Genomic DNA, 144,179 nt, shown 5'->3' with positions numbered 1-144,179 from the left:
TGTTTAAAATGGTATGAAAAGGGTGCAAGTAGTAGAACTAAGAGTATGCACAGACATTGATTGTTGTAGAGTTCAGGCTAAAAGTCTGCACAGACACAGATTCATTTCAGCTTTTATTTTCTGTTTAATGCACAGCCCCTTATATGATATCATGAATTAAGTCATGTTATTTATATCAAGCGGTTTCAGTGCAATGGCTTAGTAACATAAATTCTGATTTTCTCTTATCTGGCTGGTCTTATAATGGCTTGTATTACACTTTGGCATCAGTCAGGAAAACACAAATGGTCTGCCATTCTTTGCCTGAGCAGTATTGAGTTTGTGTCTGTTAAAATACAGTTTCTCTATTCTTTCTGTCTGGTATACAGGCATGTCACCGTTGCTGCCTGGCGTTACCATGATGTTTTGGTTAAGTGTTGCTACTTCCTTGTTTTCACATGATATGAAAAATGCACTGCTCAATTTTTCATACTGAGTGTCTGTTGGAAATCATGTAGCAGCAACCTTCTAAGCAATTGCTGTGTTAACCTCACTTCTAAGAATAAAACGTTCCTCTAAACAGAAAACAATGCACTTTTACAGGAATGTTAAGCGTGGAGCTCAGCCCAAAATTGCACAATGTCATACAGCAGAGTATGCTTAAATATTGCAGATCTCAATGTTTTTTGACAGCATAAAAAATTGCGTAAAGTTCAGAGTGAGTGCCATTTCTAACATGTTATGGGTTGTGCTAAATGTTTATTTTTCATATGTGTAGATATTTACAGGAGACTTCATCTGTACAAGAAGATTGCTGCTTTTTTCTTCGTTCTCTCTTTGCTCTTACTGGCAGTGGTTCTTGCTCTGGCTATGAAGTGTAAGTAAAATATTAGTGGTTAGCATGTTGCTGACTCATTCACACCAAACTAGTGTTGCTGTAAACGTTGACAACCACTCATATAAAGAAAATATTATGTGTTAGTTTTCTGTGGTAACTTTATTTATTGGCCATCTTAAAGGGCTTCATCAACATTTTGATGTATAAATATAAATAATATATATGTCTTTTGAGTTAAGATTATGACCGCTAACAGGGATTATGCAAAACAAACAAACAAACAAACAAACAAACAAACAAACAAACAAAAAAGCAACAACAGCAACAACAACAATAACAACAGTGCAGCACAGCATTTAATAAAATGATAAAAAGAAAATATGGGGAAAAACTGCTAAGTTTTCAAATGCAGGTTTTGTTTTCCACATAAATACAATGTTGTGAATGTAGTAAAATACAAAAAAAAAAAAAAATATGTAAACTAAACAATTTAACAAAGAAAAATGAATGAAATGTTGGTGCTACATAAACTATCTATCTATCTATCTATCTATCTATCTATCTATCTATCTATCTATCTATCTATCTATCTATCTATCTATCTATCTATCTATCTATCTTCAGGGCTATTTTTGTTTTTATTGCTTTTTGAGTTATTGCCAGTAGATGGCGCACAAATGAAACACAGCATTGAATATGATGGAGCAAAAAATAAAATTGTATTGGATAACGAATATTTATTTTTGCTTAAGGGTTTTCAAATTTAGGCTATTTTTTTCAAATTTAGCTTTTTTAAATTTTCATTTGTAGTCCAAAAGCTGATTTTTTTACAGGCTTGTCAAAAATAAAATAATTTCATTGCATCAATTTGTATATTGAATTCTACAAGAACTTTTGGTGTAACGAGCCATATCAAGTCTTTTCTTCTATATTGACATCAAATATCTCTAAAATAACATAATTAGTTATGTGTTAGTATTATCTGCAATATACAGTACTTGTTTTGCGCACACAAAGATGCTGAATAAACTGCTTTTAATATGTATGTTTTCTGTATAAAATACAATTTTCATATTATTTCTGTGTTCCACTGATGTCCAAACCTCAGCATATGCGAAGTGTCCAGAGATTGCTGAACCAAATTGTGAGCTTTGTCAGACCAAGTGTCCTCCACTAAAGGGCATCCAAGGTAAAAGCCTATAACATCAAATCTGCTCAAAAATACTGATTTAGAATTCTAGATGCTCTTCATATATATTTATTTCTTTAATTGTTCTATTGTCCGTTTTATCATTTGTGTGAATTCATTATCTTTATTTTTGTCATTTATGAGCTGTGTATTAAAACCTGCTGTTTCTCTGCAGAGTGTAAGTGCTCTGAGTGCGCGGAAGATTGGGAGATGTTTGAGAACTCTTGTTACTTCTTTTCTGATGACCGCCTAAAGTGGCAGGAGAGCAGGGAGGCGTGTCAGAAACTTGGTGGAGACCTGGTTGTTATTGACAATGAACGTGTGCAGGTAAAGCAGTCAATCGCTTAGTCAGACATCACTATTAAAGACAGGTTATAGGTGTATATCTTACTTGTGTCTGTCTTTATTATTGTAGAAGTTTCTAACTGAGGACAGGAACATTATGTACTGGATCGGGTTCCATTATTTAGAAGATCAGACATGGATGTGGATTAACAATAGTACAACAACCCGGAGGTGAGTCATCAGTGTTGTGTTTCTTACCACGGTTTTGCTATTTGTTAGAGAGCTTTGGTGGGTGGTGTGTTTCTTAACCCAGCAGTAATGCCAAAGTGTTTAATAAGAGCCCCAGCAAGGCTATTAGCCAGAACAACATCCACTGCAATCAGTGCAGCTGCTGTGCTGAAAATGATCCACCACTTAAAATACCTGGTCATTGGTATAGTGTCCCTATAACATTGATATAGAGAGTAATGGGGATTCATAAAATATACATAGCAACAGTTAAGTTGCACTGAGTATTACTAAATTTGCTCCTTTCACTTCTGTCACAATAATTCTGAGCTTAAAGATTTAATGCAACTTCTTAAATTCTTAATACAAAAAATTAATTAGAGCAAACTGAATAAAACACCTCTATAATCTCACTGACAAACATTTCTTTGTAGTAGGGTTTGGGAGAAGGGTTTGCTACAGTGGGTGCTTTAGCAGGAACCAGATCCAGGTGGTGGTCCATCAGGCAGGCTTTATGTCCCCCTTTCTGTCCGACTACAGGTTCTCTTCTTTTTGCCTCAACTCATGGCCCGCAATAGATAAAGATTTCCGGACCTATGTCCTGGACTGCCAGGCCATCTTATCTATGATCACACCTTTCCCTTTACTTTATCACTGGCCTACCATTGTCCCAAGGGATGGGGTGATATTTATAATGGTAGACCGGATGTTAAAGGATATCAGTGGATGGCACCAGAAGAGCTGCCTTTGTGGATAGAGTCCAGGAAATTGGCACCTCTTTACATTGGGCCCTTAAAAAGTTTTGAGGTGGATAACCTAAACCTAACCCTACTGAAGCATTTCTGTCAGTTTGGACCAGTCTGTCCAGTCTCCTTTGACCTCTCTAATCAACAAGATGTTTGGGAAAAATCCAGGATATTAGCAGTTATTTATTAAAATGATTTAACCCAGCCCTTTTGGCACCAACATTCATGCCACAGTAAACGTCTCTGCGATCACATTTGTTTCCTGTTGTGATGGTTGAGGTAAACATTATCTAAAGCTGCTGGCTTGTATTTGCTATGATAAAGAGCTGCATGTATATGAAGTATAATAGCACACAAAGAGGAAGCAAATTCTTCTGACATTTCTCATCATCTGTCAGTGACGCAGGGATAAAAACAGACCCAAATGCAGGATAGCGTAAAATAAACAGGTGTAATAACTTAAAAAAACATGAAACAGGAACATAGACTAGACACAAGACAACAGATGACAACAACGCGACAACACCAATGATTCCGTGCTGCTTAAGGCAATGCGGCTTGACTAAATACTAATAACAATTAGACACATGAGGAACAATTGTGCAGAGGTGGGGAGGAAGAGACAAGGGCAGGGCAGACATGTGAACACCAAACATAAACAAAAGCATGTGGCCAAAGTCCGGGCTGGATTCTGACATCATCAACCTGGTTCTGTTGACTGCCTGCTCACTGGATATTGTATAAACCCTAGTGACGGTAAAAAAAATCCCAGAAGCTCCAGAGTTTCTCACTTTATCAGCCAGCCCATCTGGCACCAGCAAACATTCATTGGTTAAAATCTCAATGTTCACACGATTTCCCCATTTGTTGGGGAACAATTTCATCCCCATTTCTGATGTTTGAATTAAATTAACTGCTGAAATGTATCTATATCTGTTTGATTTTATGCACTGCACTGCTGCTATATGATTGGGTAATTAGATAATTGCATGATGATGCAAGAGTACAGTTATTCATATTAAAGTGTGCAGTCAGCGCATGTGTTTGTCTGTTACATTGTTTGTTACATACTGTACATACTAAACATTGTTTTTTCATTATCAGCTTCTGGTCCAATGGCCAGCCAAAACCAGACGGTCAAGGCTCCTGTGCACTGCTAAATGGAGGGACATCAGACCTGAACAACTGGCTTTCAAACTCCTGTAATGTGATGTCACAGTATATCTGCCGGAAGTGTTAAAATTGGAGAATGACAACCATAACCATCACATATATCTGCTACAGTTGCCTTCAATAACTTCATTTTACTGTTATACTTACCTTTTACAAATGCAGTTCATAAATAATAACAAATACAGAATCAGCACATAAAACAATCCTGTTCTGTGATGCACAATCAAGTAGATATGCTATGTATTTTTCATGATTTAGGAAATGCGACTTGCTAAATGTATTCATTGAAAGGGACTCTGTACTTATATTACTTGTAAATTGTAATGCTGTTACTTGCACTGTTACAAAATAATCTTGCACTGATTTCTATAAAACATTATGCTAAGTTTCCCGAATGTATTATAAAATTAAATATAGCTGCCTTTAAAATAGTACAGAGATGTTTGTTTATGCATTTTGTTATACCTCTGTGACTAGGTGGTGGACAGGGTTTTAGTTTTACTTTAGTATTCTGTTTGAATTTTATTTTATAGGTATTTCAGTCATATAGTGTATATTATTAATAAGTACGACATAGACATTGATGGTGATGTCATGGATGCCAATTGTTAGATTAATTTACAGTGCTTTTGTTTATTAAATTTTTTTTGTGCGTGTAAAACATGATGATATAAACATAACTATATTAAAGTCTCTATTAAAGTTATTTTGAATTATTTTCTCACTTGGTCATTATTTCTACTTCCCATAAAAAATGAGAAAGAGGAAGAAAAAGAAAAGGAAGAAGTAGCAAACTTTAAGAAAGTAGCAGTGGAAATTAATGTGTACCGCAAACTGAAAGATTCATCAGAAAATTACTGCAATGACCAGTTCCACTGCAAAACACAATAAAGATGATACAGGTCAAAAATAAATGAAATAAATAAACTTGTTAAACCATATATGTGTCACAACTACACATTAAAGTTGGGGGTTAAATGAGATTTAATGCATGGAGAAGGTGGTTATATTTATAGGCTAAATGGGAAGGTCCTTGCAAAGAAGAAGAAGAAGAAGAACCATGAAAGACCTTTTGAGTCAAAAGCAAAATTAAATTTAGTCTTTTCTTTATTTAGACTAAATCTGATGACATGAATAAATTCTCTTTTTTTTGTCATGTTTCAGGGAAAGTTTATGATTTAAAGTACAGTCATTTTGTTTACTTTTTAAATTCAGGCTCTTGTGCCACTATAAAACATAATAAATAAATACTGAAAACATAATAAATAAAACATAATAAATAAATACTGAAACCTTGACCAGGATAAAGTGCTTAGTCATTTCACTTAAAACGAGTGAAACAACAATGACTCTTCTGCATGGTTTGGGTTTGGTGTCACACGAACTTGTCACTGCAATTACAGTAAATGTATTGAAGGCTTATACATTCATTTTAGAATAAAGTTTTTTTTTAGAAAGAGTGTTAAAAATCATATCAAACTTTGATTAATTGAGTAAACTGAGTAAACTAGGTAACTCTGTGTGAAAGCTTGTTATACAGATGAAGCCTGAACTTTGAAAAATTAATGATTTAATGAAATAAAATGAAATAAAAAAAATTCTAACTTAGTGTTTTAATACTTTTTATATTGACATTAAAAACAAGAACATCAAGAACATCAACTTAAAAAAAATAAGTAGCAAAACAAACACAAAAGCCCACTGACTCATTTATATAAACAATTATATAGAAGTGTTTGTGACGTTGAAGAGCAGTTACTACAGTAAAATGTTCATCTGTAGTGTGAGCATAGAGAAGCTCATGCAACTGATTTACGTGGGTTTGAACAGTAAGTCAACAAAATATATATTTGTTTTGTCCATTAAATTGAACATTTTGACCAAAAAATCTTTATCCTGTATACTCTCAAATATTTCATCTTTAAGTATTTTTCACATTGTTTTTATCATTATCCCAAACAATATTGATAAGATTTCTGATGAAATGTTTGCAATTACTAGATCACATTTAACAATAAAATTGCTGTTCATTTTTGGTAGAAAGTTATAATTTTGGTCACAAAATATACTATAATAAAGACCTTGTTTGCATAAATCTAGAAAAAACCTGGAACAATGTTTCAACTAGATTTTTAAAGTTTGTTGTGATAAACGTTGATGTTGGATTGTCAGAGCAAGTATTCCTAAATTTCGGCATGCCATGGTACAATACTTTTTGAGGCAAGTAGAGCATGTGACGTCACCCAAATACCCTTGATGCAATTCAGATCATTGTGCTGAGTGTTTTGATATATCACATGTCCATTTTGTGTACATTTTTTATTTTGGGGGCAGGGCTGCATGTTACATGTGATGTCATTTGAATACTCTTGACGCAATGCCCCTTATTGTGCTGAGTATTTTGATATATCACATGTTTATTTTGTGGAACGTTTTTTGATTTTGCATATTTTGGCGGCAGGGCTTCAGAAAAAATGAAAGGCCTGTCGATACACTGATTTCACTTTGTCCTGAGTATCACCCTAAAGAAGCTCGAACACCGATTTTGGTGTATGTGGCTTAAAAGAGGAGTTACTCTTGATAAATTTTTGTCAAAAAAGGAATAAGCAAAACAGAATGTTGGCTTCTACAAGCCAACATAACTGATGCTTATTATTTTGAACTGATTTATCAAATTCAGGTGATGAACAACAATAAAAGTTCGAGAAATGAAACATTATTGAAGTCACTTGCCGGGAAATACAGCTCTTAATAATACATCTGCAAATGCGGATGATTTACAACAAATGCCAAAATATATTTAGTAAAAATATAAAACGGGTCTTTTCCAGTAAATACAGCAGTTAAAGAAAGAGAGAAGTGCTTGTTCTGTGTAAATGGTGTGTTAATATGAATGCGTGATTAAGTATGAAGCAATCAAGGGTATGACCTAATGCTACTGTTGTGAATTGTTCTGAACAGTAATTTTCCTGTTTTGACTACAGTAGACATCCTTCCTGATCATTCCTATAAGTAATAGATTTAGTCTGATCAAGACAACAGAATAAGATCCCACACAAAGTGAGAAACCATGGAAGACAGAAAAGTAGCTGAGGTGGAGATGAAAGAGCTCACTCCAGGAGATCAAGACAATAAGGATGAAGAGAAAGGCAAAATGGATGGATTAAAAGGTAGGAAAATAAAATATAAATAAAACTTAATCTATGACGTAATTGGATTTCTTAATAGCTCCCAGTTTTTGATTATCCGAGTTTCCTGATTGTGCTTTTTTTTGCCTATTTGTTCCCCCCCAAACCTCTAATATTTAAACTACCTTGAATATGGATATAGAAGGAGAAACAAAAAAAGAAAAAGAAGAGTCCAGCAAACTGAAACATCAACAGGAAAATGTTTACAATCTTTTACCATCTACTTCTTCTCCAAAACCCAATGACGGTAATACTTTGCTTACTGTACTTAAAAAACTTGAAAGAACTGCTTGAAGGTAGGAGGTTATATGAAAATACAAAAACTACTTATTATTTTTCTATACTTTATAAATGAATTTAATACAAAAATGTATTAAAATGGTTGATCATTTGATGTAAAACTTTTAAAATTACCAGTGTGGTTATAAATTAATTATAAATATAAATAATATAAGTTACATAATAAATAACTTATTTAACTTATTTAATTTAACTTACTTATTTAATTAAATATAAATAAAAAATAATATGTTATTTAATAAATAACTATCTATATGACCTAATCCTGACACATTACATTTAATTTATGATTCATTTTTCATTTAGAATAAAAAAGATCAATTGAATCAAGTCTCTAACCTGACAAAGTATTTTTCACACACTTAGCTAAATATCGATCACATATTATGAGGCTTTCATAATATTTCTTTTATAAATGTTTCTGGAATTTATATCCTTTTTTTTCTTGTGCAAAAATATACATTATTTCCCCATATTCAAACCTCTTAGTCATAATAAATTCTTTCTATAAAAGCTGAGAAAGTGGAAGAAAAAGAAAGAGCCCAAAAAGAAGAAGCAACAGCAGAAGAAGCCAATGTGTACAGCAAATTGGAGAAGCCATCAGAAAATGTTTATATGTCTGTGACCGGTGCCACTCCAAAACACAGTGAAGGTAACATATATAATTCATATACAAATGTGTTTATTTAAAAAAAAAAACACATCTCACTTGTCTGATATGGTCTAATCCTGTTAAAATGAATACAGAAGTAAAATAGTTCTGACAAGAATTGCATGAGTTAAACCTCGTGAGACAACTGCAAAACTGAAAGAAGTCTATACTATATTTAGACTAAACTTGATGGCATGCGTGTTAGTTTCAGGGACGGATTTCAGGTTTAAAAATACAGTCATTTTATCCACTTGTGTCTGGTATACTCACCTATGATTGCTGAACAGGATAACGTGCTTACTCAAAGCACTGATTGAAAATCATCATCCATATGATCCGTTTCTCAGAAATTAAACTAATGCATGCATTTGTATCCTTTACAACTGCAAAAGGAATAATACAAAACACAGACTGAGGCTAAATGAATGGATTCATGTTTTATATAGTAAAAACAAACAAATAAATGGTAACTGTATCAAGCTTTCAATTTAAACCCATGTTAAATTTCTACTGAAAACAAGATGAGTTGCGAATATGTGTAACAGACTATGAGTTAAAGGGCGCGACGGCTTTTGTGATATGGATAGATGCTTTGAATTATCTCAAATCAGGCGATTTTCAACTTTCTGGCAGACACCTAAAGGTTTTGTGCCAAAACGTACAGCAATTCATGACTCCGTCCTCCTCAATTAAAACCAAATTTTTAGGAAAAGAAAAGCAGCCACAAGGCAAGATGCTGCCACCATCATGCCTCTGCTCTTTTGGTGAAGTTTTGTGTTTTTAGTTTGCTCCAGCACACCATTTGGGTGTCTCTAAATGGCTCTCTTCTTTTTTTGCCAATAACTGAGATCTGGACCACTCCACAGAATTACATTTCTACAGTATGTAAAATTAGGAGGGGTAAAGGTACAGGTTTCTTTTGTCTCAGTGTTTCACACCAATCAGAAAGAATTAACTGCAGTGAGGGGAAAGTGGAGGAAATCAGAACTCAAAACATAGCTTGTCTCTTTCCTGTCCAAGTTCTTACCTGCTGTAACTTCTGCTAAAAGCATGTGCACAAGATACATGCAAGCTCTACAACTTCACTCCTTAACCCTACAGACCCCCTTTCACTATCCTCCCTGACTACTAATGATTTTGTATCTGCCAGACCTTAATGCCTAACTCCTATACTACACATGCCATCAACTTTAATATGAATATCTGTACACCTACTCAGTTACCAAAGTGAGTAGAAAAGGGGAAAGAGGATGGAGATGAGAGAGAGAGAGAGAGAGAGAGAGAGAGAGAGAGAGAGAGAGAGAGAGAGAGAGAGAGAGAGAGAGAGAAGAGGGATTTGCTTGCTCTGGATACACTGACGAGTTTTCCTCAACCAGTGAGACCACCTTCTCCAGCAATGGTGGCCAATAGCACCGGACCTATTCTACCATCCCTTCAGGCACTCTGATTACAAACTGCTCTATTCTGCCAGCAACCACCTTTGATTGGTGTCTTACAGCTGCTAGGCAAAGCAAACAGGTGGTCGACTCACTATGCATGTCTGGGCGTTACCTTGATGATGTTGTTTGGGCATGTGGCCAACCAAGTACAAGATGGCTTTGTTCAGGTTTGTGTACTCCAGCAGGTTTACCACAGGTCTCTGGTTACCCCCACACTACAACTGAATAGACAAATAGTTCAAAAAAAGCTTCTGCATCATCATGGGGTCCCTTGTAAGACAGCATAATGTGCAGGTTGTTTGCTGCAGCCACTGTGGATTCTCCTGGACCATGATCTGAAGTTGCCATTGATTTTCAGTCTATCCTGAAGAAATGTAGTGAAGAGTTGCTGTTGCTTCACATTCAGCTCATGAACTGCCTGATGTTGCACCTGTAGCTACCAACAAGGGTCTTGATGATGCCACTGAGGGGTGAGGACTTCATGACAGCATGAGAGCATATTAAATCTTTTTTGGGGAAAATATACCCCTTAATTAACATAAAAGCACACTTTTTCACCCGGAAATCAACCTAGCTAACAAATGGGATAAGGTTTTTGTTTTTTAGGTCAGATGTGTTTACAACCAACAAGAATGTGGGGACCCACAATTCGAACACTACCCCTGACACTAATGATAATCTGTGGTCACAACATCCATGCAAACTCAAGAACCTACAGCAAATCTGCCAAGATGTATGCACAAAAAGATGTATTTGTCTCTCCCAAATAGTGTACTGTACAAAGTTGGGAAAACTTGCCCCAACCAAATTTATAGCAAGTATAGCGATTTTTATATCAAGTACTAGTCTAAAGGTATTGAATATTTACCCAAGCAAACCTGCTGACAAATAGTGAATGTTGTTAAGGAGCAATCTGTGTACATATCACTTGTAATCCAGATTAAGAATCTGATGACATTTAAGTGAGCTGATAGTTTTGCAAGCATATTCATGTTGAACTGTAAAATGTTACACTTCATGAAAAGTGACACGTTCACATTAAACCCTGCTGACTTCCCTACGAGGATGTGAAAGTGTCTGGAGAATTGAAGAAACTGACCACAGTGAAAACTAAATGTGTATATAAGCACACACTTCTAGTTTCAGTTGTTTCTACATGTCCGGTGTTGACTTAACTGTATATTTCTGTTATGTTTAGATATTTACAGGAGAGTTCGTCTGTACAAGATGATTTCTGCTGTTTTTATCGTTCTCTCTTTGCTCTTGCTGGCTGTGGTTCTTGCTCTGGCTATGAAGTGTAAGTAAAACATTAGTGATTAGTGTGTTACTGACTCATTCACACCAAACTAGTGCAACAAAAAGTGTAAGAAAACAACAGAACATGTATAGCTCCAGCCTGGTCACAAATAAAAAAATTGCTTTTTGTATGCATTTTATTCCCACTGCAGAGGGTAAATTGGAGATGGGTGTCTTACAGTTTTACAATGACTACATTAACATTTTTGCGTATTAATATAAACACCAACTGTTGGAGCTTTTTTAAAAATTATTATTATTATAGCACAACACTATCTAAACAGCAACCATTTATTTGCCCTTTTTGAACTTTTGGGGTCATGCCACTAGATGGCGTACAAATAAGACACCATTGTGTTACACTGAATGTGATAGAAACTCAATTAAAAGTAAGACAATTTGCAATGCATAGTATGTTAAGCTAATGATTCTTAATCTTATATTCGTCCACACAACTTTTCCAGTAATTGATAAATTATGGTTTGGCTTCTTTGTTGTTGTTATGGTTGTTGTTGTTGTTTTTGTTGTTGTTGTAGTTGTTGTCATTTATTCATATTTTCTGTAATGTTAATCATTTTGATACTACGTGGGCAAATGCTGCCTTAGATATATAGGTAGAAATAATATAATAATAAGTTTTCTATCTAAAATGGGAAATTCATCTTTTGTCCAGTCCAGTCCAGCCAGATGTGTTCAGATCTCATTGATGTCACCTCAAACCAAGGTAAAACCCAACCATATCCTAACATTCACAATAACCATAGATGCTTTTCCATCTTAGTCATTTCTTTCATACCTACAGTATGAGCTGTTTATTATATTGGCTTTGTAGAAGCCAACATTCTGTTTTCCTATTTAAGCTTAGACAAAAAATTATCAAGAGTAACTCCTCCTAGAGCTTTCGAGCCACATGAACCAAATTCGGATATGTTGTAGTCCCTGATCTGAAGTTTGTTGCTATTACTTTTCTAAGCGATCCGAGTACTCCCATTATAAACTTTGGAGGTTTATAACTCAGCAAGCTTTTGAACTATCTACACCAAACTCGGCCAGCTCCTTTAGGGTGATACCAACTGGCCTTTCGGTTTTCCCGCAGCGCCGCCCAAAAATATGCAAAATCAAAAAACTTTTTACAACATGGATGTGTGACATATCAAAACACTCAGAACAATGAGGGGAACTTCCTCACAGGTATTCAGATGACATCACGTGACGTCACGTGATGTCACGTGAAAATAAAACAATTGCACAACATGGACATGTGGCATATCAAAACACTCAGAACAATGTGGGGAACTTCCTCAAGAGTATTTGAACGACATCACATGCTCGTCTTCACTTACCTCCAAATGTTTTGTGCACCCTAGCTTTCTGTCTACTTGATTCCAAAAGTAAGACCCTTATGTCCACTCACCTCCAAAAAGCACCGGCCTTTGCGAATACTTGCATCATAAAAGCCAACATTAAAGTTTGTCACGACAATCTTTACAAATCTAGTTAAAACCTGCTGTTTCTCTGCAGAGTGTCAGTGTTTTGAGTGCAAGGATGGCTGGGAAAAGTTTGAGAACTCTTGCTACTTCATTTCTAAGCAGCGTCTACCATGGCAGAAGAGCAGGGAGGCATGTCAGAAAAAGGGTGGAGACCTGGTTGTCATCAACAATGAACGCGTGCAGGTTAAGCAGTCAATCGCTCAGCCACTCCAACTGAAACATCACTATAAAAGACAAGTTAAAGGTGTATATCTTACTGGTATGCATTCTGTCTTTCTTACTGTAGAAATTTCTAACTGATGACGGGAACATGTTTTACTGGATTGGGCTCCATTATTCAGAAGATCAGAAATGGATGTGGATTAACAATACTGCACCAACCCGGAGGTGAGTCATCAGTACTGTGTTTCTTACCACGGCTCTGATGTAAGTTGGAGCGCTTTGGTGGGTGGAACCAACAAAGCTCCTTGCCAGTGCAACATCCACTACAATCACGGTAGCTGCTGTGCTGAGAATTACCCACCACCCAAAGTAACGCATGGTCCTATTGTGGTCCCAATAGACAGATAGGCAGCAGTGAGTTTTACTTGTCCTAGTTTATTCACTCAGCTGCTTCTGTCACAATGATTACTGGTCTTAATCCAACACTTAAATAAACTCCTAAAAAACAAAACAAAAAAAACTCAATAACCCAACCCCAAAAAATAAACAAATAATAAAAAAAATTGATAATAAAGAAAAAAAATTTGAATCAGTATTATTTTAAAGAAATGTGTTAAATATGCCACATCTTTAACACATTTAGCCTATAAACTTTGTGCTATACTGCTTCACATGGACTTTACATGCCTTATTCATGAAAATCACGATCTATACTATTATATTACTTTTTAACTACAGTATATTTATATAGTGTAATTGCACTAACTGCTGCAGTTTTTAACAATAAAAATGCTGAAAATGTTAAAATGTATCAATGAGGCATTATTTTTTAAACATTTTTATTTTTTATTTTTAAAAACATAGATGTGTTTTTTGAATTTTAATACAGTTATTTTAATTACTGGATATAGGCCACATGATAAGTGTTTTCAGTGAATAAGTCTCAAATTGGGCTTTTCTTGATGGTTGCGCAGATGATATTTTCTAAAATGAACTTGACATCCATGTACGTATTACTAACGCAAATGCTTTTTCAGTTTTGGACAGTAACACTAAACAATTACAATTCAGAATAGCTCTAATGATTGAATGGTTGCACCACATGATATTTTGAATCCTCAAATAATGAAAATACCATCACTTAAGAAGTGAGGAAAAAACAGACACACATACATGATACTTTATATATTTTGTCATCTTATACATTTACATTTTTTTCAAGGCAACACATAAGTTGGACATAAAAACTCTGTATCATGTGATCAACCAACATACATTCTTCTTCTTCTTCTTCTTCTTCTTCTTCTTCTTCTTCTTCTTCTTCTTCTTCTTCTTCTTCTTCTTCATTTAACTGTTTACCTTCATATACTACACACGCTGTTTTGATGTGCTTGACCCATTTTAGACAGATAACTCTGTAAAGCGCAGACTTCGCAGTCTATATCCTTTGATACACCTGAGTCAGACTGAGACAGGGAAATACATATACAGTACTCTCACTGGCCACTTTAATAGGAACACCTATTGAATGAACATCTGCACATCCAATTTATATCAGCCAATCATTTGGTCAAATCTGTGATCTTAGTGACCTTGACCATGGCATGGTTGTTGCAAATAAGATGGTCTGATGCTTTTCGAGTTTTGGTAAGCCTCAGATTCCTATTGATTGCTCTCAGGAGTGGAAGCCTACTCGTCTGTTTCAGCCCATACAACCCAAGGTTGGATGTGTGGTTCATGTGTGGAGTTACCATAGATATAAATTCTAGTAAATTGTTAGATAGAACTAGATCAAAATCATTATTATTCTGGGTACATTTATAACTGCATAAAGAAGCATGCATAAAGTTATTTCTATTAAAGTGGTCAGTGTGTTTGTGTATCTAAAGAGGCTTGTTTTTGTACTGGCAGCTTCTGGTCCCGTGGCCAGCCAAATCCAGACTCTCAAGGCTCCTGTGCACTGCTAAATGGAGGGAAGCCACAAATACACAACTGGCTTTCAAACCCCTGTGAGGTGCTTTCATTTTTCATCTGCCAGAAACAATAAAAGTGGAGAATGTCAATCAAAACCATCACATATATCTGATACATTTGCCTTTAATATCTTCATTTTACTGTTATAATTACCTGTTATAAATGCAGTTCAAACATAATAATGAATACAGAATCAGCACATGAAATGAAATAATCCTGTTCTGTGATGCACAATCAAGTAGATATGCTATGTAGTAATATGTTCATGATTGAGAAAATGAGACAATCAGGCTAAATGTATTCATTGAAAGTGACTCTGTGCTTATATTACTTGTAAATTATAATGCTATTACTTGCACTGCTACAAAATGTTTTTGCAATAATATATATTAAACCTTATTTGCACTAAAATGTTTGCAGAATGTATTATAAAACTAAATATATACCTATGTAGCTGCCATTTAAATAATAGTCAGAAGTCATTGTCCTCAATTTAATATTCAGTTCTTAATGCACCCTTTCTATGTGATTTGTCACCGTAAAGTTGTACTCACTCAATTAAATTATGAAACAATGACATTTTACAGAATCACTATACTTTCAATAAATTTCATTTCTCAAACCGGTTTCATCTCAAGAGAATTCAAGTGCTCTTCGCTCTCCAGGTCTAGACCGAGAAAGCTCTGGCGTATAATGTTCCAGCAAAGCACAGACTTCCTGTTTTCATTTGAACCGTCATTTTGCAAGCTTTTCATGTCTGCTGTGTCACAGCCCTTGGCACTTCTCTCGCTTTCCTCCTTGTTGTCCGAGCTGTCATTATTTGCAAATACATTAACATAGCGTCGGATCTTCTGCATAAACTGGTCATTGCGGTCCTCCACTCTGAAATAAATACATTGTTAAATGAAATGTGTTAATATGATTCCTTTGAATAGGAGGCCTAAGGTTGGAATACACACTGACTGGGGCACCCTGCACACATACTTTAACACCCTCATTTATATCTAAGGGCAAATTATTGTGACCGATCCACCAACATGCAAGTTTAATCAAGCTGGGAAGAAACTGTAGGACTCAGAGAAAACCCACATGGACACAGAAAGGACAATATTATGATGTGTTTAAATGAGCATGATTATAGTATAATTGGCCATCATGTTTGTGTTCCTTACCGGAGGTACCAACGGTCTTCCAGGCCATAGTTCAGACCACAAGTTCCCAGCCTTGGCCACAAATACCGTGGAAGCCGATGTTCTAGCATCAGAGTTGTGGCTACCACCTATGCAGATCCCAAAGTAATCAATTATCCGACATGATACAGTAACGCATTCAATCTCTATAATCTGTTTGTTTAAATTGGCCATTTGTAAGTTTTTCTGATGCCCACCTGGGTCCTCCAGAGTTCATCTCGCTCCTGTGCAACCCTCCACTGCGTGTCACTCATCATGGCTGTGAGGAGGCTGAGGAGGAGGAGATGGGACACCACACTGAAGCAGCAGAAGACCACATGCACAATGGGGTGAGTGTGGATGGTGTGGTCCACAGGCAAATCGATAAGACCCACAGTCAGCTCAAACATAGTGAAGAGTGTGATGGGGTACGAGCGCAGTTGGGGTACGGACAGACTTGCCTGTGTCATGTATACGGTCCACATAGCTGGATTGCAGAAGAGAAAGATTATGTAAATTGTCATGTTGCCAAATTGCTAGATTAATTTATGCTACACCTAATTGTATATTCTTAATTTACCTGTGGAGAATCCTAAGAGGGCAATGGCACTCAACCACATGAACTTGGTCAGGTCTCCAAAAATAATCTACAAAATGTATAAAATAAATGTCAAGTTTCCAACAGAATCTATAGTTGGTTGCATTTATCGAGTAAAAAGTGCTATACAACAAAAGAATCTCTTTAACTTTTTTTTTAATCTAGGGTAAAATCTTGCAAAAATATTTTTCCACTGAACATTACACAATTAGAAGTTGATACATTCTTTTAGAGCAGTTTATAATTTTGAGCTTTGTTTACAAAATGGAAATGAGGAAGAAGAGGAGTATGAGAGGAGAAGGTCTGATCTCACAACCTTTTGGATCACGATGACATAAGGCCCGAGCATTTCAAAACCTCGAGCAAAGTATAGCACGTTGCACCATCCCAATACCAGACATGCAGCCATCACTCCAGTCTCGCCTGGCGTCTCAGTCAGTCTCAGTACACATAGTAACACTACCAGCACTGCATAGGTGACCCTACACACCAAAATGGATAGAAAAGAAATGAAAAGGAGACATTTGCATAATAGTCATTTATATAACCCAAAGAGTAATCCACAATGTTTTATGTTTTATAAATACAGTACATCACTGACAATACAATGTAAATTAGACTCACAGAGTGACATGAAAAGGGCCTCCAAGTGCAGTCTGACCAAAATATCTCTTTGCCCCCAGTCTTAGGATATCTGGTATCTGAGCATAAATCACATGCATAAGTACAAGTGTTATGTCTATTATTAAATTCATATACTTTATAAATATTTTTTGTCTTCTTTGTAAAAAAAAAAAGCAACTAGTTAACAGATTTTTATGACTTCCTGCAATAAATGTATGACAGCAGCGCAGAAACGGTTCTTATTGTGAAAGTGCTTCATTGTGTGTATATGGACCTCCAGTAGCAGGATGATGATGGCTCCTGCAACACTGATGATCTCTCCACCCAGCCTCAGGTGATCTGCATAAGACACATAACTCTCCTGTACACACATACACAGACACATTGTATGGCTTGAAAGATCTAACTATTTCTGTACATATTTAAATGCGTGGGTGTGCCAATTACGTAATTAAATGTAGCAATGTTATTAGTAAAATTAGTACCTTGAGAGTTTTCTGTATCTTGACTGTTTGGTCATTAGACGCTTTTGTGTAGTTCTGCGGTATATCCTTTAGAGGGCGGAGCATACAACACAAAGTGAAAGTCCCGATGTACAGCAGGTACACCATCAGCAACAACCTGTATGACAGTATTTCCCATGAAATAAAGCAAACATGATACCAGATCAGCACGCTGTCTCCCAGTGTGGGCAGCGTGTTTACAAAACAGTAAATATCTCACATATCAGTGTGATAAGATATGCTGATGCCCCGTAAAATAAATTTTCCATTGACATAGAGAAAATCTGATATAATGTAGTGGAAAAAAACACTTCACATGTATACACGGTGTATTGAATGAAGAATAAATCATGCTACAGGAAAATAATTGGGCTGTTATTATTCATTAAATGTTGATTATTTTCCTGTGACCGCAAATCCCTTATACCACAGCCATTAGCCAATGATGGCACCTTTTAATTTATTAATGAACAACAGATCATACTTTATATCTGTTTATATGTTTTGTATCCTCCTACTACAGCAACACTTTCTCTGCTACAGAAAATAAACCAAATCCTTCTGAAAAATCATATTATAAATTCAACAGTGTTATGGCGAAGGTGAGTTAATACTTTATAGCTCTCCTTTATGCTGCATATTGTAATTACCTTAAATAGAATTTCCCATAAATATTCCACTTGAGATTGATGAGCTGCTGGATGGGAGTCAGCTCTAAGATTTTTCTAACCTGTGAAAAGACATAAAATTAAATAAATATAGGAATCAAGGAATGAATTCAGAAAGAAGTGAATACAATAACACATATACGCTTCTCTTTTGATTTTACTTCATAACTTAATACCTACATTCCTGTTTTGACTGGAGACAATTAGCTCCAGCACTGAGACATCGTCTGTGCGGGAATCTATTTCAGTAAGGTCATAGAGGTAGGAACTCAAAGGCCCCAGGCTCCACTGCATGATGCGTCTCTGGTTCACCATGTGCTGAAAAGCCTGGTGATGGTAAAAGAAATAGACATGCAGTACAATATCTGCCATGACTGTAACGAGTCGGTTATATTTAATTGTTTTGGCTATTTTTAACATTTTTTATTTATTGTTGCTTTCAGATGAAATTGATCGTAACCTCTGTAATATGAATATATCAATAATCAACCAATAATTTTTCTAACTCTGGTTCTTAGCCTGGTCAGCCTTTCATCATTGAGGTGTTTCAGCCTCCACTCATCAGATTCTAGAGACTGTTGTGTGTGAAAATATCAGCAATATCTGAAATACTCAAACCAGTCCATCTTGTATTGACAATCATGGCAAGGTTAAAGTCACACTGATTACACTTTTTCCTCATTCTGATGTTTGATGTGAAAATTTGATCTATATCTGTGCGATTTTATGCACTGCAATGCTGCCACAGGATTGGCTGATTAGATAACTGCATGAAGGCACAAATATACAGGTGCTCCTAATAAAGTGGAAAGTGAACACATATAAGCAGTCTATGGGTGTAATAGGGTTAATGCATAAAGTCTCTTACCACAACATTGCCCTTTTTTGCAGCAAGCTTGAAAGGAGTGAGACCTCTGTAATTTGGCACCATGTCCAGCGGCATTGTGCTGTCCAGCTCAGCATCCACGTTCAGCAACATGTCCATAACTTGACATGCGATAATTTTGTTAGGCTGCAGAACCAAAAGGTGCAGAATAGTGTTTCCTGTTTAGGTAGAAATGGAGTGAGACAGGTGAAGTTAGGGTAGATGAATAAAAATACATGATTTGACATACAGTATATGGCATACGTTTAATAGTTTGTGAGAGGTGGCAAAATAAACAAAGTTCAATTACTGTTACTATTTGTTAGTCTGTTTTTATCTGTGTGTAATTTTTTAAATTAATTTACAATTCCTAACAAATCTAAACTTTAACAGATGTTTCAATAAGAGTGAGACTTAAAAGCCATTACTGTAATCTATGTCCTGCCACATAAGCTTTGTTTATATTGTGACAGTTAGCTGTTTCCCACGTCCCTCTGGTCTATGGTAAAAGGGGCACTAATATATGATCAGTAGCTGATCAGCATGATCAAAAACACAAGTAACCCAAATGAACCTGAATCTATGAATCTTACTTCAGGGTGGGTGATACTGAAAATACGTTTTAATTTTTAAAAATTAAAATGAACAACACCATCTAAAGCACAACTCTATAAGACTTGTGAAGGTATGCTGTGGTATCTGGACTTTGTACAAGTTCTGTACATTGAAATAGGACTCAAAGGATCTTGTTCGTTCAGCACATGCCACAAATGCTTGATCAGATTGAGATCTGGGGACTTTTTCATGCTCCTCAAATCATTCCTGAACAATTTTTGCAGTGTGGCTGAGTGCTTCTGAAAGAGGCCACTGGTCCATTGCTTTGACGGAGTGTTAATGTACAGTAACATCCACATGAAAGACAGGACCCAAGATTTCCCAGCACAACTTTCCCCACAGCATCAAACTGCTAGCCTTCATCCAATGGTGCACCCTGGTGCAAGCACCCAGCCATCCTCATGATGGAAAAGAAAAAGTGATTCATCAGATCAGGCCCTAGTGCTTTTATATCTGGTGCGGTATACAGGAGTCAGCATGGGCACTCTGAACGGTCTTTATCTACGCAGCCACATAAAACGTTGTGATGCACTGTGTGACACCTTTCTATCATAGCCAGCATTATCTTACTCATCAAGTTGTGCAAAAGTAGGTCTTCTGTGGGATTGGACCGGACGGGCTAGCTGCACATGCGTTAGTGAGCCTTGTGTACCCTTGAAACTATTGCTGGTTCACCAGTAGTCTTTTTATAGACCACATTTCTTAGGTACTAACCACTGCACACTTGCTATTTTGGACATGCTCTGACCCAATCGTCTAGCCATGACAATTTGTCCCTTGTCAGAGTCACGCACATCCTTACTCTTGCCCATTTGTATAGCTTTCAGCACAGCAACTTCATGAATTGACTTTTTATTTACTGCCTAATATATATCCCTGTCACCTTAATTATATAATCAGTTATTCTCTACAGTTGTTTTAATGACATGAATTGTGTAAATATACATGTACAATATTGATTAGTGCATATTGAAAATCATGTTAAAACTTCAACTTAATTGAGTTATCGTGATAATCACGCAGCACTACTTATGTTTACTTTCATACAAACTTCACACACCACGTTTCTTTTTTAACTTACAGTAAGTGAAGACTGTGTATATATTTAGTGAAATTGCACTTTCCAATGAATAAATGCTGTATTATGCATAAAAAACGGGGGATATTACCCTTGGGCATATTTGTACTTACCAAAGGAGTCCTGAGCCCGAATGTTAGCACCAGCTTTTAACAACATGGAGATGATTTCTTCATTACCAATACAGCTAGCAAAGGCTAAGATGTGCTCACCTGAAAACACAAAGATTAAAACCCCTTTTAACTTAAATGCTGCTATTAAAGCACATTTTCCTCCACTTTTGGGGTTATTAAAGTGCATAGGAACCTCAATAACCTTTAGGACTGATTTTTCTATTTACTTTTTCGTTACCATAATAAAGAAGTCCTCCTTTTCTTTTGCTGAAGTAGATGCCTGTGGCTCTGGGTGTGATTACATCAGCTCCTCTTTGGATTAATTCCTTGACCATGTTCACATTTTGGTTGATGACAGCAATATGAAGGGCTGTTATACCTGTAAGCACCAATGAGGAATTCATTGACATGAAATACAAACAATCAACATCATTCCATAGACTCCTTATGCTTATTTCTGGTTGTTGTGTAAGAATGTGTATTTACCTTGATAGAGTTCACTGGTCATGGGCTCATTGATGAGTTCTGGTGCTCCTTCCATTAGTGCCACAGCTGCCTCTAAATTATCATTCATCACAGCTATGTGCATAGCAGTCTCACCTAGTGCACCTGACACACACACACACACACACACACACACACACACACACACACACACACACACACACACACACACACACACACACACACACACACACACACACACACACACACACTTACAGGCTATTGTAAGTGGATTGCAAAAAAGTTTTCACATACGACATCAACTCACCTCTTTCAAAGATATTGGTTGTAGAACAATCTAGAAGTTTCCTAATGCAGCCCACATTGTTCTCTTTTGTTACATAAAACAGAGGGATTTCATTTGCTCTGGTGAACAAAGAAGAGGAGATTTGATAAGTTCCTTACAGATGCCCTGTTTATAATATTTAACTGCCACATTTACAATAAATATATAAACATATGTTTCGTTTTTGTATTGTTTTTTTAAGGAACCTGAACTCTGTTGCTGCTATAGTTTAAATAATCATTTTTGTGCAAATGTATTGATAACAACACTTTGCTCTTCACACTTTATAATTCACATCGCACAGTATTATTTACTTGTTATTACACAACAATAAATATAATGATGTTTGAGTAATTGATTACTGTGGCACGAGTCTGTGTATCTGTGGTAAAATAACCTTTTAGACTGACACAAAAATGTCTCATCCAACATTTCATCCCAGCTCTTCCTGTTTTGCAGTCGGAATTTAAGGTGATTCCACCAGTGTAGTAGATTCCTCGGTGTAGACCATGAAAGAGATGGAGCCATGTCCTTGAGGGGAGTGTCTGATTTTACTCCCTGACGGGGTGATAATCAGAAGAGTCACTTAAACACGACACACTTGTTTCAGATAGATACTTAAATTTTACAATATCAATAATTTCAAATTATAATACTTAATCATTAAGTTAAGCATGAAAATGAAAAAAAAAAAACTGTACAAATTTTAACAAAACGAGGATAATGTGCTTGATTTTACACAAACTGAGTTGTGGGAAAAAGTACAAACCATAACACCATCCCTAACAATAAACTTAGTAACTTTTCATACAAGCTGAGTTGTGCAAATGATTTAGATTTGGACATATAATTCCCTGTCTTTATTTATTTAAACTTGTAATATATCTGTGAATTTGACTGATAATAAAACAATCATCCAAAGATTTGTTTAAACGTTTAAGATTTGCTGAAAGAAAGTAACTCTAAATAAGTTTGGCAAAATGGCTTAAACCAAAAAATATTAATCCTGTAAAATCTTGTATAAAAAATTATTAAAAAAAGAAACAACAAAAAACATTATTAAAACAATACATGCAACATACTCTAAAGACTTACCCTCTTGATAGTTTTTATTTCCTCCCAATGACCACCTTTAAAATGAAGAACAACTCTGATAAAGCTTCTAGTACTGGATTTCCAGGGACAATACACAATAAGCAGCAGTGTGTGATGTGTCACCTGTATTTATATGGGCTGTGCTTTAAGTCCGGAGGAGGGGTTGCAGGAGGAGAGGAACAAGATAAGAGAAAGCCTAGAGAATGAGATTTTCAGGTCACTAAGGAAAGGGCAGGTTGGGGACATTTCTACACATAATTCACTCACCGTCCAGTTTCTTTCTCCCTTTCCTCAGGATTGTGTTGTGAATCAACAGTTTACATTTATCTGGTAACATAACAGATTAAGATATATACAAAGATAGAATGGGGCATAGAAGCCTTTATTATCATCACATATACATTACAGCACAGTGGAATTCTTTTCTTCACAACTCCTAACTGAGGAGGTTGGGGTCAGAGTGTAGGGACAGCGATGACCCCTGGAGCAGGGAGGGTTGAGGGTAAGGGCCCAATAGTGGCAGCTTGGTGGTGCTGGGCCTTGAACCCCGATCAACAACCCAGGGCCTTAACCAGTTGAGCCACCACTGCCCCCAATTAAGTGAAATTATTAGAGGTTTATTGGTAAATACGGTTTTCGAATACTGCTGGAACTTGTCTGGTTACTTCCACAGCAATCCTGGTGAACTCGTTTAAAGAGCTCAGATGACAGCTTTTTTTATTATTTATTTATTTATTTATTTATTTATTTATTTATTTATTTTTAGCATACCTCGTGTAAAGACCACACATTATTTTGACCATAAAAATTCAAAATTATTTATTTTGACATATAAATTACACATTATTTTTGTTAATAGTTTAAAACAATTAATCTCTAAACCATGTTTCTAAACCAATGTTTAATTAGTGAAAAATCGGCTACTTTCGGACAGTGTGTCACACATCTGGTGCTCAGTTCCAGGTGAGGGGCTTTGACTCCAGATTCCAGCTGTTCGGCTCTAAATGACTCAACAGGATTCACATTGTGTTGCACCGCGAATTACAGTAACCTAATCACTGTTTATGTTTTTTTGCACTTGTTTACGCCCGAAAGTGTCAATTAGTCCTGGAAACAATTGGTTTTTAAAGACAAACAGAATTAACAAGTAGCTATTAAGTGTGAACAACAAGAATCGTTTTATTGAATCTGGTCAGTGTTTTCATATAAACAGTTTTCAATGGTTCTATACTGTAAAATATTGTGAATTTCTACAGTAAGTTACATTTAAAATGACATTAAACAACTGTAAAACATGTTTTATAAGGTGCTAAAATATATCACATAGTATAAAGTAACACATAAGTATCTAATACATTTGCTCATTTGTCTAATCCTTATAAAATAATTTTTTTACAGTTAATGTAGGATCTTGTTCGTGGACCCAACCATGGTAGCATGGTAACTAGCTACTCTACACTGAATCAAAAGTGAGTTGGTGATGGTTTTTATCTATCTATCTATCTATCTATCTATCTATCTATCTATCTATCTATCTATCTATCTATCTATCTATCTATCTATCTATCTATCTATCTATCTATCTATCTATCTATCTATCTATCTATTTATTTCAGCATGTACTAGATCATGTGGTATTTTATAACATGTAAGATATTACAGTATTTTTTCCAACTCTACTGCCAGAAAATGACAAAACTTTACAGCCATTTTTGAATAATGTACAATTAAGACATTTCTAAAGAACTACATTTTATATGGTCCACAAATAAGTAACATTAACATACACACATGCCCTAATCATTAATGCATCAAGAAATAATGAATGAAAAGCCAAAAAAGTACATTTGAATAGTCATAGTATTAGTTATCGTCATTATTAAGATTTTTTGAAGTAATTAATGTATCATGATGAATTATTCATAAGATCATTCACGTTTACATTTCAATACACCCAATTCTAAACAATCGTAAAATATTATGATAGTTATACCATTAAATATAGTAGTCATCTAAAATCCCATGCTAGGTTGCTTTAACTACTTTTATTAGCATATACCACAGGCCTTTCCATTATTTCACAGTCATTCCCACACTATTTTTAGAACATCTCACTGATAAAATAATTTGATTTGGGATATATGATCATTACAAAATGCACAAATATAATTTTCCTGAAAATTTGGTTATATACATTGTGCAAAATATCTTTAGCAATAAGTAACTCATGATATTAATTAATGCATTAACAAGATTCAAATAATTAAGTAATACCATTATTTTAATGTATAAACTACATTATTTCCTGAAGTCTGAAGGATTAATGCATGTATTAAAGTATTAAAATATGGCTGATTTACAGACCTTATATTAAGATGGTACCAGACTCACTTTATAAACTATGAGGTAAAACTTCAAAATTTGGTGTGAAGCAAAACAAAACAAAAAACCCACAACAATTGTATACAAGAGGTGCATTGTTGCAAGGAAAAAAAATTGGGGTGGTGCGTCTTTTGTATCTTTAGTAAGCCTATGTGATTTTAACACAATTTTAGATTATTTACAGTACATAATTGGACCTCAAGGACATTATATGTACCTTTAAATCTTTAAGCGGCAATTAAGGTAACGGACACATACTAAAGGTACAAACCTTTTGCTCTGTATGGTACCACCCATGTGAGAAGAAAAAGTACAGCCTGATACCTTTATTTCTGAGAGCACATTCAGAGTTAATACAACAAATAGAGGACACTTTTTTAAACAATTGCTAGATTATGTATTTCGGATAGAGGAAGATCTTTACACGTTGTATGAAGAAAGACCGAGACTCAGCTCTTTGTACATCTAGGGGGAGGTTAGTCCATCACCTTGATCACCTTGGTGCCAGGGCAGAGTCTTGCTGCATATCTTCCTATATCCTGATAGATAGTGGGACCAGTTGAACCGTACTGGAGGATCTGAGGGAATGTGGTGCAGTGCAGGGAGTGACAAGAGCTCTACTTGGTACAGAAACCATTCTTTTGTGGGAGACATGTCTTCAGGATATACACCATAGTTCCGTCAAAAAGCCAGGCACAGTCTAATACAATGAAAAATAGTACACAGGCTTTTTCTTTTGCTAACAAAGCTACATATATTATACACATAAATTTCAACATTTCAACAGACATAGGTCCAGTAATGATATGCCATATATTTTAGTTCATGCCACAGGTTAAAATTTTTAGACCCTTTAATACTTATGTAGTAGCATTTAAGAAAAAATTCTAAACTGTCCACACACTGAGATATAAGCATTGAGCTCTGAAGGTTTTTTGAGGAACAAGAAAGAAAACAGGCCTTAGTTCTAATCACATGTTTGGGTCGTTTAGAAAAGTTTTGTTGCTATTTGAAGAAAGGCATCTGGAAGGATGAGGCAAAGATAATGTCTATAGTCGGAGCCTACATCATGTAGCTTTTATGTCCACACGCAACAAAAAGCGTCCTTGTCTGTTAGTCATTTATCAGCTTAAATGATTTGTGTTTGTTGGTCCTTGAGGGGAGAGAGGTGGCAGGGTGAGCAGGCAGCTGGTCAGCTTAAATAATGAGTAATAGCGGTCAGCAAACCGCTTTTTAAAGGATGAGTGAATGTCTTAAGAAGTCACTGTGCAGCACCAGGTTGGCTAGGTGTTTACTAAGGCCTAATAACCGTTTCATACTTGGCTCTGTAATGTTTTGTTGTGTGCTGCAACACTGCATATCCCCTGTATTATTATGGGTCTTTGGTAAAGGGTGGCCATTTCACCCTGTTTTTTTAACCCCTTCATTGGTGTGTTGCTCATGTTGTGAGAGATTGTTTTTGTAGTAATGGACCTTTGAAAATTTTTAAGTGAAGCAGAATACCATTTAAGTAAAAAGCTAACGAAGTAGCTGAAAATGTAACTACTTTGGAGAAACATACCATCCAAATGAATTAAAAAAAAAAATCTGTTAGCTTTAGGTCATTGCAGAGTAAGCTAAGACAGTGAATGCATTGATGTCCGAATCCATGAGTCTTCAGGCTATACATGTTAAAGCTAAAGTAGTAGAAGTGATGCAGTTCTATTGTGAGTTAGTTATGTGTAAAACTCTGCACATATTATTTATTTACTTGGCACAGAATTATTTATGTGCAGAGTACACTACATATTATTTAATTATGATGATCACCATTATTACCCTGACCCTTAAAGTTAGATTAAGTATTTAACAATATTAATATTCTAAGAACCTATAAATGTAGAATTATTATCACATGGTCTCAGGCTTGCAAGCTCATGAGTATCAGTACTCAGAAAGATTACGGTCAGTGTTAGGTGGCTAGTGGGCCTACTGTTATGACTTCATTTCCTGTATATCTGATTACAATGCCTATTAAATGTTATGTATATTTATTTACTTAAAGGTGGAAATTTACAATGTACACCTATGTGATTCATTTATTGCTATTTCTGACACCTGCTCACAGAATGAATTCATAATTATGTAATTAATATGTAATATGTAATGTAATAATGTAAGTAATATTACTTCATTCACTACTTAGTATTTAATATACACAAGCCATCAGCCATAACATAAAAATCACTGACAAGTGAATATCATTGATTATCTTCTTGTCACAATGGCATCTGTGTGGAAACAGGAAGTGTAAGAATCTGACACTTTCACAAGGGTTGCATTGATTGATGGCTTATGTCTAATTTTTTATGAATGGTTTGAGGAACGACAGCTCTCTGCAACGTTCTGCTGGGAAACTTTGGGTCCTGGCATTCACGTGGATGGTATTACCTAAACATTATTTCAGAACAAGTACATCACTTTATAGCAAAAGTACAGTGGTCAGTTTAAGCAGGAAATTTGTCCAGTTCAAGGCATTGACGGCCTTCAGGTTCCCCACACCTCAATCTAATTTAATATCTGTGGGACGAGCCGGACAATCCAATTTGATCCATGAAGGCCCAACCTCATCACTTACAAGACTTGGAGCCAGACACCACAGAACACCTTCAGGGGTTGTATGGAGTCTATGTCTCAGCAGCACAGAGCTGTTTTGTTGTGATATATATGGGAAAAACTACACATAATTATGCAGGTGGTTTTAATGTTATGGCAGATCGGTGTATAGATATAATTGTGTTGCCTGTAAGAAGTACAAATAATGAACTAATAATTATAGTAAAACTGTAAATACCTTTAACACAAAATATGTCTGATATAAATAACAAGGAATTTTAAAGCATTGCCCTAGATATACAGCACAAATTCACAGAAATGATCTTTTTTCTTCCAGCCTTGAGCCTCCATGTTGTAGACAGTAATAAACCCATTTCAGAACTGCTGTTTGTGGCTTTTTACCCGCATATTAGATTAAGATCTTATGTTGTATACAGATCAGATCTCTCTATCTAGAGCTGACTAAGACTGAACAGGAGCTATATGCTGACTTGCAGTGTTTAATGGGAACAAGGCAGCACATAACCGTAGAGAGAATGGTATGAGAAGGCGTGTATGTACTGAATGTACTGAATGGTTTGGTAATAATTTACTATAATTCAGCATAAATAAATAAAAAAATGTGTTGCTATTTTTTCCCCCTAAAATTTATATTTAGTAAGTTCAACCAACAGGATCATTTTTTTTCATTGAATGTATACCACTATACTACAGACTATACTAAAAATTTTAATTGAATATTTAGAAGATAGAAACTCTCTCCTTTACCAAAACTTTAAATATTAATTGGGCTCCACATAGGCATTATCAAAGACAACTCACCATAATCGTGGATTTTTCCTTCCTCCCATGATGAAGGCTCATTCGGACAGTGCTTCAGCGTCCACAGAAACAGATTGAGAAATAGCTGTTTCTATACTGAACAACTCATCACACTGTACTATTTGTTTACATTTGCTTACTTATACTACACTTATTATCCACTATGCATCTTACACATAACTTATAATGCTGTCTCCGACTACTGGATATTTCAGCCATAATCTATTCGTTATATTGTACAATATAAACATGCATATATGTACATATGTACACATACATCTCTATTTATCATACCTTCTGCACTTCCTGTACATAAGACATCCACTCCTCTGTATATATCACCCTGCACATAGCTGTATATCTTTATTCATCATTTATTGTAGATATGCCACTTATACACTTCTGGTTAGATGCTAATTGCATTTCATTAAATTTGTATATGTTCTTTGCACAATCACAATAATGCCTTATCTAATCTAATCTAATCTAATCTAATCTAATCTAATCTAATCTAATCATCTAATCAATCTAATCTAATCATTTATATTTCTCAGAAAGAAGAAAATTAGTGGTTAGTTTATGATAATATATACAGCATCTCACAAAAGTGGGAGGAGACCCGCACTCTAACCCCCGACCCCTTCAACCTCTGCAGCAATGCTGGCAGAATTTATACGTCTATTACCAAACCTCTGGATATGACGCTGACCACGTGCACTTAACTTCTTTGGTCCAACATGGCGAGGCCTTTTCTGAGTGGAAACCGTCCTGCTAAACCGCTGTATGGTCTTGGCCACTGTGCTGCAGCTCAGTTTCAGTGCCTTGGCAATCTTCTGTTAGCCTACGCCATCTTTATCTAGACTAACAATCCTTTTTTCAGATCCTCAGAGTTCTTTGCCATGAAGTGCCATGTTGAACTTCCAGTGACGAGTATGAGAAAGTAAGAGCAATAACACCAAATTTAACACACCTGCTCCCCATTCACACCTGAAACCTTGTAACACTAACAAGTCACATGACACCAGGGAGAGAAAATGGCTAATTGGGCCCAATTTGGACATTTTCACTTAGGGGTGTACTCACTTTTGTGGTCAGTGGTTTAGACATTAATGGCTGTGTGTTAAGTTATTTTGAGGGGACAGCAAATTTACACCGTTATACAAGCTGTACACTCACTACTTTATATTGTAGCAATGTGTCATTTCTTCAGTGTTGTCACATAAAAAGATATAGAAAAATATTTACAAAAATGTGAGAGGTGTACTTACTTCTGTGAGATACTGTACATCATATATATATATATATATACGTATATATATATATATATATATATATATATATATATATATATATATATATATATATATATATATATAGCTTAAATACATTAAATACATAAGCCAATTATTATTATATATATAAATACATTTTTTTTCTTTATTTATTCATGTATTCATTTTTACAAATTTTCACATTAGTGTAATATTGGTGAACAGTAGCAAATTATACAAACTCAGGTGCTGATGTGGAAACACACTCACTCACACACACGAAACACAAGTGTGCACAAAAAGCATTGCCTTCTTTTCTTTCATTGATCAGAAGTCTCATGAACTAAAACATTGACTCGTTTGATGTGTACAGTGTTACAGTGTGACGTTACAAGCAGAATAAAGCAGGTGATAAAACAGGTGGTGACTTGTGTAGTACACAAATATGCTGTGATTTGGACAGAGCACTCGATCTGGGAAGTCTCTTGCGGTTTGGCTGAGCACTGGGACAGAAAGCTTTATGTTCTTCTGCAACACAAGTTAATACTCTATACTGCTTTTACTTTAGTTCACTAAAAAAACGTCCTGATTAGCAGTGGAGTGCTTAGTTTTACCAGGGGGCCACGATTTAACTGGCAACTATCAGTCTGTGACAGGTTATAATGGAAACAGACAAGAAAGAGAAAATATACTGCAGGTATAAGGCATATACATTAACTCTAGATAAAATATATATCTATATCTGCACTATATAGAGCTTTAACATTCTTATTGTTGTTATAGGTGTTAATGTTCTTATATTCATGATTTTTTTTTTGCGTTAACAAGCATGATTGGATAAATACAGCACATGAATGCTTTAAATAAAGGCTTGTCTCTTGAATAGTTGCTAAGCATCTAGGCATAATATTCTAACACTGCAGGTTTCACACTGTACACATTTGGCACTACAAAGTGAATTTAACTTAACAAAAGCGGTTCCAGCCCTTCTTTGGAGCAAGGTTTTTTAACGTTGACTAAAACGCGTCGGTTTTGAAGGTCAGTAACCTGGGGTTAAGTTTGAAAAGTCCTCAAGTCTTTTGGAAAATTCATTAACACACTGACACCATACAATAATTCCACTTGTATAACCCAACAGTAACTTCTGTAAGTGACTTGTATCTTGTATTTCATCTACATTGATAAGTATATGCCATAATTTTGCCATAATGTACTGTACCCCATAACTTACTATTTTAGATAATGATGGTGTTTCTGTTTCCTAAAGAAAATACTTTGATAGATTTCCTTCTGTACTGTATTTGTGAAATGTAAAGTGACCTTGAGCTACGGAAAGGCGCTATATAAATAAAACTTCTTCTTCTTCTTCTTTAGATTTATTAAACCTACTGACTTTTTATGCGTGCAGAAATCCTGTTTGAATTATTGACTAATCTGCTATGTTAATCTGATGCTACTGTTATGTTCTCAAATCCTTTGCATATATGAGTGCAAAGCTAACTGTAAACTACACGCTGTTCCAAAACTCTCTAGACACAGGAGAATATGTTGACCATGGATATATATGTGGACGTCCATTTCTTGGCTGGTCCTTAACACTTCAATTCTTTTTAACTTTGTTTGCGAGATTGGCATCAGTGTTGTGTGTTAAGTGTTAAGCTTGCCACGTTTCCTGCAAAAACAAAAAAAGCTTTCTGATCCAGCCATAAGAATGATTTCAATATGTTCATCTTTTGTCAAAATGTTAATTTCTCCTATGTATTTAGACTTTTTTGGGACACACTGTTTAGTCACTGTGTCATTAAGAATTGTTCAGAATCAACACTTACATATCTTTTTTTCTTGAAAGCCTGCATACCTCAAGTTATGCTGCTGAACTGATAGATTTGCACAGTACATCTGTAAGATAAGGGGCATTGACTTGAACCTTGGATCTCTTAAAAACATGGTACATTCAGCTCAAGGATTTGAAACGGAAACTCTGCATCAGTGACTTTAAGCAGAATATTCATCCATATCTGTATATTATGTAAATCAGGAGCAGCAGTTATTGCATGTGACCGCAAAATAAATAAATATAAATATTAAATAAAACGTATTAAATTAGAAAAGAACTCAAAATAGAAATGGTCTCTTTTTAAGTCATATATGACATATATGCTGGTCTGGAAGAGGAGGAAATCGAGAAATTGATAAAGGAATGGCTTTACACAGAAAAATAATTTGGTTCAATTTAAATGAGTCTAATTAATGAAACTATTAAAACAAGCTAAATGATTACATTACTCTCCACTGAAATAGTTAGATGAATGCTACAGCAAACCTTTTGCTGTAGAGTGGCAAATAAGTGCACTTGTGCTAAACCTTTTTACGGAGTAGAAGCTACATTAAAAGAAACATGAATTACAAAATAACTTCTAATAACTATTCATCAATTTCAGTGCAATACAGACGCTTGTTCTCTACTCTGCTCATTACACAATACTCAGGGACAAAACACTTAAATACACTTTTGGCTGGAATTGTACATTATATGAAGTGACAAATGATGATATATTGTTTTAACACTGAACACCATTTGTTTAGACTAGCCTACAGCTGACAATGAAACCTTTTATTTTATTGTCAGTGTAAAAAAAAATGACTAATAGGCTTTCTTGTAAAATAGTATTGTAAAAAAGATTACAGAAATTCTTATAAATTATAGTTGACACTTTAACAGCCTGTTATAAGCAATGTGATTAGAAGCAAATCAGTGTAAAAATACCCAAATCTTTCCATTCCCTAAGACCCTCATGCTATAATGCTGACTGATTTTAGCACATATCTGATGTACGTGGAAGTGACCCACGAGTGACATTAGTGCTAACACTGCACAAATCTGTCCATCATGTGTACAAAATGAATTAACCTGAAATGCAAGCCTTGATTTCTTGGAGTTTTACTGCAGCAAAAGGTAATTTGAGGCCAAATGCGTAGCTTTTGCTGTGTTGTAGATAGTACTGTTGTTTGTGTGTAAAATTGCCAAGAGAGATCTGCATGTGGACATTTGATACCCATACTGTAGTTGTGTATCAGATATGAATGCAATCTTAGATCAGACATGACAGTGGTTCAAATTACGTAAAAAACAAACAAACAAACAAACAAACAAAAAAACAACCTGAAAAACAGTCACAATTATATCTAGGCAAAAATCTGCATTTTTTCCACTTCAGCCATAGCCATCAAATCTAATAATTGCGAATTTGGTAGAGCTAAATGGGTTTTGATAATGATTTGCCTTTTTAAAAGGTACAAAAGCTACCTAAAACAGACATAAAGACTCAATTTGCATCCCTTAATTATGATGAAAGATAACAAATCTGTCTTAAATGAGTATCTGAAGCCAATCCAAAGCCTCATAACAGCTCAATTAATACAATTAATTGAGTCAGTCAAACCATGTCATTGGTTTTTGTGACCTGCATTAATGAAGAATAGACATTGTGTGTGTGTGTGTGTGTGTGTGTGTGTGTGTGTGTGTGTGTGTGTGTGTGTGTGTGTGTGTGTGTGTGTGTGTGTGTGTGTGTGTGTGTGTGTGTGTGAGGAATGACAAAGTTCTTCTTGTCATAACACTTCGTCCTTTTTTATCTCCCTATGTTGCAGGTCTTGGGCTGTTGTGTAGGCTGGACTGGACACCTGTGTATTTAATTGTCCAGAAGAAAGTGGGGCAAAGTCCTCTATACCTCCACCTGTCCCTGAGTGAGATGAGTCCTTAGCTGCTGTGCTGCATTCACAATCTTCCGTTGATGACCCAACAGGTTCACTCCCAAATCCTGCACATCTCTGAAACACACATAGAAAAAGAAAAATTTATTCAATTATATGTACTGTATATCATATGCGGTACAGGTATACATAATTTATTCAGTACATAAACAGTAAGTTCACACAATGAAAAATATAAGCTTTTATTGACATACACGCACACACGCACGCACGCACGCACGCACGCAAGCACGCACACACACACACACACACACACACACACACACACACACACACACACACACACACACACACACACACACACACACACACACACACACACACACCACAATGCCAGTATCACTGCTGTGCAGAGAATGAACCAACATCCAAATAATATCCGTTCCCTGGTGGTCCTGTGGTATCTGATGAAATGACCAATAAGTAAGAAGACACACAAGATATGTGTATATGCATGAAAAATCATTAACATGGTATTAACATTTGATTGGTCTTCTATATCTTGTTGTTATCTAAAAAAAAAGCATAATTGCCCACACACCTCCTGGCTTGAATTTTGAACTGCAAATTGCTATTATGACGTGAAAATGAAAACTGAATAAAGCAAACTAATAGTTGTTTTCTTTTTCGGTTCAAACTGAGCAATGTTAATAATACTGGTCCCCAACACTGAGTCTCTGAGTTTATTGTTTCAACAATAAATCGCTCAGCTATAGAATTTGAGATGCGCTCCTTTTAATAAAATTAAACTGTATGTGGAAAATCCCATAACAGCAAGAGATGACATAAATTTGGACATTGCGTACTATTTATGAAAGGAAAGCAGACTGTATTCTTTACTCTGCAAAAAAATATCAAGGGTGATCTGATGAAACATCTTAAACATAGAACTCAGAGTTCATTGTTAGCATAGTTAACAACAAATGTGCAGAAATCACAAGGTAGGTGAGAAAAAAGCCTACGGTAAGTGGTAACAGCCATTAACCAGTATACTCTTCTTGAAAATGACTATTGGTCTTTAACAATAATGGATTCTAAGGCCCCTGCCTACTCTACAGTCCCTATGTACTCTATTGGGTAAATAATAAAGCTATCTAATCAACTCACAAATGTTTAAAAAAGACTTGTAGCTTATGCACATCAACATGCTGTAACTAGGGAATCATAAACAGCTAAGTAAAATATACCATGGCATAAATGTATTAATATGGATAAAATAATAATTATATGATATTGATGAGTCCATTCAATAGCCATTCTCTGACACGAGTGAATCATTGATCTTGGGCACAAATGACAAATGGTTCAGCTTCGGTGTTCTCAGATGATGTAACTCTGTTCACAGCATGTCTAGTATCTGAAAATCCTAATGACAGGACCTTTAGCCAATCATCCAACGGACTCGTTAAATGAGTGGTGGCACATTCTTTAGCAATTAAACCTCAGTGTGTGAATCACATCAGTGTTATGAACGTCATTAAGGTCACAATAGATTTGTTGGATTCTGGAGGTATACATAGGAGTGAAACTGGCAGGCCAAAGAAGAAAGTTATCACAGCTTCTGACATATCTGATAAATGGTGGTGTAGACCTCCCTCTCTATTTCCATAAATGTCTTGTCTGTCAAAAATGTGCTATTGGTCACTCTGTAAAGTAGGTAGCCTGGAAGTCCTGTCTGCCTGGAGAGTCCTGTCCTGAGCTATTTGTGCACATATGGATTGTGTGCTTTCTCTTAGCAATTTACAAGTCTTCAGGTTGCATAAGAATGCTGCACTGCACATTTTAGTTTCTGTTTCTATAAGCTTTCTGAGTGTAAAAGCTCAGTTAATAGTTTGGGAACAATCTAGCTCACCTCTGAAATGTTTTCGGTGCTTGTTTTTTTTTTTAGATTCAAAATATTTTTCTTTGGCAGTTTGCAATACCTGTCATTATGCCATCGTATGTGTGCCTAGAAATTGCTAAAAACGTTGGTTAATGATGAGTGACGAAAGGCCTTTACAGAATCTAGCAACTGCTTTGATTTTGATACATTAAAAACAGCCTAGATAGCTGGAATCAGAACCAGATTGGTATTCATAGTAGGTGTTGAAAGGTTAATTACTTTTACCAGTAACTAATGACATTACTATATTAGGCTATTTTATTAGCACAGAGAAATACACTAAACGACAAAAAATAATACACCAAACTGCACTTTGTTTCACTCAACAACCAAAGAGAGACCACTAATTAGAGTTCAAGCTTCAATACATTCTTAGACTACACTCTTAAAAAAAGCATAAATAAACATATCAGTGCAGGAAATGTGTGTCGTACAACTGGGTATTATGTTGCACTATTTACCGATGAGCTACTGTAATTCTTATAATGCATTGCCATCCTGGTGGCTGATTGTGGAACTGAGGCTGCTCATTGAGAAAGCTCATGTCTATCAACAAGGGCCTTATTGTAACAACATAAAACAAGTCTGTCTTAGATGGGATTAGATGGGACTCTAACCTGGGATTAGTGGGATTAGGTTAATCTGTTAACTGTCTTAATCTGGTAATTAAATACAGAGCAATGACTATGACGTATGATTATGTATACTAAGTGTACTTACTCCATAGTAAGCAAGCTCACTCTTTCAAGGCTGTTTAGTTGTGCTCTCTCGAACTCATCCTTGTAGCGGTCCATCCTCAGGGCACTCAACCACTCACTGACTGTCGTCACCGTTGACAGATCTGTGGAGGTGGGGCTAAGCAGGGGTTGGGTGGGGCTTAAAAAGAACATGTTAAAGAGGGGTATAACGCGATAGAAAGCATTATACAGAATGAATCCGAGTAACGTGTTGTCTGAAGATTACATATAATACAGTCGCTCTTTCAAATATTTACATTGCATTTAAAAATTTCACACTATTTTATCAGGAGTATGTTATTATTATAATAAGCAGTAACTTTAAAGTGGGTTGCAAACATCCGATTTTGTCGTTATCATGGTGAAGCCCTAGGCTGAATGTGTTTTGGAATTCTGGGCGGAAAGCTGACACAGTTCATTGTCAAGGACACATAAAAGCCACTAAAGGACATATCCTGATGACAGATGTAGTTAGTAGTGCTTGTCGTACCGAGCATGCTCAGCCTTCAGGGATGCAGGGTGACGTATGAGACGGTCCAGAGATGACAGGATAGAGTCGAACCTGGGACGGTCCTGTCTGTCAGCCTGCCAACACTGCAGCATCAGAGCATGTAGAACAGGAGGGCAACTGTTAGGAGCAGGAAGACGATACTGATCAGCTACTGCCTTCATTACCTAGAGACAGAGAAACAGGGCAAAAAATTAAATAATGTGTAGGCTAGTGACAGCTGTCAGTTGTCAATGTCATTGTATAATTTCAGTGATTCTGAAGGATGACCCAAATGTTGCTATTGAGTTCATCTCATTTTAGATTTGATTGGATTAGATAAGATTAATTCAGTTAGCATCTAACCAGAAATACAAAATAACAAGTAGTGGTCAGCCACATGCACAATAATTTATGTCAATTATTTATGCAGAGAAGGCATTCAACAAAAATCTAAACTTCCATCCACAATTGTTATAAAAATAGATGCACATGCCACATGAATAATGTCGCTTCAGTTGCATGGCTGGAGGACTTTGGTGACATTACACATCTCAGTATGCACTCCACACACACACACACACACACACACACAATGATTTTTTGAAACAGACTGAATCATATCACAGCTCCATCATCAGAATGCTATAGGCATGCACAGATTTATTCCTCATTGCACATAACAGACTTCATTAGAGGTGGAAAAATTGGAGGTTGCTTATTGTGTCTTGAGCTGCACTACATAGTCAATTATTTGAATAAACAAGCTCCCATAAAATTTAGAGGCCATGTTTTTGGCTATACTCAAGTTTATTAACCCATTGCAGCATTTACAGCATTTTGGCAGCATTTTGGCAGACGCTCTTATCCAGAGCGATTTTACATTATCTCATTTTTATACAGCTAAGCAATTGAGAGTTAAGGGCCTTGCTCAGGGGCCCAACAATGGCAGCCCTGGGATCGAACTCACAACCTTCCGATTGGTAGCTCAACACCTTAACCACTAGGCTACCAAAGGCCCTACGGTGTGCCCCATTGTGCTTTATCAAATTGGTGATCATGAATTTAGAACACAAAAGTATGATTTGTACACCTACCAAGTCTACCAAAGTTCTATTGATAATATGCAATCTGCCCAACAATAATAATTCCTAATCGATTTAGGGATCTCGCCCCCTATTGCAGGTTTTTCTCCTACATGACCTACCCAACAAAAAGTGGTACAGCTCCCACATACTTTGACACACAGGGGTGAGCCTGGTCTCATTGGAAAGAAGAGATTCTCTAGTTTCAGAGTGTCAAGTGTCAAGCGATTGATTCTAGGCATTACTGGCACAAAGTTACAGAGGCTCGAATGGAAGGTTTTCATTTCCGCCTGAGTTGTTTACCTGATAAACCGATTATTCTTATTTCCCTGGAACATGTTAGGGACCAAATAACAACTGAGGGTCATAGCCACATGTCTTGGCTTTCACCAAAAAAAATTCAAGTCAAAAGACCCAAAAATGGCTTCAATAAAACTATTTTTCTACGGATATGTCCTTCCGGTCATGTGTTTCTTGTGTACTTGTTTACTGTATAACTTTGAATTAAAAGACTGCATGCTCAGTTTAAAAGGCCTAAAACACACAGAGCCTCTCTGTGTACAAGTCTGCTGTGAAAAAAGGCCTGTAACCTGACACCCTGAGCTGTGAGAGCGTGAAAAAATCGAGGATTGCGCAATAAATCCATTGCGCACCTTTTTCACGCAGCATCAGGGCTCGGAGACGTGGCATGTTGCATACCGTTGGAATCGTCTCCTTATTGGCTAAAGAGCTGTAGAGGTCCATTGCTATTGGAAGGAGTAATTGTCAGTCAAAGGCGGGTTCCTAAAAAATGATGTCATGACATCATTGGCTTCTCAGCCGTCTATCTCTGCAATACAAGCGCCGATTGGCTCAAGTGAGGGGGCTTGTTTGATTCGTTAGGCCCTGCTTTATAAATATGACACATCAGTGTAATTTTTGAATCCCCCAATGAGAAGTTAGAGCCGAAAAACAAGATGGTAGCGCACTACTGTTTCCAGTTTTCGGAACACAAACGGAATATTTGCGAGGCGACCAAAGCGTTTTGGATTAAAAGGCTTACAGATTCCAGTTCCTTGGACCTTTGGGGATTTTTGTGGAATATTTGTTTTGGAAAATATTACCCCAGTGAAGAAAGGGAAGCGTCTAAAGGTAAGGGAAAAACTGGTCTAGCGCCACCTAGGTCAGTTTACTCCAAAATTGATTTCAAATAGTATGACGTCTGAATCATATTATGCTTTGTGTGTGGGCTTAAGAAAATCGCGAGAGTATAAACTTTACTAGAAACCTAAGTTTTTTCGTGTTTTTAGAGGATTTAATGCTTTAAAGCTGCAATGAAGTTTGTTTCTGGGTCATCCCCTAGTGGTCATTTTTACTTCGATCCCTAAGAGGTTCACAAGACCATGAATAATTATTATCAGTTAGCTTTGTCCTTCAGCAAAGATCTAGAAGGCCTTGACACAAACACAAACACAAACATACAGAACTTCCTTACTTCCTGGTTGCTCATATCCCAGTAAGGCCGTTCTCCATATGACATCACCTCCCACATGAGGATCCCAAAGCTCCAGACATCACTCGCTGAGCTAAACTTACGATGCTGGAAAGCCTCAGGAGCTGTCCATCTTATAGGTATTTTACAACCCTGAAAAAGACCAAATGCAAATTTTCCAGTTCGGGGAAGATAAGCTGTGCCAAATATTTTTATTATTATTTTTTGAACATTTGAAAAGATTCTGGTAAATATGATAGTGACTCGTGTCAAATAACGGTTTTTAAGTTTCAGAATAAATGTTAAATCTAAATGTAAAAGTAAAATGATAGCCAGACAGCCTAAATGTTAAACAGAAATATTAAAAGTAATTGCTAAATCAAAATTTACATTTATAATATACGGTTGATAAATGTTAAATATAAATGTCAATAGATCCTACAGGTCCTACATTTCTACTTCAGTAATTTTACAACAGACACTAATTTTAGGATTTATTGATTGTAATGTACTTTCCCAAATCAGCATCCTGAAATCAGAAATGGTTCTGTACATTGTAGATAGGTCTAAAACATCAGTGTTTAAATTTTCCCTTTAACATTGCATATAATCACAGAAACTGATTTCTCTGTGAATAATTTTAAATTATTAGCTTTAAAACAAAATCTTGGCTGACTGGCTACTGTTATTAAATCAGCTCAAATTCTGTTTTTTGTCAGTGACCCACACTTAGAGAGTGCATTGCAATTAACATATGAACAAACAATTTAACCTTTATTTACTTTTACACTTTGGATTTATATTTGCCATTTATATTTATTTATAGCGTATACATTCAACCTTAGGGTTACAGTAGAAGTCTTTTTAAAACAAACCAAACCACTAGAGCCACTACTGACCCTATATATAAATATTTTTTATATATATATATGTTATTTATTTATATTTATAGCAAAATGACTCGGTTTAGTTTCTAAGAACACACCAGCGATGCAGTGTAGGTGGGCATATTGTGGTCCAGGTCCTTCATGAGCCGTGACAGACCAAAATCTGAGACCTTACAAACCAGGTTTGAGTTCACCAGAATGTTACGAGCTGCGAGGTCACGATGCACAAAGTTCCTTTCAGAAAGGTAACACATTCCCGCTCCGATGCCTCTCACCATACCCACCAGCTGCAACACACTGAACTGGTCTTCATTTTCCTGGCACATGGAAGAAAGAGAAATAACTAACAAAGATATCACAAGATAACTTTTCGATTGCAAGGAAAATCCGATGTAAAAAGCAGAATCACAAGTTGTTTCCCAGAAGTAACCTTGTCTCGGTTACAGCAGAATCTACCAAGATTTATGATATAGTTTTACTTCGCACTCACCCTGAGGAAGGCATCCAAAGGGCCGTTCTCCATATACTCCATAATGATTCGCTCAGGAGGAGTGTGTGTGATCACACCCTCGAGCTTCAGCACATTGGGGTGATCAAACTGACCCAGGATCCCAGCCTCGCTGAGGAACACTCCTCTCTCACGGTCTGTCACTCCCCATCGCAGAGTCTTCACCACTACCATCACTTCTCTACGACCCAGAGGTCTGTACCTGCCCCTGGACACCTCTCCGAATTGAGCTGAAGTGAGAGAGAGAGACAAAACAGGAAGAAAGAATGAGGTGGAAACTACAATATAATACAATATACAGCAAAAAAAAAAAAAAAAGCTACATATAATATATGTATAATATATATAAATACATGGGATTAGCAATATAATTAAATCTCATATCTATAGAATAATTGCCGATATAAACATGCATGGTATCTGACTCTCTTCTAATGGCTCTTGCACCACATTTGAATTCATGATGTCCTTCTGCTAAAATCTTCCACATTTCCATTTTATTCCTTGTTCCATTCTTGGCATTAATATTCACTCCCTCTTCCTATTATCACTGGACTTGTCCTCAGCAGGCCTGCTAGTTATCTGTAGCAGCTTCACATTTCCATTTTCCTACATAATCAACAATATGTGTCAATGTTAGTCTCTGTCAGAGCAAACCCAATTACACACCAACTCTTCTCTTCTCTTTCTTTCTCACAGACATCTCTGCAGAGTAAGGATATTTTTGGACAATGCATGTACTTCACATGTTTCTGTAAATTAATGGTGAACTTTTCTGCTCACCTATTCTAATTACACTTTCATTCCTAGTTATTTTTCACTGCAATTAAGCCAATAAAACAGCTCTGCGGTGCCTAAGAAACGCTAGAAAGCTCACCAAAATAAGCCAACAAAATAATAGACACTTCAATCATTTTTGGCTTTCTATAAAGACTGTTCAATTCAATAACAGAAATTTTGAAATATTTCAATGTTTCTCTAAAGGTGAACTGTGATTTCACTTCACTTTCCAAATGCAAATGGTGACCTTTTCTGTTTGCTGATCCTAATTACACTCTTAATTATAATTATTTTTGACTGTTCTTTCTCTGCAGCTGAGTCATTGAAACAGCTCTGTAATGCTCCTTAAAAGCTTAAGAAATAATAACAATTGCAACAATTTAAAGATTGTTCGATTTAATGTCAAAAATAAAAAAATAATTATTAATGCATGAAATTCTATTAATGCATGCAAACTTGAATCTTTTTCCCAATACTGATATTAGACACTTTACACATGGATTACTTTTTGATTTTTTTTAAACCATAACACAAACATGACTCAAATCTGTAATGCAGCACCGATCATCATCCACCAACCTCATCTGTCTACTCACCAGCACCAATGACTTCCTCAATCTTTAGGTGTGCAGGGTCAATTTCTCTGGCAAATTCTTTGACTGCCTCACTTGGATCCTCATAAGTAGAAGGATCCACATAATACTTTACCCCAGCTAAAGAAAGCACAGAACGCATGTTAATTTTCTCAATACCCCAAGTAGCAGCTCGTAATGTAACCTCTGGGGCACAAAACAAAATCAGCACAAGCATCCTACAGACTGCAGGAAACCCTTTGAGAAAGCACTCTCATCCTTAGATTAGCAAACACCTGCCAACCAGTCAAACATGACAAATTACAGTGCAGCTGGAGAATTATTTACCAACTCGGAACATCGAATTAGAAAACATAGCGCTGTATTTTTTTGTTGATATGTTAATAAATTTTGAAAAAAATCTGCATTTTTAAAATAACATTATGAGCTCACAACCTGAGCAGAATAAAAAAAACAAAACAAAAAAGTCAAATACAGATGCTGTAAAAAACACAACAGTGGTGTTCGTGATCTTGAGGGAAATGGGAAAGAAAAAAATGCTTTCTATGAAGTATACTTTATTAGAGCTTGAGGAGAAAAAAGCACTATAGTCATATTAGTGCTGTTCACACACATGCGGCACACACACACATGCTCACCTCTGTTGCTAATATATCTCTGAAGTCTGTCACTGTAATGGCTCTCTCTCCTTTTACTGTTGAAGTAAGAACAAAATGAGACTTTCTTCAACATATCCTCGTTATTTTCTTTTTTAGACGTATTTCTTCATGTCACTATTCAGTTTATTCAGGATTACAAGTGATAAGTGTGACTAGATCTCTGTCTAGGCAGCTCATACAGTATATAAAGCTAACATTAGAGCCGATTAAAGATTCGAATACACTTACGTCCTAAAGACAAACACAATGATGACTGCTGCCACAACTAACAGGAATGCAGCTCCGCCCATCACAGACCCCACCAGAAGAGGCAGGCGGCTCTGAATTTGCCTCGACCGCTCTTCTATAGTGACGAATACAGCAATCAACACAATTTCTTTCCTTTCTCTTATTCAATGTATACAATACTCTCTCTCTCTCTCTCTCTCTCTCTCTCTCTCTCTCTCTCTCTCTCTCTATATATATATATATATATATATATATATATATATATATATATATATATATATATATATATATAATCTCCCTTTTCATTTTATCACCCATTACAACATTTACACTGCACTGTCAATTAATTATTATTTTTTAATATATACAACATGTCTGTCCTTTGGATGTCACTGGCATGAAATATGAAAAGTGCAAGAGTATATAATCTGTACCCATAGCCAGAGTGCTGAAGTAAACTGAATTGCTGTAAGGGCCATATCCTCTCTCATTGCGGGCTCGAATCTGGAAGGCGTAAATGGAGCCTGGGGTCAGAGAATCTACGGTCACTGTGTTGGTCTCAGTGAACACACTGGTTGCACTGCTTTCATCAAAGCTCTGCAAAGGGAAAGAAATGAATTCAACAATTTAGCACTAAATATGTGTCTCATTCACTCATCAAAAGAATGAAACGTTTTAAAAATAAAAATTTTTGGTGAATCCTAATGCATAGTTATATTTTATATCTTGTAAACATAATCTAAAGAAAAAAAGGAATTTTGGCAAGTTTGGACATCCTGTGTAGTACTCAAGACTTGGCAGCTTTCACAGCGTGCAGCGTTTTGCTAGCCTGCTAGGGGTCTCTCCTGTTTTAAGAATTTTAACACACTCCTCATGGCAGAATTCTTCTAGTTCTGAAATTTTCTTGGGCTGTTTTGCATCAGTAAACTTTGCTTTTGATCACTCTTCCATGTAGCAGCAAGTAACACACACAGCAGAGCAGAATGGTGCACCAGCACTCCTGTGTCAACTAAACCATCCTGTAGGTCCTTTCCTGTCATATTTGCTTTGACTGTTTGCTGAGTACACAGGCACTTCCACCTGAGTGTTTACTTAGTCTTCCAGATCTTGCCTCGACTTCCACGGTTCCCCTTAATATCAAAATGAGATTTTCTACAGTGAAGTAGGAAGCATGTTTTTCTAGACTTAGTTTGGCTTGTAAGCATCAATTAGCTTGATTTTTCAAAGCAAATCCTTAGTCAACTACTAAGAGTTGTCCAAGGTTGCTGAGTACAAGTACAAGTACAAGGTTTGAAGAGTCAAAGAATTAATTACACACTAACTCCTAATATCTTGACCTGCCAAACCAGTCCTAACAAGCCAATTAAGACTTCATTACGTTCATTATATTCAGAGATTGGAAGGGCATCTATTTCCCCCTATTTTATATTTTTGCTTTTAGATTAGCAGAAAAACGTTTTCTTAAAATAATAGTTTGCTTCAGCTTATGTTTAAAAAAACACCACATAATAGTGGATAAAAGCATCCAGAATGTTGTATATAAGGATTTCAAGGATATTAAAATTAAAATCAATATCTATCTATATATAGGTGAAGACATGGGAAAAGCTACACCTGGCCAAACAGTCCAAAAACACATTTAATTTATATTGAAATCAATTCGATATCATAACAAACAGGAGTGGCAGAAAATATATATATATATATATAATTCTCATTAATATGTTCACATCCCTCCTCCTTCACTTTATTTTATGACATTAATTAAAAAACATGCCCCGGAGTCATTCATGACCTACGAAAAGCATATTGAAATAACTCCATATATGTCATGACAATGTGTAGATGCAGATGTAGAGTAGATGTAGTTAGACCTTGTCATAATATCTAAGCTGATACTCCAGGATGTCTCCGTTGGGCCGGTCAGGCTGAGGCCAGGACAGAGTAATAGACTCTGAAGCACTGTTGAGCTGATGCAGCATGGGAACCTCAGAAGGTACTTAAAGAGAGGCACACAGTGATTAAGACTGCTATTATAACTGTAACCACATGGGGGCATGAACAAATATCATAGTCAAATACTGTATGAAAACACTGTTTTGCTGTAGTGTACATTTTTTGTTATTTAATGGGCTTGGGATGACTTTAAAAATGAAGTAATTAATGTTTAGTTTAAGATGAAATCCCTAACAAGATGGATGTGGAGAGCAGGTTAGGAACCAAATCTGATGTTTGCCATTGTTCAGTTTAACAGTTAAAAAGAAACAATGAAAGACTCTTCTGACCCTAATGTCTCATTACTCATCCGATCATTACCTCGACTCTCAAGCAATCATGTACAAGAGCAAGCACAATCTACATTGAGAACTGGTACAGACCACTTGACATTTAAATAAGTGTTACATCATATCAATTTAGGACTCTGAACAGAATAAACGTGTAGGTGGGTGCAGACTAAAGCTTTGTACTAAAACTGGGAGATGAGGAAAAGACAGAGTGAGAGAGTGAGAGAGTGAGAGAGAGAGGCAGCGAATCTTTTCACGATTTCATCTGGAGGGGGGCCTGAACTGCGCTCTTCATCCCCAAAGTTTCTGTGACCTGCCATAACGATTAACCTCTTCTTCTTTCTGCTTTCTTGAGCATTATTTGAGCTGACAGGATATCGTGACCTAAAATCACCACAGTCCAAATCCAAGGAGGAATAACGATGAGACAGTACGAGTGGAGGAGTCTCCAGGCAAAAGTATACTAATTAAAAAAAATAACAGACATTGATATATAGAATAAGCATTTGTTTGTTATACAGTAGAAACACACAGCACATGCAAGATATGGACATGATTACTGACTATTTTTAACAAAAAGAGATAAAGAAGAAATGGTTTAAAAAGATTAATAGAAGAATAACTTGACAATATGACAGACAGAAACATGCTCACATTAAATCTATGCCTTCTGTCATTGGTCTCTTGCCTGGAGGGGTAGTTGGAGCACAGCCCCACCAAATATATCAGCTGTTCAACAAATGTTAATCTTTCTAACCTTGTCCTCGTTCACAACGCCACACATCTTACAATTTTGTCAGGGATCACACTTCCCTATTATCAGAGAGGAACAACAGACAGGACAGTTCTTAGGGTTGACTGGGGTTGTTCATGGGGTTAACTGGACTAGCTTAAAAATACTAGCTGAGGTATTGTTTTATAGCTATATGCTAACTACATGTAATAAATTGGCACAAAGGCTTTGTACATTCAGACAGAGAACATGTCTATGATGTGCAGAACTATTTTGTTTGTTATATATACTGTGCTGAAAAGATAGGGTGGATCATGTCTGCATGCCTGACGATGTCACGGACCTTGTTATAATTTTCTTCACAAAAACCCTTTATGAAGAAAATTATAACAAGGTCCGTGACGTCGCCCAGTATGGCGCAACCGGGGCCCCACCCTGGAGCCAGGCCCGGGGTTGGGGCTCGCATGCGAGCGCCTAGTGGGTCTTACTCCACGGGGCCCGGCCGGGCTCAGCCCGAAGGAGCGACGTGGGGCCGATCTCCTGTGGGCCCACCACCTGCAGGAGAAACCGTAAGGGGCTGGTGCAATGTGGATTGGGTGGCAGTCGAAGGCGGGAGCCTCGGCGACCAAATCTCCGGACACGGAATCTGACTCTAGGGACATGGAATGTCACCTCGCTGGGGGGGAAGGAGCCTGAGCTGGTGCGGGAGGTTGAGCGATACCGACTAGAGATAGTTGGGCTCGCCTCCACGCACAGCTTGGGCTCTGGAACCCAACTCCTCGAGAGAGGCTGGACTCTCTACTACTCTGGAGTTGCCCGCGGTGAGAGGCGGCGGGCTGGTGTGGGCTTGCTCATAGCCCCCCAGCTCAGCAGCCATGTGTTGGAGTTCACCCCGGTGAACAAGAGGGTCGTTTCCCTGCGCCTTCGGGTCGGGGAGAGGTCTCTCACTGTTATTTGTGCTTATGGGCCAAATGGCAGTGTAGAGTACCCGACCTTCTTGGCGTCTCTGGGAGCGGTGCTAGAAAGTGCCCCGACTGGCGACTCCGTCGTTCTACTGGGGGACTTCAACGCTCACGTGGGCAGCGACAGTGACACCTGGAGGGGCGTGATTGGGAGGAACGCCCCCCCCCCCCCGAACTGAACCCGAGTGGTGTTCTGTTATTGGACTTCTGTGCTAGTCACAGTTTGTCCATAACAAACACCATGTTCAAGCATAAGGGTGTCCATCAGTACACATGGCACCAGGACACCCTAGGTCGGAAGTCGATGATCGACTTTGTGGTTGTTTCATCTGACCTCCGGCCGTATGTCTTGGACACTCGGGTAAAGAGAGGGGCGGAGCTGTCAACTGATCACCACCTGGTGGTGAGTTGGGTCCGATGGCAGGGGAGGAAGTTGGACAGACTTGGCAGACCCAAACGTACTGTGAGGGTCCGTTGGGAACGTTTGGCAGAGTCTCCTGTCAGAGAGATCTTCAACTATCACCTCCGGCAGAGCTTCAACCGGATCCCGAGGGAGGTTGGAGACATTGAGTCCGAGTGGACCATGTTCTCCACCTCCATTGTTGATGCAGCCGCATGGAGCTGTGGCCGTAAGGTCTCCGGTGCCTGTCGTGGCGGCAATCCCCGAACCCGGTGGTGGACCCCGGAAGTAAGGGATGCTGTCAAGCTGAAGAAGGAGTCCTATCGAGCCTGGTTGGCTCGGGGGACTCCGGAGGCAGCTGAAAAAAGATAAATCTGTTACCGGAGGGCCAAGCGAGCTTCAGCCCGGGTGGTTGCAGAGGCAAAAACTCGGGTCTGGGAGGAGTTCGGTGAGGCCATGGAGAAGGACTATCGGTCCGGCGTCTCAGGAGGGGGAAGCAGTGCCCTGCTCAAACTGTTTACAGTGGCAGTGGGAATCTGCTGACTTTGACTGGTGACATCCTCGGACAGTGGAAGGAGTACTTCGAGGATCTCCTCAACCCCACCAACATGTCTTCCATTGAGGAAGCAGAGGCGGAGGGCTCGGTTGTGGACTCGTCGATCCCCCAAGCTGAGGTCACTGAGGTAGTTGAGAAGCTCCTCAGTGGCAAGGCATCGGGGGTGGATGAGATCCGCCCTGAGTACCTTAAGTCTCTGGATGTTGTGGGGCTGTCTTGGCTGACACGCCTCTGCAACATCGCGTGGCGGTTGGGGACAGTGCCTCTGGACTGGCAGACTGGGGTGGTGGTCCCTCTGTTTAATAAGGGGGACCGGAGGGTGTGTTCCAACTATAGGGGGATCACACTCCTCAGCCTCCCCGGAAAAGTCTATGCCAGGGTACTGGAGAGGAGAATTCGGCCGATAGTCGAACCTTGGATTTAGGAGGAACAATGCTGGTCGTGGAACACTGGACCATCTCTATACCCTCACCAGGTTGCTGGAGGGTTCATGGGAGTTTGCCCAACCAGTCCACATGTGTTTTGTGGATCTGGTGAAGGCATTTGACTGTGTCCCTCGTGATGGCCTGTGGGGGGGTGCTCTGGGAGTATAGGGTCCGGGGCCCTCTGTTAAGGGCTGTCCGGTCCCTATATGACCGGAGCAGGAGTTTGGTTCGTATTGCCGGCAGTAAGTCAGACTTGTCCCCGGTGCATGTTGGACTCCGGCAGGGCTGCCTTTGTCACCGGTCCTGTTCATTATTTATATGGACAGGATTTCTAGGCACAGTCGGGGGCCGGAAGGAGTCAGGTTTGGGGACCACAGGATTTCATCTCTGCTTTTTGCAGATGATGTTGTCCTGTTGGCTTCTTCAAATCAGGACCTTCAGCATGCACTGGGACGGTTTGCAGCCGAGTGTGAAGCGGCGGGGATGAGAATCAGCACCTCCAAGTCCGAGGCCATGGTTCTCAGCCGGAAAAGGGTGGCTTGCCCTCTTCAGGTTGGTGGAGAGTTCCTGCCTCAAGTGGAGGAGTTTAAGTATCTTGGGGTCCTGTTCACGAGTGAGGGAAGGATGGAGCGGGAGGTCGACAGGCGGATCGGTGTATCTTCCGCAGTGATGCGGTCGATATACCGATCTGTTGTGGTGAAGAAAGAGCTGAGCCGCAAGGCGAAGCTCTCTATTTACCAGTCGATCTACGTTCCTACCCTCACCTATGGCCATGAGCTTTGGGTCATGACCGAAAGCACAAGATACCGGATACAGGCGGCCGAAATGAGTTTCCTCCGCAGAGTGGCTGGGTGCACCCTTAGAGATAGGGTGAGGAGCTCAGTCACTCGGGAGGAGCTCAGAGTAGAGCCGCTGCTCCTCCACATTGAGAGGGGTCAGCTGAGGTGGCTCGGGCATCTGTTTCAGATGCCTCCTGGACGCCTCCCTGGGGAGGTGTTCCGGGCATGTCCAACCGGGAGGAGGCCCCGGGGAAGACCTAGGACACGCTGGAGGGACTATGTCTCTCGGCTGGCCTGGGAACGCCTCGGTATTTCCCCGGAAGAGCTGGAGGAAGTGTCTGGGGAGAGGGAAGTCTGGGCATCCCTGCTTAGACTGCTGCCCCCGCGACCCGGCCCTGGATAAGCGGTAGAAAATGGATGGTTGGATGTATGTCTGCACATTAGAAATGTATGTGCTCTATGGTGACCATGTTACCAAAGACTGAGGAAAAAGAAGAAATTTCCTTCCCAATGCACAATTTTCTTGGGCTAATAATTGGACCTGTTCACACTGTTGGAGGCAAATCTGCCATTCCTGTTTAATGATATCAGTTTTTGTGTGTGTGTCATGAGTGAAACACACTTGCTGTATCAAACACATGTTAACAGATGTGCATCTAAGACCTCTCAAAACATTAGACTGGATGCTGATGACGCTCCAGTGCAGTTTATTTGCTGGAGTAAAAATGGCTTGTTGTTTAAGGCTGTGTTGCTATGACTGTCAACTTGCCCCACCAAGATCTCTGGCCCCGAACCATTCCTGTAACTCAGTGTACACATAAAACTATATATGCAGCTACAGACACACAATCATTGATTACACCAATCAATTAAATCAAAGTAAAATAACTCTCACCTGATTGGCTGGTGGTGAAGTTGATGCTAGCGAATTGCGGTGGGAATGGACTGAGAGGAGACACATCATTCATAGCCTGAACCTGCCAGTCAACATTAGTGACAAATCATGCAAAGTTCAAATCCGGTGTTGTTATTCATCAATTTTCTTTCCATGAAAATAAATAAAACTCAGCTAAGCTCACTGCATCAACTCCAGTAGAATCTTGTGAAAACAGAACCATAAAAATCTATATTATTACTATATTATTAAAAATGTCATGCATACATACTGCATATGGGATTATAATCAATGTATACAAAAGAAAAAAGATAAATCTTCAGTACATCAATGTTGGGCATGTTTAACAAATAAACACATTTATTCTCACTGTGACTGAAAATGTAGTTTGCTGAGTAAAAGAGATTTGTATACAAATGGAGGAACTGCTATATCTGTCTGTGAAAATGATGGATAGTCCATTTAGGCTCATTTTAGTAAATGGGCTGTAAATGAACATCAAACTACATGGCTTTCTTCTCACACCCATTTTCAGGTTTAGTTATCATTATAAAACGGGGTCAGCTGTCTTTTATAGGCACTACTGTAAACAGGAACAAGGGATTTACTGAGAATGGAGGAGCATACACAATAAGACATGGGTTTAACTGCTCCTCATATTCTTTACACATGGATGATGTAGAGGGACCTATTGGAAGGGCAGTAGTCTTAGTAAGCCATAGAAATAAAATATGATAATCTTAGGCTTTGTATTATGACTCACAGTGTATCGCAAAATGGAATTATTCAATTAGCTAAGAAACTGCATGGGGATTTTTTTTTTAATAAGTCTGCTTTTCTAAGAGTTTTGTGTTTTTCCACAGCACAAGCTGTTTTACACTGGACCCAATAACAATATCTGATTTTTTTTATTCTAGTTTTTCATAATGACACTAAGAAAAAAGGTAAAAAGTTTTAGTGAAACACAGCGGCACCTATTGTGTTTCTCAAAATTTAAACAGAAATAGCCCAATACAGTGAAATGGGGTGTCTGAGAACACACACACACACATACACACACACCCCATAATAATATATAACCAGGCTGATTTCTGGATAGCATTAAATAATTAATATTTTTCTGTGGCAGCAAATATGTTAGAATAATATATTATTCTGAAACATTCCATATTCAGTGTAAGTACCATGCGCTCTTTAACGTAAAGCACCACTTTTAGGCTGCACTTTACATATCAAATGTAATGAATTGGTAATGAATTCATTTTGCTTTTTATTGTGTTCTGGAAATACTTCTATGTAATGTTCACACAAATCTTTCCTTACATTACATTTTTATACTAACCTTTGGATCATTTTTTGGTTGTTGGACTGCTCTTGAGTGTGTGAGTGCTCATGGTAATAGTCTGCTTACCTGGATGAGATAGGTGACTCGGGTAAGCAGATTGCTGAGGGTAATTTTAGTTTGTCTGAGGCCACTTTTATAAGGAGTGTAAGTGACTGAATCTCCGCACCAGGAGCAGGCACCGGGGTGAGTATATGTGGCCGAGGGGCAGATTCTGCACACCACACTATATGTCACTTCACTCCGACCCCCCAGGTCCAGAGGGGGCTTCCAGCGTAGAGATACCCCTCCTTCTGAGCTCTCGTACTCCCATGACAGAGACACAGGGGCTGAGGGTGGGGCTGGTAAGGAAACACACTCAAATTACTCAGTTTTTAACCAGTATTTCTGACTCTCTAAATGAGTGAAATATTTCTCAAGTCATTTTTGAGCAGATTTGAACTTTCTGGAGTTAGACATAAACTTGGGTAAGAGTCAAATTTTGGGAGTTAAAATTTTGGAATTTAGACTATAGACTATTTAGTTTATGAGGACCCCTAAAGCGGTGTAATATTTTGGTGTTCATGCGCTGGGTGTTGAGGTGCCTGATTCAGATCCCCCTGGTGTTGTTTGGTCTAAATCTCGTTGGCGTCCATCGGCATTATCTTGGACTTTGTTGTGAGAAAGTTAAAAGTGCCATTTTACTTTATTAAACTATTATTTTATTGTATTTAAGTAGTAGCTCAGTGTTTAAAGTGTTGGACTAGTAATCAGAAGGTTGTTAGTTTAAATCCCAGGTCCACCAAGCTACCCGTCCTGGTCCCCTAAGATGTATAAATGTAAGTCACTCTGGATGAGGGTGCCTACCAAATATTTGTGTTTTGTTTTTTTTGTAATTATTTTCACCTGAAACCACTGTAGTGTTTTAGATTGTTTGTAAGAGTGTTTCATTTACAATGAAATGGTTATTATTTAAATAAATGTTAGTTTTATCTACTGAAAAGAGCTGAAAAATCAACTCCCAGAAAAGAGTTCATATAACTTTGTGCTAGAGTATATTGGATGGTCATGCATGTAGACTCAAATGTAGTTGGAATAAACAAACAGAGAGTTTATTCCAAAGACCTGTCTCTGTTCAAACTTCACTGCTTTGGCTTCATCATTTTACAATGGTCTTCAGTAATTAATTAGAGTATTCTTAAACATTTTGTTGTTTTGTTTCTTTTTTTAGGTTGTTTCTCTCACCTGAGACTGTGTTTGCAAAGAAAGCCAACATTTCCCCCTGATTATTGGTAAATACAGTATAGCTTTTCCTGTTGCATAATATCTGGCAGTTCCTTTACCCCAGCTAGAGACCAGGATTATGATGCTGCTCTCCTCAGCCCCTAATAAGTTATTTCTGAACAGGTACTGCTTACCTAATTAGGGTTCTTCTGTTTTTTGGTCGTTGTTGGAATCTGTAAAGACATGCTGTAGTAGTCACTTGGTCCTTACCAGTGCAAGCTGTAGTGTTGGCGTCATTCGGCGCCCGGTAGTAGCCACTGCGGCACTCACAAACTTTAGAAGCCTCCATACTGGTTCTGCTATTAGCTGGACACTCGGTGCATGAAATCGAACCCAACACGGCTTTATAGAAGCCCAACTGACAGGCTAAGGAGAAAAAAGATGCAGGAATGAGTGATAAGAGGGTCAGTGTTAATGTTGCAAAGTAAAACTCAGAGGCAAAACATCAACACAAGACCTTTTTAGAATCTGAATTATAGAATCAACCACGTGTAAATAACCGTAATTTAGCATGAATTCCATATTTTCATACTGACACAGAGTCAAAGAAGCATGGACTGTGTGTGTGTGTGTGTGTGTGTGTGTGTGTGTGTGTAAGCAGATATATATGTAAAGGTGTGTACAACTCCATTGAGCTACCTGAGATCTGGCCCTTAAACCACTCACACTTTCTCTAGTCTCACGAGCAAAGCGCTGTCTAACAAGTGTAACACCTTTTCAAGTCTTCAGTAGTGTGCATGTGTCTGACTGGGACACGTCAGAGCTCAAGAAAGAGAGACAAAACAGAAGAAAGCGAGAAAGTGTTGCAATTCTCCCCAAGATAAAAGCTTTTCCTTGTTTTCACTTCTACTAAATCTGTGATTCGCTCGCAGCACCGTCGTGAGAGGTGAGAGAGGACGAAAAATAAGGTAGAGAAAGAAAGCGACAGTGAGATGTTTTCTATCTTTTATGCTGTTGGAACTCATTATGTGATTTTCCCAGAGCTTTGACAAAGAAGGTACCAAAAAATGTCCTGGTTTCATTTACTCATCATTTACTAATCACTGCTCCTCATATCCTCCTTCTCAGCATTTTCCCCCTTATCTGTAATATGATAAATTCAGGAACAACAAAGGAGACGTGTTCGAAAATATGTTTTCTTCTCATCTGTGCAACATTTTGGACACAGAGACTGTTTACTATTTGTCAGTCATCGTGATGTAATGCACGTTAGTTATAGGCTTAGAAATTCTTCACTTGACTGAACAACTTACTGTACGTACTGTAAGTTGATGTCAAATTGCTCACAGCATCTTAGGATAGTAAAAGGAAATAGGACGGATGAGGGCGAATAGATCAAAGCAACAAGAGAGATGCTTGTGTTTATTGTAGTTTGGATTTCCCTGTGATATTTATATTAAAAATAAGAAGAAAATTGTCATTTCGACAAGAGGGGATAGATTTTGGAGAAAATAAATGCAAACAGGAAAAAGAGAGAGACATCAGTGGAGTGTGTAATCTGCCGTTGACATTGTACTTGGTATTTAGATCACTGACCCATTTTCTTCTCTCTCTCTCTCTCTCTCTCTCTCTCTCTCTCTCTCTCTCTCTCTCTCTCTCTCTCATTTTATTTTGCTCGCAGCGCTACATACTGACAGAAACATGCAGGCACAACAACATACACACTTCCTCATGCCTGCCCTGCATCAAAAGACGAAAAGCAGCTCCCCCAAAAAAAAACAGAAGCTCACTTTCAAACTCATTTGTGCACAAAGACACAAATCAACAGTAGGTTTCGTCTTCTGATTTTATTTTTCTTTGTTGTCATGCTCTTTTAGCTCATCAGCCTTAAACAGAAAGACTCTTAGAGGATTTTCCCACATTACCAGAGGTTCAGGGTATATTGTCTACACATGGCTGACAGAAAACATCACAGCACAACATCAAACACACTTATCTGAGACTACAAAATTAATTTGTACTGAAACCAGGACAAACAGCAGTGCAACCAATTTGAACTTAACCCTTGGTTAACGTTTTAAATACACAATGCCATGCAGCTAGGGAAAGCACAAAGCAACTAAATCCAGTTTTGTTAAAAAGGCAGAATTTACAGGACCTAAATGTGATGTATGAATAATGACTATATTGCTGAAGATGCTGCTTTAGTTATACATTTAAATAGTCAGATGCCCTAACAGTTTAAACTTAATAATAAGCAGATGTAAAATAAATAAATAAATAAAGCATTGCTCTCTCTCTCTCTCTCTCTCTCTCTCTCTCTCTCTCTCTCTCTCTCTCTCTCTCTCTCTCTCTCTCTCTCTCTGCTCTCGTAGTCAAAAAGTCAGAGATTTATATATATATATATATATATATATATATATATATATATATATATATATATATAAATTTCTGACTTTTGATAAGGAGAATGAACATGAACATTTGATGAACATTTTTATTTTTTTTTGTATTGTCAGCTTCAATAGAGGGAAAAAAGAAAGGGTGCTGAAGGGATGACAGTTTGTATCTGCTGTAATGTTGTAACGTGTTAACATGCGCTAACCTGTTTCCATGGGTGTAGACTTTGTTTGAACATTCAGCGATTGTTTCATTGAAATAAATTACACAGAGCGTAATGACAGGGCAAATGAACACATACTGCAACTCATTTGAACTTATACACATCATTTATTGTGAGATTTTAACATGCCAATGTAGTGCAGGCAAGAGAAAGGGATTTTTTTTTTTTTGCAAGGAAAACATAAAGTCAGCTCTCCTATGCACAACATCCAATGAGAACAACCTTGCTGTTGTTGATAATAATGGGTTTACTCTAACTTGATACTGTATATTGATACTTATGAAATAAGTTGATTTGATAATGAAATAGCCAGCTAGCTACAATATATTGCATCGCTTCACCAGTGTTTGTGTGTGTGTGTGTGTGTGTGTGTGTGTGTGTGTGTGTGTGTGTGTGTGTATCTGTATATGTGTGTTTAAATATAAAAAGTTTAAAATACAAAAATCTCTCTAACCAACAATGCAAACCAGTCTTCTGAGCAGTGTATCTCTTCCTCTTCAAACCGTTGATCTGCTCTCGTGGTCAAACGGCACTAATCAGCTGCAGTGTTGGGAGGCAATATTTGGCCGTTACTGACTTACACAACAGAAGGTCAATTTTGTATTTTTATTTTTTATATTTATTTTGACAAACTCACAATCTGTTCAGAACACCAGTAATGTTACAAAATAAATGACTTCTACATGTTGGCTATGATTGCTAATGCTGATTATTGGAGGCTTTATCCGCCCCAACACACACACACACACCCAAACACACGCACACCACAGAAACTATGCCCCTGTTCGTGTCATAGATATAAAAGAAATAAATGACTATTGTACTAAAAAAGCACACAGTATTATTTCTTTCTTAATCTTTTATTGCTATGCAACAGAGGGTTATATTTTCATTAGAGCAAGTTGGCTGCTGTACATTGCTCTTTATTTACTCTTTCTACAGTTCTGTATATCTATTCACTAGCTTTACAACAAATCCCAGCATCTAGCAGACTGAGCTGGACAATGATTGCATGACTTAAACCAAAACAATGAAGGCTAACCTGGATTCAGAATCCAGAAACAAGCTGAAACAATATAAGGAAAGTAAAGTAGTTCAAATTCTCTATAGATATTCTGCTCATTTAGAGTCAGGTTCCATCAATGGGACTATTAAGATTGTTATGTTTATTCATTGAGGGGAGCAAGAGTTTTTTTTTTTTTGTGTGTGTGTGTGTGTGTGTGTGTGTGTGTGTGTGTGTGTGTGTGTGTGTGTGTGTGTGTATTCTCGGAACTGTCCTTACTGTGTGAATGTGTGTGCCTTGCAATTAGTTTGCACCCTGTCCAGTTTGCCCCCTGCCTTGTGCTCTAAGTCCCCTGGGATAGACTCCATCCTCCCCACAAACCTGTGTTTAACACTTAAGAAATCGGATGGATGGATAAATTCATATTCATTGTGCACTTTGTTAAAAGCACATTATATTATATCACCTAACGGAAGCTGAACAGAGAACATGTTTTATAATTTATCACAAGAATAATGTGGAAATCTATATGATATGATTCACTGTGATTATATATGGTGTTTCTGTGCACAGTGTCGAGCAGGGCTAAATTATCAGAGGAAAACAGAGAGATAGTATGTGTGTGTCCAGTCTACCCAAATGTGCCTCAGTGTGTTTTTTGAATGCATGCCCAACATGTAATCATTTGATCCACAAAAATTGTGATTGAACATAAATGAGAGAGAGAGCACTAGAGAGAGAGCACTAGAGAGAGAGAGAGAGACAGAGAGAGAGACAGAGAGAGAGAGAGAGACAGAGAGAGACAGACATGCTGAAACATTTAGAAAAGTTGGTATTTGATTAAATGTCAAGAAAATATGCAACTTATGATTTATAGTTGCAGAACACTGTTCATATTAGTGTTCCTCCTGTTTGGACTGATGGGCAAACGTTTCTGCTCCCTCGACATGGAACAGCTTGTAGAGGTAACATTTCAGGCCCTTGTTACTCACTGTGAATTTAATGACATGTTGACTTTTCACACCTTAAAATATCCTCCAGTTTAAACCAGGCACAACCTCGGTCTTTCCCATTCCTTTTATCAATCTTTGTCGAGGGTTTATGCAAACTTAAGTCTTGCATCATTAACTTGTGTCCACTCACTCTACTGTATGTCGGACCCCTTCCCCTGCACTTTCTGTCACTTGTTCACAGTCGAGTGGCCAATACATCAATGTGACCTAAATGTGTCACGCCCTGCTCTTTTCCTCTGCTCTCTCACTCTCTCTTCTTTCCTCTTCTCTTTAAGATATGTTCTTCTCTGATTTCATGCCATCTTCCCTGGAATTAAGCTCCGCCCTCTGTTGCTGGACTTGTTGCTGCTTCTCCTTCATTTAATCTCAGGAGCGTTCTCTCTCTCTCTCTCTCTCTCTCTCTCTCTCTCTCTCTCTCTCTCTCTCTCTCTCACACACACTCTCCCCCTCACTTTCTCTCTCTAGTATACCACACAAAACATCACTTTGTGAACACTCACGTCAGCTGCCTCCACCACACACAAATTCTATACTCACACTCAGTAAAAGCCAATAACTCACATGGGTATTGTGCTGTGACACAAAAATGTACAGGTTGCCACACAGACACACAAACAGTGCAGTGAGACACACATTTACAGACTGGCACATGCACTCACAGATACACACAGCATAAAAGAACACTGCGTACTGCAGATGGTCTCCTTTGTCCGTGAACAAATCTGTGCAACTGACCCCCCATCCCACATATACACACACACACACACGCGCGCTGTCCACTGTAATAACACACACCAACACAGACATACACACCATCTTCTGTCCATCAAGCCGAGATTATAATTACAGTGACAGTAGGGCACATGGACTATTGATTCAGAGCCACACTGACACAACGAAGACATACAGTAAGCTTACAGTCTATTGATGCAGGTAAAAGTACACAGTTAGGGTTAAGAGTAATATTGTCATAATATGTATACTGTAATAGTTTAAAAAGTTGGGGATATGTAATGCTCTTGTGGTTACCTTGATTTGGTTTGGTTTGTCCTTCTGAATGAATTAGTGTTTTGTATATAAATCAGTTTTATCCTGTTTTTATTAGATGGATTTTTGTGTCCACGTGATTGGTCTTGTTCAGAGACATGAAAACCACAGATGGATGTTGTTGGCCCTGGAGATTGGTTGGTTCAGTGATTGTACAGACAGGCATATCTTACAGGCAGTGATGGTTCAGTGGTTATGGTTCTATGCTATAAATTCTGTTAATACTATGAGCTTAGAATCCTGTGTTGACTGAAATTCACTGATTCCACCATTCATCCATTACTCTCAGATGTGCACTCGGAATGAATGATATAAATCACTTTGGATAAAAGCATCTTCCATATAAATGAATGTACATGTAAATAGTCCCACAACATAGACATAATGATTTTGACATTGGGCTAATAATCTCAGTAAAGCATTATTAAACTCACCAAGACAGGCAGAGCCATTGTGATTTGGTTCATATCCTGCGTCACATGTGCAGCTTCCTACAGGCACCATCCATTCACCTTCTGCATTACAGTGCATTCGGGGAGACGTCCCACCCTGTGATTGGCTGTGAGGTACACAAGTCCCAGTCACTGACACCAGAGCTGAAGGCTCCGCCCCTGAGGGTGTGGCCACATAGGAGGCCAGGTACAATGTTGTTGCTGGACAGCGGCGATAAAATATGGACACACCCATAAGTGACACACATGCTCCACTGTCTACTATAGCCAGCACAAATCTGAGAGACAGACAGAGAAAAAGAAAGAGGGATGAAAGAAGGTGGAAAATGTCATGCACTGCATGCTCAGCTGTCATCCAGAGCTGAAGAAAACAAGGTTGTCTGCTTTCTCTCCATCCAGACTTTCATTCCTGCAAATATTAGCACTGGAACACATTGATATTTACTCAGCTGAATTGCTTTGGCTTTGCAGGCTAACAGAGCCAGCTGAACCATACAGAGTTTAATTTCATCTCGGAACAGTGATCCATCACATATCAACATTGGACCACGCAGTGGTATGAAGGTGACCGTGAAAAGATCAAAAGGAATTTCCATAGTACCCGCGACGTGTCAGGGGGCCAAAGCTTCGCGTCTTGACGTTGATGCGGCGCATCCGGTCTGGTTTGTACTGGTGAGGAAGACTCGGTTCTACACGGCTAAAACTCTTGTCCGCTGCAATGGTGTCAATCTTCATCCAACCCTCTCTGGTCTCACCACTGGAAGGCTAAAGAAAGACAGAGAGAGTGTGTTTGTGTGAGTGTGTGTGTGTGTGTGTGTGTGGGGGGGGGGGTACAAGACTAGGTTTAAGCTGCAGTTTGGAAAAATGCAAGTCTTAAAATGTTCAATCATTCACATCCAGTAACTGCTTCATTGTGGTCAGGGTTGTGGTTGATCTGAAGCCTAGGCCAAGAACACTGGACAAGAGTAGAAATTACACCTTGGACTGTGTTTCTCTCATGTCAAGCTACAAAGGTCTCTTCTGAAATACCACTGATCCTGACCCTCTTTTCTGCTCTCTGGACCTGCCTTAATTCATCCTTATGACCTACTCCTGGTTGGACATCTTAACACTCGGAGGCCGCTCGCTGCTGCTGAGGATGGCCTCATATGGATTGTCTCAAGATACATGGGTTTACTGTGGCTAGAACCACTTAGAAATGTTTAAATTTGAAGTGTTTCAGTTTTCTTAGTTCTGTTGTTGGTGTTGGACTGTGTGTGCATGTAGATTGGATTCGGTTCTGCCAACTCAACTGCAGTTCTGAAACTACTAATGTAGATTTAAGGCTATTTTGTTTAATAAAACAATATTTTTCACTAGCAATATAGCCATGTTGTTCCTGTTAATGAATTGGTGCAGAAAAGAATATTATAAAGTCTACAGTGCAGCACCTGAGATTAGCACATAAATGTGTTAACTGCATTAGCTGATCCTGAGAAAACAAGAATAGAATGCATACAAACATAATATTTGGAGAGTGTATTAAAGGTATCGTGGGATGTGCCGAAATAAAAGTGAGAGAATTCTGCATCTCAGTATAGGGGTCCAACTCCCTGATTATCACTTAATGAAAATAAAAGACAAAAATACCATGTTAATGTTCAGAGACTAATTCCACAGAATGAGACAATGAAGGTGAACAAGTAGATTTGGAAGTTCAGCAAACATAGACTGTCTATTGTTAGTTCTGTAGCTTTCTTTTGCTCTGGACCTGGCATAAACTCTTGGTCAATACCCTATACACCATGTTAGTCCTTTCACAATTCATTGGAGAACACACTAGCAAACTGGCTCAAATCAAATGGCAGACAAATACACCTTAGATTGCAGTGCAGATCGGAACAAGAAAACCTTCACCACTACTTGAAATCTGAATTTAATTGCATAATGGGATCGTTAAATAGGAAGTTTTTGGCTTAAAACATTAATAGCAGTGCATAAGTCAGTGTTCTAGTGTTGCATTTGTAGTATAATTAAATAATACATTTCACTTAGTAATTATATAACTAGCAATTTAGTTATATTTTAGTAATCAAATATATATTTTTCGGACATCTAGGGGATGTTCAATCCACCTCCTCGGTGCCAGAACAGAAAAGAGTCTATCTGTATACAGTACCTACTTGTTACCCAGTCATTTCATTTTTCCACACATTTGCTAGTTTTCTGTGATTTGCACAACAGCTCATAAGAAGAACAAAGCCTGTAACATGTTTATTTTGAGACATATCAGATCAGCCTCTATATTGTTTGTAGACAAGTACTGAAACCTGGCCTCAGATGACAATGCTGTTGTTGGACTCAAAGTTCATCAGAATTTTAGCCAAACTGTCAGAATGTAACTTTAGCTTGAAGACGTATCTGATTAAGATAGCCATGTTTAATATTTTGTCAGTAAATTTGTCAGATTTTGATCATTCAGGAGTCTGAGGTTTGGGTCTTCTACAACTTCCATTATGCGATTATGTTGGTTTATTTTGGGTTTATGTCCTGCACTTTTGTATACAATGCATAGTGATTTTATTGCTGTTTCAACCCCTGTCCAGCCATTACTATTAATATGTTGTCTGATGGTGTTCACCTGTTCAGTGTTTAGTTCTTGTTTAGTTGATCTATTTCTCTTTGTTAAGTTATGGATCTCTCATGCATTAGGTCCATGTGCAATATATCTTGGTTTTAGCTGTCACTTGGTTCACTGCTTTAAATATTCTGGCTTGTTAGTCTCCAGCATGGTGCAATAGTAAAGCGTACACCTCGTTCGTACTCTCAATCAACTGACAATGCCATAGCTTTCCATGGCCGTGAGCCGAGAAAGCGAAATTAGTTTCGCTTTCAGGTTGAGAGGGATGACATACTTTCTATTTCCTGTCAATAAAAGCGAGCTCAGAAATCTGTGAGCTCATTAATGTAGAATAGGACAGATAAACCTTTCCTCTGTATGTGTTACACTGCCCTGTGATGCAGCATAAGCAGCAGTTAAAAAAAGATTTTAAAGGTTGCCTTCATGTCTCAGAGGAAGCATGTGCCTGCTCTGCCCTCCCTGGTTGGTAAATGGCTTGTGATGGTTATGATTTATAGTGGGTAGGAATTAGGAAAAAACAATAGAAAAGAAAATCACTTGCATGTTACTAAGTGGTAAGTCACTAAGTGGTAAAGCATTTCAGATACCAATTTTCAGTCTCCCCTAAGTATAAGAAGAGAGAAAAGAGGGACAATCTCAGCTAAACTGTCCCCTAGGTAATGTGTAACAAGAAATCAAGTTCATACAATATTACAAACAACAGAAAAGCATGGAGATGAAACTATCCAGACAACAACCCCCATTTGGAGCACTCTTATTCTTGGCTGTAACTCACACAAAAAGACTCTACGCCAGGCTGAGAGTTGTTTTATGTCAGTGTGTGTGGGAGTGCTGAACAAGATGCCAAAAACAACACGTTTTCAAATACTCAGAGATGCCAGTTTTAGCCACAGAATAATGAAAAAGAAACGAATGTTAGGAAGCACTCAATTAAACAACTGCCCATTTTTTTTTAGGAACAGCCACCAAAAAAAGTGCACTTTGTTCTTAGCCTAGCAGTAACACTGAGGTGTTTAACATTCCTGGTGTTTGTAATGGTGCCACATATACTAAGATGTCATTGCCATGTTAGTGTCACAACTGTGCTGTCAATGGATAACCACCCACTGGTGGTCCTGAAGTGTTCCTGTAGTGGTCCTTTCTCTATGATGGATGGAATAGAGAGGTGTGGCTGATAAACTAAACACAGCTATAAAAAAAAAACACAACACATCGGATAGTCACTGACAAAATGCACTTAATTTTAAGTATAGCTGATTTAATATCAGATTTAGATTACACAAATTTTTGCATTATACTGTATATCATTTTCTGTCTGACAAAGCAAGATGGACTTTTGTCTCTGGTAAGTATTGTGTTTTGGGTGAAAAATAAATGGGCTTTCAATTTAAAATCATTACCTCTCCTTCTTCCAACTGTGTTAATTCGGAAACGAAGTGTCTTATAAAATGGCAATTGATTGTGTGTGAGTGTGCATTCAGTCTACTAAAGCCTGAGGTTCATTATCTGATGATGCATAACAAGCTTCTCTGTGGCAAATCCAATAACCCCATGTGACATTGACTTATCAGCATTCATCTCGATTTATACACATAATGTTGAAGACATCCCACCTCTGCGCTCCAGGTCCTCTCCAGCTCTTTCTGAGAGTCAGCCTGCCTGTAGTAAAGCGTGAGCGTCTCCCTGCAGGTCGGTGAGGGTGAGCGTAGACTGGTGCAGTCACGTACGGAAAAGTGCAACGTGACGAAGATCCGAGGAGCCGAATGGCTGTACAGGAAGGGCGTGGCCAACCAGTTGTCATGGAGGCGCTGGTTTTGATTGACGTTGCATACCTCAAAGGTGCGGATAAGCTTTCCCTTGTCGTCAAGCACACTCACTTCATCCCACTAAAAACAGGAATGGATGGTTTGAAAAATGAGTGTAATATTGTATTCATTAAAATATTACAGGGATCTGTTTTTGTACAAGAGCAAGTGTAACTTGATGCTATAATGCTAGTGTATCACTAATATGGTTGGAAGTCATTTTTTTCCAAGTTTCTGTTTAGCTGCAATGTTCAGGGTAAGAATGAACGTGTCTCATTTTCAATCTTGATTTCTGGTTATTTTCTACACACAAAAAAACAAGTGGCTTCATCTCATCATCTCATTCATTTTCTACCGCTTATCCGAACTTCTCGGGTCACGGGGAGCCTGTGCCTATCCCAGGCATCATCGGGCATCGAGGCAGGATACACCCTGGACGGAGTGCCAACCCATCGCAGGGCACACACACTCTCATTCACTCACGCAATCACACACTACGGACAATTTTCCAGAGATGCCAATCAACTTACCATGCATGTCTTTGGACCGGGGGGGAAACCGGAGTACCCGGAGGAAACCCCCGAGGCACGGGGAGAACATGCAAACTCCGCACACACAAAGCGGAGGCGGGAATCGAACCCCGACCCTGGAGGTGTGAGGCGAATGTGCTACCCACTAAGCCACCGTGCCCCCCCTCATCATCTCATATGACATCTTATTAAATGCGAATAGTGAGATTAGAAAATTAAAAGAAGATTACTAAATCTTGGAAGAAAACAACAGAGATCATTGGGCTTCTGATGAGTCAATGTACTATGTAGCTAGTAGAGTTAGCTTGCTTCATGATCTGTTAATAAAGCTACTGCAAGCCAAAGATGTAATGAAAAATCAAACATTATATGTTTAATTTATATTGTATAAACAAAAAGATAATTGCCTTATTTTTGGTATAATTCTTGAATATTATCAGTATTTATTTTATTTATTTATTTATTTATTTATTTTATTTCACCCATTGCTCCGTGGTTCAGTCCTGATGCTCACATGACCATTGTAGGAACTTTTGGCAGTATACAGTTTTAGCCCCATACACAACAAGCTGAAATGCACTGGGTATTCTGACACTTTTTTTTTTTCCATAACCAGCATCAAAATATTCAGCCATTTGTTTTACAGTAGCTTCCTCTGTAGGATTGGACAAGACGGGCTAGCCTTCACTTCCAAAGTGTCCATGTCCGTGTACTAACCACTGTACACCAGGAACACCTCACAACACCTGCTCCTTTAGAGATGCTCTGACCCAGTGGTCTAGACATCACAATGTGGCCCTTGTCAGAGTCACTCAGGTTCTTACAAATGTCCATTTTTCCAGCTTATAACACATCAACTTTGAGAAATGACTATTCGATTGTTACCTAATGTATTTCACCTCTTGACAAGTGCCATTGAGATAATCAGTGTATTCAGAGTACCTGCCAGTGGCTTTAAGATTATGGCTGATTGTTGTAAATCATTAACATGTAGTCCTAGAGGCTCATACATGAGAATGCATCTGTAAAATTGCATGAGAGATCAAAGACACATTTCTTGGTGTTGTTGTTGTTATTTATTATTATTATTATTATTATTATTATTATTATTATTATTATTATTAGAAATGTACAAAGTAAAATCTTATTATATGTCCTAACAGAAGTTGATATGATTGCATATTATCTAGCCAGAGCTGATTTAATCCTGTATTCATTCTTACCCCCAACCTTTTTTCTTTTTCTTTTAACATTTACACCAACTGTCACTTAAACTCTTACACCTTATTTTTTGTCTTAAGAAAATATAGCCAAAAGAAAATCACTATTATTGATTTCCTCAGAGAGAAGAAAGACACAGTGAGAAAGAAAAGATTCGTTGTTTATGTGTCACCAAACTTCATCCTTAAAAAGAAATTTGTTGGTTTTCTTGGGTAGAAAAAAACAAACTGGATCAGAGAATTAACGCAACTTGATCCCGTCTCAAAATGATGTGATAATCTGATCTGAAATTCTCAGAAAATACACCAATTCTCTTCAGGACAACTATCACACAGACACAGTCACACAGAGACAAGGAACAACTGCCACATAAGAGAGAGTGATATGAAGGACAGACAAATGGAAGATAGAGGGATGCCAACAAGACAGAGATGTGTGATTGATTCAAATGAATGCTGAGGGACAGAAGAGGGGATGAAGAGATAGAGACTGGCAGCTCGAACGGGAGAACGGGTGTTAAAAAACAAGTAGGCAGATTGAGAGGGGGGTGAGAGAATCGAAGGAGGGGATTATATAAAAGCACAGATGGATAGATTAACAGGCTGCAGAACAAACAACAAAAGAGATGGGAAGAGACTGGTGAGAAAAAAGGATTAGAAAACTAAGCAAAGCAAAAGGCTTAATGTTGTATGTGGTGTATGTAGTATGTGTCAAGTAATAATCATATGAGTGTGGATCAATACGAGAGAGTGAGAGAGAGAGAGAGAGAGAGAGAGAGAGAGAGAGAGAGAGAGAGAGAGAGATGAGTAGTGCACTCATGCTCCAGGGCATGAAGGCATTGGCATCACCAGTGAAACACACTGCAACTCAAACAAAAGGAGAGAGAGACAGAGGGAGAATGACAGAAGAAAGACAGATCCCTTAGAAAGGAAAGACTGAAGAGGCTATGAGTAATAAAGGTTAATAATAAACTCATGTCTCTCTCCCTACATCATTCCTCCCTCGCATTTTCTAAGGCCTGGGTCACATTAGCAAATATACTGTAACATCACTGTAATATACTGTTAACATCACTGATATTCCCTTATTGTTAACAATAGCCACACACACACACAGTATACATACATGCATATACTTACATATACTGCAAATGCTGAGTATTCATTTATGTAAAGATTTTTGACTCAGATAACTTCAGTAAATAGGACAAAATTTCAGAAGCAAAGACCGTGAAGGATCACTGCCCCCTATTATATATACATAGAGAAGAGAAGTAGAGAAAGCTTCTCTTTAACAAGATGCAAATTGCTTTTTAGTCATTTTTCCCCCTGACCCTGAATTTTGAAGAATAAAAGTGCTAGATATGAGAATGCTTATGCTATATGCCACTAATTGTAGAAAGAATTTGCAAAATGGCTTTACCCTTTCAAGAGTGAGTGATTCATTATAGGACTTTAAATCTAGAGAGAGAGAAAGAGAGAGAGAGAGGGAGAGGGAGAGAGAGAAAGACTGATTATGGACTTACCCCAGTATCAGGATAAGTTGTCCAGCCAAGTTCAGAGGTGGATTCAGTCGTGTCCAGCAACATCACTCCGAGAGAGAAAGAGAAATGTTTACAGTTTAAAATTTAAACAGTTAAACAGACAAAAACTGAGATTTTCTTTATATTCTGTCAGTACAAGAATCTGCTACAGAAATTACAACCTACATTAAACAGACGCATACAAACAAAATGCATAAATACACATCTTTACAGTTTCTATTTAACTATTCTATATATGCTCATATGTGACTTTATTATATAAAATGTAATATAAGTGTATATATAACACTTGTGCACACGCAATTATTTAATCAGCCAATCATGTTACAGCAGTACAGCATAGAAAACCACACAGATAAAGGTCAAAGGGCATCGATTAATATACAGTATCAAACATCAGAATGGAAAATGGAAGTAAGAAGTGGAAACGGCATGTTGATGTGAGAGATCAGAGTCGAATGGACAAACTATATGATAGATAGATAGATAGATAGATAGATAGATAGATAGATAGATAGATAGATAGATAGATAGATAGATAGATAGATAGATACTCTATTGTAATTGCATAGAAAAGGGAAATAGCAAATGTCGTTTAGCATCTACCAAAAGTGCAAATAGTAAAAAAAAAATGTGCAAAGGAAGAGGTGGAAACAAAAATTTAAATATATGTATAACAGTAAATAAAGTATGACAGTATATAGACGTATAGACAGTGCAATATGTCTAATAAAATATAATTCTATGCTGTGTACAAATGTGTGCATTATGTACATTGTATGTACAGCAATAACCAAGAAATATATAGTGTATGTACAGGTAATATACAAAAATAGAGGTAAATCAGGGAAAGCAAAGAATGTACATTTATATATAATTGGATCATTGGCAATCGATACTGATACATGATTGTTTTATTGAGTATCTGTCTTTTAATGTGGTCAGTGAGGATATATATTATATGCAGTAAATGACACCTTCTTTAATATTAGATATTTAAGACTGACCATTAGAATGTGACAGATAGAATGAAAGATAACTTATTTTTTATATGAAACATGTCACATTGTTTACAAATAAATGATAAAACTAGATAAAACTTTAATGTTTTATGTTTCTTTAAAGCTACATGTTTTTGCACTTAAGGGGTGAGTAGATGCTCCTGTACAGTGTTGGTCATGTAAAGCAGCCTTTTAATAAACTGCTTGCACTGTGCATACAGTGCTGTCTATTCCATGATAAAAAGGTTGAGTTAGAATGAAACTGAGTGATGAATGAGTTCAATCCCTGCATTAGTGCATGCACTGAATAGACAGGAAGATGTGTTCCGTCAGATTTAAACCTTAAACTCGAATTTCTCAACAAAATATGACTTCATTTGCTTATAGTAAATTAAAAGTTTATAATTACTAGATTGAATAATTTAGAGCGAGTGTGAACAATTGACATAGTATTAACGTAATTGATGGTGGTACTGATGGGAGCTATTGTAGAATTATAATATAATATCGCACATTTAGGGATGGTGGAATAGCACAGCGGTAATGTGTCCGTTAGCTGCAGAATGTTGGATGTACGAAAACAATGTTAAATGTTACTCGGTTCAATCACATGGAACGATTCAATGAAACAAATTCAATGAATTTCAGTGTAATTTCAGTTCAGCAGCAATGCATCAAGTACTGAGAAGTACATTGTTGTCATGTCAGTAATAGCAGTTAGCAATGCAATAAACATTTAAACTTAATTACATTTAACTAGTTTCCATTAGTAAATGATTAGAATTTCCATTTGCTTAAATTTTGTCCCACTGCAAAAATTTCCTAGCCTTTGACGAATATTTTGTTGAATATTCAACAAAGTTTAGTCAATTTAATACTTTTGCACTATTTCTGTCTGCATTTTGTGTTTGTACTCCTAAAAGTTGCAGTTTCCACCCTATATAACATCTAGAGGTGTAACATACACAAGAGATTGGTCTAAACAGTGGATACATATGCAGAATATATTATACCCAATGGTAGAATGTGATTGTCTAGGTCTGTAATGCCATATGTTAGCCCTTAGTCATCAGTTTGTTTTCTCTTTGTCAGAGTTCCAGAAAAGTTTGGTCTCACATGCTAGTTTTTGTTAACTACTCTTTTGTTTTGTTATTTAGAGTGTGGTTTGTTTGTTAGTCAGCCAAGTTAGCTATGTGCTCTTGCTAAACATCCTACACTTGTGGGAATATGATAGGTATTAGGAAAATTTCTTTCTTTCTTGCTTGCTTTCTTTCTTTCTTTCTTATCTATAAAAAGGTTATTGTGACTGATCATCTTCATTATACAGTAAACCACCAAGGCCTCCCTAAATGTTTTAGAAAAAATATAAAAAGAATATTTTATAGTCAGAATAAATAAATAAGTTCAATAATAGTGATAATAACTGTTCTATAAAAGTATAAAAATAATGTAAATCATACGATAAGGCCTTCACACTCACCAGATATCAAGCATATTGAAGACCTAAATATGTAAGGTGTACAGATAAAAAATGTAGGTCTCTCTCAGTCCAGCTATCAGAAGATTTAGTAAGAAATCTGGATCCATTAAAGAGACAGTTGGTGAATAGTTTCACTATGTTTATTCTTGGAATAAGATAAAAATTTATAACCCATATGATGCTAAGAAATGACAGACATTTACTCAGTTCTTTTTACCAGAGGGCAAAAAATGTGAAAGTAGACACTCAGGCTTTTAAGAACTTGTTGTTGAAAGTATTTCTGTTTTTACCTTGCCTTACTGTACCTTGGGATAAAATATTAATAAAAAACAATATTTTTTCACTCAAATATTAAAAGTAAATGCTGATATCAATCCCCTTTCTGCTCTCTGAGATGCCACAAGTCTTTGTTTATAAACATCTAAAATTTTAAGCCGTTACCTTCAGATGCTAAATTTCTGTGTAAAGTTATTCCACCGGAGATAAAAACATCTCACATTGAAAGCCAACAGTGTCCTGATTCATTTTATATCAGCACTTTCTGTGATAAAATAATTCATTTGTTTATACTGATTAAAAATGTTAGATAAGTCAATTTCCATTCTTGTGTGTACTGGTAAAAAGGGTTAAAAGGAAGAGACAGGTGCTGGTTTTTATAACTTTCCACTCTGTCCAGGAAATCATTCTGCTGATATTTCAGACTTTTGTAACACCATATTTTACCCTTTAAACTGCTGGAAAGTGCCGTGAAACGCAGAGCATTTTGATTTTTAGGATGGAGGTGAGGGGCACGAGATTGAGTAGCTTCACTGGGGCTACACTTCACTAAAGGTTTTTCAGCTCATAGCTAAAATATGTTCAGTCCATCTGGAGGTTGCCGAGAGCCATATCTGTGCCTTGCAGTATTGGCAAGCTCCATCTAAAACTTTACCACCCGCTTCTACAATTTTCTTACGCCCATGTAGTGTCAGACTACATTATAGCAGTCCTATCGGAGTTTATAGAGCAGCATCGTTCAGCTGCAGGGCTTCTGGTAAATATGGATTTGCAAGTCATGCTGTGTGCGCACATTTAATTTAATCAGCTAAATCCCTCAGCTTTCTTTCATATAACCTTGCCTGTGGTAAATATGGATCATTGATGATGAGCTACAGTAACAACACTGACTGACTTCTTTACTATTGAACACAGGAATATTAATCCTCACAAACAAACAAACAAACAAACAAACAAGCCTGGTTTTAGAATTAGACACAGTGCAAAAATGACCTCACACTGATTCCAAAATCCAAGATGAGCTGGTTATTTGAGATCTGATAAAGAACAGGACATTATTCCTTGGGATTATTTTACTGTTCTAGATACAATACAGTGTTGTGGATGGCTTCAGAATTTTAAAACCTCAAAAGAAAAGTCAGTACTCAAGCAAAATGGCAACAAATGAAAATGCCAAAAGGGTACACTGTGAGTCTCTTACAGTGAGTCACAGTGAGGGACTGTGTTTTTGTGGCTAGCCAGACGTAAACACAGCAGTAAACACTCTCCAGGGCCACTCCTATACAGCTGCTTACTGCTACACAACCGGCTTCTACACAGTAATACTATAAATAATAATGATGTTGACGTAACGGTTTTCTTGACCAGTTTAAGACAATACTTGAGAGTTGACCTGTTCTTAAGGTGTAGCCATTTTCGCTGGTTTTGAATCGTTGTTATATTTTTTTTTTTTTTTTTTTTTTTTTTTTTTTTACCAAACCACAATCATCTCAGTTGTTTCACTTTATTGTATATAACCTGGTGTGAGTGGAGAAGGAGGTTGATTATAGGGTGTTGGAAATATTATGACATTTTCAAATGCTTATTCAAGGGTGGTTAACATAGCACACATTCAATGCAGATGATTATATATGTGTCAAATAACAGGTTTCGCAGTTATTATACTCGATGGATGTGCACAAAAGGTTGGAAACGTCAACAATACTAGCCCCATATATTTAACCTTTCAAATGTCAAATACAGTTTTAATACATTACTAAATGCATCTTCATCTCATAGCCTTTACCTAACCTGCAACTGTAAAAAACAGTATTAAATAGACCCTGCTAGCTACCATCTGATCTCAGAGATGTGGAGGTGGCAGCAGATAAAGTACTGGAGATGAAAAAAAAATCAAGATTTGCTTTTATAAGTTTTGTCTTTCCACCTGAAGCCAAAAACATGGATTTTGTGCCTGTTTTTTTTTGTGTCCATGTTCAGCACTGAATTTCTTTGTCATGTCACACTCCAAATTGGTGCTTAATGGTTCATATGAAATATTTATTTTTCCACTATGGCTAATGTATTTATAGAAAATTGTCAGAAAAAAACCCCAAAATATTCATAACATGAACAATGCTTGGATAAATGTTTTTTAGTTTCAATGTACAGTACATGGTGATATCACCCCATTCCTGCTCTCTGAGATGAGGCGTTCCAACACTTCAAGCACTAAAGATCTGTGTAAGTTTATTCTAACAAAGGCTAAAATATCTCACACTGAAAGCCAACAGTGCCCTGTCTCATTTGATAAGACTTAATAAAGCGGTAAAATAATTCATTTGTTTATACTAATTGAAAATATCTGATTGAAAATTTGAGTCGTTGTCTGACATCCACCTAAATGTATGAGCATGTTGTGCTTATCAACATAAATGTAAAGCTCATATATTGATATTGATTTTATTTAGTAGATTTCTTCATCCTGCCCTTAACTTAATTCCTGACTATGCTGCTGACTCTCTGGAATATGAAGTTAACACATGGAACTGTGTCATAAAGTATTTATTTAATTTTTACTCTATTTACAAAACAGTATTCCAGCTCTGCTGACTGCCAGAGGCAGTGTGAAAACCACTGTAAAAATGACTAGGGCTGGATTGTGCTATGCAACCCACACTATCATACGCATTCATATTCTCCCAATACTGATAAGACAGGCATTCTTCAGTGCACAGGTTTGAAAGCTGTATAGAGGATTTGGACAGGCATTGACTCACCTACAACCAAACTCAGTGGTGAGTTTGCTCACGTGCTCCTTTACTGTTTCATGTTTTTTCTTTTTATTGTTTAAAAGGATTTTAAAAAATATTGTTTCTGTATCTCGGATTGAAAAACGGTCATGAATGTAAGCCTCAAGCACAGTAAACAGTGCACTCATTTTATCCTGCCAGCATCATTGCATGGAACTGAAACTTACATCTTGCTCCTGGCTTGTAGACTTAACCATCAAAACATGACCAAAATGTTTAGTCATGAGGATGCCATCATTGAGTGTTTAGAATTGGTCTTTTTGGAACTGAAAGATCCCAAGACGAAAGGCAAGAATTTTAATTTCCAAACACAGCAGACTGGAGAATTTAAATAAACAAAAGCACTTTGATAAGAACTGTCCAATTTAGAAATACAGGCTCTGCCATTTGCTGGAATAAATCTGCGAGAGAAACATTACACACTTGTTTCAGTCTGTTGTCTCTCCATCAATGTCAACCTGACAAAATGCAATAAAACGAGGTCCCAGTCGCAGCAACAAATGCAGTCACTCTCTGAATGCATTATCTGGCACTTTCCATATCTACACCTTCAGTTTCTCATCACTGGCACAAGCCTTTCTGAATCCAGGAATGAATGTCATGTCATGTCAAGTCAAGTCAAAAAGCTTTTATTGTCATTTCAACCATATACAGCTGGTGCAGTACACAGTACAACGAAACAACAATCCTTTGGGACCCTGGTGCTACATAAAATGCAGAGCTACAAGAAACAACACAGAACACACAGTACTACATAAACTACACAGTACTACATAAAGACACTGCAAGACAGTTGTTCTTTCGACTGCTCCCTGTTCGGCATCTCCAGGGAGGATCATTCGATCCGCATATTTTGATTTAGCATAGGTTTTATTCCGGATGCCTTTCCTGATGCCATCCTTTTATCCAGGCTTGAGACTGAGACTGAGTTAACCCCTCAGTGGCTGGGTTGGTTCCCTGCTCAGGAATGGACCCATTGGCAGTGGTGGTAATCCTGCTGTTGCTAGACCGCCAGGGACAAAAATTCACAAGAGACAGTACAGCACCACAGTACACCATTTTTTTTATTGAATAATGTTCAATAGTAAAATGCTATCGATGTAAACATAAAAGACCATTTAACAAAGTAAAAAATATATGCAGTAATGTACTGTGCATGCGTGCGTGCGTGTGTGTGCGTGCGTGTGTGTGTGTGTGTGTGTGTGTGTGTGTGTGTGTGTGTGTGTGTGTGTGTGTGTGTGTGTGTGTGTGTGTGTGTGTGTGTGTGTGTGTGTGTGTGTGTGAAATGTAAAAGTAGTCCAAACTCATGCTGCTTACATGTTATTTCCAGGTAAAAATAAATCCTGAAATAGTCCTTACCATAATCTTTATAAAGCCTTTACATAACCCTCTAAACGATGAACAGATACAATACTGATACTAAACTATAGAAAAACACTTTTCCTTCAGAGCAAACGCTCAATGGTTCTATATAATCACACAACATTTCACTTACAGAAAGGCTTCCAAGTAAAATTTGTTTGAGATGATAAGATCGCTACTATCCAATGAAGACTTAAAGAAAATTTTTTATTAGTATTAGAGATTAAGGAATATAAATTTAAATTTTATTTATTTATTCATTCATTTATTTATTTATTTTCAAAATTCTATAGAAGCTCATTTCTGCCTTGTTTTAAAAAATAACAAAAGATAATTGCTTGACTTTATTTCTCAGAATTGCGACTTTATATCTTAGAATTCTGACTTTTTTTCTTGCAATTCTTGTATTTTTTTCTCAGAAATGCACCATATATTTCATCATACTAATGCAATTTCTCTAGTTACTCATTTCAGTCAAGATTATGGACTCTTGAAAGAACATTACAGTGGAATAGGTTGTGGTGTAGATGCAACAAAACAGATAATGCAGAAGTTTCAAATTTCAATTAATACGACTTTTAGATGAACAAAGTGTGGCCACGACTGATATATACACGTCAACGTAGACGACCTCGCGAACGAAGAAGTCTTATTAAATGGAGGACAGTTTCTCTGTCTATAATAATCCCAGACATCCAACATTTCTGGTAAATCCACCAATAATCACGTTGATGTCCTGATGCCTGAAGCTGTTGGTGTATAAAATATGCCACTTTTACATCATCTGGTGTGTTGTGTCTACACCACCACCGATTTCTCTGTAATGTTCTTTTAATAGTCCGGAAAAGAATTTCCAGGAAAAAAGTCAGAATTCTGAGATGTAAAGTCACAATTATATTTTATTATTTTTTTAAAACAAGGCAGAAACAAGCTTCCATAAAATTCAGTGTGTATAATGGTGTTGATATTTGTTGAGCTCTATGCTGTCAGACTAATGGATGCTGCCTACATGCTCTCATATGCTTTCATGGGGCATTAGAGTGGGTGTGAATAAATAATTATTATTTTAAGATCATTAAATGTCTAGTGTAGTGGATGTGAACCGACGACGTTCAGATAAAGAAGGTCAAATTTGTGCCATATATCACTTTTGTCAAGCCACTACACTGTAGAAATTGCATGAAAGTAATTTTTTCTAGAAAAAAATGTTGGAAAACTTCAACTCTGTATTACATGCACAGAAGTTTGGAATGCAAACATACAGGTACTAAAAAAAGAAGAAACTTTCAGTGCTGATGGAGGCATAAATTCCTCCGTAGGCAAAAAATCCCTGTGAAGTGCAACACTAATGCTCTGTGCCAACAGGTCATTCATATGCTTCCGATACACACACACACACACACACACACACACTATTCTTTCCTTCCTTCACTCTCGGTCCTTCTCTTTTGTGTGTATTATTAATCGCTAAAGTGACAGAAGGCCACTGTCAGAGCTTAAACACAAGGCTACACTGAGTTCTATTATTAATGTCTGAGAGAGAAAAGAAGAGTCACTTTGTTTCGAAAGCTGTGACACATGGACAGAGTGGAGAGAGAAAGCGAGAGATTGAGGGAGATGGACTCCATGTCGAAAAGTCACTTTCTTTACTTCTATTATCTCTTGAGTACCTCCTGCCAGCTTTCATTTCCATGTTGCTGATTCTAATAGAAGAGTGAATTACCATGAATAAACTGTATTATCATTCTCTCTCTCTCTCTCTCTCTCTCTCTCTCTCCCTCTCTCTCTCTCGGCTGGGTGTTGATAGTCTAAATGGGTGTCCTACATTAGTGGCTCTCTGCATCTTTCGGTGTCACAGCCACGTTCACTTGAGTGCTCAGACTTGCTCCCATTCTCACTCAAGTGCCGGCGTGCTCGCCTGCTAGGCGTGCTAATGTTTTCTGGCCTCTGTGAATTGTGTGTGCATTTTTTTTTCTTCCAGACGTGTTAACACGCTTTACTTTAGTCGTGCTTGATTAGGCCGTCGTGCTTGGGGTGAGGATACAAGGTTAATAGTTCTGTTATGTGACTAGTGAAATACTTTCCTTTAACACCTTTATCGCATGGTGTGGCTTTAGATACACAAACACACACATTAAACACACACTATATACACAGACTCCTACTGACTTATAGGTACTTAAGAGAGGACAAGGACACAATAATAGACAAGGGTAAATCCCATAATGTAAACTGAACTGTTTGGAGATCTGTATGGGTGGCTTAGAGAGATAGATAGATGGATAGAGAGATAGAAAGAGAGAGGGAGAGAGAGAGAGAGAGAGAGAGAGAGAGAGAGAGAGAGAGAGAGAGAGAGAGAGAGAGAGAAAGGGGGGGAAAGAGATGGCCCTGTCTTCTTTTTAATATGCTCCAGATGTCACTATCTACAAAGAGTCACCCCAGGATGTGAAAACACTCACGCACACTCTCACACACACACATACACACACACACACACACACACACACACACACACACACACACACACACACACACACACACACACACACACACACACACACACACACACACACACACTCACACACACACACACACACTCAAGTTTGTCTTACTATCCTTCTTGTGAAATTGAATGCAGCTATACATAGTGCTATGCTTACACCCAAATCTAACTTATTAAATGGTTTCTTTACAAAAATGAGCAATATCAGCAAGGCTGTGATTCGGTCAGGGCGCAAAGCTGCAGTCTGAATGCTTTAGCTAATCACAGACATGCAGAAATTTATTGTAACTGCATGTTTACTAAGTGTTTATGATATTGGTTATTTACAACCCATACTGCATTTCTTACATGGTATGGTCAAATGATTTGTTTCATTTTGCTGTGCTAGTGGAAGTAGATCCAAAAGAAGCACCAAGCTGGGAAGAACATGCAAACTCCACACACACACGGTGCAGAAAGGAATCGAACGACCAACCCTGGAAGTGTGAGGCAATTGTGTTTATTTGTATTCATGAAAAAAATCTACTGTTAACCAAGTCCACTGATGATCTTTATCTCTACAGTAATAAAGAAACTAAGAAGTGGAATTTTATGCAGCAAACACGGAGTGATACAGTGAGACTGTGAAACGTCACAGTAGTTATCCTAAATATAAATATTCTTGGAAATCCAGTAATAGAGCTGCTAAAATCACCAGAGATTCCACCCACTTTAGCCTGTTGCAATCAGGCAAGCACTCAGTCTGAATGAGAAATCTGAGCGGTTCGAGAGGACTCCTCAACACAGACATGTCCATCTTATACATCCCATAACATTCCATAAAGACTTGTTTTACTCCACTGTCATTCTGAACATGCCACTACTGTACAAACACTCTCAAGTAATCACTTTCCATTCTGTAATGTTTGTACCTTCTGTACTGTTTCTATTTCTAACATAAATATGCACATTATTATTATTACTTCTTATTACTTCTATTCACTTAAATGTACAATCTAAGGATGGGGTTTTCATTTCACTGCATGTTGTGTACTGTATATATATCTGTGTATGTGACAAATAAAATCTTGACTATTAAGAGTGTACACATCCCCTAACTAAACTGACTTTATTAAAGCTACCAACTTACTAAATTTTGCTTTGTCAATTTTATTCCACTTTTCTTAACAAAAATGCTGCAGAGCTTTGGAATTACAAGCAGATCTCCTGTGCACAGCTGTCTTCAAAGTTATTCAGCGGGTTTTCCATAGGATTTACTGTAGATCTGGGCTCTGACTGGATCCCAAAATATTGATTTTCTTTTTGTTTCTCATGAATTTTTTCTTCATCAGCCCCAGTCACGACTGAAGAAAAGCAGCACCTTAGCATGATGCTGCCATCACCATGCTTCACAGTGGGCAATAAGCCATGCTTTCTTTTTTACACCAAATATATCTTCTAGAAGTCTACGTAAAAAGTTCTACCTTTATCTTCTCACACCATAAGACAGTGTGCCACATGGACTGGGCTGATCTGGACAAGCTTGGATTTTTTTATTTCATAAAATCTAGCCACTCTTCCCGACAGCGCAGACAATATGGACGATTGTTGTCATATGTAGGCAATTACTCATGCTTGCCAGATGTTCCTGAAGCTCCTTAACTCTTTAGATCTCTTGGCAAGATGAAGCCTACAGATGAAGCTGATCTTATTTGGTGATTCTAATTAGAAACATGTCACTCATGATAATTACATATATACAACAGCGAGTTCCAGTCAGTTTGATAATATTGCAACAGTCTAGATTTTTTTGTCAGATGGAGATGTAAAGGAAAAAGGCATGAAAGTTGTACTGGATACAACGGTGTGTGAGCTAGCCAGCTAGGTGACATGTGACTATTTCCACAAGCAGAGCAAAAATAATCAAGATGTTTGAAATATCACTTAGTCAATATTTGTTTCTTGATTAGAAGACTGTTGTATAAAAGTAATATCATACTCACAATAGTGCCACTATACTGAACATTGGCAGTGGTGTTATTAGCAGCATTGAGCTTGTGGGCTCATGCATGAGATAAATCTCAGTCTTTTTCATGCCATATTGATTGAACAAGAGTTTGAACGTGATTGATTGATTAATTCAGAACACAGTCACAAACTTCATTATGAAAGGGTCTTTTTTTCCTTAAAAGGTTTATTATTCATAATAATTCCGTGCACATAATAATATCATATCATATTAATTTCCTTAAAAATAAAAAAAATGCAATGTTTTTCTTTCATTTGAAGCTGATAAGAAAAAAAAAATCAATTTTGGGAAGATTAAAAAAAAAAAAAAAAAAGTTCAAAAAGTCCAAACATCTTGTGTGACATGAATTTCCTTACAGTACAATTATGAAAATTTTAATATATTGTCTTGTTTTTTAAAAATAGAATTGTAATGTAGTTATGTATTAGCCTTATATTATGCAAATCATCCACCATTCCATTTCTGTGAGTGAGTTGTTACTATAGAAACCACAATGAGTGCATTAATTTAAAGCTATCATTTGCATTACAGTCAGCACTGAACATGTCAGAGTCATGCAGTTATGGAAAATGAATCAACACCTTCTGACCAAGCCGATCTGAATTCAGCTGAACTGGTATTAATGCACTAAATTGTTCCTCTATGAAAAAAAAAATTACAAATTCACATATATGATATATAATCACATACAAGTATTAAACATATGAGCCCACATTGAAAATTTGGGATTTTTTTTTTTTTTTTTTTTTTTTTAGAAATAAATAGAAGGTTATAGACTTTTGAAAGCTGCGAACACATTGCTTACAAATGCACTTTATTCATAAACAGTCATTTTATATTCATATTATTATTGTATTTAAAACAATGTAAGTAACTGCACTATATGGCCATATTTATATGTAAGCACATTTTTTATTGAGATTGATGATGTTAACTGCTTAGTACAAAAGGTCAGATTTCCCTCACGTCTAATATCCTTTACTGAAGCATGTTCAGACGACACTCTGATAGATTTGATCTAAAATGGTTCATAAGCTTTTGCACCGACTTGTGGTGTCCATGCAAGTCTGAGTTCACACTGACATTAAAGCAAAAAAGGGGATGAACCGAATATTAAGAAACTCTGAGATTCATGTCAATTTTTCAAAGGTTCTACATTTCACTCAAGTTGTAGAAATCGGACATGTTGAAGTAGCTTCTTGGCTACAAACGCTGCATTACATTTGTCCTTTTCGAAATGCTAGCTCGATTCTGGATATTTTACATGAATGGTTGTCTGCATCAGGGAATACATTTTGGTTAAAAAAGGCACTCGAAAAGAATGGATGCGACATACGGCTGTTTGAAAATGTGACGGTCAGTTGGTGCTACAGTGCAGTGAAGCAAAAAACTCATCACGTTGGTGCTTGAACGATGGAAAAGAGGGGGCTGTAGGGAAGCGAAGGGGTGGGGGGTTGCAATCCGTGGAGATGATATTAAAGGCCACTGCATCTTGTTGCTGTGTATTTTGTTCAGATAAAGGCTAGAAATGGAATAAATCTGGCTGATTCTTGTGTGGACTGCAGTGTGCCTTGGTTATTAACGAGGCCATGCATGTGTGTTTCATTAGCTCTGATCTGATATGAGCATGTCTTCTAATATAAACCTGAAGCAGACGATATCGCAGTGCCTTTTCTCTTAGCTTCATTGCTAAATGCATGTCGTATTCCGTGAGTGTGTTTATTCGGCTGGACAATGGTGTACAGGCATAGGTGACTGCACAGAGAGCCAAAGATGCAGCTGCATGAGAGATCAGTCATCTCAGCAAGCTGATCTGGCAGGACACACACACACACACACACACACTATACATAGAGTAGAGGGAGAGACCTTAAAAATTGTAAGCTGGCAAGCGAAGACAGAAGCCCATAGAATAGCCACTCCACTCTGCACGAGGTTAACATCCCCTGGCCCTGTTCCCTCTGTCCACTTCTCCTTCCAGTCCTCCTCCGCAGATCGTTCATTCTCCAGGACCGTACTACATTGTGGCTGTGGGCGGTAGAGACTCTTAATGGAGCCAGGCTTTTAAAATGTTCAGCTGTCTTTCAGCTCAAAACACCCTGCTGTGTGCATTCACACGCTCCCTCCCTGTCACACTTCACTCCTAGGCACGTGTAACAGACCACAAACACTTTCACTCATACCATACAGCTGGGATGAGTGGCTCAAGTGACTGGCTAATTAAAATAAAAAAATCAACCAAAGCTGCTGAGTAGTGTGTAAGTGCCTTGGAAAGTGACCCAATGGTTTGGCCATCATACACTGTGTTAGTTACACACATGTAACTCTGCACCACAGTGAGAACCTTAGCGTGCCGTATCATTCGAATGATCTGATGCTGATTTAAAGAGAACAGTGATTCTGAGTAGACATGATCCTGACACTCTTCCATTAAGAGACAAATTTAGAAACCAGCTGAGGATAATAGCCAGTGAGTAAGCAAATCTGATATGACAAGATGAATGAATAAAATGTGAAGAATTAATGAATGCAGAAACATTTTGTCAAGTATACTGGCTCATCTCACTGGGAAAAATATATCAGAAATGATTTCTCTTTTGAGCTACTTGGTCATGGAGTGTGCAGTGTTTCTGCCTCATAGCTCCAGGGTGCTGAGTTCATATTATTTTTGTTCATATTTTGTAAACCTGTGTCCACATGGCTTTTTTCCAGGGGTCTCTGGTTTCCTTCCAAACACTCAAAAACATACCAGTAGGTGATTTGGCTTAGATGAATTGCCCCTAGGTGTAAAGGAGTGTATGAATGTGGGTGTATGCCCTACAGTGGATCGGTTCTTGTCTCACCACACCTTGCTTCCTGGGATAGGCTCCGGATATTTAGCAAACAAGAGGATTTAATGTGCTTAGTGAATGAGTGAGTGAGAGTGGGGTGTATTGTTATTCCTTCCATACACACAGACATTCACACACTCATTCACACGTCGGGGCAAATTTATCTTAGACAAGCCACTTACTGACGTGTTTTTAGAGTTAACTCATTACTCAGGATCAAATCAGCGGCTCTGAAACTGTGAGCCAGTAAACAACCAGCTTCTACGTCATTGTGCATCCTACAATCTCTATTTGGTACATAATAATTTGCATATTGCCTCTTTGTTTTGAAATCTATATTTCACACACAAACTGGTTTTATTTCGACAGAATAACAGTTGCCGTACTATACGCGTGGCCGGTCGGCCTTCATATTAACGGTTGCCGTGGTAATAACATTTCTCAGTGTGTCATGCAACTAGAATTCAACTTGACAACAAATCCTTTTTCTTGAGATTTTTCTAAATGAGATTCACCATTGTGTATACAGTATGCATCGTATCATGAAAGTTGAAGCAGAAGCAGTGTCACTCCATATTTTCATAACGTTTTCTCAACTCTTCTTAAATTTGTCGTTTGACTGGACACACATGTAGTCGCTAACGGTTACTCTCGCTCCTATCCCAGGAAGTAGCAGCTGTCAATAAAAATACATAGTATGTGTTCACTGTGTGCGTGAAATTAGCATCATTTTTATAAACATTGTATCAGCATGCAATGAAATCTAATTAATTGTGGATAAGGATCATTGTTGTGAAAGTCTGGTTACCGGTGGTGACTGCAAAAGAACATTATCTCAGTGGTGCTCGGGGTGCAGACACATTTTAACGATTCACAATTCAAAATCTATAATTCGATCGTATTTTGTTTTGTCTTCGGTATATTTCTGTGATGTAATTGAACATATATGTACATTAAAAAAATCTACAACCAGATTTCAAATTTGCTCAGATATCCCAGTTATGGTGACGGGTTTGTGATGTTAATATGTTGCAGATTAGCTGCAGATTTGGAACTACGTACTGTATATGCTACTTTACTAAGCTACTATGGTGGAAAATGTAGACTGTATTGTAGTAATATTATAATATAAGCAGTCTTATCGTTTATACATAAAAAGTAGATGCTTGAGCATTGTTACCCTATTCCAATATAACCCACAGTATCTAGTTACTGTTGTAGTCTCAGGTCCAGTGCCAAAAGTATGTTGTGTGTATTGTATGTCTGTATTCTCAGCAACGCGTCATTCCCATTGGAGACAATTCAGGTCAGTTCAATAGTGTAACATTTTGTAGTGTACAGTCCACTGAGGAGAGCTTATGTGCTATTTACCACAATTAAATATCAGGCAGAGAGATGAGTGTTACTGGGTTAATACAGCATTAGTGCAGTATGAATCAACCAAGCACATGACACTGGGGCATCTCTCTCTCTCTCTCTCTATCTCTCTCTCTCTCGCTGCTCCATTTTCCAGTCATTTCAGTTATCAGTCGGTGAATTTGCTCTGTTTATGTACATAAATCTTTCACTCACTCACTCACTCACTCACTCACTCACTCACACTCACTCACTCACTCACTCACACTCACACACACACACACACACACACACACACACACACACACACACACACACACACACACACACACATATATATATACAGGTGAAATGTAGGGATACTTATGTATGCAGTACAAAAGTTCACAGGCACAGATACTGAAAATTGCCTCATGTAACGTGCCCAGGAATTCAAAATTCTCTCTCTCTTGCTCTCTCTCTCTCCCTCCCTCTCTCTCTCTCTCTCTCTCTCTCTCTCTCTCTCACACACACACACAGACACAGAATCAATTTTATTTCCATTTATTTCCCTTAATTTGCCCCTGTATCTTCTCATCATTACAAAACTGCAGTTCTAATCACAGGCTCAAAATACTGACAAAAAAATACAACCTCCGAGCAGACGTTGGCACTCTTCCAGAGCAACTTCACATTACACGGTGACAAAGAAGTACATCAGGAAGCAGAGAGCAAAAGAGAGAGAGAGAGAGAGAGAGAGAGAGAGAGAGAGAGAGAGAGAGAGAGAGAGAGAGAGAGAGAGAGAGAGAGAGAGAGAGAGAGAGAGAGAGAGAGAAGAATAAAAAGCGTAAATGAGAGACAGGCAGCTGTACAGTAGAGCTGAATGGGACAGTGGGAGGGTCATCCGTAACAGTTATAATATCATTATAAAGGAGGTGAATGGGAAGGAGGCCACCAGGTTTAGAGTGAGACAAAGGTTACATGACTGATTATGCACCCTATTCTGGCCCTGTCCCCTTTGCTTTTGTTATAAGGGAAGATGGCTTGGCAGGGCACGCAGAGTCCAGCTCAGCACACAATGAAAACTCGACAACACACACACACACACACACACACACACACACACACACACACACACACACACACACACACACACACACACACACACTCATCCTGTATATCATGTATACAGATAACACCGAAGCAATCAAAACACATACAAAAAAGTCTACACGCACAAATCCTTGCATTCACAAGGAGTTCACATACAGTAGGAGTTTCACTTCGAGATCTGATACCCAGGATGTGGTGGATTGGATATCGGAGAAAAAAATTCAACCTGATCTTATATAAATGGTGATTAGCATAGGTTTTGGAAAATATTTTTATTTCAGACTTGATTGTCCTCCATTTTTAAAGTGTGAAAAAATATAAATAGCTTGGTTATTTTTAAAGAAAACAATAAATCAGGAAATACTCGAGGTTTCATCTCTGTTTCAACCCATCATATAGATATTTCACAAAGTGTGTGTATCATCAATATTTACCCTGGTGCCCTAACACACACACACACACACACACACACACACACACACACACACACACACACACACACACACACACACACACACACACACACACACAATGCAAAAATGTCTGTGGAAGATGTATTAATATACAATATATTTCATTATCTTCAGGTTTCCTTAACAGAAATCATGCAAAACAGCAGCATAGATTTTTATAAACTACCTGTAATTTACTTTTTAAGCTTTTATATTTCCAACATTTATAAAACATCAAAACAGGGAGAAATTTGGGAAAATAAAGCCTGTGCTACAAAACCACATCTTACCTCTAATACACAGTTGCTCCTTTGAGTAATGGTGGACTTGAATTAGTCAGAGTAAAAAAAAGTAGTGATCGGACCCAAGATACTCTCAGGAAATGGCAAACTTTTTAAATGTAAATATATTTTTTGATAGAATTTTTAGATATTAAATATTAGATTGTTTTATACCAAAGTGCACTTGAAAAATTCTGCAGGGTCAAAAGTTGATCATTTCCAGCTTCATTGTTTACTATTGCACATCTAATATGTTTCTATAGTAACAACTTGCACAGGAATGTGTATTGTGGACACACCTCATAAACAGATAAAAATAAAAGTGCTACTGTTTCTTTAGCGTGTTTGGAAGGAGTCTCCAGTGTTAGCTGGTCAGAGTGATGTGTGCTTTCTTTGTAAAATGCCAACTTACATTTTTGGCCTTATTAACTGAAGGAAAGAAGGAAAGAAAGGCTGGTGAGGAAACAACTACAGCAGTTTACAGCAGTGATAATTAAGTCCTAACAGGAACTAACTTGTTTCACAGACTTTCCACAACATGAACTATTAAGTTGAGAAAAAACATGACGTGTTCTCTAATTCTTTAATCTAGATATACGAAGGATAAAACAGTTTTGGGCGTGCTGTCGTGTTATTGTTATTAGGGTGTAAAGAAACTCCACTCTGCATCTGGCCACATCACAGCACCCAGTTATCATTTCATATACTGTACCACAGTTCTGTATGCTCATCTCGCACTGCCGTAGAGGAGCTAACTCTGCATTCATACACACTGTACACAGGCACAGCACAAACATACACACACACACACACACACTCATAGAAACTAACTAACACATACTCACACCATACACAACAAAGAAGTTTGTATGCACATCGGTACACAAAATAACAGCTTCAGATCCCTCATTCATGTGTAACTGTAGAGATCCAGTCTATCTGCACATATTTTGACTTCTCGTGCACGCATACACAAACACACCAAAATTGTCTCATACATATTGAACACACACATAGACAGACAACAAGTGTAATAGTTCCTTACCTTCTTCAGCCGAACCGGGCTGGAGGGAAAGGAAGAGCCAGAGGAGGATTGTCCACATTTCTGTCAGTACAGTCCACTACAAGAGTGACAAGAGGAGAAGGCATGAGTGAGAGAGGGGCATCCGTGAAAAAAAGAGGTAGACAGGGAGAAAGAGGGAGAGCAGCGGTATAGAAGGAGGAGTCTGTGTGCTCTTTTTGATTTCTGATTAGAGAGAGAGAGAGAGAGAGAGAGAGAGAGAGAGAGAGAGAGAGAGAGAGAGAGAGAGAGAGAGAGAGATGTGGAGGGGGAGGGGGAGGAGGAGAGTCTGTGTATGATGATTATGACTGAGAAGTGTGTGTGTATGTGTGTGTGTGTGTGTGTGTGTGTGTGTGTGTGTGTGTGAGAGAGAGAGAGAGAGAGAGAGAGAGAGAGAGAGAGAGAGAGAGAGAGAGCATGAAAAATAAAAAAACATGTTTGGCTGGTCTGTACAAAAACTGTCAAAACATGTAGCAGGTAGTGAGTCCCTGACATTCACACCCATCCTCTAAATACAACAATCAGACGGATGTCTTTTCATCTGTAATGTGAGACAAACCAGGAAAAATATCCTCTGCAGTGAAGCAGTAAGTTTTAAAGGTAATATCACATTCAGTTTTCAGCCATTTTTAAACAATGACATATTTCTTTCTTTTTGCACACACAAATATGCATGCTCATCTTACTAGTTTGTCTTACTCTCCTTTTTAGGACCTTTTACTTACTTCTGTGTGTGTGTGTTGGGTGTGTGTCTGGTTGTGGGTGTGTGTGTGTGTGTGTGTGTGTGTGTGTGTGTGTGTGTGTGTGTGTGTGTGTGTGTGTGTGTGTGTGTGTGTGTGTGTGTGTGTGTTTTACTGTACCCAAGACACTGGTTTGATACAAATATCTCTATACATGTTAAGACACACACACACACACACACACACACACACACACTAACGCTTGGTTCAGTATCTGGATCTTTGTATAAAGACAGCGCCCTCTGCTGCACAACACTTCAGCAGCAGCTGCACACACCACAATAAAACATTTACAGCCCATTACAACAGGCCACATTACATTGAGTCCAATGTCAAGTGAGCCATACAAAAAAATCTTTTAATAACCAAGAGCAGATAAACAACTCCTATTAAATGATCTCATTCTTGTCAAAAAACTTAAGGGATTCCAGCAATAAACGTGCACACGATTCTGATCAACATGTATATCATATTGTGGAATGGTTCCTATATATTGTCTTATAAGAAAAAATATATAAATATCATGTAGGACCACTACAGCATTTTAAAGGGATCCATGCAGGTTTCTATTCAGGAATTCTTCTTCATATTTCATACTTCATAATCCTGAAGGTGCGATTTCCACTGTTATATTTTTACTAACCAACATTTTTTTAACTTTCCTTGACAGGATTTTGTACTTTGATCAACCTCAGCTGAGACACTGTGCAGAAAATACTATTTATGCTGCATGCTGTATATATATACAAACATATTAAATAGAAGCCTAATAAAAATCTTAAACATTTTGTACTATATTCTGTTAAGCTCATTTGAAACTGTGTCCACTGTAAAAAGGGCTATACAGATAAAACTGAAATTGAATTGAACTGAATATATACATACATACCAAAAATGTGGTGTGTTATCTTTAACTTCAAATATCATATAATCTCTTTTTTTATTATTATCTCAGGCAAGACATTATTTCCATTAAAAGTTCCAATAAGCCTCTAAAAATAAATCCATTAAAATCCTATGAGACGAACTAAAATATAGATAAATTATTTTCAGCATTTATCTGAGAATTAACGGTGTGTCTGTATACAGAACTTTTTAGCATATAATAAAATATATTTCAAATAAAATTGATTGTTTTCTAGCTAAATAAAAATATATATACTGTAGTGACTTGCATAGGTTTCCACTGCTTTGACTCCCATAGTTTGTGAAATGGGTAAATATCAACTATATAATTCACAAAGCTTTGTGAGTTAAGTTAAGTTTAAAAGTTAAAGTTAAGTTTATTGTATTGAGCTCATTGCTCTGTTTTGTCCCCTAGTGGAATCACAGAGACTAACACCATTTCTTTTTATCCAAATCATTCGATTCATTTACAGTTCACAAGATGATTTTAAAGTTTATTTTCAGTGCTAGATGACCTATGATCCTGTTCAAAAGTCTTTTAATTTATGTTTCTTTAACAATTTTTAGGTAAAAATTAAATGTTACACAGAAATGTGTGAATGTCACTAAAGAAAGTAAGATTTTAATTAAAGGACCAGCAGGTTGACTTGTACAGTAGCAAGAAACAGAAGCCGCAGTCAAATAGGCCAGAAGAACTGTAGCAGGTTTAAAAAACCTATAACACTTTAACTGCTCATTATAATCCATATTTATGTGTAAATATGTTTCATTGTTTGTCTATATATTCATCTACAGAATGTTTTTTGTGGAGTACTGACTGCTTCTATACAGTATATACTTTCCTTCAGCTCTTCAAACCTCTCCACACAGCATCGGCACTTTATTCATTACAAAAACACAGACTGTGAAATATTCAAGTGTTTTATTCATTATTCATTTAAAAGAACATGCAAGTAATGACACAAAAAAAAAACAGAAACAGAAATGAAAAAAGAACAGAAATATACAGAAGCTGCTAAACCACAAGAAAAGCAAATTGAATAAAACGAGCAGTAGTTGGTTATCAGTATGTTTTCACAAATTTCCTCTTTTATTAACTGATTTGTTTTATTTTCAGGATAGTTTGCAATCTTTGTGTTAAGCAATCTGTAAGCTTCATCAAATAAATAGCAAATAAACAATGATTCGAATATATTATTATTATTATTATTATTATTATTATTCATAATAATAATAATGCAATAATTACATTTCCTGCCGAGATCATTAACTCATTAACTTAGGTGCACAAAAAGACTGTAATCTGTAATGTTTAAAACATAAATTCATTTGAAATCCTTAATCGCTGTGTCTTTCAGTAAGTAATAAACAAAAATATAAATAAAAAACCTTATTTATCTAAGCAGATAAACACTGTCCAGTGAGCTTTTTTAATTTACCTTTTCTATTCTCACCTTAAAAGTGCTCAATGTTATGAGAACAGTTTTAACAGTCAACAGTCAATGATGTGGGACCATACATTATATTACAAGGTGAATATATAATAATTAATCAGTGTACCTCTATAAATGAAATGAAATCTCTAATATTTATATTTATTTTTTGTTCTCTTACAGTATAACCTGGTCATGAGACAGACAGCAGTGGCTTTTTAATTTAGTAGTTTAAAGACTTTTTAAAGACTGGCAACATTTAACCCAGTGGGTAGATGTATTACATCTTAAAAACATGATTTAGAGCACAAATAGCTACTGTAATAGTGTTTAATTTATGCTCGTTCAGTTAAACACATGATTCCATATGCCCTTGTTCGTAATGGTGGATGTATTTGGATGTAAAGGAGAAAGAAGAAATAAAAAAGAGATGGATGTACAAATGCAGGAAGAAGCATCTTTATAATTTTCTATATATTTTCTATAATTTTAGGTCAGACATTTAATCTTATTTCCGTTTCAAGAGTTGGGAATTAGGGAAAAAATGTTTTTCTTTTTTTTGTTAAGTTTTTTTGACCCAAACAGAATGTAAGATGGGATGTAGGTTGGATGTGGTAGCTCAGTGATTAAGTGATTAAGGTCTGGACTACTGATCGGAAGGTCATGGGTTTAAAGCCCAGGTCCACCAAGCTGCCACTGCTGTGCCCCTGAGCAAGGCCCTTAACCCTCAATTGCGCAGTTGTTTCAATTGAAATTAAAAATGTAAGTCACTCTGGATAAGGGAGTCTGCAAAATGGCATAAATGTAAATGTAAGACAAGCTTTTAGTGTAAAGACCCATGGAGCATGCTATAATGATGAAGTGAATATTCTGATGTGTAAAGGCTAAGAGAAAATATTTACTTTATCTTCGCATGTGTTACTTAAAGCACCTGAATAACTTTTGTGTACTGTCAATTCATTAATGATTTTTACTGATTCTAAATTGATTTGGATCCCAGAATCCTATCACCTGCCAAATTGGGTCCCAAACTGATAGTAGCGCAAGTCATTCACTTTTTTCAGACAGTGAATACACTTGCAATAAAGGTGTTTATGTTGCTGCAGGCATTTGTTAAATAAGCAGCATGAGTCTGTATTTGTTTGAATGCGTGTCTCTAGTACATCGTCCTCTAAAGTGTTATTTAGTGCTTCTTTATAATAAATCTGCCCAATGTGCCTCAAATTCCCTGTTTCTCCTCTCTGGAGCTTGTTATCATGTGAGGAGTTGGAATAAAATAAACTTTTTAATGAGCTCTATGGGTTCGCTCCTGTCTTGGAATCCTTATGTTCGCTAAACTCCACCATTGCAACTTTCTCTGTAGGGGAGGAGACTGACATACCAGCCACGCCCTGTGTCTGAGAGGACTGGGGAAGGCCGGAAGCTGCCTTTCTAGCAAATCCGCTGGCAATATCCTCAAAGGTCCGACCTTTAGTCTCAGGAACCCAGAAGTAGGTAAACAGGAAGAAGAACACAAGAAGAACGAAGAAAATGATGAAGACGTATGGTCCACACACACTCTGGAAAGAGGAAAGAAAGTTAGCTGCATGGATTCTTTGCATCCTTAGTGTTCTACATCATCTCTTTTATTGGGTTTGTGATCTGATTTATTGTGATTTATGATTTGTGAACTCTTTTTTTTGTCATCTGAACTTTTTTTAAGCTTTTGAGAGGGCATTTTTAGTTCTTTTGTCTTATGTAGGCTTTCTGTTTTTATTTTGTTCACTATTTAAATTAACTCCTAGAATTGCATTTGAATAAAACTTTTATTTTGCCTTGTTCCTCTCTCGTGATTAGAAAACTGTACATTAAAAAATGATTTTCTTATGTAAAGTGAAATGCATGATGGAAAATAATAGTCTCATGTTTAGTAAGGGAGATTTATCACCAACCAAATGGAAGTATTCTTACCAGCAGTAGCGGAAAGCACAGACCCACTAGGAAGTTGGCCGTCCAGTTGGAACCTCCACCTACAGCCACTGCAGCCGGCCTCGCACCTTGACCAAACAGCTCTGTTGCTATGAACCATGGGATTGGCCCTGGGCCAATCTCAAAAGTTGCTACAAACCCCAAAACAGCTATGATGGCCACGTAGCTTACCACTGGAATTTTACTCTGAAAAAGGAACGGAACGGTATTTTTAGTCATCGAATGTCATGCTGAATGCTTTGAGAACACATTTCTCTACTGATCTGATCTGAGAAGCTTTGTGGTCTTATACATAGGCTATATAGTAGAAACACTATAATACTGTATTCCTCACTACATTTCCACAGAGCAGACCCAGAGTCTTGCATGACCCAACACCAGAACCGATCCTTTTAAAGATATTCACCAGATATCACAACCATGGGCGTAAATCCCGGGGGGACGGGGGACGGGGGACCCCCCCCCCCCCATCCGAGGATTGTTAACACCCCCCCCCCCCAAATGTATTTAAAAAACATCGCACTATCTATTGTGAAAAATATATGTATGTATACCTAAATAATTGTTTAAGTAGAAAAAAAACAACCGCAAAAATGCATTTAGAAACAGTTGAGTTCCCCCTCCGCTTCCTCACAATGGTTTGACCCACTGCCTGCTTTCCCAGGTCTTCTCACCTACTCTGCACACACGAGTCAGGTGTGTGTGGCTGCGGCTCAATTAATGTTCAATTCATTAAGTAGGGGATTTTATTCAATTTAAATAAAGCGATTCTCTTTAATGTAGCAATGTAGCTTGATGCAGATTCATTCATAAATTAGTTGCGGCAAAAATGCTGATTACCGATGTAATTCTCCATGAATCTGCTAATTAGCGATTAAAATCTGACTTATCTAGTTAACGTTAGCTTGTTTACTTGTTTGTTGCATAGTGCACTGTAACTAACACGCCAAAGCCGTTTCCCCATGCATTGTTTTATTTGGGACGACTTGGCATAATGGTAACTTAACATTAACGGCCACAATTAGCATATTGTTTAGCTGTGTATTTACTAAATGAGCACTGTGCTACGTCCGAACTGACCTCACCGTATTTTTTTGTATAATCAATTTCTATTGGTATTAAGTGTATTAATTAATTTTGATTAAAAATTTAAACCTTTTTTAAATTATTTTTTATTTATTGTTGTGATTTTTTTATGATAGTTTTACTTTCTTTGAATAAAAACTTTGAAAATACCCATAATGACGCGTCTCCATGCTACAATAATAATCTTTATAAGTACAATTAGACTGTTATTTGTGGCCCCCCCCCCTTCAATAATTGCTCATGAGAAGTTTTATATTTACCCCCCTCCCCCCAACTGTTAAATGAAATTTATGCCCATGATCACAACCTAGTTTAATAAAGAATACTGTTACATCTGGCTGTAAGCTAATGCACATTTTGATTATTTTTAAATGTTATTTTTTATATCTGGCACAATTGCCCAAATATGGCACAAATGCCCAAATAACTCAGCACTTACTTCACTGAATTCTACACATTCTTCCATGAAAACAACAGACTGTAAGAATGATGAAATTATAACATTCAAGCAAACATGAATACACAAAAGTCGTTCATGTACAACAGCGGTGTCCAATCTTATCCGGAAAGGGCCGGTATGGGCGCAGGTTCTGCTTGGTTGGAACGAAAACCTGCACCCACACCAGCCCTTTCTGGATAAGATTGGACACCGCTGATGTACAATAATGATTTCAGTGCAGCATATAGGAGTAAACCTATATGCATCACTGCTGTAGTTATTAGCTGAACGGTAATATTGATGAGGTGGGTGAAGATTAACCAACCGTTTGATGCCAGATTAAATCATGTCATGACATGTTTGTTGATATTTTCATTAGTAGACTGGAAGGCAACCGGATTCTTACCTCTGTAGACGCAATGAGAATTTTTTTACACATAATCTTGTACACAGAATATGGTCTTTGTGGTTGTTCTAAGTGGATGAGAACTGAGTAAATTGATGTTTTACTGAAGTTAGCATATCACAGGAACTGTAAACTTACATGTAAACTTCATTTTGGTGGAATACAACCTACCGTAATAGGAAAAATAGTCTTAAAGCTGAATAGCATAAAATCAAATGGACAATATGTTTACTTTTTAATATAAGTCGTGTTTAGGCAGAATTCAAATTTATATATCATGCAAAAGAGAGAAAATATGAAAGAATATGGATTTATGTCTAAATAATTTGTGCCTGAAAAGGAAAAAAGCTTAACGCTGAATAGCATAAAATCAAATGGATATTTAAACCACATTTCTGTTATTTTTATTATTTTACACATAACTATATGTTTATGGCTATTCTTCAACTATCTTTAACTATTATGGCTGAGCCAAAACATACAGTATATAATAATGAGGAATAAAAGCTAAATAACTTTCTCAAATGCCTGTGACACTCTGTTTTATGAAGGTATGCATATTTTTTGTTATTCTACTGACTGGATGATGGACATAAAGCTCAAACATGCATACTATCAGGGCTTGATCCCTTTATGTACTGTCAAAAGCCTCCGGTCTTTTTTTAAAGTCCTGTTAATATACGGCCATGACAGTCGTCATTCATTCATTAGAAAAGTTGGTGAGTGAATAATAATAATGCAGTGGTTCTGCTAAACTGAACACTTTGAATGTCAGTTTGTAGGTTTGTAGTTCTGATGAAATTAAAAAAACTTTTAATAAAATGTACTTTTGCATCATAAATATATTAATACACTTTGGTATTTAGAGTTGTCATTTTTACATGAGTCATAGTGTCAAAGTCTAAGACCCTCATCCCTTCAACCCTAGCAAAGCCACTTGTGTAATTAAGTGTAAAACTATTAGGCAAAACATTAGGGAAGCACCGGAAGTAGGTTACATTGCTGTTTCAGTATGGCAGTGGTGTTTATTGCACATGAACACTAACCTCAACTGCTGTTGTCTCCATAGTTCTATTGCAGTCATTCAAGATCGAGACAGGTGATCCAGTGAGGTTCTTTGCTTGCTGTCCACATGGGTCCTTATTTCATCATAAAAGGAAACAATGATGACACAAAGGTGGTATTAGCTAACACTATAACTGTATACATACAATATAAATATATGTTTTTTAATTATTAGTTTTGGTAAATAAATGGTAAGTTTGTTTTAACTGCTTTTGTTTTGAAAAAGATTATTATTTGTTTTGCATTTAGTCCCAAGCAGAGTAAATATTGTATGTTTATAAAAGAATTTGTAAAAATAATAATAATAATAATAATAATAATAAAAAAACAACAACAACAATTTCTTCAGCATTCAACATATTTTAGACAAAAGTTTTGTGAATTTTGGACATTGGAAGATTTATTTTTTAATTATTATTTCAGGCGTATTGTAATGTTTACTTTTTAATATAAGTCGTGTTTAGGCAGAATTCAAATTTATATATTATGCAAAAGAGAGAAAATATGAAAGAATCTGGATTTATGTCTAAATAATTTGTGCCTGAAAAGGAAAACTACTTTCTGTAGTAGTTCATTAAAATGAGAAATGCTTGAGTAAATGTACATTTCGAAGTAAATGTCAGCTCTCACTCACCACCAGTAGCTGAAGAGAGATGGTAATAATAAGAGCGAAAACGGCCATTCCACCCAATCCAATCATCTGCAGCGTCCTTCTTCCTGCTCGCTCCACCAGAAACAGCTGGAGCAGAGTTAGAATTGTAGTTTATGAGATTTTTGTGTGATTTTGTCATTTGTGACAATTAGGATATTCTACAAGCAGACAATTCATCCATCCTCCCATTTTTTGCATTACTGTTCCTAAACATGGTTCCAAAGAACCTGGAGTCTGTTTCTGGAACTCAGGAAACAAGGTGGAGGACACGATGGTCCAGGTGCCATCCCATTGTATTACACAATCACACACCAGTCAGCCTACAACACATTTCTTTGGATTTTGGAGGAAACTGGAGAAGAAAAAGGAAAACTGCAAAGCAAAAAGAAGAACCAGGAGGTGGAAATCAAACCCCCAAACCCCAGAGTCAAATGTGCTAACTACTAAGCTCCCATGTCCCTCAGGCAATAAATATGTCCAAAATTTATAATGATGACACAATATAAGGAAAATTATCGAACATTGTATACCGCTAGAGCACATAATGAGTTTACTGAGACTGTCAGTCAAGCCAATTGTCATGACATCAGACAGCTCAAATAAACTGAAAACAGAAACTGCAGCATGGAAAGAGATGTCAGGAGAACAGAATCAGGAATTCTGTCTTGAGAGACAACAAACACTGGACTGCATCTTTTTGACACACCATCACATAATCTCTCAGAAGTGTCACGCACTCACCGAGACCACTGTGAAGATAGTGTTGATTACTCCTGTTCCTATAGTGGGGTATACCGGCTTACTGAAACCTGCCTTCTTGAAGATTTCGGTGGAGTAATAAAATACCTGGAAACATACAGAAAAATATTAGAGATAAGCTAATGGATAAAGTAAGTGGTGGTGGGAAAACAAATAAGAATAAGAAAGAATGCAAATTCTTTCGTATCATGGAGAATATCTTTAAAGCAAGACCCTGTTATTTATATTTAAAGAGTATATCCCTATCCCTTACTTCACCAATATTATTATTATTATATTATTATAACACTTTTTACTAGTACACTGAAGTTCCCTTCTGCCAATTAAATGAGTCAGCACACTGTTATCTTTCCAAGGTGTTTGTAAGGTGTTTTTATCTTTGTTGAAATAACCTTACACAGAATTTTAGTGGTTAAAAATAACACCTTTAAATCACGTCAAAGAGCATTTCAAAGAGCATAAATGGGTTTAATATCAGCATTAACTTTGAAGATATAAACATTTGTGTGAAAAAAGTAACTCCTTTCATATGAGCCATTAAAAAACAAAGTGAAGTGTGAAATGACAAAGAAATTTAATGATGAATATGGACACAACAAAACAGGCACAAATTCAATTTTGTCTGGTAGAAAGAGTTAACTGCATAGAAGAACCGATTTGAGGCCAATATGAATCACTACACTGATGATCTGTGCTGTTGATGCCTAGGTGAGACAATCACTTGACACTTACGGCATTGATTCCAGAGAACTGCTGTGAGAGGTTCATGACGATGGCGATGATGATAGGCTGCCGATAAATGGGGTTGCTGAACAGCTCCGGGATAGACACTTTGTTTTCTGTGGCTAGCTTATTGGCTTCCTCCCTCATCTCCTGAACATCATCCTCAACATCAGCATTCCCACGAAGACGCACCAAAACTTATATACAAATATATGGAGTAAAGACTGAGACACTAACACACAATCCATATTCTTTGAATTCTTTCTCACAATAAAATTGCTCATTGTAGGAGTTTTTTCTTTATTATATTTACAGAAATAGACACACAAAACCATTGCTATGGTCTGGGATCCTCTTGACATCATACTGTATGTGTTTATAAGAGGAAATGCAGTTAACAGAAAGAGAGAAAGAAATTATTTTATTTCACTATTAATACAGCATACTCTCTATGCCGGTAAGACATCTCTATTATCTCTGGAATATAAAAATAACCCTACTTTACATTCAGTAATTGACAGCGGTTCGATAGGAGGTTTTGCCTGATTATGAGATAGCAGTATAAGGCTGAAGCTGTGGTTGCTCTCTAATGGTGAATGGAGTCTACTCTTACCTTTGCGAGCCTTGTCCTCCTGCTGCAGGTTGATGAGAAGGTATCTGGGACTCTCTGAGCAAAATAGCAGCATGATGCTCTGCAGTACTGCAGGCAACACCGTCAGTCCCAGCAACAGTGGCCAAAGTTTTTGAGTAGCTAGCAAGCTATCCAAACCTAGGATCTGACATAATAACTGTAGAATTAGTACAGTAAAAGGAAAAGAATAAAAAAATGACATTTTATATATATATACAGTAGATTTAGGATATCGGATATGTAGAATTACAGTATAAAAATATAAGGCCAAATCATTAAAACCACCTACTTTTTTCCCTAATATTATTTAGGTTTCCCTTGTGCCAATAAAACAGCTATGACCTGTAACTTCTGAAGGTGTGTTGTATCTGGCACCAAGACATTTGCAGTTATAAAGTGGAGCCTTTATGGATTAGACTTCAGCACATCCCACAGATGCTCAATTGGATTGAGAACTGGGGAATCTACATTAACATATTGAACTCTTTGTCATGTTCCTCAAACCATTCCTGAATCATATTTACAGTGTGCAGCTTTTGTATCACCCTTTTGGTGACCCAGTCGTCTTGCCATCCCAATGTGGCTTGTATAAAAAAAATCAGATCTTTACACGTGTCCATTTCTTGTGCTTCCAACACATTGACTTTTAGAACTGTATTTTCACTTGCTGCCTTGACAGGTGCCATTGTAATGTTCTTAATAATCAATGTTCTTTACTTTTCCTGTCAGTGGTTTTAATGTTATGGCTGTTCAGTTTAATTACAGTGTATTTTATACAAATTCAATGTCACAAGGTCACAATGCTTATAATGTGGGTATAAAAATGTTTATAATGCTGCTTTGCTGGGAATCACATTTTACCTGAGCTATGAGTATGCCAATGACAATCCCTAACTGGTGAAGGGTACCGAACGCTCCTCTCAGTGCTGTTGGTGCCAGTTCACCAACATACATAGGTGTCAGACCGGTATAGAGACCGCAAAAGATGCCAATGACCAAACGGCCAAGTATCACCATTTCATATGATCGTGAGATTTTGGACAAGCCCATCAGCCCACCGCCGATCAGAGCCAAGATATTGGAAAGGAGCATACAATTGCGTCTGTGTGAAAAAGAGAGGAAAATATGGCATAGTTTAAGCTAATAAAATATATAAACGATCAAAAATTATTTGTCAACTCATTTTAATCATCTAAATAATATATGCATAGATGAGAAAGGAACAAATTAATTCTATTAATCTTAAATAAATTTCAAATCGAATTTTTTGTATAAGAGTAGGCCCCTTATTTGTGGGCTCTCTCAGCCTAAAAGCCAGCTCACTTTGGCTTGATTTATTCAGCCCAATAAACTCTTTTTCTCAGCAGCTCACCTCCCGAACTTGTTGACCAGAATTCCTACAGACAGAGCACTAATCATGCCACCAGCACTGAATATAGCTACAGCAAAACTCCACAAGTTTGTAACAGTGGTGTCATCCATGGGTTTGCCATAGCGCTCCAAATAGGCATGCCTAAAAAACGCCTGGATTTGCTGTTCATTTCAGCAGAGAATACAGGAGAGAGAGAGAGAGAGAGAGAGAGAGAGAGAGAGAGAGAGAGAGAGAGAGAGAGAGAGAGAGAGAGAGAGAGAGAGAGAATAACAAAAAAAGAGAGAGCATAAAAAAATCTCACAAACATATTACCTATAGATAATATGCATATTAAAGGGTCCACTATTTCATTTAATTCATTTTCTACCGCTTTTATCCGAACTACCTCGGGTCAGGGTCCAATATAGCATTTTAATATATTATTATTATTATTATTATTATTATTATTATTATTATTATTATTATTATACCTCATAAGGTGCATTGATGACACCTGTGTTGTAGCCAAACTGCAGAGATCCAATGACTGCCGTAAACACACAGAACAACAGGTGACCAGTCACATGCTTTTTCTGCAAATGGAGGAATACAGACAAAGAAAAAGTCACAAGATGAAGAGTGGAGCTGAGAAAATAAAAGAACATGAAGTGGACTGTATAACACGCAAAGTGGCCTAGAGATTAGATTAGTGAGGAAAATAGTGCATGAAGTCGGTATAATGTATACACACACACACACACACACACACACACACACACACAGAGTTGCAAAATCCTGGCAGTTTAGACATTCCTCAATATTGCATTCTTCTGTTCCCGAAAGTTACAAAAGAAAGTAAGCAATCAGAAATTTACTTAGCATAACTATAAATATTCAGTAACTCTGGTTTGAATATGAAAGTTCTACGAATGAGTTTTGAACCCAGTGTTTTGCCGAAACCTTGCGGTTACAACCACTCCATAAAAACATCTAAATGTTTGAAACAATATTGTATTAAAATAAAACTCTGTTGCCTCCATCTGTTTTAATGTTAACAAGGCTTGTGCATGAGTGGGATATATAACGAAGAGCAACTAAAACTCAAAACAGGATGTGTTCGGAATATACGTAAGCAACAATCTGCCATCAACCAGATAGCAGAAAAGGATGTTATAGTAGGGTTGTGCATTGTCATGTTTCAGAAACATAGAAAAAAAAAGTAACATGTTCAGATAAGTTTGTAAGTGCCATTTTATTAATGCCAGCATTATTTGGATACACTTGTCCCTCTATGTCGTTAACCCCAATTTCTTCCCATTTGCTCACTGACATCTGTGTCCTGCTGAAACAATGTGATGTTTTAAATGAAGTGAGCTAGTCAGGGTTGCAGATCTGAACGTTACATGTACACTGTAACAAACTGCAAGATGTTCATACTTTTAAATGAATGTTTACCTCCTGCCTTAAAAACTTGAATAAGCTCAAGTTAAAGATCGCAAGTAATCATTTCTGAAAACTTCAGTTCAATATCCAAATGTTGTCATGACAACTGGAGTTCAAGAGAAGAACTAAGTTTGTGTAGCTTAATGGAGCTCTCATGTACAATACATTTACAGTGTAAATGTAAAACATGTACAATACATTTACAGAGTAAATGTAAACTCTAAGGAACATCACATAGATGTAGCATATATTCTAAGATATATGCTACATCAATGTGATGTTCCTTAGAGTTATAATACCACATTTTTTAGTAAATAAGTGGCTATATATAATTTACATTGTGATTACATAGATCTATACTGTAGAGATGTGCAGTGAAATATATTGAATGTTTGAATAACCTTTGTGACAGGTAAGATATTTAACCTATAAATGCATTCATATAAACAATAATCAAAAATAAACAATATACGATACAACACAAACATGTAACAGAGAAACACACACACACACACACACACACACACACACACACACACACACACACACACACACACACACACACACACACACACACACACACACACAGGAAAGATGTTTGGAAACAGTAAAAACTGATATATATTCTCATATACTATGCATTATACTACTATTAGAAATTATTTGATACTTTGATGAGATAATGTGAACGTGAAGTTTTTTTATCGTTAAAACACAAACATGCCAACACTCTAATACAAATGATAAGAATAGTTAAAACATCATGCAACTTACTTTGTTGCCATCTTCCATGTTCTCCATCTTCACACAAATCCAAAGCTAAGATGTTTGATCGTCACTTTTCTGTCAGTTCTGTCAAGGAAATGAGCATAGAGGCATTATATACCATGTGGTGACATGAACCGTGTGAGATACGTCAGAAGCTAGAAGACAGTATTTCCTCCAACTGATTTTGCATAAGCCTGATGGTTTTACAGAACTGAATGCAGATGAAGGATGTCTGAAAGAAATAAAACACATTCTATCAAGTAGAAATAATCAACAAAGCCATACAAATAGCACCTGATAATTTATGTGAAAGGAAAGCCACTGACAAAACGGAAATTAAAGTTGGTCAGGTTTCAAACTGCAACATCCTGTTACAATCTGAGAAATAATACTTCCAAACTCTGTGCTGATGAAAGCTACTCTTACCTTTTGCTCCTTTACTGTATATATTTCATGTGGTGTACATTAGATTTTAGAGTAAACTTTTAAAGGTAGTTCTCAAGGTCAAATTCTGAACCAGAGATTACTACTGAACCTGAAGGTATACGTATACTATTATCAGATTTCACATTAGGTGATATAAAATTACTCACTAAACATACACAATCTGTGCCATTGATAATGGAGATATCTTTATTTCTAACTGTATGGATGAAAGGAGAAATACGTACCTGAATCACAAAAACGTCGTCGTCCCTGGTTATAACCTGCTGACTGACTTCATGCACAGTTGTATTCATATCAGGGTTTTGACCATTTACTTCCTGATCGCTCAAATATAACAGGTCTGATGTAGGTTAATGTGCTACGCTGTGGTCGTGTCTAGAAAGTTCAGGAAAGCTTATAATTTCAACACGTTTTATGTAAGATTGTGTGCAAATGCACTAGGCATTGATATGCGACTTGTATAATTGAGCAGCCCACACTGCTTCCCACCTCAAACTGATGAATGAAATAAAGCCTTTGACTCTCTTTTCCACAACAATGGGACATGGCGTGCATTTTAGTCATGTGCATGAGCTGGTAGGAGGCAATCAGAGAACTGAAAAACAAACAGTCCTCTATTAAAAAACTGAGTAGAATCAACAGTGTGTATAAGGGAGTAAAATGAATTACAACTTCCTGGATACCCTGCAAGTAACAGTATCTGGTTTGAGATGTATAAAAGTTTACTCATTTCCTTTTTATTTCATAATCTGAGATACCAACGGAAGATCTCTAACTCTCTTACACATGCCTGCACACTGTAGATCTAGCTTTAGGTCTTAGTGTCAAATTATTTTTAATGCCATGCACACTACACAGAGAAAAGTTTGTCTATATTTGACAATCATACCCAAAGGTGGATCTATCTCAATTTGCTGCTGCAAAGTTAGAAGCACACAATTACAAAAGATGATCTTGTATGTTGTAACATAACCGGAACTAAAAAGCTTAACCCTGACATATTCCATCATGACACATGCACAAAGCAAGGTCTATGAAGACATGATTTGCCAAGATTGGAATGGATGAACTCAACTGGCATACACATACAGAGGTTCCAGTGTTGTAATGTAACGGAGTACAAATACTTCGTTACTGTACTTAAGTAAAAATTTCACGTATTTGTACTTTACTTCGCTATTTAAAGTTATGTCAACTTTCACTTTTACTCCGCCACATTTCCTAGATAAAATGTATACTTTTACTCCGTTATATTCCCACTAAGCATCTTCGTTACTCGTTACTACAAAATAAAATCAGAAGAAATGTGTGTGACTGCAATAAGGGAGGTTTGGCGAATCATTACGCACGTCCGCACACTCTACGGAGAAGCACAGGCACGCGCCGCGTGCACGCGCAGTCAGAGATGGAGGCATTTATTTACTGTATAAAGTTAATCGGCGGAAAGCCGCAAATACGACAACCAAAAGCAGTGAAATTTCACTATTCTTATTACCAGAGTTGATAGCACAAACAAAATATTGATGCAAACAATCCATTATACAAAATAAAAATAACATTTATTAATTTGGTCTTTGTCTTGTGAATATTTGTTTTTTATGTGGGTATGTCATCTAGGCGAAAATCATGAAAATGGGGGGGCGACAGGTAACAGGTTAATGACTGCATTTATTGGACACACTGTTTGTAGAGAATGCACACATACATGGGCGTAAACTCCCCCCAAAAAAATATTTAAAAATGTCGCACTCTCTACTGTGAAAAATAAATGTATGCATACCTAAAAACAAACGCAAAAAATGCATTTAGAAACAGTTGAGTTCCCCCTCCGCTTCCTCACAATGGTTTGACCCACTGCCTGCTTTCCCAGGTCATCTCACCTACTCTGCACACACGAGTCAGGTGTGTGTGGCTGCGGCTCAGTTAATGTTGAACTTCATTAAGTAGGGGATTTTATTCAATTTAAATAAAGCGATTCTCTTTAATGTAGCAATGTAGCTTGATGCAGATTCATTCATAAATTAGTTGCGGCAAAAATGCTGATTACCGATGTAATTCTCCATGAATCTGCTAATTAGCGATTAAAATCTGACTTATCTAGTTAACGTTAGCTTGTTTACTTGTTTGTTGCATAGTGCACTGTAACTAACACGCCAAAGTCGTTTCCCCATGCATTGTTTTATTTGGGACGACTTGGCATAATGTTAACTTAACATTAACGGCCACAATTAGCATATTGTTTAGCTGTGCTTTTACTAAATGAGCACTGTGCTACGTCCGAACTGACCTCACTGTATTTTTTTGTATAATCAATTTCTATTCTGTTCCTAAGTGTCTTAATTAATTTTAAATAAAAATGTAAACCTTTTTTTAATTACTCGTTTTATTGTTGTGATTTTTTATGATAGTTTTACTTTCTTTATGTAAAGCACTTTGAATTACCATTGTGTATGAAATGTGCTACAGCAAGGGTATTCTATTAAAATTCCAAGAGGTCCAGTTACTAAAATTTCCTCCCAGCAAAGGTCCGAATCTTTTATTGTCACTTAAAATAGTGTACCCTTATTTTAATAAAATCAATAACGCACATACATTTCTATATAATTTATTGTTAAATTTCAAGTGTTTTCAAAGTCTGAACTTGTATGGCACTTGAATGGAAAACAATCATGTAGTTGTCTTTACTACATGTCAAGTAACAGACACTGAATTTCTTCTGAATAAAATGAATAAAAAGTGTAAACAGCTTTGAGCAGCCTGAACTTAGGGCCTATATCTCAAGTAATGTAAACCATTCAGAATCTTTTGAATAAAATAAAAGTGCTTTTAATCTTTAAGAAAAAAATAAACAAAAGACTTTTGAGCTGCCCCTCTTTAAAACATTAACTACATTAATAACACAGGTATGGGCTCAAAATTATGGGGTCAGAATTGTTTCGTTATTCTGAATAAATACACTATGATCCACAAATAAATATAAAGAGTTTCACAAATATTTTTTTACAAATTTCACAAAAAGAAATGAAATTCACAAATAAATAAAATGGGATTTGCAAATAAAAAAAAATTATAAATTGTATTTATTTGCGAATTAGACGTTAGACGTTAGAAATGTTTCAAATCCACAAATGCACAGAACGCGATTCACAAATGAGCAGGAAGCAATTCGCAAATAAATACAATTTATAAATATTTTTTTATTTTCAAATCCCATTTTATTAATTTGTGAATTTCATTTCTTTTTGTGAAATTTGTAAAAATATTTGTGAAACTCTTTATATTTATTTGTGGATCATAGTGTATTTATTCAGAATAACGAAACAATTCTGACCCCATATGCCAGCAGTTTGAATCTTAATTGTCCTGCTAGCGTAATTAGGTGCATTACTGCCACCTTCTGCTCTGGAGTATGGAACAGAAACAATCTGTTTTTGGCTTGGCTTTTGATGACGCTCCTGTCGTAATAACTACATTAACTGTGCATGAACGAAAGATGTATCTTTTTATTAATATCAAAGAGCTTATATAATCTTATAATATTAGATTATAATAAGGGGATACTTAATATGATAATATTAGAATTTTAACTGGTCCGGGCAGACCCGTCACTCGGTCCGGATCCGGACCGCGGTCCGCCATTTGGTGATGTCCGTGCTACAGTATAAATAAACTTGCCGTGCAGTGTAATAGACTAGATAAAATGACGGAAAAATGGAAAATTTGAACCTGTGAAAAACTTTGAAAATAACCATAATGACACAGTCTCCATGCTACAATAATAATGATACAAGCAAAGTTTTTCACTGTGGGACATATCTTTATAAGTACAATTTGACTATTATTTGTGTCCTCTCTTCAAAAATTGCTCATGAAAATGTTATATTTATTGTCGCCGCCCCCCGATAACTTTTGGCTTACTATGTAGTCATATAATATCTTCTTGTTTTAAATTTTCACTGAGGGCTCTTATGCCTGCCGAAAATCACTGAAATTTTACTTTTTACTTTTACTTCAAATACTTAAGTATATTAAATATCAGAAAATTACTTTTGATACTTAAGTACACTAAATATCAGATACTAGACTTTTAATTGAGTAATATTCTAAAAGATAACTTTCATTTCTACCAAAGTCATTTTCTAGTATGATACTTGTACTTTTACTCAAGTATTGCTTTCTAGTACTTTATACAACACTGCATAGTTCTGACCTCAACCATCTAACAGTTTATACATTATACACTACTTAACCACCATTTGACTTCATTAATGCTCTTGTGTTTGAAAGGCCAAATCCACACAGCCATGTACCCAAATCTAGTAGAAATCCTTGACAGAAGAACAGCGCCAAATGGAGACTAAATCTGAAATAGGATTTTCAAAGTAAAAAAGGTATGTTAAGTTCCCTGCCAGTCCAAAAGCAAGAGGTATAGGCCGATTGGCATCTTGCCTTATGTCCTGAGTCCCCTAGGATAAGCTCCAGGGTCGATACATGCTACAGAAAATGAATCAATATTTTTATTTATTTATTTGTTTGTTTATGTATTGTATTTTTACTTCCCACAAACCTTTGTCCTAAGCTATCATCGTAAGTCTGATTTAAATCATAGTTTCAACTGAAACTTACTGTGAACTTGCACTAACAGCCTGTATCGCAAGCTCAGACTTGCACACTTCTCATTCTGTGTCACTGTGGCACATATTACTACATAGCTATTGTAATTTATAATGAAATTAAATCACCAGATCACCAGTGTACACTACTAGATCCGGCGCTAAGCTAGGTTACATCTGCCTATGTGGTAAAATGGAAGTGTTTATTGGAGGAAAGAAATAAAGAAATAGTGCAATCATTATTGCAAAAAATATTAAGGTGTTTCACAATAAAGAATACCAAAGAAATTTGGAAACTTTTTCCGGTGCAAGAGTTGTTTTTGCAATAACTCTTTTGAGACAGCATTTTTGTCACCTCTGCATGCACTAGATCTTAAGAGGATATAGGCTGGTTTGTTTTGTGTAATCCTGACCATCATACCCATACTAGGTGTGGTTTTTTCTAAAACGCACATTATCAATTCACTAGAACTAAATTGTGTCACATTGGTTAAATCTCCAGTCATACTGCAAAATCTGGTAGAAACCCTTACCAAAAAAGTGAAGGTTACTGTATTAAAACAGCAGATAGAGGTTATTGGAGGTTATTATATTGGAGGTTATTTTTAAAACACCTAATTCAGTTAATCACTATAGATTATCTAAATCTATATATGTGGTAGATTAGTTAGACTGCTGATCAGTCTGATCAGTAGATTAGTTAGACTGCTGATCAGAAGGTTGAGTATTCGAATCCCAGGTCCACCAAAATGTATGTATCTCTGATATGGGTGTCATCCAAATTCTGTAAATGTAAATATGAGAATCAGGGTGTTAAAGAAAGGGAGATAATGAATTTAAATAAGATCAAATTATGAACCAGTTTTACATTATTGCTCGTCTTTTGTTAATAAACATATTATTATCTGTCTTATCACCTGAAAAAAAAACCTAAATGTCATTTTTTCTGGTTATATTAGCTCCAAAGTAATGAAATTCAAATTTGAAATATAGCTGCAAGCAGCGATGACGGGCCCTCGCACGTTTATTTATCGCTATACGGTGCCTCCCAGAAAACAATGCATGGTGGGCAAGTGCATCAAATGGGTAAATATCAGTGGACTATTTTACGTTGTTACTGATCCATTTGGGAACTGTAGGTAAATGAAACCCCACATTTTAGACAAATGGGGGCGCTAATGAGCCACTTAAGAAACACACCTTTGTCTGACCTTTTTGTCCACACTTAACAGCCGACAAATGTGATGTATGTGTCAAATTTCAAGTTAATCTAAGCACGCCAAAAGCCTTAAATATGCCTGAAATAAAAGTAAAATTTGACAGGATGCCATGGCAACAGTGTTTGAGATATCAAAAATCCATTCGCAATTTCACATCTCTAATATCTCTGTGTCATGGTGGCCAAGTCTGGTCTCAATTGGATGAACCCCCTAGGAGGAGCATTTAAAAATTTACCGCATACAGCTGTCAAAAAATCCACCTTTGTGACTGACACACTTCCTGGGCCCTGTTGGTGGCGCTATACCCGGGACTCACAATAAGTACATCGATGCGATCGTAATCCTTGGCCGAACATACACACCGCATGTCATCACAATAAGACATGAATGTCCTAGAAGGACATAAATGTCCTAGTTCACCACATGCAACTGTAGTGACTGACACACTTTCTGGCGGCTGTTGGTGGCGCTATGTCCGAGATTCACAATAGGCACATCGCTGCGATCGGAATCCTTGGCCGAACATACACACCGCGTGTCATCACAATAAGACATTTTTTGCCTTAGATAGAAGACACTTCCTGTTTCTCTGAATTCACCATAAATTAGTCGCCTCACCATGGCAGCACCATTCGAGATATCAAAAATCCCTTCGGAATTTAGCAAGTGCAACGTCTCGGCATCATGTTCACCATGTTTGATGTCAATCGCATGAATCCTCTAGGAAGAGCATTTAAAAGTTTACCGCATGCAGCTGTCAAAACATCCACCTTTGTGACTGACACACTTCCTGGGGCCTGTTGGTGGCGCTATGTCCAAGATTCACAATAGGCACATTGCTGCGATCGGAATCCTTACCCGAACATACGCACCGCGTGTCATCACAATAAGACATTTTTTGCCTTAGATAGAAGACACTTCCTGTTTCTCTGAATTCGCCATAACTTAGTCGCCTCGCCATGGCAGCACCGTTCGAGATATCAAAAATCCCTTCGGAATTTGGCAAGTGCAATGTCTCATCATCATGTTCACAACTTTTGGTGTCAATCACAAGAATTCCCTAGGAGGAGTATTTAAAAGTTCACACATGCAACTGTTGTGACTGACACACTTCCTGGCGCCTGTTGGTGGCGCTATGTCCGAGATTCACAATAGGCACATCGATGCGATCGGAATCCTTGGCCGAACATACACACCGCGTGTCATCCCAATAAGACATTGTTTGCTTTAGATATTAGACATTTCCTGTTTCTCTGAATTCGCCATAACTTCGTCGCCTGGCCGTGGCAGCACCGTTCGAGATATCGATAACCCCTTCGGAATTTAGCAAGTGCAATGTCTCGGCATCATGTTCACCATGTTTGATGTCAATCGCATGAATTTCCTAGGAGGACTACTTAAAAATTCACCGCATGCAATTATTGAAATAATCCAAAATGGCCGACTTCCTGTTGGGCAGAGATCAATGTTTAGAGCACGAAAGTTGTTCGGGTCGATGAGATCTATATGCGTACCAAGTCTCGTACATGTGCGTACATAATTGCCCGATCTGTGCACAAATGTTTGTTTTTTCATTACAGGGGGCGCTACAGAGCCCCCTGCCAAGCCCGTATTCCAGCCCAAGCCTAGCGTCGCGCGACTCTGACGTGTGTTCCAAATTTCAAGTTTTCGAGCATGTTAAGGGACCCCAATTGACCAATGTGTGCAAAATAAATATTTATAAATAAATAAATAAAGAACCCGAGCAAAAACAATAGGGCTTTGCACCATCAGTGCTCGGGCCAAAAAATAATGAATTTTGAAAAATGAAAGCTTGAAAAGTTTTTCTGCTGAGCCAACATGTGACTGGTGAAGCCTTTATTACAGACATCAGATAAAAATTTAAGTCAAATCATTGTTCATTTTTATTTTATGGTTGCTAATAAGATATGAGATCCAGTATTTTGGTGCAAATGTCAATCCTCTGGATTGTCGATGTAAAATACTAGATTTAAATATGTTTGGTGTAAATTGATAAAAGTTCAAAGGTGATTATTTGTAGATGGTTCTGGAAAAACAATAATTAAAAATGTAAATAAAAGTTCTCATTTTTCAATTTTAATTGAAAAGAATAAACCATCAAAATTCTACAAATAAATAAAATGGTCAGTTAGATATGATGGTCAATTAGAAGAGATGATGAAGCTTCATTTAACCTGAACTTACACATACATTACATTTACATTTATAGTATTTGGCTGTGCCTTTTATCTAATTTATACAACTGAGCAGTTGAGGGTTAAGGGCTTTGCTCAAAGGCCCAGCAGGTGGCAGCTTGGTGGTCCCGGGATTTGAGTTCTAAACATTCATTCATTCATCTTCTACCGCTTATCCGAACTTCTCGGGTCACGGGGAGCCTGTGCCTATCTCAGGCGTCATCGGGCATCGAGGCAGGATACACCCTGGACGGAGTGCCAACCCATCACAGGGCACAAACACACTCTCATTCACTCACACACTCACACACTACGGACAATTTTCCAGAGATGCCAATCAACCTACCATGCATGTCTTTGGACCGGGGGAGGAAACCGGAGTACCCGGAGGAAACCCCCGAGGCACGGGGAGAACATGCAAACTCCACACACACAGGGTGGAGGTGGGAATCGAACCCCCGACCCTGGAGGTGTGAGGCGAACGTGCTACCCACTAAGCCACCGTGACCCCCACAGTTCTAAACATTCTGATCAGTAATTCAAAATCTTAACCACTGAGCTTGTACTGTAAACTCTGTAATGCTTAACACATACCAAGTAAGTTTCCTAATTATTTCCTTCCCATATTTTTAATTCTCTGAAAACCACAAATTCACTGTGGGTCAATAGTTTAGTTTCAGTTAGTTATATTTAATATTTGCTGAACATGAGATGCACCAGAATTTCTCATAATCTTAAGTACACCAGTTCCAGCAAACCACAGCCATAATGCTGCCACTCGCATGTTTCACTATGTTGCTCTCAAGATTAAACTCTTAACCCTTTTTTTCTGCAAACATAGTTCTCATAAAGACCTGTTTTTTTTTGGGTTTTTTTTGGTATCTTGGAGTTGGGACTTTTGCAATGTATGACTTTCAGGCCATGGTGATGAGGCCATATGTGGTGCTGATGCCTCATTCACCAGTTGCTTTGTTCAATTCAATTCAGTTTATTTGTATATCGCTTTTAACAATTCACATTGTTTCAAAGCAGCTTTACAGAAGTATAGAAACAAATTAAAATTTACAATTAAAAATGAAAAGTTTAAAATTAAGTTACTATAGATCCCCAATGAGCAAACCTGAGATGACAGGGGCAAGGAAAAAACTCCCTGAGATGAAATGATTAAGAAACCTTGAGATGAATCGGAATTAAAACCCATCCTCATTTGGGTGACACTGAACAGTAAATAATGTTGGCTGAACATTTTTGACCAAAACCTATTTATTCTCAAGCATTCATTTTTGCCTCTTTATCAAACAATGCAGTGCCTGTGCCTTGGAGGTTCACATATTTTTTTTTAAGATTCAAGATTTCTTTATTGTCACTATACTGAGTACAGCAAAATTAAAGCAGTCCTTAAAGTGCAATTCACATATAATTTGGTGCAATCTAAACTTGAATAATTTAGAATTTAAATAAGTTTATACGTAAAAAATGTCATAAAATAGAACTACAATCAAGACGATAAAAGTAAAAAATTGTAACTCAATTATTGTATATGAAAAAGTATGTAAATATTTTACAAAGATAGAAATATATAGATATAAATAGCTTATAGCACAATAATCAAACAGGGGTTTGTATATAATGAGAGGGTATTGAAGTGTAACAGAATGTAAACTGAGGTCTTGACTGTTTCCCAAAGAATCAAGGGCCCCAAATTATGTCCCTTTACAGCCACATGCACACCCGTTGATCTCATAGGGCCAGTTGTTCAAAAAATTTAATCTGGATCAAAATGATCCGGATTTAGAAATCCCATTTTTTCCTATTCAGGATCAGGTAATCCGTCTTACTTTTACGCCGGTTTTTCAAAGCAACATTGGATTGGATCACCCTGATCCACATACACCGTTTTCAAGACTACCAAATCCGGATTACCTGTGCTCTAAATGGGACAATATATCACAACGTGGGCTACCAGCTGTGTAAAGAACAGGTAGGAGAGCCAACATGGGGTCACTGTAAGAGTTTTTTATTTTGAGACAAAACCCAAAAATAACAAACATCCACTTCCATTCATAATGTCTTTTCTTTTTTCTATTAATGTTTTACTACTTTTTTCCTGGAATCCACCTTGAAATCCTACCCCCTGTTGGGATCCAGGATAATCTTGTTTTTTTGGATCAAAGTTATCCAAATCTTACTGACAAGTTTTGAACAACACAAACTGAAGGTTTGATCCAGATTAAAACTAGGATTGGATTTCATAATCTAATCGGATTTCAGATTCTTTCTTTCCCTTTTGAACAACCCATTTTCAAGATTTGATCCAATCCGATAACCAAAATCTGATCAGCTTACCTTTGAACAACTGCCCGAGGAGATAATCAGTGTTATTCAGTTCACCTGCCAGTGGTCATAGTGTTATGCCTGATCGGTGTATATTTACATTTGATATTGATGCATGAGTTCAGACGCATTTTTGCTAATGCTTTTCAGCGTTTTCATTTTTAATTTCTTACTGTATTTAGCATATTATTGCTCAGACTAAATGCAATTGTTCAATTCAATTCAAGTTTATTTGTATAGCGCTTTTTACAATGGGCTTCGTCTCAAAGCAGCTTTACAGAACATAAACATAGAACAGAAGTTAAACATAAGGAGAAAAAAGAATTAATATAGTAAAAAAATAAGATATATATAGTTCACAGTATGTATGTATGTATGTATGTATGTATTTATTTATCCCCAATGAGCAGAAGTGGCAAGGAAAAACTCCCTTAAATTGGTAAGGAAGAAACCTTGAGAGGAACCGGACTCAAAGGGGAACCCATCCTCATATGGGTGGAACTGGGGGTGAGATTACAAATATACAGTCAAACAAGTGTTGAATTGGTGTAAAGATCACATGGAATTCAGATCTCCTCTTGTTATCATAGAGTCCAACTGGAGCTGGTAGATCTGTAGATGTCTCAGGATTTTCATAGAGTCAGCCTCATCTCAGTGGAGGTCCAGAATCTTCATTGCACGGAAGACGATCGGAGCTGGTACCATGTCTGGATGCCTCGGGATGGGTAGAAAGAGAGAAGCAGTGGAGGGGATTAACATATTTGCTGTTCATAAAAAAAGGTGCAAGTCTAAAGTATTGGTGCATAATTTTATGGGATGTATTATGTGTGTGTGTACGTCTGACTAAAGAGGCGAGTTTTTAATCTGCATTTAAACTGGGAAAGTGTGTCTGAGCCCCGAACACTATCAGGAAGACTATTCCAAAGTTTGGGAGCTAAATAAGAAAATGCTCTACCACCTTTAGTAGACTTAGATATTCTGGGAACTACCAGAAGTCCTGAGTTTTGTGATCTCAGAGAGCGTGAAGGATTGTAACGTGTTAGAAGGCTAGTTAGATACATGGGAGCTAAACCATTAAGAGCCTTATACGTAAGTAGCAGCAGTTTGTAATCAATTCTAAACTTAACAGGTAGCCAGTGTAGAGATGATAAAATTGGGGTTATATGGTCATACTTTCTTGTCCTAGTGAGAACTCTGGCAGCTGCATAATTGTAATTTTTTTCTTTATGTTTGTGTGTGTATACGCATTCCCAGCACAGCTCGGTCTCATTTAGTGACACTCTCAATATCCTATAAATTCAAGTACACACACAGTTGCAAACATGTCAAATAAGCAGGGAGAAGACTGAAAAAACAGAAGCAGTAGGTCTTTTGTCCTCAGAATGAAACTCATGGTAAAGCAAGAAAAGGGAAATTACCAATGCAAATTTGTAATAATTACTTATAATAATAAAGCTTCAAATGTTAATTTGTTAGGCATTTGTTTACTTGTTACAGCTCTGTGCAGACTAACTGGTACATCCTCCATTTATTCAGCAGCATTTTATCTTGCCATAACTGCATGTGGTAGTCTAGTGGTTAAAATGTGGGGCTACTAAGTTCAATCCCAGGTCCACCAAGCTGCCACTGTTGGGCTCCTGAGCAAGGCCCTTAACCCTCAATTGCTCAGCTGTATTAAAAAAATGAGATGTCACTCTGGATAAGGGCATCTGCCAAATGCTGTATATGTATAACTGAAATTTTACTTTGTACATTTTGTTTATGGATTTGTCCCCTCATTTACTTCATTTTTAATATTCCTTAATTAATGCCAGCAATAAATAAAACAGGTTTTCACTCATTTGTTGTATTTCCTTACTCCCTTACTGAGTGAACTAGCATGAAGATGTTTTTACTGATGACTACACATCACTACAACACACACTGGCCTTTTTTTTCCACGTATGGGATCTTCATAATTGCAGAATTTCTTCTGTAAACACTTGTGCATTATATTTATGAATAAATCTGTTCATAATAAATATTACTGCATGTATTCAGAATAAACTCTAGCAATGGTGAACTGAATGTTTTCAAGTCGATTAAATAAATACCCAAAAACAAGGTAATCAACATTGTGCGACTTTAATTTGTAACCAGCGTGAATAGGACATAGTGACAAAACTGAACAGTATGAACCATTCAAAGGTGTGGGCCAAAGGTCATAAGATGTCACTAGGTCACCTGTCATTTCACTCAGGCTATACAAAGTTAATGTTTATAAATGAGGTAAATCTAAAAAAAAAAAAAAGCAAGCAGAGACTGTTCAGATCTTTCCAGGGAAGTTTCCATCCTCAATCTGTCCATCCCACTTCTCAACCTGTAGAAAGAGGAAAAAATGTTAAAACTGTACAGATTGTTTTTGCAATTCAGATTATTATAGCACTGATGACTGACTATTTTTTTTTTACATTTTATTTACAACTTAACTAACCACAAATATTAAGCTACAATTCCACAACATCCTTGCTGAAGCAAAATGTGGGGATTTTGTGAGGTAACAGCTTTAGTCCAGCCTGGAATCTGAAATAAAATTCAGCTGACGTCCCAAGAACTATAGGGCGCCCTCTAGTGGCTACTGTAAGGGTTGTACAAGAGATCTGCTGAACTACATGGAACAAACGAGAAAAACAATATATTTAAAATAAAGGATTTTCAACTGCAAAATATCCACATATATTTAAGTCTGATCATTTTTATTTAAAGTTAGAGATTTTGCTCTTGGATCTCGTAACAATATTTGTTAACTTTTAATGTGTATATATGAAGAACAGCGAGTATTACAATATGCCAATAGCTGCCTTCGAAGAATCACAAATGCCACAATGTGGAAAAATGTAATTGCCATTGGTTTATGCATTTTTAACTGTCATTTTCACTGATATATGACCCTATTATGCTAATTTCTTCAGTTTATCATTCAAAACACTTTACACAAGCCAAAGTGACCTAAAATGAATCAAAAATAAAATAAAAGCTTTAAAATAGTACATAGCTAAATCCTCCATCAGCAGAGACATTAGAATTAGAATGTTGTGTAGACAGCACAGACTGCATCAGTTTATACTGAAGTTCTTCTTTTGTCATATTTGAATGATTAGTTTTATGGGTTTGTGTTGGCTTTTTCTTTATTTAGTTAATTCTGTTAATATAAAACAACAAAATTCTCTCAGTGCTATTCTTAAACACACTTCTATATAGATGCTAATTTCGTGAATCTGCTAAATGCTGAAAATGTAAAAACACGCAACAACGATATTGTCCATATTTAAAAGCGGAAAAAAACGTTGCAAATTCTATGACTCACTGAGCACCTGTACAACAACTGATTCATGCAATTATCTAATCAGCCAATCATGTGGCAGCAGCGCATGCAAAATCATGCAAAAAAGGAACCAGCAGCTTTCATATCAACCATCAGAATGATGGGTGTAGCATTACTTTTGATGGCAGACAGGCTCGTTTGAGGATTTATGTAACTGCTGATCTCTGGGGATTTTCACACATACCAGTCTCTAGTTTACTCAATGGTGCAGCAAAGAAAAGAAAACATCCAGTACACAGTGGTACTGTATATGGAAACACCTTGTTGATAACAGAGTGACTGGTTTGAGCTGACAGAAAGGCTCCAATAACTCACATATCCACTCTGTACAATGGTGGGGAGTAGAAAAGCATCTCTGAATGCACAACATATGAAACCCCTGAAATGGTTGAGCTACAACAGTAGAAGACCACAAATGGAGGCCAAACCCAGTGTTCCTAATAAAGTGCTCATGAAGTGCGCAGTTGGCATTTCATATTATATTGTCTTCGTGTGTCTGATCTGGCCATGAAGTTGATAGTTCATTTATTGGTATTCTTCATGCCACCATCACCCGTTTTAAGTGATGCTGTTGGAAAAATTTGTCCAGTCTTTAGTTCATAATTATTCAAATCTGTGCTGCTTCCAGCTGATTAAACGAAATCGTTAAAACACTAATAGTCCAATAAAGGCAACTGCCAATGACAAAACTGGTCAATGATCAGTAAAGAGGGTAAATATTTCCATGGAGAAAATGACTACACAGGTTCAAGCTCCTGATTATATATTTGGTGCTGATTTACCCAGCTGATGGGGCACAGGCTCTTGTAGACCCTCTGATACCATTCACAGGGAGAGGTTTCCTGTCCTTTTGCTGACAGGGCCTTGTTACACCTATGGAAGTCTGCAAAAAGAGAAACAAATACATCAAAAGTTTATATATATATATATAAATAAATAAATAAATATCACTCACACACACACACATTCATAGCATGTGAGACACAAATTAGGGAGTATAAATTCAGGGAGATAAATACTTATGAACACTTAAAATGAACTCAGTAAGGTTGTACAAGTACTGCTATTCTGAACAGGAAAGACCAAGCTTCAAAAACTGACTAAGCTTTGCAAAAAAAAAATTTTTTTTTAAATGATTCATAAAATCAACTGTGATCAGATGCAGGTAAGACAAAAGAAGCCAGGAATTAATTTTACACTGTTATACGTATCCGATGTTGGTCTGATAGACATGAGCTGTATAGGATGATATTAGAACAATCCGACCCGTTTATGTATTTTATGGCATTTAAAACATGATGTTGACAGGCAACACAAACACACGTCATGCCTGTGGAAACAAGACACCACACTAAAAGCAACAGAATCTGGCAGAGTCTACTTGACTACAGAGAGGTCGATATCTTCTCAGAAATAAAAGTAGATCAGTGTCTCTTTTAAACCAAATCAAAGACATTAGATATCTTCATAATAGGAAAAAGCGTAAAAATTAAACCCTGCATTTCAATCATCGACAATGACACAAATACATTTCATCATTGCATGCATGTCTTCGCTGTTGACTTTGGGGTCATAAGATTAAGTTTAACACTTGGCAAACTCACCAACATAGTTCTGGAAGCAGTTTCGTGTCTGGTTGGTGTTTGGAAAACGGGCATCGAATGGAGCAGTTTTGTAACCCTTAATCTTTTCTTCAATGACCTCAGCCATGTTTGACCAAAACTCAAGTGTCAGGTCTACAACTGAAAAACAAGCACATAATCGAGTCAACACAAAGACAAACATATACACACACAGCTTAGTTACAACTGTTACAAGCTGAATTCCTTCAGCTTAGGATCTCTATCAGGGTCTTCAACTTCATGTACTGTATGACGTACAATTAAATTACGTTTAAAAAAAACTAGAATCCAGCAACACTAAAGTGGCATAAAAACACAAAGCTGACTCGAGGTTCAGTGCAACACAAATCTCCTGTCTGAACTGATGTTACTCTCGTGTAGCAGTTTGACTTTAGCAGAAAAGGGTAACGATTAGAGGTCGTCTGCCGTCGCTGACAAACTAATACTCGCTCTTAGGTAGTAAATATAATACATTTAACTGTTTTGGAAAGAATTCTGCCACATTTTAAGCAATTATCAATGAGTTAATACTCGGGTTTATCTGCACGACTCTTGTAAACGTCAGTACTCAGTTAGCCGGCTAGTCAGATTAGCCTGCTAGCGCCTGTGCTGCTGGAAGTCAAATAGACAACAAACTGCTACATTATACAACCGATAAAGCATAGAGTAGCTAACTGAGTCGAATAACCGATAAATATCGTGATTTAGAGTTAAAAATAAATACTACGTTTGACTTTGCTGTTATATAAACTTTAAACAGGATTTTGAGGCCTACTTTAACGCGTCCTTAGCAAAGGATCCCCTTGAAAGAGCAGCTGAACGCACTGAATTATGGGATCGCTGAGAGGACGCAGGGGCGGGGCTTCACCTCTAAGAGGGAAGCTGCATACTACCATAATGAAGGGTGTCAGAATAGTAGCACTGCAGACGCTACTGTTTTGACATAATATTTAGTAGATCATCAGAGTTTAGACGTTGCCAGTGTAATAAATCTTGACTAGTTATGTGACAAACGTTGTCTAGATAGGTGCATGATTTTTATGACTGTTATTTTTTTGTTTATTACTATGTAATAAAGTGTGATAGAATATAAACCGTTTTGCTTGTTCAAAGATGAATTTTTGTCCGGCTGTTTGTGTCAGGATACTATACTACATGTCTTTAGAGCAGACAGAATTATTTCACTTTTCTGGAACATCTTCCGGGAGGCCGCAACCAATGGCGACACCGTTAACTTGGAGGTGTACACAGCGTCAGTGGCCAGCTACGTCGGCAAGTGCGTTGATGACGTGACGCTACATGCTCCATGCTCCAATCAGAAGCCGTGGATGACTGCTAACGTGCGTGTGCTGCTGAAGACTAGAGAACTAGCCTTCAGAACAGGGGACAGGGCGGCCCTAAGAACAGCAAGGGCCAAACTGTTCTGAGCCATCAGAGAGGCAAAGCGCACACACTCCCAGACAATCCACAGCCACTTCCAGGACAGCAGAGACACTCGGCGCATGTGGAAGTGCATACAGGCGATCACAAACTACAAGACAGCTTCACCTGCTTGTGATAGAGATGCCTCCCTCCCAGATGCGCTGAACGACTTTTATGCTTGGTTTGAGGTGCAAAACAACGTAGCGGCAAGGAAGACCATCCCTCCCCCAATGACCAGGTACTCTGTCTATCCACGGCCGACGTGAGGAGAACTCTATGCAGAGTTAATCCATGGAAGGCTGCTGGACCAGACAACATTCCTGGCAGGGTGCTCAGGGAATGCACAGAACAGATAGCGGATGTCTTCACTGACATCTTCAACATTTCCCTGAGCAGCACCGTTGTTCCTACGTGCCTCAAGACATCCACCATTGTCCCTGTCCAAAAGAAGTCTACAGTGTCCTGCCTCAATGACTATCGTCCCGTTGCACTCACACCCATCGTTATGAAGTGCTTTTGATAAGCTTGTCATGAGGCACATCAAGACCCAGTTGGACTGGACCCCCTACAGTTCACGTATCGTCCAAACCGCTCCACGGATGATGCCATTGCCACGGCCCTTTATTTAGCCCTCACCAACCTGGACGATAAAGACACATATACGAATGCTGTTCATAGACTTTAGTTCAGCATTCAATACAATCATCCCTCAGCACCTGATTGGGAAGCTGAGCCTGCTGGGACTGAACAGCTCCCTCTGCAACTGGATCCTGGACTCCCTGACTGGGAGAAACTGCTGTTTACTCATGCCGATGGCACGACCTTGGTGGGTCTCATCAGCAAGAACGACAAGTCATAATACAGGAAGGAGGTGCAACAGCTAACTTGATGTAGAGCCAACAACCTGTCTCTGAATGTTTATAAAACTAAAGAGATGGTTGTTGACTTCATAAGAGCACAGAGCGACCACTCTCCGTTGAACATTGGCGGATCATCTGTAGATCATCTGATTCATTGTCAAGGGCACCAAATTTCATGGTGTTCATTTAGCGGAGAACTTCACCTGGTCACTCACCACCTCCATCACCAAGAAAGCCCACCAGTGTCTCTACTTCTTACGAAGGCTGAGAAAGGCACATCTCCCTCCCCCCGTCATGAATATTTTTTTCAGAGGGACCATTGAGAGCATTCTGAGCAACTGCATGACTGTCTGGTTTGGGAACTGTACCATCTCGGATAGCAAGACCCTGCAGCGAATAGCAAGGACAGCTGAGAAGATCATTGGAGTCTCTCTTCCCTCTATCATGGACATTTACACCACACGCTTTATCTGCAAAGCCAACAACATTGTGGCTGACACCACACACCCCTCACACACAGTCTTCACCCTCCTGCCTTTTGGAAAAAGGTACCAAAGTATTTGGGCCCTCATGACCAGACTGTGTAACAGTTTCTTCCCACAAGCCATCGGACTCTTTAATAACTGAAACTGAACTGTTCTGAGCACAACACACACTTTAATAGTCACTTTAATACCATGCAAAATCAAGTGGATTGGGGTGTCTAATCATATTTTAACTTATCATCAGGTATTCATTATAACCAGACAGAAGTCAGCCCTTATATTCAATTGGAGACTAAGATCAACTGATCACCTGGATAAGATTGGAAAGTGCTGCTCAAAGGTTGCATTTATATTGGTGATCTGTTCAGCATTGACGTTGTAGTTGAACTCAGGGTATCTTAAAGTTTTGACACCTACTTAAAAAATAAACTTTGGTGTACTCAATGTATAGGTTTTTGAATGACATGAATGATTAATCCTGAAAGATGAACAGTTTCCTGGGATCCTGTTAATAAGTGCAATCACATTGGCGATGGTGTGGCATGATTGAGCAGACCCAAGTGCAGGAATAAAGACAGGAGGCCCTTATCCTTGAACTGTACCATCTCAGATCGCAAGACCCTGCAGCGGATAGTGAGGACAGCTGAGAAGATCATTGGAGTCTCTCTTCCCTCTGTCATGAACATTTACACCACACGCTGCATCCTCAAAGCCAACAGCATTGTGAATGACCCCACATACCCCTCACACACACTCTTCGCCCTCAAGCCATCTGGAAAAAGGTATCGAAGCATTCGGTCCCTCACGACCAGATTGTGTAACAGTTAATATGCGATATGCGAAGAAAGAATTTCATTGAGCTGCAATGTAGATGTGACAAAATATATTATATATTATATTAACTATAATTATATTCAATCTATGTGTTAAATTATCCATGTGTCTAGATGTCATATTTAATGATCTATTGCCTTCTTTGCACATTTAAAATAAACTTTTAGAAAGATGTATTGATGTATATTTTTAATTTCTTATAATCCTAATCTGATCTCCTTTCTTGAGAGAGAGGAGCTCAAAGCTGCAGATAATTCTAGGCGAACGATGGCCAGTGTGTAGTAACTGTTGTTTGCCTTTGCATGGCACTGTCAGCTTCTGAATCAACAACTAACAGGCCAGTAGCCTTCCAAAATAGGAAAGTTCTTTAATATGCTGTAAAGTCTGATGTTTAGAGGCTCAGTGAACACACTACTGTACTGTAGTCATTCATTCCATGCACATTCTCTTCGCCATCCATCCAGTCAGGAAAACCTTTCACTCCTTTGCCAAAAACAAACTCAGAGGGACGAGTCTGAATGACGCACAGGAGCCTTCACAGCCTGCTGTCAGAGCTTCCTGTCTAAGGATCCTGCAGCTTAGCGCATCTCTGACCTTCTATGTGTGTGTGTGTGTGTGTGTGTGTGTGTGTGTGTGTGTGTGTGTGTGTGTGTGTGTGTGTGTGTGTGTGTGTGTGTGCGTGTGTGTGTTTTTATTGGGATTCTGAAGAGTGGCTTCATGTGAATCAAAAGTAATACTAAACACGACGGGTTGGAAAACAAATAAAACAATAATACTGAAAGAAATTAAGAGTATCAGGAGTGTAATGTACTAGAAAAGACTTTTCATACTCATATCATATCCCCCTCACCCCTGTCTTTCTCATATTTTTACCTCTCTCTCTCTCTCTCTCTCTCTCTCTCTCTCTCTCTCTCTCTCTCTCTCTCTCTCTCTCTCTCTCTCTCTCTCTCTCCCTCATATATACAGACACCCACATGCCCTCTTTCCTGTCACCATTATCCTGTTGTTGCCAAAGTCAAAGGTCACAGGTCCCTTTCTCTCATCAACTTCCTGTCAGTTTCCTATTTCCTTTTTGAGAACAGACCCCTACCTGTATTAAATAAAACATACTATGTATAAAACATGCTGTGGTAAGCAGAATGTCTGCGCTAGAATTGTTAGTGTTCCCAGTGGGCCTGCTTAAATACATGCAGAAAAATACAATGGAACCATCTGTAGCTCTGTCACTAGGGGGGAAATAATGAAGTATGACTAATTCTGCCTGCCAAACACTGAAATATTGTATAGTGTTATTGTTATTACTCTATACATGTAAAATGTCATGTTTCAGCATTCACAAACGGCTACATTAGACTGTTGCAGCTTAAATACAGAATACAGTGAGATTTATAATTACTGTACTAATGCGCTGTTGCACCTGCGGCTTCAAATCATCTCATTTCCGGTCTATATACAGAAACATCCCAAGTGTCACACACGTATATAAACCTACAGCGCTCATATCAGTCCAATCAGACCCAAAAATGAATGCTATAACACTGTGATATGAATTCCATGCCAAACATAGTGTGCGCTCTGTAATTCATAACAGTTCTACATCACTCTCTCTCTCTCTCTCTCTCTCTCTCTCTCTCTCTCTCTCTCTCTCTCTCTCTCTCTCTCTCTCTCTCTCTCTCTCTCTCTCTCTCTCTCTCTCTCTCTCTCTCTCTCTCTCTCTCAGGATATAGGTGTTGTCCAGAAAGGGGTGGAAGGAAATTCTGTTACTAAGAACAATGGGCCTGCTTCTCTATCTACAGTCACAGATCAGGAGAGAAAGAACGAAACGCGGGGACCAGAGAAAGCAAAAGCAAGACTTATAAGAATAAAAAATTAAAAAATTAAAAATTAAAATTACATTTAAAAAATGTTAGGAGAACCAAAAGATTGATTTGGCCTGGAGAGAATACGGGATCCAGCACCGTGAGGCCGTCCCAAAAAAATGGACTTATCAACCTTAATTTCTTTGAAATAAGGACACGAAACTTGGATTAAGGGTCCAAAGGTTCTGAATATATTTGCTGGATATAGCGAAATTATCAGCAACAGCAGAATTTTAAGGAGATTTAATCAGATTTAATACAATCGTGTCGCAGTGGGTGAGTCAGACTGAAAGTCATCTGCTGGTGAGAGGAAACTCTTACATTACACTTTACAACTATAACTGTTTGACATGTTATTCTTATTTTCCTTTGGCTTCCGATGTGCAGTGGTTCTAAAATAGTTTTTTTTAGAAGTTAGACTGAATTCTGTGTAAGAAATTGTTTCCGAATTGTTTCTGGAATATGAGCATCAGTTAAGACTGACATTTGATAAGATCTTCATGAAAAGGAGTGAGAGCAAGTTGATGAAGAAAAGTGTTTTCTAGTGTGAACGCAGCTGTTCAGAGCCTCATGCAGTCAGGAAATATTATAAAGTAATGAAGAAATGATGAATGTGATAAGTTATAATGTGGCCATGTTCTGACGTGTTTAACGGCTTATAGAGTTAGACGTAAATACAACATTAATACTACTAACACTAGGTTGGCCTACAGGGAGATTTGCTTAGTTCAGGAGCTTCATCACCAAACCATCTGCTTTGATTTTAAATTGCAGACAGGAATAAAAAAGTAAATCATTTAAATTAAGCCCTTAGTATTCACCAGATTCCTCATTAGTTCTATATTAATATTCTCTGAGGTTTTACTTAAAGCTGGACAAAGCAGGAAAAACGTCCGACCTTGCATGTCCTGATTACTCGAAAGGATATTTCAGGATTTCCTGTCGCCTATTGACTGATGTCATACACTGCCAATAACTCAGACACTGTAATCTGATTTGGCTGAGGACAATAGTGCAAAAGCTTTATGACAAGCAAAAAGGAACACTTGCTAATGCTATTAAAATCTTTAAAAAATGACTCATGTTATGAGCTCAGTGAACTCTTTTGTTGTTGTTTCCCTCTGATGTCATTTTTTAAATTAATTTTCATCTTCATCCTTGTCTGCTCTATCTTGCTTAAGCCTTTAACTTTCAATATTGTTTAATATTTTACTGTTTTTTTTCTCTTCTCTGGACCACCAAGATGGAGGAGTCTGGTAGTCCTCGCTTTGGGAAGCTCCATTTCCCGGTGGGCCTGTGGATAAATTCTCCACGGAAACATTTTGCCAAGCTGGGAGCACGTTGGCCGAGTGCAGCATCAGTCAAGTCAGTTTTCTGGATTGCACTGTTGTAGATTTATTTTTTTGTAGTACATACAATGTTCTTTACTTCTGTGATGAAATGCACTGAACCACAATATACAGTGATTGACTTTCTCCGCTCCAGCGTCGATACTCAGCTCTTTTGGTCTACTGGCTTCTGTTTTTTCCCCCCAAAACCCTAAACAGAAACCCCAGGGCTGTTGAGCTGTTATCCAACATTGCTGAAATTCTGCCAAACGTGGTTGTGATTGTGTAAATTGTTTTGATATGATGTAAGGCTTCGTGGAGTGAAGAGACAAGCACGCACTTAACATTCATACATTGCTGAATATATAATGTTATGTTTTTATTTCATTTTAAAGAAATTCTATTTACATATTCACTTCTGCAGATCTACTACTAGCTCAGATGCGGCCTCTGTGCATGAGGTTCCACCCCCGGTACCTTCGAATGCCCTCTCAAGCCCCTCAGTTGCTCCACCCTCCCCTTCACCTAACCCTGCCTTCCTTCGTCCTCGGCCAGCCAATCAGCAGTCTCGTGCCAAGCGGCTTTCACACCTCTTTTTAAGAGGGCGATCCAACAGTGACCGTGACCGTGCCATTGGAGAACGTGAGAGGGAAGTGTGGGCCCATTCAGCCACTCCATCACAGCATCATTACCTGCCCCCTGCATCATCTTCTGCCCCTGGACTAGTGAAGATTTATGGAGATGCTCTCTCAAGTGGAGCTAATTACCGTAGCCTGCTGGCTAGCATCCACTCTACGGCGAGACAGCTCATCCAGCAGGTCATCACTCGATACACTGAGAGAGAGAGGGAGATCGAGAGTGATGACATAGGTAAGTGTGGCAGATAATTATTACCTCAATAATTAGGTTCTTTCCCCACTATAATGTAATAGTTTTGAATGACTTGATTGCTTGAATGAAGTGTAAATTGCACTAAGGCTTCCTGGAAAGCACAATAATAATCTATATTATTGCTCAAACAAACATTACCACTGTTGACCCAAAAGCTATTACTGAGAATGTCATCACTCAGCTACAGGTTTAATAGGTCTTCTGCCTGCATGTGATAGTGTCACTTCCTTAGCAATGTCCCAATGTCCTGTGCACCTGCCCAGCTCCCCAGAAGCATTCTCCAGAGGATTTCCTGTTGTGTGATGTCATTGGAAAGCCCATTCACCAAGCAGATGGAGTTGTAGAATGGCAGACTGAATGCCGGAGAGGTGTAGCACCCTGGGAATGTCCCCTGCTGCTAGTGGACATGTGGAGGCCCAAGGAGGGCTTTGAACGTCGATTCGAGATCCAGAGACGTGACGCATATGAGAGGGAGGAGAGAGAAAAAGAGAAGGAGAGGGAGAGGGATGGAGAGAACTCCCAAGGTGAGAAAGGAATGAAACAATCATTTTAGAGCTCCAGCTCCAATTATATAAATATGTTGTGTGAGATGATGGAAGATGTGATCTAGCCATTTATAGCTACAGACTTCTGACAGATGTTTTCTTTATATGCAGTATTGAGTAAGATTAAGAAAATGGAAACTTCTGCAAAATACCAGAGCAAGCTTTCCACTCCAACTGAGTCTTTCTCTTTTTATATAGTTTATTTAATCCGAAAATCTTGTAAAATAAAAAACAATGGAAAGCGAAGCGTTACATACTGTTTTAATGGCAGTGCGCTGGAGACGGAGCCGCATGGCCTCAGGGGGTGGTCCTGATGAGGAGCGAGGTCATCGAGGGCGCAACACCGAACTCAGAAGGAGCATCAGTGACATGAACCTGACTTTGAGGCGTCGTCAGGGCAACCAGGCTAACGTCGAGTCCAGACGTAGCGGCAATGCAGCAACCAGTGGTGGAGCACAGGACAGGAAGAACATTGTGAGCATGATTGCAACAGAGCCAGGACAGGTGAGAGTTAAAGAGGGGCAGAAAAGAGGAGGAGGAAGAGCCTATGAAAGTCCAAAGCATTAGGTGCTAGAGAATCAGGTAGAACAGTGTTACTTGCTGTTTTTGCTGACAAACCAGTCTACCTACCATTATATATCCACCTACCAATGTTTCTGAAGAAACTAAGCATTGCATTGGGTTTGGGGTCCTGTGACTCCAAAAAAGTTGTGGGAGTGGCTTGGGGATGGGCAATACCACAGAATTTCCATGTAAAATAATAAACTGTGACTGAAATGTGGTTGGTGACTACATAAGTATAATTTATATTTATTCCCAGAGACTTTCTGACATTCATTTTTAATCTTGTTTATGAAGTCACTGTATATGTAACTTACAATGAATTTGGCAATTAAAGTTGGATTTGATGTTGGAATATATATTGTACAGGATTCTGAGGTTTGGGTTTGAGGGTATAAATCATCGAGATATTAAGTTGTGAAAGTGAGAAAACGAGTTGGGCTTTAGTGTTCACCCCCACACACACTCTCTCTCTCTCTCTCTCTCTCTCTCTCTCTCTCTCTCTCTCTCTCTCTCACACACACACACACACACACACACACACACACACACACACACACACACACACACACACACACACACACACACACACACACTGTCTTCACTCTCTCTTGTTAGATTCTGTTTTCCATCTCTAAAAATAAACAGCTCACAGTATTTACACTAATTTAAAAGACATTAAAATACTTGATTGTGTGTGTATGTGTATGTGTATGTGTATGTGTATGTGTATGTGTATGTGTATGTGTATGTGTATGTGTATGTGTATGTGAGGGAAAATAATATATACAAAATCATTTGGAACTGCAACATCTGTGACAGTTATAAAGGATTTTCAATAATAATCTATATTTTGTGCCAAAGGTCACTGGATCACGGGTTGTGGGTGAAGCAGACAGACATGCCCGAGCAGCTGATGAAGACAAGGATGTCTGTGACCTGGAAGTGATGTCCCAAAGCCTGATCCTCCCACCTACAGACCGTCCTTACTTCCTGTTGCTGCAGGGCTATGACCAAAGCAAGGCTAGACATGCAGCACAACCCTATCACACTGCTCACACTGACATCATACCTGCATCACAATTATCACAACATTCCATCTCTTCTTTCATACCTTTGGATATGGCATTGAGCACAAAGCACAAAACAGCTAAACAGAGGCTCAGAATGTCCACACGGGCTACACAATAGCTCTATAAACACGGTGTGTCTACATATGGCCTCACTGTACAATGAGCTCACACAAGGCTACATTGTTGAAAACTGTAACCCACTTCATTCCTTATCAGAGTTGCTTTTCTGATCAACTTAAGTTTGAAGATTGGCCCGATACTCATTATCAACCACACTGAAAATGGCAACAATATTTTCCCTTTTATATCTCTTTCTCTCTTTAACCTCCTTCTGTCTCTCTCTGACTCGAGTTTTTTTCCTTCTTATTCAATCAGGACTTTGTTTTGTACATCATGACGGGCCACACACACGTTTTTGGGCGGAAGCCGACATTCCGCGAGAGGGAGAAGGACAGAGAGCGGGAGAGGAAAGGGAAGAGGCCTCTTAAAGTGGACACTTTCCTCTCGGCTCCTGACCTGCTCGTCCGTCACCTTCTCGTCAGGAGGGACTCGGCTGTCCCAGAGCAACCTTGCGGTGAAGGTAATTCAGCTGTCTAAGACTTCAGACCTCAGACCCCATACGTCAGACCGAAGACCTAATGTCTAAATGTCAGGAATCATTCTTATTGTGACAATACAGTATAAATTCAAAAGTCGGTGGATACATGAGCGTCCCGTAATAAAACCATGGGCATTAATATGGAGTTGGTACACCTTCGCTGTTATAAGAACCTATATAACAAGGCTTTCCAGTCAATTTTGTATAGTGTCTGATGGGATTTGTGCTCATTCTGCCACAAAAGAGGTACAGCATTGATGTTGGGCCTGACACAAATTTGCATTTCAGTCAATCTTAAAGACGCTGAGTTTTCAGGATGAGAGGTCAGTACTCTGTGAAGAACAGGTTCTTCCACACCAACCTTCAAATCATGTCTTTATGGATCTCACTTTGTGCACAGGGGTGCTGTCATGCTGGAACAGACTCTTACTTCCAGTGAAGAAAAACTGTAGCTGTATTCTGTAAGGCATTCTGTGCAATTGTGTGTCTCTTGCTTTGTGACATCAGTTTAGGAAGCTGTATATATGAGTGTTATTGTCATCTATGTACATTCCTTAGGGATTCTCTAAAGGCTTTACGTAAGACAGTAAATTGCATGTAATAGAATTAAATATTTGAAGTCTATGTAGAATAGATTTGTTCATACAAGTATAAACGTTTGCTTAGACGAAAAAGTAAAGCACGTTTATGAGGGAGAATGGGTTATTTTAATGTGAAACAACAAGACAAATGCCTTGACATTTAGAGGTATTAATGTTTCATGGTCTTCTGTACCTCCTGTTGTTTATTACCTCTTAAAACAATAACAAAATAAAGTTCTCGCACTTTTGATAGCTTCAAATGAACACTTTTTACTGCATGCATTAAAAAATCCAGTCCATCACTTTGTGTTTATGTTTCTGAGAAAGCACATTCTGAAGCCATCTCAATTCAATAAAAAAAAAACAATCCCAACTGTTTTATTTGCATTCCAAATATCTGATAAGGTTTATTTAGATGTATAAATAGATGTATAAATAAATCACCAAACTTTGTTGGACTCAAGTGTTCACTGCTAGCCTAGTAACATTTCTTTGCAATTTTTTCATGCCAAATCATTTGGAACTGATGACCTATGATACTCCTCGCTATTGTTCCCACAGCTCTGCTGCGCCCATTCAGAGGAGGAGCTGTCAGTCATAATGGAGTTGTGCTCTACAGAGAGGCGGTCCTTAAGTCTGGAGATCTCATAGGACTCGGCAGCCATTTCGTCTTCCTGTACCGTGACCCCAGAGTGACCCCAACACCGCCCCTAGCCCTGGCTCTACCCTCGCAAGCTGAGGGGACGATTTCCTTCGGCCCTGGAAATATGATGGACAGACAGGAAGCTCTCAGGAAATATCTGGGATCCACTGAGGCAGTGCTGAAATTTCAGGCAAATCATGCAGATGTGCTCTTACAGGTAATTGGTATACATGCTACTATTAGTTATAGCTTTATGTTTTAACAGAAATGCAGCTTGGTAGATAAATATTTTAAGAGTCTTTATATAACTAAAGGACTACAACAACAGCTACTGACCGAGTGTTCTTTCCTCTGCATTTTACTTTCCATTTCTCTTTTAGGAAATTCTCTCAAAGAATTCAACTCCAGATTCAGGTGGTGGACCCTTAGCACCAGCTTATCTGCTGTCACTCATGATTGACTATGCTTCCAAACATCTGGACCCTGCACTAACACCCCAGCTGCTGTTAAACACAGCCAATCAGATAAAGGCGATTGTGTGGGTGAGAACAAATCATCTACTATCTATCTATCTATATCTATCTATATATATATATGTGTGTGTGTTATAATATAACTATATACTATTTTCAAGTTTAAATCTTTTAATCATTTCTAAAAATAATTCTTGCACAAATGTTATATGAGGAATAAAACAATTTGGACAACACACACATATAGGAAAATAATTATTTCTTTTTTATTGAATTTAATTGTCATTAATGTTATCAGCCTGAAACTGATTCTTTTTTATTCTATTCATATGTGATTTTTATAACAGAATGCCCAAACTTGTCTTATGCCACAGCAATTGAACATTTTCTTATTTTTAAAGAACAACACATAGCATATTTTATCCATTTATAATTAAATTTAATCTCTTGTGATGCCCATCAAATAAATGAGTTCCTTCTATCACTTATGGCCACAGCTATAGATAATATTCTCTTTCTTGATGTTAATAATGCCAAAGATGCAGCTTGTCATATTTGCAAACCACCGAGTCCAACGCCCTGAAGATTTATGTGTATAAGAAATTTAAAGTTGATTGTTACAAATCACTGACACTGCAGATTCCTTCCGCAAAAGCTAAAATAAATGTCTCCTTCCAGAAAACTCTACCATATCAACAGTTATTAAGTAAGTAAGCGATCTTTATGTAACCAGGATAAAAACTAATTGAGATTAAGTCTATTTTACAAGAGTGATCTTGTCAAGAAGGCAGCAAAAGTCATAGGCGGATTAATCATATGGGCTATTGGTTGATTTCCCTGGGGCACCAAGGCTCCAGGGGTACCAACACAACCACAGCTACTAAATATAAATTCTATAAATATACACAAGCACTAGTACTTTAAGACTTGAATCACACATCTAGTATAATACATAGTTTAATAGTTTAATAGTTTAATAGTGCAGAAATGATTATCATCATTTATTATAGATCTAATATGATTGGACAAAAGAACCAAAACGTTTGTTGACGTTATTTCCGGTAAAGGAACACTGTGAGTATCAATACTCTCCGGTTTTTGTGGTGCATTTTGGGATTTTTTTTATGAATTTCAAGAGCACTGTGGAGAGAGAGAGAGAGGGAGAGAGAGAGAGAGAGAGAGAGAGAGAGAGAGAGAGACCTTAAATTGTCTCACTCCCTGCTCAGTGCCCTGATTGCTGAACTAGGAACCTGAATGAGACGCAGCCATAGATTTACTGTCAGTCATGCTGTTTAAGAATATTAATCAACTCTTCCTGTCCAATCAGTATTCAGCAGCATTGAAGTGTAAATAGCATTTGTTACCTCTCAATCAGTGTCCAATACACGTTTGCTCTGTTTTGTTAAGACCACATGTAAAGTCGTCAGTATAGTGAACAGAAGACGTGATATAACTGAAACAGTATTGTGGCAAATAGGACTTGGTGACAACAGGGTGTGTGTGTGTGCGTGCATATGTGTGCTGTGAAGAGCTAGGGCTGGAGCAGGCTGTGGTTTGAGGAGCCACAGCTGCACACACATGGGCTTTCACTGGTATTTCGCCGGAGTTTGTAAACAGAGGTTGACTGATGTCATTTCCACCCATTTGGAAAATGTGCTGTCATTGTCCGGACACATTGGCCAAACACACCCGCCCAAGTATTTATCCCAGTCTGCTCTAATCTTTTCTCTCTCTCTCACTCTCTCTCTCTCTGTGTATGTGTGTCTGTGTGATTCATTATCCATGTTTCAGGAGAACATTAAAGAGTTTGGGGACAAACATCCTACACAAACGTAAGGCTGACTTCTGAATTTAACACGGTGGATGTGAAATACTTGACGTGCCATCCTGTTTATCACAGCCTCATCCATTCAGCCCACATAAACAGTGCTTGCTTCCACTTTTGCACTCCTCACACTTATTATGGAATTTTAGTTTATTGTTTAAATGGTTGTATTGTACTTGCTGCTTAATAAACAGTTAGATTTAGAATAGAACATATGAGAAGAAAGAAAATAGACTGTGCTGATGGGAGGAAAAATGTGACTCAACTGTTCATCAAACCCTAGAAAAGCATGGATCTATAATATAAAAAGAAATGTAATAATGGCCTATATGCTACAGGTGTAATGGGGGGGGGGGGGTAATGACACAGAATATACTGTAATTTGTAGTGTGGTATATTTCATATATATTTTAAAAATTTTAATATACTATAATGTTGAATGCACACTACAGAAATTACCTCCGTATTTCCGTAAACGCCTTCCATAAACTTCTCTCTCTGTCTGTGCATGTGTTCTTTGCCTTTGCAGCTCATTAATGATGGCTAAAAATCATACCAAAATGTCATATATACACTTCATCTAATGCATGATCCATCAGCTAACATTACTGCAATTACTACTGATTGCTAGCATGTATTTGCTCTTTACAAACCACCCTGTGCTCTTATAAACACACCATATTTATTTATATGATCATATATTTATATAGCATGAACTCAAACATTTATACACTATATGTTATACAATATATGGCAAAATGTTTGTGGACACATGACCATCACTCCCAATCATTTCAGATTTAGGTCTTCCTTGCAGTTATAATAACCTCCACTCTTCTGAAAAGGCGGCCTCTGTGCAGGTCGCTCAAGTTTTTCTACACTAACCTTGGCTAAGCATGTCTTCATGGACCTCCTTTTGTGCACAGGGTCAGTGTCATGTTTAGACATCTTTTCACATACAGTGCTTTCAGTGAAAAGAAACTCTGATGTTACAGCATAGGCAGACATTCTGTACAATTTTATACAATTTCTGGCAACGGTTTGGGGTACCACATATAGGGGTCGTGTTCACAATCTATTAGCAATATAAGGAAACTATATCAGACGTGTGTTCTTTCTCGACAAGAAGTTTTAATCCAGTAGAGTAACACAGTGTCTTGTGAGAGCTAAACATTGAAAGTAAAATCACACACAAGTCCTCCTCAGCTCAGGTTAGTTAAGAACCAAACCTCACTGCTGATTTAGTAGTCAGATGTCAGATATCAGATGAAAACGTGGCTTTCTTATGTAATATCAAATTTGATGGCTGGAGGTTAAATTGCAAGGTCTAGACCTCTGTGTCCTCATTGTAAGTTTTGGATCTTCAAAGCCATTAAACCTCCATTGTTCACTTCTGCTTAACTCATTGATACATCATCATGGATAAAATTGCATGCCAATCAACACATTTAAAAGTAATAGTAATACACTAATAACATTTTAGATTAACTACCGTATAAAGTGTAAATAGATAAGTGTGTGTGTGTGTGCGCGCGCGCGCGCGTGTGTGTGTGTGTGTGTGTGTGTGTGTGTGTGTGTGTGTGTGTGTGTAGCTCTCCAGAAACAGAGGCTGATCTTCCTCCACCCAGCGTGCAGAAACTCTCCTCTGACCTCCGACCTCTCATGTTCTGGATGGCCAATGCCACCGAGCTCCTCAACTTCTTTCAGGTCAAAGTAGAGACCATGGAGAAGGAATGGGAGTTTGAAGGTGAGAAAATAAACTGAATAAAAAAACAAACAAAACAGAAGCAATTTATCTCAGTGGTGTTTACAGATAAATTTACACGATGTGCATTTTCTCAATAAATAAAAATACATAATAACATGTGGCATGCTATCTGGGGAGATAAAACTGTTATGTCTCTGTAGGCTTGATTCATTGTCTCCACATCCCATTTTCTCATGCTGCTGTTTGTGTTTAACACAGTAGTCAAAACAGACATGCACTTTGTATTCTCTTCTATCTAATTATTTGCAGCTGTAAAACAAACAAAACTGTGTTGGAACTGCTTGCATATGGAAATAATCGACTATCTAGTGTGCTGAGTTGCTGCTTATTTTTCTATTGGGTGGAAGGCATAAAACTACACACCGTGACCTAATGTGACCTTCGTCTTTTCTCATATGCTTTTATAAATATATCTCTGATATGTAAATACAGTCTCATGGATTTAATCTGGTTTTCAAATACGCAAGTTCTTTCGCTTCCTGACATTTAGCTCCTGGTGACCCAGTTCTGTCAGCTGACATGGACACTTGCTCGGATGCACTTGCGCAGCTGGATGATGTCATCATGCACACTTTCCAGCAATGTGTGTATCACCTAACAAAGGTACGACATACTTAATATATATTGCCTTAAGATATTATACATGTGACTGACTGCTCTATGAAAATGGAAAACATCTTCTTGCTCTTTCCCTCCATCAGTCCCTATACTCCCTCCTCCCCACTATACTTGAGACGAACCCTTTCTCCAGCGAAGAGAAAGAGAAGGAGAAGGCAGGAGTGAGGGATGGAGATAGCCACAGGGTTGAAGGAGAAGTTGGGGAGGAAAGCGATGTACCTAATCTACCCCCTACTGTGGCAGGGCTGGTCGAAGTGTATCGCTGTTCCTTGCAGTTGACGCGCGAGGCCTGCCTCTCTCCCCCTCTCACTTCCCAGACCTTCGGCTACCTGTTCTTCTTCACCAACACCTCACTTCTTAACACTCTGCTTGAGAGAGGTACATCGCTGATTTGAGAGAGAGAGAGAGAGAGAGAGAGAGAGAGAGAGAGAGAGAGAGAGAGAGAGAGAGAGAGAGAGAGAGACCTAAAATCTTTTAGCAGGAAATCAAATAAAATGGAAATGTCTATTCTAAAAATTTTATTTTTCCTGCCATTTCAGATAGTTTGTTTTCCTGGGCACGTGCTGTACAGATTCGCACTAATCTGGACCTGGTCCTAGATTGGCTACAGGGGGTGGGACTAGGAGATATTGCATCGGAATTCCTCAAGAAGTTGTCAAACACTGTCAACTTCCTGTGCATTCCTAAGATCCGCTTCATCCAGGTAAAAGAATTGATCAAAAAATATAAAACACTACAGTGATTTGCAGTTTGGTCAATGATTTTAAACAAATAAATAATTGAATCTGTAACAACAGAACTTTCTGGATAGATCATTTTAGTGTCCTAAAAAGGATACAGGCCTAAGGGTTTAACTATAAGCAAAGCATGTTTATTGCCTTTAAAAAAAACATACTAAACAGAGATTTGGGAATATGATCAATGCCAAGTCTGAAGTTCTTCTCTTTTTTAACATCACTGAATGTCTTGTCAGTCATCTTGGGCCAGCTTACAGGAGGAGCATTCCTTGTTAAGCCCTGCACAACTTCACCACCTTCTCACTCATTATAAGCTAGGACCATCCAGAGCGCCGCCTTCATGTTGGGCTCCGCCCCCAGGCACTGAACTCGGAGGCGGTAAGTAGCTAATTCTGCTCAGCAAAAGTTGAGTCATGAAGTACAAGCTTTATGTTTGAAGCTTTGTTTGTTTTTTCCTAAATGTAGATATTTTCGAGAGTTTTCTAGACCATCCACCTCTCATCTTACCCAATGAAACCCCAAGCCTGGACCTTTCTCAGCCCATCCCAAACCCTGCGCTCCAAAAGGAACTGACACGTCTGCGGACTTTCCTGTGGGGTCAGGATCAGGATGAACCTCCAGCCAATCAGAGAACTAGGCTGTAGTAGAAGAATAGAGACTCTATGCGTTAAAACATACTTAAATTTAAACAAAACATACACCAGAGTCTTGCCCTATGCAGCACATCACTAAGATTGCAATACATATCACTTTCTCTCTATGAAAATACAAATTGCTTTATTTCTGTTGCAGTATTTCTAATTGACATGGGCTGTAGTCCTTCAAATCTCTTGGGTTGAATTTAAATGGTGTAAAGGACGTGTTTTCAAAATGCCCCCACTTTATTGTTTAAGTCAAACTTTGCTCAATTATGATCCTTACCCTGTATAACTTGTGCATTATGTTAGATAATTATCCATCATCTTACATTTCCACAGTAAGTTGTATAATCATTGCCTGGTTGCAATGGTTAAATTTACTTTAGTCTTTCAAAGAATTCAGTGTCTATTCACTCTTTTTACTTTTTAGGAATGTCATTGTTGGTAACAACTAGACCAAATACACTAATGCATACTATAAATGTCAGAATTTAACATTAAGGGATATAATAAATACATTCATCTTAGTATGTATACTATGCCATTTTAAATCTTACCTTGTGTTGTTTTTTTTTTTTTCCATGTAAACTCATTTTGGTTACTACAGTTACACGGTGCAACACACCTGACATACTATTCCCTACAGTCTAAGAGTTTTCACCATCGTTTACTGTGATAAGTGCACCCATCTGCCTCTCCAGGACCCCTCACTACACTATAAAGTCGGTGATTCAGAATTATCCGTGATCTCACCCACCCTGACAACACGGTACACTCCCAACCCATCTCCAACATCTGCTTCTAACTTGAATACACTGACCTCATAGCACACTGACAAGCTTCACTTAGATGCATTAAATATTTTATCCATTTTATCCATATGTTACATGCTCACATATTGCCAATAAAAATGATTGTCATGGGACCAGTTCATATTTTTGTATAAAGTATGTTTTGGTCATGGAGTGCTTGCACTAATTCCATGTCAGCCACGTGCTGCTTGTGTCATTCCATTAATGAACGCTGGGGGGCGCGATGGCAATGCACACGGTCCCAATACACGCAGATTTAATAAACGAATGATTACCAGCAGATCCCTATGAGCAACAGTGGCAACAGTTAAGCAAGACAAGTGTGAGGTCTGATGAGCTCATAGTGTCTGTCGTCAGTAGACAGAGTAAAATTTTGTGAGTGAGATATGACTCTTGAATATGATTCAATTCCAATCAAAGGAGTCACACAAATGACTTTCTAGCATTCTGTCTGGACAGATAAGAGATCTAAATGAATTTGCCCAAAGACATAATACAGTTGAGCAAAGATTTTCAGATTAAATGAAAACACAACTCAAGAATAAATTACAAATAAGCCAAAAACAAAACAAGGTTCCAGTATCAAAATTTACCATCAACACTATAAGCTTTCAGAAAATAATGCACATATCTAATAGCCTTATAAAAGCAAGATATTTATAATAGCTCTTTTTGATAAGACACACCAGGACCCGATAAATATGCTTGCATAAGATTGACATCTTTCCTTTCATGTCAGTGCTGACAGGATCAGGCCCAGCACTGGATCAGACATCGCTTGTATTCCAAATGTTAGCAGTAAACCCATTTCAGCATGGTATTTTTTAAAGCGATTAAAAATGGATTTATTTTGACATCAACCTGAATGCTATGTATAACAGCTGCGGCATGTATAAAGATATAGGCTTACCTAAACAAAGCTGCTGCTGTCAAATAGACTTTCCTGTGGCAGACCACAATCCAAGTCCTCCATGAATTCTTTATCTCTCTCAATGTACCATTCATACGTTTTATCTGTACCTTAATTGTTGTTTGAGCCGTTCTCTGTGAGCCAAACACATTTCATAAAACAGGGTCATAAGACAAATGACAGGTTGTAACTTGTAAAAGTAAACAATACCTTTTATTTCTGAATAGCTGTATTCCAATTTGTTATGTACAGTGAAATTTGCATATTTGGACAAATTGTGACAAGTTTTGTAAATCATTTGTTTTCTGGCCTTACAGTGGAACTGTAGTCAAATATATGTTGTCTACAATATTCATACAATATTAAAATAGGTTGATAAAATAATTTTAATTCTGTAATTTATAAGTGTCCAAAAATGTCCAAACAATGGGTTTCAGTTAGATTCGACAAACCATACGCCCTCATAATTCAATATAAACACTTTTCCTCACATGTAAATACTCAACACATGGAAGATTTCAGAACTCTGTTATGTTTTTTTGGGGTATTTTGTTTTACTGATGTCAAGAAAGATTAGATAAACTTCAGCATTATAACTAAATACACTCTACATCCTAAATAGGTGCACTGGACTTGGTATGAACTACTTCTTTACAATCTCAGAGTCATTTGGGACACAGCCAAACATTTCTCTGGTTTGTGAGTCTTTATGAGATAAAGATTAGAAGGAGCTCAATGTCAAGACACTTGGGAAAGTAGCCTATCTCGTATGTTGTGGCGAGCGCTTGCAGTAGATCACGTCGGCTTTGTAGCTTTAATTCACTGATATTGACTCTGATTAAACAAACGTGCGTCTTGTTCTCAATTTAAACGAAAACACTACCGTATGTACAAATACAGTCTCTGAGACCGGGGAAGCGTGCGTTATGATGAAGAAATGTCAGTATTTTATCATTTTTTTACGGTTAATAGCTAGTTTTCCAAACCCATATGCTGGCTGGTGTGACAGCTATGCTGAAGACGTTATTACTTCACGCATTGTATTAGCCTGTTTTCCTGTTGACGGCTCGACTCGCGCGCGCTTTACAGTAAACAGCATGAGATCCCGTGAGATCCAATTACATCATAGCGGACCCTGATTGGCTGATCTCCCCCCAGGCTTCATCCTGTAAAAAAGCCCCGCACGCGCTCAGTCGCAGACGTAAGTCACTTGTAGATTTGTGAATCATCATTTCGCGGCCATGTGGTCGAACTTTAATCAATTAAGTGACTATGCCGTTTCTGATTCTACAGTCCGTGTGGTTTGTGAGCGAGACTCCCCGACGGCTGTTCTGAACTGGTCATCCACTCATTATGGAAGAGACTGTTGATTTCTGACTCGTTTTGGAGTGCTCTGACTGACTTATTAAACCCTATGCAGTCAGAATATTTCCAAACCTAGTGGGTGTCAGTGGGTTTTCAATCAGAGAAAACCTGACATTCGTAGGCATGGTTTCATGCAGTTTGGGGATTTTTAGCTGTCATGTTACCTGACAATGGTGAAGCAGAAATAACGCACACCCAGGCAAATCGAGTCATGTCAAGTCAGGTCAAGAAGCTTTTATTGTCATTTCAACCATATGTACAGTAGCTGTTTGTAGTACACAGTGAAATGAGACAATGTTTCTCCAGGATCACGGTGCTACATAGAACAAAGACAGAGATAAGGACGTAGTAAATTAGTCCTAGATACATAAAGTGCATCTGTGTAACCTGGTGCAAACAGTGCAAGACAAAAGACAAACAAGACAGTGCAAACAAAAAATTCAAGACATTACACAAAAGACAATAAACAAAAGCAGCGCCGACCAGTGTAAATACTGTATGTTTAAACGATATTGCGTGTGCAGAAATACTGGAGTGAACACAGTATTATAGCAGCAGTTACATGAGATATTTTAAAGTATTGTGCAAAACAGCAATCGACTGAAATGTTGTGTCCCCATCACTGTTAGCTACAAGCTAATGTACACTATATGGCCAAAGGTTTCTGTACACATGACCATGACACTCATATGTCCTTCCTAAACATCCTGTTCTTACAATGTCATGGCATTTTTAATATAGAGATGCCCCCCATTCCTGCTACAGCCTCCACTCTTCCTGAAAGGCTTTCTATTCAAATTTAGAGCATGGCTGCAGGGATTTCTATTCATTCAGCCACAAGAGCATTGATGAGTAAAGAATAAGCCATGTAGTCAGTCTTCCAGTTCATCCCAGGTGAGCTTACAGTTCTGTGCAGGTTTTTCTACACGACCTTTGCTATGGACCTAACTTTGTGCACAGGGGCATTGTCAGTCATTGTCAGGTATGTTTCAGTTCCAGTGAACGGAAATTGTAAACGCTTCTAACTTTATGGCAAGTTTGAAGAAGGCTCAAATATTGGGAGCATGTTTAGGTGACACTTTTTTATTTATTTATTTTGCCATATTGTGTATGTGCCTGTTCAGAAGTCACCAGACGGTGTAATCAATTAATTTGCATATCCACTGAATCGTCAGTAATATTTGCTTGTCATACTGTCACTTAAAACGAGATAGAATGGCACTTATAATGAATATAACACAGTTACCTGATGACATGATCAGACCAGCAGACAAGGGACACTTTTCAATGTTTAAGACAGCAAAATAGACTCATCCTTCCTGATGACTAGTTTTTAAATCTCTATGCTCTCATGATACGACTGACAAATTAAAAAAAAAAACTTCCCTTTACAAAAATTCCCTCCTGCGATAACCTACTTTTTAGGTGTGGCAAATTTGCGCAAGACAAGAACTGACAGTTACTGAATAAAAAATTCTTCTCTATATAACTTTACTTGTCTTTATATATAAAAGCCAAATATTAAGAATTTACATGAACAAAAAATACATAATGAGCCAACAAATGCTCCAGTGAGTACACTCAAAAGAAAAAGCAACTTTTTATTTGTTAGTTTAAAGCCTGGCCCACTACAGGATGCTTATTATTGTCTCTATGTACTGTAGGTTGTGTTCACTGGGGCAGGAGTACACAAGTGAGTGGACGTTTCTGGGTAAATCAGGACTTTTGTAAAGTGTCCACATAAGGCATGTCTGAAACTGTATGCTATTGTACTAATTAGTATATAGCCTATGTGATGTATCAGTACTATAGCTGTTGTATGTACTGTATTTGTGGTACAATTTTGCATTTTAGTACCTCTCGTGCATCTCATGCATGTCTATCTGACCCGTATGACCATGACTACAAATACACAATACCCACAAGAACGCAAGTGTATGGGTATGTATCCATTTACAGTCTACCACACACCCACACACTTGGGCTCTCCAGGTGCAGCTCCACACACCTGTTCAAGAACCTCTCTGTAATTAGGACAATACAATTATTTTTCGGATATGGTTGACAGAGGGAGGGGGACTGAGTAGACAATGGAGTGCTTATTCTCCCTCTCCTTCCCTTTTCTGCATCTCTCAAGTAATGATAGATTCTTCCCGTCTTCAAAGGCCATCGGTTTCCTACATAACAGCTGAGTCAGTAAACTGAGGGGGTGACTGAGGCGGTTGGGCACAGTGTGTATTTGTAGGTCTGAGTGTCTTGACCTTGTTGTGCGAACTTTGGCATGAGCGTGTCTATTCTGCCCAGCAGCTATATTCAGACGCTTACACACCTCGTGTGTGCCTGAGTGCACATAAGCACTGCACTGCAGGCTGCAGTAATCTGCTTTCATTCTATGCTCTTGTAAATCTTAATGCTCTTGTGTTTATTTCCAAAAACCCTGATTAGAACCAGAGGGAATTTCCAGGCCTCGGCTTTAAACTTTAGAGCTCAGGCGATTGCACCGAAGCAATACTTACTCAGCACTTAAGCTGCTGTGTCATGAGGATGACATAACGATGAAGAGCTGATGATGTCATACTGTTATTAGCATAGATTCGTCCAGGGAGCTAGATATTGAGTAAAAATGTAAAACTTTGCTATTTATAAATGAAATTTCCCCAAGTGTGAGCCAGGGCCAGGTCCAGTCAGAGCTGATGAACTTTGGAGCTTACTGAGACAGCACAGGGTCATTGTGAATCACAGACGACAAATGCTGCTTCAGTGTAAAATAGGAAATGGACTTTCAATTGCCACGGGTTATTTTCTTTCTATCTAAAAAGCTTTTCTTTTTGAGATATAAAATCAAGGAACATCTTCTTGGCTTGCACATGAGAGATATTGACTTCTTTCTGTTTTCCAGGATAAGAAATAGCTGAATAGGTGACTATAAGGTGAATAGAAGGTGCCGGCATTATGATGAATAGAGTAAGACAAATAGTCTTATAGTTGGAGGGAATTTATAGAAATGTGTTTTCAGTAAACAGGATCAGGTTTTTATAAAATTCAGAATATCAAAACATTTCTAGATCACATATGTTTTGATTGGAATGTGTACTAATAGAGTGTGTGCACGTGTGTGTGCTTGCACACATTGGTTGTGTCTGAACCCACTGCGGTCAGTCTTGTCGAGCCGCCCAGTCGAGTTTCCTTTGCTGCTGTGTGCGTGTGCATGAGTGCGTTTGTGTGTGTCTGTGTGTGTGTGTATGACACTGACTGAATGTGTGAGGAGCATTTCTTTGCATCTAAGTAAATATTTAATCAACGTTATGACTCGGGTACTTTGGAATATCGCAAGTGATGGACTGTGATACTGTGTGTGTTTGTGTGTGTCTCTGTCTATCTGTCTGTCTGTCTTTTTGGGGTTAGACTCAGGGCGAGTGAAACACCCAGCCTCTCTCTAGGGACAGATTCACTTTCTCCTTCTGCCAGGTCAATTACGTCATCACGGCCTGCCATATAAAAGAGCCCTGTGATGTCATTCTGTCAGAGAGAGGCTGTCCAGTGTTGAAGGGGTGACTGGAGTAACCCTCAAAAACCTCAGCACACACATACACACCTTTAAATATGATTAGTTTCTCTATTCGTTCAGCCTCTGGCTGTCCTCATCTATTCCGACCTCGTCTTTTACCTTTCTGCTGTCTCTCACCTTTTTATCTGCCCTACCTACATATTTCTTGTCTGGTTTCTCTCACGCCACCCTAATCCTTACTCTCTGTCATTTTCTTTCCTTTCCTGACTTTTCCTGTCTCCTTTTCCGTTTTTCATCTAGAACCCTGTAGTATGTTGTGTAGCTTCTATAAGTACAAGCATTTCTGATTTCTATTCTCCTCCCCTCCCCTTTTCTCTCTTCTTCAGGTCTGGGCAGCAGGGTCAGCGGTGCTGTGGGCTGGGGCTGTGTTCCGACAGACTTGCTTTTTCTGTCACACTTTTGTTCCATCCTGCGTCATCATGTTGACTGAACGGACCCCACAGTTACCGGCTAGGCGTGCGCCCGGCCCGGTTTTAACACTGAGCCGAGTTAGTGCCTGTAATCTGATGGCCGTGTTTATTTTATGTAGGCTCCCTTTGAAGGTACTGAAAAAGTCTTTGGGCTTTTTGTCCCAGCCCGTTTTGGCTGCCTGGGCCAAGACGCTTGCAGTGGTAATACCCAGGAAGAATAATATTTGCACTCGTATTCACTCCAAACAACTTTTTCCATATTAGTGTCAGAAAGGGGAGCTCTCTCTCTCTCTCTCTCTCTCTCTCTCTCTCTCTCTCTCTCTCTCTCTCTCTCTCTCTTTCACTCTGTCCGTTACTCTCCTCTTCTAAACTACAAGGAGGACCTCTGGAACCTGGCTGTGACTGCAACTCTCTCCATCAAGTCTTATAAGACTTTCACAGTCTTCCAATAGGCACTTAAACCCTTCAGACTACTGGAAGCTTGAAGAGACTGTTGATCCTGAACTCATTACTTCTGCCTTGACACTTTATAAATCATAACTGAAATCTGTTATGACAATTTTCAGACCACAATTTACACTCTTTATTAATTTACAGGAATTCTGATAGGCGGAGAGGAACAGGTCATTGTGTAGTGCTCATGTGTTGTGGTGCTGACGTGGTAGTAACGTGAGAATTGCAGGTGAATTTTATAGCCCTCGCTTCTTAACTGAGGCTTTTGTTTTTATTGAAGGCTATTGAAAAGTTTTCTATGTGTGTGTGTCAGCAAGTGCATGTAAGCGCACGTGTATGTGCGTGAAAGTTCACGGCTCTGTTTTAACTACGGAAAGCCCTCTGACATCATCGGCTAAACTCCGGTGATGCGTCCTCATTCAAGTAAATTATAGCATGTCATTTGTAAATCATTGAGAGGGTGGGGCTTAATATCATGCCAAAAGACAGCTCTCTCTCCACATCAGTGACTACTGGATAAAGAAAGCATTAAGCCATCGTTTCATTCTTCCTTTCATCCTGATGGGGAGATAACACAGCCATTTGTTCATCCTGAATTGTCTGGGAAATATATCATTACCCAGGAATTTGAATGATGGAAGCAAATTGATGACAAAACTGTGCAGTCACTATTGTGATACAAAATCACTATTTGCAAATGATTTCTAACCATTTAGCCTTGATATTTGTGTTTGAATCAGAAGTCTGTAATCACCCACTAGAGAACTCATGATCATGTGACTTGGAAAAACTCACATGCTCCATTTATAAGGAAATAATTGTGTTTGTCGATCCTAAGCTCAGGTTACTGTCTGTGTGGGTTTTCTCCGGTTTCCTCCTACTTCACAAAAACATGCTGGGAAGGTGAACTGGTGACTCAAAATTGACTTGAAAGTGGAATAAGTGTGTGAATGTGTGTGTGTGTGAGCATAGTTCCTTCTGATGTACAATGTACCCCATGGCCAGTATTTCTGGAATAGGCTCCAGATCGCCATGTGACCCTGATTTTGCAATCACAGAATGAACTTAAAATCAAGCAAACTCTACGATATTTAAAGAGGCTTACAAATTTTCAACATTACTGCAGATTTTCTGCAGATCTGGGTCTAGAGTGCTGTGTAACTTGGTCGCAACACACATTAAGCCAAAACTTCTCAATTCATGTGCGTTAAACTTGAGTGCTCTCATCATAGAACATAATTACTGTGTGTAGACTGTGTGTTTTCACTGATAGGATTTTAAAGAAGAATCCTGTGTTTTCAATTTCACCGACTGAAGTTCAACAAAACAAGCACAAAAACTCAAAAAGTTGCAAATATTTAAAAAGAAAAAAAACTGCAGCAAAAATCAAGCATTTTTGATAACAAATAATATAAAAATACCAGAAATCTGCAAATCTTGGATGAACTCAGTTAAAGCAATGAATAAATGAATAAATGAATGAATGGATGAACGATTGAATACTATAACACTTTATAAGTGTAGACCAGAGGATGTTCGTCAGAAAAGACATTACTGTAATGATTACAATTTTTGCTACAATCCAACTTACTGTAACAAGGGTGTTTTGTCAGAAAGGACAAATCTAGATAAGTAGTGGGATATCATTGGTTATCAGTTACGAAACCTTGTCTACACATTTGCAGCGTTCATAGAGATATAAAAAAAGTCTCAAGGGAGTTTATAAATCTTCTTTCATTTGCAGTGCGTTTTAAATAGTTGCAACCGTTGAAACAGTGTTCAACACTTACAAGTTACAATCATTAAACCTTCACAACATTTTTTCCATGTAAAAGTCTTTGGTTTTAATTTCTCATACTGACTCTCTGTTAGGTTTCTCTTCCTTCACTCTTTCTTTGTTTTGCACTATTTTGTATGTCTATCATTCTCCACTGTCACTACAGCCTGTGTCTCCTCCCAAAACACATTTTTCTCTCACTTCTTTTTTCATTCTCTCATCACATTAGGCCCAAATATAGGAGTCTAAAGTGGGATCAGAGACTGATGGGTGTGATGTCAGACCTGTGTGTGTGTTCTGGGCCTCTGTGCTGGGTGGGAGGAATATGGCATGCGTCTGCTCACGGCCTGTTGCAGTGTAAACGGTGATGTAACGTGAGGAAACAGGGGGAAACTACTTTGGCGGTCCTATAATCTGATGTATCTGTGTTCTGCCTGCTCTGATTTTCACTTCTCTTCTCAGACTCTGCTTTTATGTCTCATACACTGGCTCTCTTTCTCTGTTCCTCAGAAGGTGTAGACGTTGGTAAAGCTTCTGATACAGCCTTCATTTGTACTGACTCATTCATGGATAATTGATTCGTTCCAAGGCTGAGTTGCGTGCCGCCCAGCTTCTGCATTGTGTCACATAGCTTCATCAAAAAGAGTTTGCTGTCTTTGTACCTCTCCCTCTCATCCTCTGTCGCTCCTCGCCCATCCGGCCGACCCCTCCGTCTGCCCTTTTTCTCATCCCTTGTTCCACCCCTACTGCCAAATTTCTGTCAGCTCTTTAGTTTCCTCCTGTCTTTCTCTAAGGGAATTTCCCTTGATCCATGATTGTGTCATTCCCTTCATTCCTACCATACCTGGGAGAGGTTAAAACAGGAAACAGAGTGAGGGAGAAATAGATAGAAAAAGAGGGAGACGGTATGGAGGAGACAGACCGAGTGTGAATTAATAAGAGACAGACACTTGAGGTACTTTTTTTAAAAGCTGAAGACAGTGGTGGAGGTGAACCTTTAGCTTCTAGGCGTGGGAGGATCACTGGGAATGTAAACTGACTTCTAAAAATAAATCTGCCCATATGCAGGGGATATAACACATTCCAGCAATGATGCAGACTAAATGAATGAGAGAAAAATGAAAGGGAAGGGGGTTATTTACCAAAGCAGGATGAGGCAAGATCCTTGGATATCTCCTCCATCCATTTGTTCAGTTCAAACTTCATTACTTGTAATTGTTCACATACAAATATATACACACTGATATCTGACTAAGTTAAAAGACATAAAAGTATCAGCTTCAGTGCTTGACAATGAAGCTGATACTTTTATGTCTTTTAACTTAGTCAGATATCAGTGTGTATATATTTGTATGTGAACTAACAATTACTAACACAATTCTTCCAAAAGAGATTCCCTTTAAAGTTTAAGAGCTTCAGATAATGTTCACATCAAACAATGGAAAAAAAATGTGATCTCACCAACTGTGGCACAAACTGTGGCATGGATGTTGGTAATGTTGGTAACAGATGGGCTTGCTTGAGTATTTTTAGAAACTGCTGAGTTTTATAGCAGATACACATGGTGGTGGTGAGAAAAACAAAAACCACTGAGTGAGCAAAGGTTGTGTGGGTGGAAACACCTTGTTGATAAAAAGATCAGAGGAAAACAGCCCGGTTGGTTCAAACTGACAGGTTTGAACAATATAGCAACACATACAGAATAATCAGTCCTTATGATGGTGGAAGGCAGGAAAGCATCTCAACCTGCACAAAACATTGAAACTTAAGGTGGATGAGCTACAGTACAATAGAAGAAGACCACATCAGGTTCCTCTCCTGTCAGCCAAGAACA

At 37.9% G+C, this 144,179-nt stretch overlaps 7 protein-coding genes and 1 long non-coding RNA gene across 12 annotated transcripts in view; 3 read left to right on the top strand and 5 right to left on the bottom strand.

Annotated features, from left to right (window-relative positions):
* The window catches only part of LOC113643771 (CD209 antigen-like protein D), a 10,935-nt gene extending 5,781 nt beyond the window's left edge, over window positions 1–5,154 (top strand). Inside the window, exons 8-12 of the mRNA XM_027148210.2 lie at window positions 758–856; window positions 1,926–2,006; window positions 2,182–2,333; window positions 2,422–2,522; window positions 4,370–5,154. Coding sequence (XP_027004011.2) covers window positions 758–856; window positions 1,926–2,006; window positions 2,182–2,333; window positions 2,422–2,522; window positions 4,370–4,505 — 569 coding nt within the window. The 3' untranslated portion in view covers window positions 4,506–5,154. The remainder of the gene's footprint in view (window positions 1–757; window positions 857–1,925; window positions 2,007–2,181; window positions 2,334–2,421; window positions 2,523–4,369) is intronic.
* A 2,216-nt stretch (window positions 5,155–7,370) lies between these two features.
* Window positions 7,371–15,561, top strand: LOC113642857 (CD209 antigen-like protein 2). 2 transcript variants are annotated; one of them, XM_047811642.1, is made up of 8 exons: window positions 7,371–7,608; window positions 7,769–7,873; window positions 8,450–8,578; window positions 11,216–11,314; window positions 11,987–12,037; window positions 12,835–12,986; window positions 13,090–13,190; window positions 14,877–15,561. In XM_047811642.1, exons 1-8 carry the CDS (start codon window positions 7,509–7,511, stop codon window positions 15,010–15,012), a joined length of 873 nt encoding a protein of 290 aa, XP_047667598.1. In that variant the 5' UTR covers window positions 7,371–7,508; the 3' UTR covers window positions 15,013–15,561. The 2 variants fall into 2 exon arrangements, with proteins under 2 accessions (XP_047667598.1, XP_027002381.2); XM_027146580.2 differs by having other exon boundaries at window positions 7,374–7,608; window positions 8,441–8,578.
* On the bottom strand, window positions 15,557–23,150 carry trpv6 (transient receptor potential cation channel, subfamily V, member 6). Its single transcript, XM_027146552.2, has 17 exons — window positions 23,058–23,150; window positions 22,360–22,520; window positions 21,945–22,042; window positions 21,659–21,781; window positions 21,411–21,551; window positions 21,173–21,271; window positions 19,370–19,545; window positions 18,682–18,828; window positions 18,484–18,563; window positions 17,816–17,951; window positions 17,605–17,691; window positions 17,331–17,407; window positions 17,023–17,188; window positions 16,689–16,755; window positions 16,327–16,595; window positions 16,112–16,218; window positions 15,557–15,821 (listed from the first exon to the last, which is right to left on the bottom strand). The coding sequence occupies exons 2-17, from the start codon at window positions 22,488–22,490 to the stop codon at window positions 15,557–15,559; spliced, it is 2,169 nt and encodes a 722-aa protein (XP_027002353.1). The 5' UTR covers window positions 22,491–22,520; window positions 23,058–23,150.
* A 10,564-nt stretch (window positions 23,151–33,714) lies between these two features.
* On the bottom strand, window positions 33,715–85,354 carry ephb6 (eph receptor B6). The gene is made up of 19 exons (XM_027146528.2): window positions 85,132–85,354; window positions 66,635–66,699; window positions 63,167–63,439; window positions 59,535–59,698; window positions 58,916–59,211; window positions 53,066–53,221; window positions 51,662–51,933; window positions 50,251–50,332; window positions 45,090–45,214; window positions 43,650–43,812; window positions 43,216–43,330; window positions 42,967–43,022; window positions 42,332–42,448; window positions 40,938–41,185; window positions 40,546–40,764; window positions 39,564–39,713; window positions 37,008–37,192; window positions 36,501–36,656; window positions 33,715–33,955 (listed from the first exon to the last, which is right to left on the bottom strand). Exons 1-19 carry the CDS (start codon window positions 85,187–85,189, stop codon window positions 33,850–33,852), a joined length of 3,006 nt encoding a protein of 1,001 aa, XP_027002329.1. The 5' UTR covers window positions 85,190–85,354; the 3' UTR covers window positions 33,715–33,849.
* Window positions 85,355–87,697: 2,343 nt separating this feature from the next.
* On the bottom strand, window positions 87,698–100,367 carry slc2a3b (solute carrier family 2 member 3b). The gene is made up of 12 exons (XM_027146566.2): window positions 100,188–100,367; window positions 99,523–99,600; window positions 97,797–97,898; window positions 97,327–97,487; window positions 96,816–97,056; window positions 95,937–96,099; window positions 95,333–95,520; window positions 94,583–94,687; window positions 93,824–93,928; window positions 93,171–93,263; window positions 90,176–90,379; window positions 87,698–89,784 (listed from the first exon to the last, which is right to left on the bottom strand). Exons 2-12 carry the CDS (start codon window positions 99,547–99,549, stop codon window positions 89,521–89,523), a joined length of 1,653 nt encoding a protein of 550 aa, XP_027002367.1. The 5' UTR covers window positions 99,550–99,600; window positions 100,188–100,367; the 3' UTR covers window positions 87,698–89,520.
* A 12,066-nt stretch (window positions 100,368–112,433) lies between these two features.
* LOC113642866 (cytochrome c oxidase subunit 6B1) lies at window positions 112,434–116,233 on the bottom strand. Of its 2 annotated transcripts, none has more exons than XM_027146609.2 (4): window positions 116,087–116,232; window positions 115,294–115,431; window positions 114,472–114,572; window positions 112,434–112,684 (listed from the first exon to the last, which is right to left on the bottom strand). In XM_027146609.2, the coding sequence occupies exons 2-4, from the start codon at window positions 115,397–115,399 to the stop codon at window positions 112,631–112,633; spliced, it is 261 nt and encodes an 86-aa protein (XP_027002410.1). In that variant the 5' UTR covers window positions 115,400–115,431; window positions 116,087–116,232; the 3' UTR covers window positions 112,434–112,630. The 2 variants fall into 2 exon arrangements, with proteins under 2 accessions (XP_027002410.1, XP_047667601.1); XM_047811645.1 differs by having other exon boundaries at window positions 112,582–112,972; window positions 116,087–116,233.
* A 4,450-nt stretch (window positions 116,234–120,683) lies between these two features.
* On the top strand, window positions 120,684–133,983 carry rasip1 (Ras interacting protein 1). Of its 3 annotated transcripts, none has more exons than XM_047811545.1 (16): window positions 120,684–121,074; window positions 122,015–122,136; window positions 122,524–122,969; window positions 123,254–123,514; window positions 123,807–124,009; window positions 124,961–125,119; window positions 125,545–125,749; window positions 126,910–127,208; window positions 127,372–127,533; window positions 129,256–129,296; window positions 130,882–131,036; window positions 131,548–131,660; window positions 131,759–132,053; window positions 132,215–132,378; window positions 132,649–132,790; window positions 132,878–133,983. In XM_047811545.1, exons 2-16 carry the CDS (start codon window positions 122,015–122,017, stop codon window positions 133,054–133,056), a joined length of 2,946 nt encoding a protein of 981 aa, XP_047667501.1. In that variant the 5' UTR covers window positions 120,684–121,074; the 3' UTR covers window positions 133,057–133,983. The 3 variants fall into 3 exon arrangements, with proteins under 3 accessions (XP_047667501.1, XP_047667500.1, XP_047667502.1); XM_047811544.1 differs by having other exon boundaries at window positions 120,685–121,074; window positions 123,807–124,039; XM_047811546.1 differs by lacking the exon at window positions 120,684–121,074 and adding an exon at window positions 122,319–122,404 and having other exon boundaries at window positions 123,807–124,039.
* LOC113642877 lies at window positions 133,632–135,961 on the bottom strand. Its single transcript, XR_003440671.2, has 2 exons — window positions 135,759–135,961; window positions 133,632–134,906 (listed from the first exon to the last, which is right to left on the bottom strand). It is a non-coding gene; the product is annotated as an uncharacterized LOC113642877 (long non-coding RNA).
* Window positions 135,962–144,179: the final 8,218 nt, after the last annotated feature.

Source organism: Tachysurus fulvidraco, chromosome 3, assembly GCF_022655615.1.
Source record: "Tachysurus fulvidraco isolate hzauxx_2018 chromosome 3, HZAU_PFXX_2.0, whole genome shotgun sequence".
NCBI classification, from domain to species: Eukaryota; Metazoa; Chordata; class Actinopteri; order Siluriformes; family Bagridae; genus Tachysurus; species Tachysurus fulvidraco.
This window is presented reverse-complemented; position numbering and strand designations above follow the sequence as displayed.

Coding starts and splice junctions, on each gene's coding strand:
- slc2a3b (XM_027146566.2), bottom strand. CDS start 99,549: ATGGAGAACATGGAAGATGGCAACAAA. Junction 96,100..96,815: donor TTGGCATACTCATAGCTCAG/GTAAAATGTGAT, acceptor TTATTATGTCAG/ATCCTAGGTTTGGATAGCTT. Junction 89,785..90,175: donor TGTGCTTTCCGCTACTGCTG/GTAAGAATACTT, acceptor TCCTCTTTCCAG/AGTGTGTGTGGACCATACGT.
- rasip1 (XM_047811544.1), top strand. CDS start 122,015: ATGGAGGAGTCTGGTAGTCCTCGCTTTGGGAAGCTCCATTTCCCGGTG. Junction 122,137..122,523: donor CCGAGTGCAGCATCAGTCAA/GTCAGTTTTCTG, acceptor TCACTTCTGCAG/ATCTACTACTAGCTCAGATG. Junction 131,661..131,758: donor GTGTGTATCACCTAACAAAG/GTACGACATACT, acceptor TCCCTCCATCAG/TCCCTATACTCCCTCCTCCC.
- ephb6 (XM_027146528.2), bottom strand. CDS start 85,189: ATGTGGACAATCCTCCTCTGGCTCTTCCTTTCCCTCCAGCCCGGTTCG. Junction 39,714..40,545: donor CCACCTACACTGCATCGCTG/GTGTGTTCTTAG, acceptor GGTCTTTTTCAG/GGTTGTAAAATACCTATAAG. Junction 37,193..39,563: donor GGGATATGAGCAACCAGGAA/GTAAGGAAGTTC, acceptor CTCTGTCTCTAG/GTAATGAAGGCAGTAGCTGA.
- LOC113642857 (XM_027146580.2), top strand. CDS start 7,509: ATGGAAGACAGAAAAGTAGCTGAGGTGGAGATGAAAGAGCTCACTCCA. Junction 7,874..8,440: donor TTCTCCAAAACCCAATGACG/GTAATACTTTGC, acceptor TTTCTATAAAAG/CTGAGAAAGTGGAAGAAAAA. Junction 12,987..13,089: donor TCAACAATGAACGCGTGCAG/GTTAAGCAGTCA, acceptor TTCTTACTGTAG/AAATTTCTAACTGATGACGG.
- trpv6 (XM_027146552.2), bottom strand. CDS start 22,490: ATGGCTCCATCTCTTTCATGGTCTACACCGAGGAATCTACTACACTGG. Junction 17,408..17,604: donor TCATCATCCTGCTACTGGAG/GTCCATATACAC, acceptor ATTTATGCTCAG/ATACCAGATATCCTAAGACT. Junction 16,756..17,022: donor ATGTCATCGTGATCCAAAAG/GTTGTGAGATCA, acceptor TACATTTTGTAG/ATTATTTTTGGAGACCTGAC.
- LOC113642866 (XM_027146609.2), bottom strand. CDS start 115,399: ATGGCTGAGGTCATTGAAGAAAAGATTAAGGGTTACAAAACTGCTCCA. Junction 114,573..115,293: donor CTGCTTCCAGAACTATGTTG/GTGAGTTTGCCA, acceptor CTCTTTTTGCAG/ACTTCCATAGGTGTAACAAG. Junction 112,685..114,471: donor GCCTGTGCCCCATCAGCTGG/GTAAATCAGCAC, acceptor CTCTTTCTACAG/GTTGAGAAGTGGGATGGACA.